Raw genomic sequence first — 144,179 nt, forward strand, 5'->3', positions numbered from 1 at the left:
AGGCAAAATTTGGTAACACTTTATTTTACGACCCGCAAACAACTGCGTAAGTAAACCGAAATTACGGTGTACGTTTCTGTAATTATAGTGTACTTCCGTGTAGGTATAAGGGAACAATATGTTAAGTTTTGGGTAATAAAGGGGTAACAAGCAGCAAATTATTTATAATGTAATTATTTTAAAACTAACAGGTACCTATTCTGTTAATATATTCCAGGCAAAAATTGTACGGCTGTTGTATAGCTATAAAAGTTATCATCACATTTCTGGCAAAATATGTACAGTGTGATTTCAAGATTATTTCTGTTCTGTTTACAGTTTGTGTTGATGTAATTTCAACATTGTGATTGTTTATTGTTAAACTTGTTTTAATAAATGGTTTTGGTTTAATTGTGCTACTGTACTTTTACAAGTACTAATTTAGAAATGTGTTGATAATGCTAATGGTGAAGCTAGGTTTGTCTGTTTCAGCATACTGGTTTAATGTTGTACTTACCCTGTAACTACACAGAACAAGGAGGTAACAAGCGCCACTTTAATTTACAGCCCGCAGGAGTTACACTTACCCTGTAAATTACACAGTTGAAACGGGTAACAAACACTACTTACTATGTAACAATACGAAACAACACTATTCGCACAGTAATTACAGAGAAAGGTATACTCTTATTAAGAAAAAAAAACAACGTTTTAATTACACAGTATATTTGCCCTGACATTTAAGCGTCATTGCAATACAATGTGATAAGGTAAGTACTAAGTACTACATGGTACGGTCTAAATTAAATTCATAGCAGAAACTAATTTTTTTGACTTAACATTAAGTAATCTAGTAAGAAAAGCCAATAAATTCATTTTTTATCACACTGTGAGTGTGCTTACATACATTACAGCCATATATATATATATATATATATATATATATATATATATATATATATATATATATATATATATATATATGTGTGTGTGTTTAATTTTCAACCCACAGATGTCACAATTACCCTGTAACATTGCACAAGAACATATTTTGCCAGAAATGTGATGATAACTTTTATATACAGCAGACGTACAATTTTTGCCTGGAATATATTAACAGAATAGGTACCTGTTAGTTTTAAAATAATTACATTATAAATAATTTGCTTGTATATCTGCTTGTTACCCCTTTATTACCCAAAACTTAACATATTGTTCCCTTATACACGTAAGTACACTATAATTACAGAAACGTACACCGTAATTTCGGTTTACTTACGCAGTTGTTTGCGGGTCGTAAAATAAAGTGTTACCCAAAATTTGGTTACACTTTATGTGACGTTGTTACATTGTACTTACTAAAATAAGTACTGAGTAATATTAAATAACTACATTTACTTTCTATAGAGTTACTGTTAGGGTTAGGGTTTGGTTTAGTTACTTGTAATTATACATAATTTACTTTTATTAATATATTAAGTACATGTACAGTAGTAACATGTTCAAATAAAGTGTTACCCAAAATGTATGTCAAATTCCTAAAAAGAATGTTTTTAAAAATCATCGTAAATAAGCTTCTTAAAGTCAGGATAACCTCCAACTAGTCTTAAATCCCCAAAATAATATTCTTATCAACTTCTAGGAATGTACCTTAAAGTGTCTCTATTATGCTATTTTAAAGTCTCCTAATTTTGTTTTGGAGGTCTCCTACAACAGGTTTACATGCATCAAAAGTAAAAAAAAAAACTTCATTTATTCATTGTATATATATATATTGCACATCACCACATAGTTCAATGATTCTCACACGAATCGTTGGATGAATCGGTCTCTCTAAATTCCTCTTTTCTGCAAGCTGCTCTGCTCTGATTGGCCTGACCGGGCGGTGATTGGTCTACCGCGTACAGTGCCTGACAGAAGCTACAAGGCCATTACAATAAATGAACGTCAGCTCTGTCCGGAGGCTTCCTACAGCTCAACGAAAGAACTGTAAAGACCGAAACCATGATGTCGATTTTAACATATCAATCCAAGCGCGATGATGAAACATTGGAAGAACTTGTTTTCAGGTTAACAAAGGAGGATTCAGTAGCGAGTGTGAAATATTATAATTTATTATGCTGAGTCCAGACAATAGTGAAAGTATGAATCAGGAGAAGCATGTGCAGATGCAAAGTCTTTATTGGTAGCACAGACGAACAATCCACAGAGACAGGAACAGAAAAATCCACAGGAGACCCAGCACAAGACCAGGGAGACTCGAACACAACCAGGAACACCACAGGATAACACCAAACGATCTGACAACACAGGACGGGTTGCACAGACATTAAATAGCAGGGCTGGCATTGACTAGCTCATCAGCAGCAATCAACAGGCACACGCACACACACACACACACACACACACACACACACACACACACACACACACACACACACACACACACACACACACTGAGTAAATTATTCAGTGAACCCATGAACCGTGACAGTACCCCTCCTCCTAGGAGGGCCTCCTGGTGCTCCCAGGTGAACTAACAATCCACCAGGTACTGAAATCCACGTCCCCTCCGTCTTGAGTCCAGAATACGTTTGACCGAATAGACTGGTTCCCCATCTACGAGGCGTGGCAGATTAATGGGTGAATGAAAAACAGGTTACAATTTGGAGACATGAAAAACAGGATGATGTCCCCTGTACACAGGAGGAAGTTTGAGGTGGACTGCCACTGGGCTAAGAACTTTAGTGACAGTTATTGGGCTGATGAATTTGGGTGCTAGTTCATTTCAACTGAGCGGAGAAGAATATTCTTAGAAGAAAGCCACACTTTTTGCCCAACAATGCCTGAGCCTTAGTGCAAGCTCCCACCTGGAGGAGGGTCTCTCAGGCTCTCCTCCAAGTGTAACGGCATCTCTGGATGAAGGCGTGAGCAGAGGGGACCGCGACTTCGAATTCCAGACTTGGGAAAATAGGTGGCTGGTAACCTATTAATGGTAATGGATTCTATGACACCAAATATCGCAACACTCTATCCAAGTCCTGGTTGGCCCGCTCATTTTGGCCATTGCTCTGAGGATGGAACCTGTGATGTTATGAATACGTTAAGTTAAGAACTCCATTACCCAGCATGCCTCGGGGAGGGGAAGCGCCAGGCCGAAAGTAAACAGATGTAGCCGGGAGAGTGGCACTGGATGTGGTAATGTGAAAGTTGCCGAGTAAAATATGTTCAACTTGTAAACACGCCTCGTTTGCTTATTATCGCACTAAGCAAAATAACACATGGTGTCAGAAGTGGCCGTGAGCAGCTACGAAAGGAAGATTTGCCGCGGAAGAACGTCGGAAAAGAAAGAAAAATCTCCGGTCGCGTGAGTGTAACGTGATAAAACGGCAACATGCTAAAAGAGTTTGCTACGGCGTGTGATGGCTACAGGTGGCAGTGGAAGTGAAGCGGGGGACGAGGGACAGATCGAACAAGTAGAAGAGGATCTGGTGCCCGAATCGGAGGAAAACCAGCAACAGGAGAGGGCTGGGGAAGTCCTGATACCCTGACGTTCAGTAATGGAGAGGCTAAGTCCACCCACTTCCATGCAACTGACTGGTAATCTTGCTGATAATTGGAAGCGGTTTAAACAAAGATTTAATATATATTTAGCAGCAAGCGGAGCAGGGGGTGAAGATGAAAAATTGAAAGCTCACATCCTTTTGCATGATATGGGAGAAGATGCTTTGGATATCTATAACAGCTTTCAGCTGGATGAAGCTAATTTGACTTTAGCAGAGCTAATAAAGAAGTTTGAAGAGTACTTTGTGCCTAGTCAGAATGTGACTTTTGAGAGGTACAAGTTTTTCACCCATGACCAAAAGCAAGGAATACCTTTTGATCAGTACTTAGCAGAGCTTCACACTCTAAGCAAAACATGTGAATTTGGCACCCTGAGAGATTCACTAGTGAGAGACAGGATTGTTTGTGGCACAGTGGATAATGCACTCAGAGAAAGATTGCTCAGAGAGACTGGACTTACATTAGATAAGTGTGTCACTATGTGCAGAGCAGCGGAAACCACTCGAGCACAAGCAAAAGAGCTTCGGAGAGGTGAAATCACAGTGCATGCAGTCCATAAAGAACAGATGAAAAAGAAAGCATTTACCAAACAAAAAGGACAGAAAGAGAAGTCTGCAGAATTCAAATGTGGTAAATGTGGAGGCAGTCACAAGCCAAAATCATGTCCTGCATATGGTAAATCCTGTAACAACTGTGGAAAGAGCAATCACTATGCAAGATGTTGCAAATCAGCTTTTAAACAGAAAGTTCACGCAGTTGGTGAGGAAGAAGAGTTCATTGTAGATATGGTGCGTGCTCATGCAACAGAAAAAGAGGAATGGATCGTGCCAATCGAGGTGAATCAGACAATAATACCATTCAAGTTAGACACAGGTGCTCATGTAAACCTGTTATCTTTTGAAGACTATAAAAAGTTGGCAGTGAAAAGTGAAATTCATCCTATTAAAACAAAAGTGACGGGATATACTGGTGAACGTGTTCCTGTTAAAGGCGGATGCATCGCAACCTTCAAACACAGAGGCCAGCAGATAAGAGCATTGCTACTGATCGTGGATACGAGTGCACAACCAATTCTGGGACTCAAGGCATGTACAAAGCTCAATCTGGTCAAAAGAGTGTTTGTCGTGACATCGGATACGGCAAATGATCATGACTCACTCATGGAGGAGTATAAAGACTGTTTTGAAGGACTTGGATGTCTACCTGGAAAACACAAAATATGTGTGGATAAAAGCGTGCCTCCTGTTGTGCATCCTTGTAGAAAAATCCCTTTCGCGTTACGTGGAAAGCTGAAAGAGGAACTAGCGCGCATGGAAAAATTGGAGGTCATCAAGAAAATAGACGAACCAACTGAATGGGTCGGCTCTCTAGTTGTTTTGCAGAAGAAAACAGGTGCTCTGAGAACGTGCTTGGACCCAAGAGACTTAAACAAAGCAATTAAAAGAGAACACTTTAAGTTACCAACCAGAGAAGAAATCATGGCACAGTTTGCTGGAGCTAAATGGTTCAGTAAACTAGACGCTTCGTCAGGTTTCTGGCAGCTGAGGCTGGATGAGGAGAGTTCGAAACTGTGCACGTTTAACACACCTGAGGGCAGGTACAGGTTTCTTCGTCTGCCGTATGGTATCTTGTCAGCACCTGAAGTCTACCACAAGACTATACACATGATTTTCGAGCACATACCAGGAGTGGAGACCATGATGGATGACATCATAGTCTGGGGCTCGAATCGAGAAGAACATGACGAGAGACTGAGACAAGTGCTAGACAAGACAAGAGAAGTGAATCTGAAGCTTAACAAAGACAAATGTGAGTTTGGAGTGAAAACGCTTACCTTTGTGGGAGATGTTGTCAGTGAAGAGGGAGTGAAGCCTGACCAAGGGGGTAATCCATCGACCGGAAGTTGAAGCCGGCCGGGTGCCGCCATGTTGTAGCAGAACTTCACTTGCGTTAGCATTTCCATTGACTCCCATTCATTTTGGCGTCACTTTGACAGCGAATAACTTTACATCTGAGGCGTTTAAAGACTCCATTTGTCCATTATTTATTTCTAAAGAAACACGACAATGTATAAAGTGCTCCATTACCTTCTATGTTACATTATGGCCCCGTAGAAACAGTTTTAGTAAAAATAGGCTAACGATTGCGTCATAACCACTCGACTCTCTGTCGCGCTGTACAGAAATTACCGTACAGACAGGAGGAGAAGCTCGCAGGCAATCGGGGGGACGTCCCGTCAAGGGAGAAGCCCGTAGATAATGAGTCCATAAAAGCAACGGAATACTTACTCCTGCTCACTCACGCCAAAGAACTCTTTGCTCAAGTTCCCCGTCTCTGCAAGATTAACGTTGGCAATTTTCACGCACAGCTACTAGAAGATTAACGTCTGTCAGACAGGTTGCTCACGTCATCAAGCTTAGTTTGAGTCGGTTTGAGTCTGCGCGTCAGGAACGGAAGTGCTCAGAAATCGCTAAAAATGGGCTTCAACTGTCTCAACTGAGTTCCAATGAGATGGCTCTGTCCATTTCTTATACTGTCTATGAGCCTGACCCAAGAAAAACATCAGCAATCAACAATATGGAAAGGCCAAACAACAAAGATGAGGTCAGACGTTTTCTGGGAATGGTCACCTATCTAGCAAAGTTTGTCCCACAGCTGTCAGCACAGTCAGCACCTCTCAGGAGTCTTCTCGAACAGAAGAATGAATGGATCTGGTCTCATGAGCAGGAGAAATGTTTTGTAAAACTTAAAGAGATCCTGACACAAGAGCCCGTGTTAAAGTTTTATGACCCAGAAAGAAGAACAAGGGTCTCGGCAGATGCGTCACAGTACGGCCTGGGAGCGGTGCTGCTGCAGCAATACGACGAGCAGTGGCTACCTGTTGCCTATGCATCTAGAGCCTTGACAAGCGCTGAATCCAGGTACGCTCAAATTGAGAAGGAGCTATTAGCGAGCATGTATGCATGTGAACGCTTTCACCAATATGTCTATGGTCAAGCTTTTGAAGTAGAAACAGACCATAAACCTCTGGTGTCCATCATGTCCAAACCTCTGAATGACTGTCCTGTGCGGATACAACGCATGCTAATTAGGCTGCAAAAATATGATGTGCACATGATATATACACAGGGGAAATACATGTACACCGCCGACACCTTGTCTAGAGCAGTTGATAAAGGGGAGCGTACGGACAGCGAGAGCACTGCAGAAATACAGGCGTACGTGGACATGGTAGTGACAAATCTGCCAGTAACAGCTGACAGAACAGAACAAATACGGAGAGAGACAAATGCAGATGAAACAATGAAAGAACTCAAGCGTGCAATACAGAAAGGATGGCCTGAAAACAAAAAGGATTGCCCAATGAACATAACAGACTACTGGAACTGCAGAACCGAGCTTACTGTGGTGAATGACATAGTGTTGAAGGGGAGCAAGTTTGTTATTCCATCATCGTTACGTAAACAAATGCTCCAGAAGATACACGAAGGCCATCTCGGAGAAGTCAAGTGTAAACGACGGGCGAGAGAAGTAATGTACTGGCCGAGAATCAACCAAGATATCAGCCAGACAATAGCTTCATGTGAACTTTGTCGCACACACAGGCCAAAACAACAAGCTGAGCCGCTGATGAGTCATCCGGTGCCCCACAGACCTTACTACAAGGTGGGAACTGACCTATTTGACTGTAATGGAAAGAGTTACATAGTGGTCACTGACTACTTTTCAAACTATCCAGAAGTTGGAGCGCTGCAGTCAATATCAAGCAAGGCAGTCATCAGTTACCTCAAGACTGTCTTTGCCAGACATGGTGTCCCATGTGAACTGTTTTCAGACAATGGGCCCCAGTTTTCCAGCTGTGAGTTTGCTGCCTTTGCCAAAGAATGGGGGTTTCAACACTGTACATCGAGTCCAACCTACCCAAAGTCCAACGGCTTGGCACAAAGCTCAGTGAAAACAGTAAAAAACTTGATGAAAAAAGCGCAGGACAGAGATGATTTTCAGAAAAGCCTACTGATCTATAGGAGTGCACCTCTACAGAACGAACTATCACCAGCTCAAATGCTGATGGGTAGACGCATTCGCTCTAACCTACCAGTAAATGAGGATTTGCTTACACCCAAAGCGCACACAAAGTCAGAAAAGTCAAGGAGGAACAAAAAGCGAAACAAAAACTGCTGTACGATCGAACAGCTAAACACCTGCCAATGCTGAAGCCTGGAGACATGGTGCGTCTCAGGGACATCTCTACAGGAACATGGAAACAAAAGGGACAGGTGGAGAAGGAAGTTGCTCCACGCTCCTATAGGATCCAGCTGGAGAATGGATTGTCTCTGAGGAGGAACCCCACAGAACTTCAACTACAGCCGACTGAAAAGGACACTACAGCTCAAGAGACTGTTCAGCAGGACGCGACTGAATCTACGGAGTTAACTGACAGTAATCTTGCAGCGGCGCCTGCGCCACCAGCTGCTGCAACACCTTCCAGTCTGTCGAAATCGCCAGCTGCTGAAAGACAGTCTAGACCTAAGAGACATATTCAGCCACCGCAGAGGTTGATTGAGAGTTGCTAAAGTCTCCTAAGTTTGTTTTTGTTGTTGTTTGTTGTACAAAAGAGCAACATGGACTGTTAAGAGGGTCTAGTTAAAAAAAAAAAAAAAAAGTTTAAATTGAAACTGTTGTTTACAAAGGGAAGTTGTAAGTAAAAAAAAAAAAATATATATATATATATATACAGTATTGTAAGGGGTGTACAGTCAAAGACCCAGAACCAGATATGAAGAATGAAGACCCGGAGTCAGAATTATAAAAAATTAAAGAAAAGTTTTACTGAAGATAGTTTGCATTTTCATCAGCAGAAGTCAGCTTCAAGACTCACACAGGAGTTCGTAGGCCGCCCCGCTTACAGTTACAAAGATCACAGCAGTTATACCATTTCCAAGGTCTAAGCTACGTCATTGCTTACAGGTTGAATGATTCTCATTGGCTAAGAAACATTAAGAGCCTAAACAATTTAACACATGTGAGGAGATAGGGGTGCCTATCGCCATTAGTAAAGATAGTTGTCGTCCACTGATTAGATTTAGGTCTGTGGTGGCCTCGCAGGTTAGAGAAGGGCGCCGGGGTGTCTGGTCCGACTGTCCAGAACCTACATAGAATGTCATACGCACACACACACAAATAACAGACACTAGCAAATAACAGCTCCCATCAAGGCTGAAGAGAGTCTGAGCTCCTTATTATCAGTTAAGTATACCAAAACATAATGCTAAAACATTCACTCATTTAGGAGAAAAACAGATCACTGGCATTTACTCCCAAGGAAGGAAATATACTGGAAAGAATACATTTTAATACAACAATTAAAGTTTGATAGTAACGCTCAATATAGCTTGACCATATGTCCAGCGAAGAATCATATGTGCCCACGCTGCCTTTAGGACCCTCTAACCTTTCTACTCATCCCAGAGAAAGAGACAAACGGCCTTGTGGGTTACGTGGCCTTCGTGTCCTGCGTGTACTACGTGCAATCTCAAAGTAAGATTGGAATGCACCTAAAAGAAACTGGTTCCTTGCATCCATGCATTTAAGAAAATAAAATTTCACAATCACAAGAATATAAAAATTATTATGTGATAATGAATATATTTGATTATTGATTTTTATAAAGGAAGTATATAACCATTCAAAATGATATATGATTATATATGTATTTGAAGAGGCAAGGGATTTTGACCAACCCTTCAGTCCCCCGTTTTAGACCAATGTGGGGTCCAATACCGCCACGTCTGGTCTAACCAGTGAGGTCACTACGGAAGGGAGGAGTGGTGACGCATGCTCCCCTGACGGGTCACACTTGTCTCTTCACCTCGTCACGGACATGCTGGATACTAAAAATTCCAGTCCCCATTAAGAGGCTCTCCCACCTTCCACTCACAACAGGACATCAATGTCATTCTTCCTCCGTTTATCAGTCAGGTTAAAATTTTATAAAACACATAACTGATTACGAAACAAGTACATATTTATTCTTTGGAAGCCAGGCTAAATAAGCAAGCACTATTGCTGTATTCCTAGCATGGGCTAGATCCACAGTCACTACTCAGATCCTAAATAAAGACATTGTCTATAATCATGAGTACCAGAATATATGCACTAGTTTTTTATTTATTTATAAAATTATGATTTCCAAATCCTTTTATTATAAACAAAGTTGGATGGTTAATCCATTATTTTCACTACCCCTTTTATAGACCCTTTAGGTTTAAAACACAATGGTTGTCTAACTAAAAATAAACAACAAACAATAGAATATTAATAATTAAGGCCCATAATAATCGATGTAAACACTTTAAGTCTTTACTGAAATCATCCTTCAGTTTACGGTCACATAGCATGTACCATTTTAATTGTATAACATCTTATACCCTTTTTTGTTTGTTTCAAAAATAGAAATAAAATAAAACAAATTCACATCATCATTTCAGTCATTATTTTACCACTAAAATATAGGATCGTTCCCCATTCTGCTTAATAAAGCTTTTGTTCATTCCTTATCCTTATATCACTTGAATCCCTGTCAATCATACAATGTCTAACCCTAACCTTTTTCATACCATTTAAACTTAATTTGACTTCCATAAATCCTATCAGAAATTGTATTTTCATTACATACATTTTTTTTTTCTACTATATTTCTTCCATCTTGCCCTAAATGCCAGTTCCTTCTGCATCCGAGTCTCTCACCACTGTCAGCCTAGTGACACTTAAAGTTCCCTCGTTAGGGGAATCATGGTATTTTATTAATTCTTCAATACTCTTGTTTTCTTATCATTAACTTCAACTTTATTTTTCATTATAACTACTTCTCACAGTATTTGTCTCAGTTCCACTTATCTTTACAGTTTTACAGAAACCAAAATATTATGTTACTCAGATCCCAGCCCACAGCCATATAGTTGCTTTCTCTTTTACCTTTATTAAATTGTAGTTTTTTTAGACATCTAATGTCATACATACATTTAAGGGATTGAGAAATAAAACCTTTTCTTTTTACAAGTTATATTCACTCCTTCTTTGTTCGCCCTCCGGCCTTTCAATAAAAATGAGGGAGCTCACTCTGGATAATTTGGATAGTGACTTAGCCAATGTGTCACTTTGTCTCTCTGCCGTCAAGTCTATATATATATATCTTTTTTTTTTCCTACGTTTATCCTTATGATCCCACCTAGTTGTCTATTTAAATTTAGACCCTCAGTTGAATTTAGACAAGAGTTTTACCCCATAATGGACGGCAATCTTCTTTACAATTCCAATTTATATAAAATACTAATCCAGAGAGTAATTCAGTTCAATATCATAAATGACAAAAGCATTCATAATTACCAATAGCAGACAGAGCTGGAGAACCACTCCAATTAAAGCTCGTCCCATGTTCTGCATTGTCTTTTCATCAGATTGTCTTAGAATTATCAACTTTTTTTTAAAGTTGGTCATTTCACTTAACCCATCTGTAATGATAAAACACTAATTCCAGAGGTTAATGACACAATATCCTCAAAATCAGGAAATAATAGTACCCCAAACTAACACATACAAGACATAAAGTGCTGTCACCATCACACGCACTCATACTAGACACACATATGTTAACTGTTCATTTTCAATATTCATTTTTCTTTATATTATTGCTAAAAGATTTAAATTTTAAATAAGATTTTAAACTTCCCATTTTCCGGTAGCTTCTACCTAATTTTACATGGTCTCCCAACCAGTTTCAAAGCATGCCTGTTCATTATTCATTAGAATTTAACGAGGTCAGCTGGGTTGTTTTGTTTCATTATCATTATTTTGCTTCAGCTTGCTCTAGCAGGCCGATGACAGAAAGACAGACACAGTTACCATCCCTTCCTCCGCTCAAGCAGTCTCTCTCACTATAAATAAATTTCTAAGACTGTAACTTATATAAAATGTAATATTAAATTCGTTACAATAATCTTTGACCATTCACCTTTGTTATCCAGACTTTTCTTAAATCAAAAGCTGTCTTCATCTTTAGCCACCACCATGTCTAACGACCTTCAGGAGTTAAAACTATGTCATAGACCTATTAGTTCAAAATCAACACTATGATTTTCCTTGCCCATAAGGCAAACCAGTACATAAAAAGTTTTGCTACTGTCTCCACAACAACTAATGGGAATCACTTCAAGGCCTCAGCTGGCTCTTGAAAGCCCACTCCTGTTAGCCCTTTATCTATAATCTCCATCAGGGTGTTTTCCCCTGGTATATTTGCAGACGCTTGTCACAATAAAAAAACAAGCCATACAACTAATGCGGTTTCTTGTGATTGGTATAGAGGAACACTCACGTTTCTGGGTCAGACTGCCTGTAACTCCTCACAGCTCATCCGCCCTAACGATAAAGGATGCTGCTGGCCTCACAGTCATCCGCTCCACTCTCATACCTTTCTCACATAAACACCTCCATCTTGAGATGCCCAGTGACTTTACGTGATCCACTCTGGCTTGGGTTGCCCCCTGTCTGGCCAATAGAAGGTCTTACCCGTCATAGAGATGGCCACTCGTGCCCACTGGTGACCGCTCTTTCCCATCACAGGCTGTTTGCTTCAACAGAACTCAGCTGTTTTCTAGAGCTTAGGAAAGGCACGTTCAAGAGTCACCAGAGCCATTCGGATTGCCTAATAGTGTTCACATAGGGAGACAGGTCAATAACAACAGTATTTAATCACTTAAATCCATTAACTATCTTAAAAGCCGCAACCTAGCTACTTGGATTATACTCAGTGAATTTAGATCACAACCGTACATTCAGTGTACTTCATCTGTAGCCGGAGCCATTGGTCCTGAATGGTGGAGACTAAATGAGACAAAGAAGTTACTGGTCCTAAAATAAAATAAAATGTCTTCTATCGTTTAAGATCTGCATTATTATTTTAAAGACTTCTTTAAAGTCATTCAGTTTTACAGCTTTTAGCTGACATTGAAGAGAGAGAGACATTGAATGAGGGAGGGACTGGTACACTGCACTCTGAACGTCTAACTTTATCTACCATCTTTTAACTCTATCCCAGCTTAAGGCATCTTTGCCAGATATTACATACGGTTTCAAATAAACATATTATTTATATTTGTCTTTTGCCCACACATCAGGAAATTTAGGCATTACAAATTTCCACTCAGATTGAGTCTGTTGCACTGGCAGTTTCAGCCACAGCACACATCAGATTCAGATAAGCAAACTGTTTCATTACAGCCAATAACAAACTTATCTTTTGAAAGCAAAACATCAGCTTCTAGTTACTTTGATATATTTTGCAACTCACATTTGTTGGAGTCATTAATTTTACATCAACCTGTATTCATCAATTCACTTATAAAAATTAGTATTATAGATCTTTTCTTCAAAAGGATTCACTTTAAGACTTCAATCTTTTGACCTTGTTTTATCTCTTGTTCTTTCTCAGACGACAACTTTAATATCGTCATTTAAACACTGATCTACTTTCAAACTCACATTATTACCAGAAATGTGTCACGTGTCATCTTTTATCACATTTTTAAACACCTTCTCGGTGGGAATTTACAGTTACGTATTAAATGGTCCTGATGACCACCATTAAAACACTCTCTGTCATCTGGTGAATTTGTTTCAGCCTCAACTACAGTATCACACCCTTGAAGCAGTGTGTCCCATTCAGGAATGCAAACAGAGCCACTGATTAAGCAGTTCTCTGTATTCTTTTACAGTCCACCAGTGGCGGATTTAATCATAATAACCCAATCATAATCTTCATCATTATTATTGGCAGAACATTAATTTTCATAAGCTGCAAAATATTGTTTTCACAAAGTGTCTGTTTAACTTTTGTCGCTTGTCGAGGGAAATTATCCCTGACCCAGAATTTCTTTCACTTGCTTCTTGTAATCATCGTAAGCAATACGAGGCTAAACATTTTAATTTTTCAGTTTCTTTGTTTGTTTGTAGCCAGTCAAGTTTTTTTAATTTAAATTTCCAATCAGAATCAAAATCCTGACTACCATTTACTTAATCATTTCTGCAAATTTATTTAAAGTGAGGGCTTTAGAGCACAGCTGCTTACAGCGTTTGCTTTTCCTGTCTCACTATTTGTTTCAGGACTCTTCAGGTTACTGATTAAGTTATTACATTTTTTTTTTTCATATCTTAATCATAGTTCATACTCACCTGAAGTTATTGCAGAAATGGAGGCGGCGATCTTTGCACAACACAGCTTGGCTTCTGCGTGATGAAACTGCAAAGTATACTCCAAAATCACAGTTACATATACTGGTCCATGCCAATTTGGGTCACAACTTTTTAAATTTTTCTCTCGGAATTGTTCCTGATGCATCCCTGGCAAACAACCCTATTATTGTTAGTATCCCTAACTGCCTGATTCACTTCACTAAGTTCGGGGATCCCCTATCTGAGATGGAAGAGATTGAGCAGGTTTACGGTGCCACTGGACCTCTAGCCCAGGGACGTGCTCTGCTGGGGTGGTGCTACACCAGTAATGCCCAGCGGGGCCCCCACAGAGCACGCTTCGCTTGCGCTGTCTGCTGCCGTTACCCTTAACGACGCTCTCAGCGACTTCTTATACTGTCAGCAGTATAATTAACTTACTCCTTCACTCGCCTCATCGGAGTGAAGCTTCACTCGCCTCATCGGAGTGAAGCTCTCCCGCTCTCCTTCAAAATCTCTTCCAGTCAGACAGCCCTAACAATTAACAAAAGCTTACTACCTTGTTTGTTGATTTGCCAGGGGTGTCACCGAGAATAATTGCCAGCGCATCCTCCACCATAACTGTAAGGGGTGTACAGTCAAAGACCCAGAACCAGATATGAAGAATGAAGACCCGGAGTCAGAATTATAAAAAATTAAAGAAAAGTTTTACTGAAGATAGTTTGCATTTTCATCAGCAGAAGTCAGCTTCAAGACTCACACAGGAGTTCGTAGGCCGCCCCGCTTACAGTTACAAAGATCACAGCAGTTATACCATTTCCAAGGTCTAAGCTACGTCATTGCTTACAGGTTGAATGATTCTCATTGGCTAAGAAACATTAAGAGCCTAAACAATTTAACACATGTGAGGAGATAGGGGTGCCTATCGCCATTAGTAAAGATAGTTGTCGTCCACTGATTAGATTTAGGTCTGTGGTGGCCTCGCAGGTTAGAGAAGGGCGCCGGGGTGTCTGGTCCGACTGTCCAGAACCTACATAGAATGTCATACGCACACACACACAAATAACAGACACTAGCAAATAACAGCTCCCATCAAGGCTGAAGAGAGTCTGAGCTCCTTATTATCAGTTAAGTATACCAAAACATAATGCTAAAACATTCACTCATTTAGGAGAAAAACAGATCACTGGCATTTACTCCCAAGGAAGGAAATATACTGGAAAGAATACATTTTAATACAACAATTAAAGTTTGATAGTAACGCTCAATATAGCTTGACCATATGTCCAGCGAAGAATCATATGTGCCCACGCTGCCTTTAGGACCCTCTAACCTTTCTACTCATCCCAGAGAAAGAGACAAACGGCCTTGTGGGTTACGTGGCCTTCGTGTCCTGCGTGTACTACGTGCAATCTCAAAGTAAGATTGGAATGCACCTAAAAGAAACTGGTTCCTTGCATCCATGCATTTAAGAAAATATAATTTCACAATCACAAGAATATAAAAATTATTATGTGATAATGAATATATTTGATTATTGATTTTTATAAAGGAAGTATATAACCATTCAAAATGATATATGATTATATATGTATTTGAAGAGGCAAGGGATTTTGACCAACCCTTCAGTATATATCACCACCTTAAAATGGGTATGTTTTTACAGGGATGAATATTATTTCTTTATAGGGGGAAAGATGTGATGTTATGAATACGTTAAGTTAAGAACTCCATTACCCAGCATGCCTCGGGGAGGGGAAGCGTCGGGCCGAAAGTAAACAGATGTAGCCGGGAGAGTGGCACTGGATGTGGTAATGTGAAAGTTGCCGAGTAAAATATGTTCAACTTGTAAACACGCCTCGTTTGCTTATTATCGCACTAAGCAAAATAACACAGAACCCAGCAGACAGACTGACACTCTCCCCCAGTAATCGACAAAACTCCCTCCAAAATTTGGAAACACATTGGGGTCCCCTGTCGGGGACCACGTCCATCTGGAGGTAATGAATGCGAAAAACGTGATCAACAACAGTAACCGCTGTCTCCTTGGCAGAGGGTAATTTGGGCAATAAAATGGGAATAAAATGAGCAGCCTTTCGAGAACCGGTCCCCTACGGTCAAAATGACTGTATTGCCCTTGGAGGGCGGGAGGCCAGTGACAAAATCGAGTGCGATGTGGGACTAGGGTCTCGAAGGGACAGACAACGGTTGAAGTAACCCCCCCGGAGGTCGATTGGAAGTCTTACTACAAGCACAAACAAAGCAGACCAAAACAAAACCCCAGATGTCACGAGCCATGGAACGCAACCAGAATTGTTGTTTAACAAGAAAACTGGTACGATTCACCCCTGGATGGCAAGCCACGTTGAAACAATGACCCCATCGAATAAGGTCATACCGTAATCCCTCCTGGACAAATAAATGACCCGGTGGGCAACTGGACAGATGCGTTACCCCTCAATTGTCTACTGCTCAGCTACTGTTCGGATGCTCTTGCTTACTGCTCCGCGCTTTGCTCTATCGCTTTTATATTTTTTATCGCTCTATCGCTTTTATATTTTTATATTTTATCTCCTTTTATCACCTAATTTTAACTTCAGCAAATCAGCACAGTGCTCAAATGCTTGATTACTACAAAAAAGCAGAATTCTTTTCTCCGACCAGCCTCCCACTGAAAGCTTACATTCCGGGGAAGGGAAAACACAACTGCCTACATTCAAAAGGATAAGAGAAAATGCCTCTTCTGGAATCTACTTGCTGCATTAACTGCCAGAGACTTTTACAAAGGATTGCAGTTCTTGAAAAAAAGTTACTTGTGGGACCACTAAACCAGACAGAACACACAACAGAGCTTCGTCATGGACGCCCTCAGCATACAGCCGGTGAGTCCCATGAATCTAGTCCTCCAATACAGGTAATACTGAGTGTAGAGAAACAAGCCGATCGACTTACAAATCGATGGCATAAACAGGGAGCGAGACCCAAAGGCACTCGAGACATCAGATTGTCACGAGCATCACATATTGCTGCAGTAGCATCCTCTACCCCAGATAAGGCTCTGACAAGGATTGTAAATACTGGTCTCCTACCACCGCCTATACATCTTGAGAACAGATTTTAAGTATTAATGAATGAATCCCCGAATGTGATTAATGTGATCGAACACAGACTGAATCAGCCAGTAGCTAACACTGCTAACTGGCGCTCAAGGTCGAGCAGACAGCGGCACTCAGCTCAGAGCGCAGCCGAGCACAGGACTCTGATAGTGGGTGACTCCACAATCAGAAACATTATTAGCAGGGATACAACTACGTTCTGCCTTCCACAAGCAACGACTTCTGATGTAAACAGGGAACTTCAGAACATTCTGATGAAACATAAGACTGCAAATCGACTCATCATTCATGTGGGGAAGAATGATATTCATAAAGAGCAGTCAGAACTCCTTAAGAAGGATTTCAATGAACTTTTTGAAACACTGAAAGTTCAGACATTCATCAGTGGACCACTCCCAGCAAACTGGTTTTCACGGTTGCTTGGGCTTAACACATGGCTGCAAAAAAAACGGCAATATAAAAGGAGAGAACTTCATTGACAACTTCCATCTTTTCTGGAGTCAGAGGCAACTGTTTCAACAGGATGGGCTCCACCCAAACAAACTTGGTTCAAGAGTGCTAAAGGACAATATCTACTTCTCCCTCACAATCCTCCTTCTGCAGTGTGTGCCAATCCACTCAACCTGAATGGCACACACACACCTGGACGCAGTATGAATGACCACAGGACTTCACTTCAGCACCTGACTGGACATGCGGTTGACATATCACACAAGGACAATGATAACACCATGCAGCCACAACAATTTCTGCTCACGGACACAATCTCAGCTGAGCCCTGCCCACAGAGCTCACCACAGACAGACTGTGGCATATTAGAACTGCTCCAAGATTCAGCTCCCAAGGACGACTTTCTGGAAAACAGACAGGCAAACCCGGACAGCATATTACGGTCTCAGAGAACACCAGAGCAACAGCCCCTCTCCCCAGACACCGTATCCCTCTCTCCAGCATCTCCACTTCTGTGCTTCTCAGAGAAAATGGAAAAACTGGTGTATGCTGGAACCAAACTATCCCACTCTTTTGCTGCAAGCCCCCAGATGTCAACCAAAAAATGGCAGGCCCCCCAAGCACCAAAGTCTGAGGGCCCAGCTCGCCCTCCCCCTCCTCCTGTGAGAGCTCTTCGGCCTCTGCCACAGCGCCAGGGCTCACACCCTCCTCCATCTGCACGAGGTGAACCAAAAACAACTGATACCAGCTCACACTGATATGTGTCGGGTCCCCGGTATGATAACAGTAACTTTCTTAAATGTTTACAAAACAAGCGGGAACCCAGTGTGCCTGAATCTTTCTCTATTGCTGTTCAATTACATGATAGAAAATCTAAGGCCTTCAAAAGCCGTACAGCAAACCCATCTAATCTGGTACCTATTACATGCCAAACTAAGATTGCTCTGGGGACAAAAAGTTAAGTTAGCACTTTTAAACATCCGCTCACTTAAAAATAAATCCCTTCTAGTCAACTACTTAATAACTACATACAACCTGGAATTTATGTTTCTAAATGAAACTTGGCTAGAAGACAGCTGCAGTGCAACAGTCCTCAATGAAACAGCCCCTCCTAACTTTACTTTTATGAGTGTCTGCAGAGCGGGTAAGAGAGGCGGGGCTTAGCTGCTCTTTTTAAAGATGTCTATGAATGTAAGCAAATATCATTTGGGAATTATCTGTCTTTCGAATATCTGGGTATTGTGTTAAAAGGTGCTCCACGTATTTTACTTATCATTATTTACAGGCCTCCAAAATACTTTCCAGCCTTTGCTGAGGACTTTACAGAACTGCTTTCAACAATTTCCACAGAGTTTGACTGTTTTGCCATTGCTGGAGATTTTAACTATCACTTAGATAATGCAGAAACTAATATGGCAAAAGAAATCAAAACTGTTTTGAAAACTATTGATCTGACTCAGCATGTACATGGACCCACACACAATCGTGGACACACTCTAGATTTACTAATCATTAAGGGTCTAAACATCTCATTGATTGTAATTAAGGATGTAGCACTGTCTGATCATTTCTGTATTTTCTTTGATATATTGATCTCTCCTGCTATTGAAGCTAGATCTGTGTCTGTCAAGAAGAGATGCTTAAATGAGAACACTAGTGTGCTATTTATGAAGGCTATATCTTTAAAACCAAGCATATCTGCTGACTCTGTTGATTTTCTCCTTGATTCTTTTAACTCAAAAGTTAAAAGTGTAATTGATGATATTGCTCAGTCTTTACACTCGCTCCTAGTTACATTTAGGATTGATTTTAAAGTATTATTACTGGTATATAAATCATTCAATGGGCTAGGACCTCAATATATTGCAGACATGCTCACTGAATATAAATCCAACAGATCACTCAGATCATTAATCACATCAGCTAGAAATACCAAGGGTTCGCTCTAAGCATGGAGAGTCTGCTTTTAGCTATTATGCTGGAACCAGCTTCCAGATGAGATCAGATGTGTTCCCACAGTAGTCACATTCAAATCCAGACTCAAAACACGTCTGTTTAGATAAGCATTTACTTAATGAGCACTGTGCCACTGTTCGTCCGACTGTTTTTACTGTACTTTATTTTATTTTTTATTCTAAACTGTTTTAAAGGTGCCCTAGAATGTGAAATTGAATTTATTTTTGCATAGTTAAATAACAAGAGTTCAGTACATGGCATGACATACAGTGAGTCTCAAACACCATTGTTTTCTCCTTCTTACTTAAATCTCGTTTTTGTAAAACACCCCTGAAAAATAGGCGAATCTCCACATAACACCGACTGTGATGCAACAGTCGGGATCATTAATATGTACGACTCCAAGAATTTGCATATGCCAGCCCATGTTCAATGCCAGGCGGAACTGCGCAGCCGAAGCATGGCAGTTGCTCAGTGTTTGGATGTACACATGAACACAAGTATTTTTTAGTTCCTTCATCCGAGCCTCTGAAGAAACAATGGGATAATTTTATTTTCTCTGGAAATGTCCAAACATTTCACCGACGACTGTTTCCTCAACTTGGGCCAATACAGAGCTGGCCTCGGATCGAGAGCAAGCAACATTTTCTGATGTGTAATTGTTCAAGTTCAGACAGGTAATCTTTCTCTCAAAATCGTTCAATACTGTTTATGCATCAGTAAGTCAAGCCAGTGACTAAATATCAACTTCACATCGTTTCTTTTAGTAGGATGAAAAAAAACGTTTATAAATTGTGAATAAATTATATACAGAAAGCGATCAAAGAACAATCTTTCCACAGCGCGAGTTAATCTGGATTCTGGACACTTTTGAATTCAATGTTATGAATTCAATGACGCACGTTACACTGCACAACGAAGCTCTTACTGTATTAGGTACATCATCGTGTTTGCATTGGTGAAAGCATTAGAGAGAGCAGAAACTGAGTTGCAATGATAAGATCTTCATTCTCGCGATCAACAGACTGTCATCTGGTTGCTCAATGCTCAGTCTTCACGGCAACATATGTGATGGGAATAGATCTAAATACTTTAAAAACATCTCACGATTCGTTAATCTCGATAGCTGTAATAGTAAAAACGTATAATAGCTGTAGTAAAATTATTCGAGAGAGTTCTCTTACGAGAGTATCTCTCGTACTGCGTAATATCTTACGCTATGGGGAAAACCTCTTTTCCTCGAGATATTGAAGCCAAAAATTATCCTTAATTTTTAATCAATGCAAAACGCTTTGCGGCAGCAAGCAGACATAGGCGAGCCGATAGCTGATACAAACTGATTTTCATCTCTTCAGCGAAGCCTCACGCATAGCTGGATACGGAGTGAGAAGCCGCGCTGTCGACGCAAGCCTTCAGCGGGACGAGCCCTCGAGTCTGGAGTCGCTGGCCTTCACCTAGCCGCCTTCAGCCGCCGTACCTGCTGCACTTTCCGGCGCCCATATCCTTTACTCTGCTGAGAGTGTTTGTTTGCTGTTGCAACTCACACTTCTCCTAACTCTAAAAGAGCAAGCGTCTTTTTAAAGATGCCTTCCTGTGGCTCGTGCCGAGCCCAACTCAGCGACGGGGACCGCCATGTCATCTGCGTTTCCTGCCTGGGTGAAGATCACGCGGCTCTCGCACTCGCCGACGGCGGATGCCCTCATTGCGAGCTGCTGCCTATGGTGACTCTGAGGACTCGCCTGGCATCATTCTCAGAGCCTGCACTTCTGCCCGCTGTGGTACCGCGCCGCAAAAAGCGCCGTGCTCAGCGCGCACCCGAGCTCTCTCCTGCCCGCCAAAGCTCGCCGGTTCGCCCGCCCGCATCGCTCGAGTCGCTCACGGATGGACAACGGCCGCCGTCTGCCGCCGTCTGCCGCCGCGTCCGCCATTGAGCTTGACGAACCTACCGAGGCATGTTCTCTCCTGGCATCGGATAGTGAGGACTGGGCGAGCTCTGTGGACCTCCCCCCAGCTACCCGCCAGCCCCGTGGGAGACGAGCCGGCATTGAAGCAGAGCTGATGCGTCTGCTCTCTCAAGCCGTGGAGACCATCGGCCTTGACTGGGAGGCGCCCGCGCCACCACCGCGCAACAGACTCGACGGTCGCTTTCTCAGAAAGAATGAAGCCCCGTCACAGTCGAGATCCGCGCCCTTCCTCCCTGAACTTCACGAGGAAGTCGCGAAATCGTGGAACGCCCCCTTCTCCGCCAGGCTGCGTACCTCTTCCTCTGCTGCATTCTCTTCTGTAGACGGTGCGAAAGATAGAGGTTACCTTTCCATTCCTCCTGTGGGAACGGCTGTAGCGTCCCATCTTTGCCCGCCCTCCGCTGGACGGCGCGCTCAGACGGCGCTACCATCTAAAGCCTGCCGAGTGACGTCAGCCATGCAGGGACGCGCTTACACCGCCGCCGGGCAAGCAGTTTCAGCGCTGCACACAATGGCTATTCTGCAGATCTTCCAAGCCGACCTTCTCCAAAAATTGGACGAGGAAGGACCGGGAGCGATCTGCGTGGCGGACTTAAGATACGCTACAGACCTCGCTCTACGCGCAGCAAAGGCCGCCGCACAGGCCGTGGGGTGGACATGGCCTCTCTCACCGTGGCTGAGAGACATTTGTGGCTGACACTGTCCGAGATGACGGAAGCTGAGCGCTCCGTGTTCCTCGACGCACCCATTTCGCCAACGGGCCTTTTCGGATCTGCCGTCAAAGATTTCGCGGACAGATTCGTCGAGGTGCAGAAAACATCGCAGGCCATGAAACACTTCCTGCCGAAGCGCTCGAGCTCCGCTACAGGCCGCCCGAAACAGCCGCCTGCCCGAAGCTCTCAGCCGCAGCCTGCACCACCCGCCGGCGCCGCTTCACAGCGCCGCCAGGCCCGAGACCAAAGACCGCGCTCTCGCTCTGCTGGACACCGCCCTCCCCCTCAGCGCGGGCCCCGGCCGAGGATTGAGATCAAGCCCGAGGTCTCAAAGCCTTCCTAGCCTCTCTAGGAAAGCGACGGTGTTCAAATCCCACTGCGGCCGGATTTCCACCCAAACTTCCACCCAAACACTGTCCCAGTGTATTTTGCAGTGAGCAAGCCAGCTCCAGAGCCCGCTTGCCTGCACACAAAAGCCGTTTTTACGGCTACCCAGATAAATCCAATAAAGAGTGCATTTTCTGGTGTTCCGGCCACGGCCGATGGTGTTATGAGTGTTGTAAGAATGCCCACGTCCCAGTGCCCATTCCCACACCCAGACACAGCCCGCCACGGTGCAGGGCTAGCACAAATAAAATCGACTCATGTCGATTGTGCAAACAATGTAGTAAACGCGCCCACATCACACTTACACTACACGATGCGTGTCCCTTGGTTTCTGTAAAAACGAAACTAACACGCATTCAGTCGGCATGAGCCGACAGTGTTTTCAGTGCAGTAAATGTGCCCGCCATCCCACGCCCACATTCTCTCACAGACACGCCGAACCCCACGGGTTTCGCCCCGCTCGCCTTCTCTGCACTACCAGTCATAGAAAAGCTGAGTGCGGCCAGGCTGCCCGCTGTGATCAGCGCGCCCCCCGCCTCGCACGCTGTAAACACGGCGTTGAGTTCTCAGCACACCGAGGCTCTCGAGCCGCCGTCAGGCCGCGGCCAGAGCCCGGATTTCATTCTACCTCTAGCTATTCACGCAGATGCGTGGTCAAAACTCCCCGGGGTATCAGAATGGGTGCTGAACACTATAAAGAGAGGCTATTCGCTACAGTTCGCTCGACGTCCCCGCCGTTATACGACGCGCGTCGAGACGACGGCGAAAAACGAAGTATCTCATCTACTTCGAGCCGAGATAGCGAAACTACTGAGCAAAAGTGCTATAGAACCCTTATCTCAAGCTCAGAGCGAAGGGGGCCTATACAGCAGATATTTTCTGGTACCGAAAAAAGATGGGGGTCTCAGACTCATTTTGGATCTGCGACAGCTGAACAGAGCGCTTGTGAAGCGACAGTTCAGAATGCTTACAACCAGGAAAATCCTCGCGCAAGTTTGCCAAGAGGACTGGTTTATGTCAATAGATCTGAAAGACGCCTATTTCCAGATACAAATAGCGTCCCATCACAGGCGATTCTTGAGATTCGCCTTCGAGGGCCAGGCATATCAATACACAGTCCTGCCGTTCGGCCTGTCACTAGCACCCCGTACATTCACGAAGTGCATGGACGCAGCTCTCGCACCCCTGAGACTCCGGGGCATGCGAGTTTTGAACTACTTGGACGATTGGCTGAATCTAGCTCGATCTCAATCAGAGCTCATAGAACACAGGGCCACATTACTCGAGTACCTCGAGAGTCTGGGCCTCACAGTCAATTGGGCGAAAAGCTCGCTGTCTCCCAGTCAGAAAATTTCTTTTCTGGGAACAGTGCTGGACTCGCTATCCATGACAGCACGCCTGTCGCCGGAGCGCGGACTAGACGTTCAGCGCGTCGCGAAATCCTTCCGCCACGGCTCTATAGTCCCGCTCAAAAGGTTTCAGAAAATGCTGGGCCTGATGGCCTCAGCAGCCTCTGTACTCCAGTTGGGCCTGCTTCGCATGCGCCCACTGCAGATGTGGCTAAAAGCGCGAGTTCCGCCCCGGGCATGGACCGCTGGTCTGTTTCGCCTCAGGGTCGATCTAGAGTGCGTCTCAGCCCTGAAACCTTGGAAGGTAACCGACTGGTATCAGTCAGGGTTAGTCTGGGGACCGCCTCGAGTGTGCAGGTGGTGTCTACGGACGCCTCCACCTCGGGATGGGGAGCGCTGCTCAAGGGCAGACCGTTCGCTGGCCTGTGGTCAGAACGGGAAAAGCTCCTTCACATAAACTGCTTGGAAATGATAGCAGTCGACAAAGCGCTACGGTGCTTCTGTCCCCAGATAAAAGGTCACCACGTCCTGGTCCGGTCGGACAACATGTCAGTGGTGGCACACATAAATCGCCAGGCTGGCGTCAGGTCCCGAAACCTTTACAGGTTGACGGAACGCCTTCTGGTCTGGGCTCAGCACAACCTGCTCTCGCTGAGAGCAGCGCATGTGCCTGGTCACCTGAATGTGGGACCAGACAGGCTGTCCAGAAACAATGTCCCAGCAGTGGAATGGTCGCTGCACCCGCAGACGATCCAACTGCTGTGGGAAACGTTCGGCAGAGCGCAGGTGGACCTGTTCGCGTCCCTCGAAAACGCTCAGTGTCCGAACTTCTTCTCGAAGAGCAGGGATGCGCTAGCCCATGTCTGGCCCCGCGTTCCCCTATATGCTTTTCCCCCTGTCTCGCTCCTGCCTCAAGTGTTGGAACGAATCAGGGAAAACGGATGCCCAGTGCTTCTCGTGGCCCCGCTCTGGACAAACCAGACCTGGTTCCCAGTCCTGATGCAGCTGGCCAGCACTGCCCCGTGGCCTGTACCACTGAGGAGAGACCTCCTCTCTCAGGCAGGGGGCTCGATTTGGCATCCTCGCCCGGATCTGTGGTCCCTGCACGCATGGGCCATCAACGGGTACCCGCTAACCTCCCGGAGGGAGTGTTAAACACGATCACGCAGGCTAGAGCTCCGTCTACACGACGGCTCTATTCCTCGAAATGGTCAGTGTTCTCTGCTTGGTGTCAAGCTCAGGGCTTTTCACCCGTAGACTGCGGGGTTACGGAAGTGCTTTCCTTCCTTCAAGAGCTGCTGGATAAGGGCAGAACCCCATCCACGCTCAAAGTATACGTGGCGGCCATAGCAACGTTTGCAAAACCGGCGTCTGGCCAGCCACTGGGGAAGAACGACCTAGTCGTGCGTTTCCTCAGGGGAGCTCGGAGATTGAACCCTCCCAGGCCCCCTTCAGTCCCGATGTGGGACCTTTCCACGGTGTTGGAAGCCATGAAAGGTGCCCCATTCGAGCCAATCCATTTGTCAGACATGAAACATCTGTCTTTCAAAACGGTGTTTCTCATGGCTCTCGCTTCAGTGAAGCGCGTAGGGGACTTACAAGCGCTTTCGGTAAGCGCGTCATGTATGGAGTTTGGGCCTAATGACTCAAAGGTCATACTCAAACCTAGGCACGGGTACGTGCCGAAATCCCTCAACACACCGTTCAGGGCCCAGGTGATTTCCCTGTCCGCCCTTCCGGTTCTCAATGAGGAGAAGGACACGAGTCTCCTTTGCCCCGTCAGGGCACTAAGAGCTTATGTGTCCCGATCGTCTGGTTTTAGACAGACTGAGCAGCTTTTCGTTTTGTTTGGCGGACGTTCTAAGGGACTTGCCGCATCAAAACAGAGCCTATCCAGATGGATAGTTGATGCCATAGCGCTGGCTTACACCTCTAAGGGCCTGCAGTGTCCCTTGGGTGTCAGAGCGCACTCCACGAGAGGCATGGCCTCTTCGTGGGCATGGTCTAGCGGGATTACCCTGCAAGATATTTGTACGGCTGCGGGCTGGGCCTCGCCGTCTACATTTATTAAATACTATAACCTGGAGGTCCCCGCCTTACAAGCTAAGCTTTTGGCGGTCTAGAATTCAGTGCGATCTGCCCCGCTGTGTCGGCCCAGATGCTGAGTTTGGCCTGCGTATCGCTCACTGACTGATACAGCAGCTCCACGAGTGTCGACACATGTATGGCCACCCAGTTTAGGCTGAAAGTGTTTTCACCCTGACTACGTGGTATAATATCTACATGATTAGCTCCTCTGGATGCTATTTTATAAGGAATGACGCTTCTAGCCCCTCTTCCTTCACTCTTTGTGAGTCTATGGTGATTATGCACTACATGCGCCCCGGGCCTCTGCCCTTGGGACTTTGGTGTTGGATCCCTGTATGCACGGCGTGTTACACTGTGTTCCCCATAGCGTAAGATATTACGCAGCATGAGAGATACTCTCGTAAGAGAACGTACTCGGTTACTAACGTAACCTCTGTTCTCTCTAGAGAGGGAACGAGTACTGCGTATCTTGCCGTGCTTACAATACGCTCTGGTTCGCTTCGGCAATGAAAACCAGTTCTACCAGAAAGACTCGGGAGAATAATTACTGTAACAATAAATACATTTATTGATAGCCCAGCAAGCAATAAAGTTCTTTGGCGTGGGCCCCGTCCATAGCTCGCAATCCGAGGGTCCGGACTCTGCATTTCCTGCCTGAAGACGAAGGCAGGGGCGCAGCCGACCCCCTGTGAGGTATAGGAAGGGACCATCCTGGTGGTGGTGGGGAGGATGGAGGGGAAGGGACCATCCTGGTGGTGGTGGGGAGGATGGAGGTGAATGAAAGCGTCAGCATCTGCGAACTCAAACATGTGTAAGTACTGGTCTTTTATACCGCAAGTATTAGACACGATTGGATAGATGAGAAGGTAATAAGTGACGTAGCAATTGAGTCTTCCTGGCAGAACTTAACGCTAAAGCTTCCATTTCTACCAGAAAGACTCGGGAGAATAAATACTGTAACAATAAATACATTTATTGATAGCCCAGCAAGCAATAAAGTTATTTGGCGTAGGCCCCGTCCATAGCTCGCAATCCGAGGGTCCGGACTCTGCATTTCCTGCCTGAAGACGAAGGCAGGGGCGCAGCCGACCCCCCAAAATAGGTGGAAGATAATTCCACCAGGGCGGAGCCCACCCCCAAAGAACGGTAAAGAAAAGTATACCCACCAGTCGTGTATCCTGTAGAGCCTAAAATAGAAAGAAAAGGGAGTTAATAATGGCATGAACATGAAATGTGGAAAGCCTCGTAGCCAATAACTAATTAGTGAGAGACGACTTCATAGTGAGCCTGAAAGGTACTATGCGAAGACGTGAATAAAGCATTTATGCATTTATGTTCTGCTGCTGTATGTACATTAGCATTTATCCATGTTGACGCTTTCATCCAGGCGACTTATGTTTTGAGACGCACTTACGTCTGATCGAACCAGTTTCCCTGAGAATGAGTTGGAGGGAAGCAAGTGTTGTGGAATAGTGACTTAGCTGAGAACGAGGCTAACTTAGGACATAGGGACAGGTCATGGAACAAAAGCTGTTATAGGACCACAGAGAAAAGGCCACCTTGGGCATACAGAACCGGCCATATGGGACGAGGCCGTAACAGACCGCACAGAGACAAGGCCTCGATGGACCACACAAAACAGAGCCACATTGGCCAGGCCTCATTGGACCACACAGAGACAAGGCCGCGATGGACCACACAGACAATGCCACATTGGGCCAGGCCTCATTGGACCACACAGAGCAGGCCACCTAGGGCCGTACACAGAGCAGGCCTCCTTAGGCCGCAAACTGGCCACATTGGACCACACGGCCATGATAGACCACAGACACAAGGCCGCCCGGCCACATGGCCTTGCTAGACCACAGAGACAAGGCCGCAATGAGCCACAACGGCCTCTAATGCCGCACATAGAACGAGGTAGACTGGACAAGGCCGCAAGGCCACACAAAACCAGGCCGCAAGGACCACAAGACCACATGGCCATTTTTTAGCGAGGCAACAATGCCTCAAGGCCGCTTGGCCACATTGAACCGCGCCACTAAAGGCCACAGACCACTGGCCATTTTTTACATACAGGACAAGGCAACTTGTGCCACAAGGCCACTATAGACCACACAGACCAAGCCACACAGACAACGGCCACTAGGCCACATTGAACCGCGCCACTAAGGGCCACAGACCACTGGCCATTTTTTACATACAGGACAAGGCAACTTGTGCCACAAGGCCTCTGGACCCACACAGAGACAAGGCCCGCTGGGCCACAAGGCTGCTAAAGCCATACAGAGACAGAACCACTCATAGACAAGGCCTTAGGCCACATAGAACCAATGTCATAACTGGCCACAAGACCACGGGACAAGGCCACATTAGGCTACACGGTCACAGTAGACCACACTGAACATAGAATGAGGCCGCAAGGGCCGCGATATCGTAAGCCCACACTGAGACGAGGTTACAAAGGGACAACGGCCACTAGGCCACACAGAACCGAGGCCATAAGGGCCACAAGACCATGAAGGCCACACATAGGACAAGGCAACATTATGCCACAAGGCCTTGAGACCCGCACAGAGACAAGGCCCGCTGGGCCACAAGGCTGCTAATGCCACACGGATACAAGGCCAACGAGATATAGCCACTAGGCCACACAGAACCATGCCATAACTGGCCACAAGACCACGGGACAAGGCCACATTAGGCTACACGGTCACAGTAGACCACACTGAACATGTATATCATACACTTGCATGATTTTTTTTTTTTTTTTTTAAACCATAAAGACCACATGGGACAAGACCACAACGGCTACTACTGTCACATAGAGACAAGGCCACATTAAGACAAGGTCACTAGGCCATATATAGACGATGACTCATTGACCATTGTAATGCAGCTGATTTAAGACCAATTAAGAAAATGGAATATAATAGCACCACCACCAGTAGTTGCAAAGGTTATTTACCTGAACCGTTTAGTGAAGAGCTTGCTGAGCTTCGAGGATGATCTTTGGATCAGGTCTTATGTAAGACTCGAATGCAGAGGAAGACCATCTGCCCATGATTTTGATGGCTGCAGTAGAAATAGCACGTTCGGCTGCTGTTGTGGCGGCCCCAATTCTGAAGGAATGGCCAGTATACAGGGAGGGAGATAAACTGCAGCTTATAAGAACAGAAACTAGATGAGACCTGAACCAGGCTTTAGAGAGAGGAGCACCGTTAGGAAGAATGAATAGGGGGGAGTGGTCTGAGGATCGAGAACGGATTTTGAGAAATTTGAGCATAGATGAGAAGGGACAGAAATTATTGTGGATTTTAGAGATAGTTAATGTGACGCCAGAACCTTGAGAATCATTCTTAGAGTGCTTAAGAAAGAGTGTAAAGAATTGATGTGAAAAATGCAAATCAGAGAAAGAAAGATCGCGCGCAGGATCGAAATGGTTGGTTGATGAAGTGAATTCCCCTGGACGCATAAAACCATAAAAGGCGATTAAAAACACGGCTTCTAGCATTACGTTAATGTACATGGAAAAAAGCCCATTACGGAGAGAATTGATCAATCTTTGCAGAAGAGGCAAAGTAAGAGGCAACCGTTTATCTGGAAAATGGCTAGAAGACTTACTCATGCCTTTGAGCAATAAGCGAATGGAAGTAGCAGTGAAAAGACTTGGAAAGTCGGGATTGAAGTATTTTGCGTAAAATTGAACGCCTGCGAGTAATCTACGGATGGAGGAAATTTTTAAATTGCAATTTTCGAATTTAAAAACAAGAAAGGAGCAGACCGTGGTAATCAAGATGGGAAAAAGAGGAATCTGAAAGGAAAAACAAAACATTAAAAACGAAGACCAAGCGGAAGTGTAAGCTTTAAAAGTGGAAGGAGCTATTCCTTTAGACATATAATGTCTGGCTGATTTAAGCAAATCATCTAATTTAACATTGTTGCTGATAAGGAAGGGCATGGTGTTGGATCCGAGTTGGCTGAGGGGCAAAGCCGTCTGAAAGTCTGAAAACGAAAGCGAGAGAGCGCGTCAGCAATGACATTGGAATGCCCGGGTGTGTGAGCAGCCTTTATGATGAAGTTGTACGTTACTGATTGCCAGATTAAGCGTCTCACGAAAGGCATGATCGAGAGGCAAGATGATCTACCTTCATTAATGATGGCAACGGTGGCTTCATTATCGCAAAACATAATAATGCGTTTCCTCGACCACGCTGAGCCCCAAATTATGCTGGCCACGACTAAAGGATAAATCTCGTAGAGCGCGGAAGAAACGTGACCTAGAGTAACCGTAGGAAAATCGATTGGCCATTTCTCTGCAAACCATTGCCCTTGAAAAAAAAAACCGAAACCGATAGATGGAGCGGCGTCGGTAAACAGATGAAGTTCTGCGGATGATTCGAAAGCGTCATTGTAGAAAAAGGAAATGCCGTTTCACTCGTTTAGCAACCGAGTCCAAAATTTAATGTCAGATAGACATCCTTCGTCTAAATGGAGCGATTCGCTTAAATCTTGCACGGAATGAGCCAATGTAAGCAGACGAGAAATAAAAGCCCTGCCTTGCGGGATGATACTCATGGCAAAATTTAGGTGACCAAGCAAAGAAAGCATATCGCGTTTCGAAACGACGTGTAGGGAGGAAAAAGATTCCAGGAAAGATCTGATCCTTAGAAGCTTTTCGTGAGGAAGAGAAGCTTGCATTTTGATGGTATCGAGAAATATGCCTAGGAATTCTAACGAAGTAGAAGGGCCCAGCGTTTTTTCAGCGGAGAGGGGGACGCCAACGTCGCTAAAAACCTGTTTAAGTATGTCAAGAACGGTAGATTGGGAAGAAGGAAAATCGATCAACAAAAAATCGTCAAGTAAGTGCAAAACAAAGGGAAGCTTACAGACATTCAGAAGGATCCAACACAAGGCTTCGGAAAGACTGTTGAAAATATGAGGACTACTTCTACATCCGAATGTGAGCCTTACAGCGAAATAGAATTTAGAATTCCATTTGACTCCGAAGAGTGGCCAATCGGAGGGATGAATTGGCATAGTTTTGAAAGCGTCTGTTATATCAGCTTTAGCTAGCCAAGCGCCTTGACCGGCTAACTTGATCAACTGAAAAGCATTGTCGACCGAGGCATAATGAAGGGAAAAAGGGGTTAAAGGAATACATTCGTTAACGCTTGCTATTTCATAGGAATGGGGAGAAGACATGTCAAAAATGAGACGTTTTTTGCCGGAATATTTACGCGTTGCGACGCCGATGGAATTAACGCGAAAAGGAGAAAAAGGAGGAGAAGCGAAAGGGCCAATGACATATCCTTTATTGACCTCTTTCTCTAGTAGTGCTGAAACCACGTCGGGTTCGTTTCTAGCTGATTGTAAATTTTTTGCTACAAAAGAAGCAGTAAGATGGGAAAGGACGCCCACCCGAAACCCTTGGGACAGACCGGTGATGAGATAATCAACGAAGAACGGATCAGGGTGAGAAAAAAGGTAGCTTGAAAGGTTTGGTATATTAATGGGAGTAGATGGGTGACTATTCAGAATTTTCTCTGAAATGGGGCTTTCCCCCGGGTTGGCGGTTTGTACCGGCGTGGACAGACAGATTTCGGGTGCGGATCCTTGCAAGAACTACAAATATGAGCAAATTTGCAATTAGCATAAGAACAGACAGATTCATTGAATGAGACACATATAGGAACGCCATTAAACTCTGCAACACGGCGACCTCTGCTGTTTGAAGAGAGTCTTACGTTTTCAGCACCACGGCCAGCGAACGAATCATGACTTGCGAAAGCTTTGGGGCAAAATGAAGCCGTGTGCCCATGAGCGCTGCAAATAGCACAAGCCAAGCTTTTTTGGCCGCCGAAATGACGGACGAGTAGTTCCGTGTCTGTGATTGACCAGTCTAACCTTGTATTGTAAATTGTAATGAAGGAAGCCGCTTTAGCAGAGAATGACTTGTGGTATTCGTAAAATAACGTGCCTCCATATCTTTGACTGAAGTCCGCCATCATAGCTAAATAGAGATCTAGCTCTTCTCTTCTCTCTGGATAAACCTGGCACAAAATGTCTCGGTAAATGCTAAAAGCAATTACAAATTCACCAAACGAGAGATTGCATTGTAAACGAGGATCGGAGGTTTTAAGAAGGACTGCCACGTCACCACAGTCGACCATTTTCCTGTCGGCCGCAGGCGAAGGAAGCAATAATGTAGCCAAGTTAATGTCCTTACCTTGGATAATGTTCGATCTTAAGTGAGAGGACACAGTTGCTGCGGCAGGAGAAACAAAACGCCTACCGAAGGCTTGCGCTGGAGCAGCTGTTGAGAGATTGAAGTTAGAAGGAGCCGGTGGAGCAGAAACCTCTTCAAATGGCGACTGAATCGCTGGGAGAGAAGCAGGCAGGGCAGCTGATGTTGAAGGCACGTTCGAATGGCTGGTTAATCCGAGAGAAGGAAAATTAATTTGTGGAGCTGCTGAGGAGTTCGAGGCCGGATCTGAGCTGAGGTTTGGATTAGCAAGGGAATGTTCGAGGGACGACATTTTGGACTCCAGTCCTTTGACCATCTTAGAAAGGCTTTGAACTGCAGATATGAGCTGATAGTTCGTGTCTGTGGAGATGGCGATCTGCGGAGAGGATGGCGCCTGAGCAGGTAGCTGTATCCTTTTAGCTGGATGGGGTGAAGATGTTTTAGCAGTTCTTTTCCTGCCAGTTGGTTTTGGCTGTGCTGCTGAAGTAGAAGCTTTTGGGGTCGAAGGAAGAGAGACTGGAGGATTACCCAAGGTATTTTGGGCCAAAAGCATTAGATCTTCCCTTGAGAGACCATGGCTGATGGGTATGCCGGCGTCCTCGAGAGCGTTGATCAAGCTCACGGAAGACTACTGCGCCCAAGGAAAACGCGGCATTGAATGCGCGAGCTGCGGCGTGCAGCGGGAGGAGACGGCGGGACAAAATCTACGTCAGAATCTGAGTAGTCGCAAACGAGATACGAGGTCTGGGACATTTTTTGGTCGGCAACTGATGTGAGCAATCGAATGAAAGCGTCAGCATCTGCAAACTCAAACATGTGTAAGTACTGGTCTTTTATACCGCAAGTATTAGACACGATTGGATAGATGAGAAGGTAATAAGTGACGTAGCAATTGAGTCTTCCTGGCAGAACTTAACGCTAAAGCTTCCATTTTGTATCAGCTATCGGCCGGCTTTATAGGGCGAGACCACGCCCTTTCTGGCGGGACGTGACGAAATGGGCGCGAAGTGCCCCCATTGGTCAAGACGTCACGCAGAGCCGCTCTCGATAGGCTGCTGCTTTTGCCACAGAGCAGCCAATAGGCGCGCGAGCCGCCTTGCCTATGTCTGCTTGCTGCCGCAAAGCGTTTTGCATTGATTAAAAATTAAGGATCATTTTTGGCTTCAATATCTCGAGGAAAAGAGGTTTTCCCCATAGCGTAAGATATTACGCAATACGAGAGATACTCTCGTAGGAGAACAGAGGTTACGTTAGTAACCGAGTACGTTTCACATGTAATACATAGCTATTTCATATGCAAGCATGTCAGCCAATCACAGCAGAGGCCGGTTACACACAGCAGACACGCCCCTTCAAACAGAGCGTTCAAATCAGAGGCTAAAATCAGGCTAGGAAAAATGCCTTTTATTTCTAAATTATGACTATTTTTGATCTAAAAAACATACTAACATTATAAGGGCAACCCAGGAAACATTATAAAATAATAATTAAAAAAAACATTCTAGGGCACCTTTAATTATTCTTATTTGTTTTGATTATTTTAATTTCTTCTATGTAAAGCACTTTGAATTACCATTGTGTATGAAATGTGCTATATAAATAAATTTGCCTTGCCTTGCCTTCTAAGGCTGTTCGAACCTTCAACTCAATCTCCCATGTGAGTGTAGATACAACGGGTCTCTCAGGTATTATGGACTCAGGAGTGGACGGGCGCTCGGAATGGTGAAAAATACGAGACAAAGCTTTGGGTTTGATGTTTACAAGACGAACAAGGCACAGACGAACAAGCAGACATAAGACAGGAGGCATAACACTGTTTACTCCACGCAGAGGACTGTGGTGAACAAGCCAGGATGATAGGAGCCAACGGAGATTCTCAGTATGATTCCCTAATGTATCAAGGGTTACAGGACCAGTAGTGTGTGATTTTTGGGGAAGAGCTTGTCCATTAATCGCACTGACAGAGATCTTCTAACTGAGTGAAATTATGGAAATTTAAAGGTGTTGTGCCAGGTTGAAATCCATAAAGTTACCTTCAGCTCCGGAATCCAGCAGGGTCTGACAGTTGTGGAATTTGGTTACCCATTGCTAGCCTGACTACGTCAGACTTCGTACTTCCGCTCAATTTCATTTAACTTCTGTACTTAGTCTGAGACATCGACATGTCTCTCAGTTTTCCTCCGGCCTGAAAACAGCCGGCCAATCAACGAACAGAGGGCGGGCTGAGAGCCGTGACGTAGACGCTAAGAGCCGAGTTTAAGATTGGGGAAATCGAAAACGACCGCGGATATGGAGACACGGGATGCAATTCGCTCTGTTGTGGAGAATATTCCTGGTATTTCCAAACTGAAGCCCGAACAAGAAGAGTGTTTGTTAAACATTTTGAATGGAGGTGATGTCGTGGCCCTACTCCCGACAGGTTTTGATAAAAGTTTAATTTATCAAATATTACCGATCGTCAGCGAGAAACTGGGCAGGCCAAAGGCCGGCACGGCGATAGTTGTGATTGTGTCCCTCTTGGTTGCACTCATGGAGGATCAGGTTAAGGAGGCAGCAAAACTCGGTCAGCCATGTTCACTCCGGTATTTCGCTCGATGGTTTCGTTTTCGCATCATACATGTGTTTACAGTGGAAGTTCGATGCGGCTGAGCTGGCGAATAACACGCGTCATAACCAAACGTTATGTGATTGGCTTAAGGGTAACCAATGATTTTATACTTCAGACAAGCGCCCTCCCCGCGATAAAGAAAACACTTTTCAATGATGACATGCCAGACTCTGTCTATGAAGCAAAGGGAAGTAGCAGAGTTTGGTATTACCAGGCTAACCCATTGCAGTCTTACCGGGAGAAGAGTTGTGGACGACGATTTCTCCAGGAATAATCCACCCGACAGTAACCTCAAATCTACTGTCGGCTTGGCCTTTTACTAGACAGTCAGCCAAGATGTGCCTGGCAGCAACACAATACAAGCAAAGTCCCTTAGCTCTCCGGCGGTCAACCTGCATGGGTTCATGATCGGGTGTCAGGCTGACCGCATTACAGAGACTGGAAGTGGAATACACAGGAAGTTCAGACACAAGAGTGTGACGGACTTGCTAATTGCGTCGTTGTTAACGTGCATCTACACGAAAAGCCAATTTGATGAGTTTGTCGAGATCGGTGAGTAGTTCCATCGCAAAGATTTCTTTCTGAATACGGTCAGCCAACCCATGCAGGAGCATGTCCCACTGATGCCTCCTCGTTCCACTTGCATTCGGCTGCCAATGTCAGGAACTAGTCCGAGACGGGTCTGTTTTCCAACCCGCTACCGCATGATCAAAGACCCGTCTCATCTCCTCAAAAAGTGTGTTGAACAGCAAGGATGTTGATTCCCCCGCCATTCCCCACAGAGTCGCACGTCCTGACAGCAGAGTTATCACCAATGCCACTCCAGCTGTTCATCCTGACGGTCAATACGAGCACTGTTGCTGGACAAAAATTCACGTAGATCTGATGCACTCGCTGAATCCATTGTGTTCTGATCGTTCTGTCAGGCTAACAAAGGAGGATTCAGTAGCGAGTTTGAAATATAACAATTTATTATGTCCAGACAAGAGTGAATGAATCAGGTGAAGCATGTGGAGACGCAAAGTCTCTATTGGTAGCGCAGGGCAACCGTGTCCTCCAAGATGAATCAAGCTGATGAACAATCCACAGAGACAGGAACAGAAAAATCCACAGGAGACCCAGCACAAGACCAGGGAGACTCGAACACAACCAGGAACACCACAAGATGACACCAAACGCAACACAGAAAACACAGGATAGGTTGCACAGGCATTAAATATAGCAGGGCTGATGAGCCTCAGCTGGTGTTGATTAGCTCATCAGCAACAACACTAGTTGTTCAACCTGAACCTCCATCGCAAGGACAGCTTGAGCAGGACGTTTCTCAATTATACGCTACTCAGTTTGAGGTACATTATGAGATATTGCAATTGTAATTCCTCACCATCAGCATTAAAGGGTTAGTTCACCCAAAAATGAAAATCATGTCATTAATGACTCACCCTCATGTCGTTCCAAGCCCGTAAGACCTCCGTTCATCTTCGGAACACAGTTTAAGATATTTTAGAGAGCTTTCTGTCCCTCCATTGAAAATGTATACACGGTACACTGTCCTTGTCCAGAAAGGAAATAAAGACATCATCAAAGTAGTCCATGTGACATCAGTGGGTTAGTTAGAATGTTTTGAAGCATCGAAAATACATTTTGGTCCAAAAATAACAAAAACTACGACTTTATTCAGCATTGTATTCTCTTCCGGTTTTGTTGTCGATCCGCGTTCAGTGACGCTGCTGACGTAAGACGCTGCTGACGTGTATCTGGTGCGTCCGTGTATTCGGGTTCAAATAAATATGGCTGGGCAAAAAAATGCAAGTCTTCCTCTGTGTCGAAATCCTTAGACATGTTTGCGAAGATTGTTTTGTTTACAGAGTGCGTCTCCCTCAGACTGTAAACGAAGCTCGGGCGCACCAGACACACGTCAGCAGCGTCTTACGTCATCAGCGTCACTGAACAGAGGGTTCTGAGGTGTGACAAAAACACCAAAAACATTCACTCACAAAAATGCCATTTTCTTCAGAAATATTACATTTCCAAAAAAAGAGATCTGAGATCTGCTAAAAAACATTTACATCTTATGCTCCCACTGACTTTATATTGACAGATGTTCCCAAACCGACTCTGACTGTACGGCCACAGAGTTCAGTGTTCACTGGAGACTCAGTTACTCTGAGATGTGAGCTGGATCAGTCATGGGATGGATGGGAGTTTCTCTGGATTAAAGACTCAAACACTGAATCTCCTGAAGCTGAAACTAAAACAATTAATCCTGTGAAAGTCTCTGATGGAGGAGAGTACAGATGCAGAGCAAGAAGAGGAGGAAATTATACACATTACAGTGAACCAGTAGCAGTGACAATACATGGCAAGTATTTTCTCTCATTTAATGACTCTCTCTGAGAACACAATGAAATTGATTCATAAGACCAAGAGAATAAGTGACTATAACAGCTTAGAGAACAACACTTCAGTGTAACCTAATTTAATGTGTGTTTTACAATTAAGTAATTGTTCATACATTAAAAACAGCATATTTTATTGAATTTATTTGAATAATAATTATTACTATTATTATTATTTGTTATGTTCTTTATCACATTGTTTTAATTGTTTATTGTTGTCATTACAGAAAGACCAAAACCCAAAGTGACCATTAAACCTGATCATCATGTATTCAGAGGAGAGACAGTCACTCTCAGATGTGACATATATGATGGAGGAGTCACTAGCTGGCGGTATAACTGGTATAAAGACGGTTCAACCAGTGTTTTCAGTGAACGACAGGAACACACATTCAGTGTTTCTGAGTCTGACGCAGGAAAATACTCCTGTTATGGGACAGAGACTGAAGGATCACACAGATCACGACACAGTGATAAAGTTACACTGACAGTATCAGGTGAGTTTGATCATCTCTTCATGAAAACACACAAGGTTAACATGTTATTCATAATTTGCTTCTTTACATTGAGATTTTTAAACCAAAATTATCTCACATGTTCCTCAAATCTAGTTTCAAAGTTGGCTAATTTTTGGATTTGTCACATCTATTACCAAATAACTCCCTAAAAGTAATCATGATTGTATATAAATGATGAATTTTCTTTATTATTATTTTTTTTCAACTGCAAGTCCTTACAGACTGAGATATAATAATTGGTAAAACTTTACTTTGATGGTCCACTTTAGACATTCTGTTGACTATGAAAGCAGTAAAACTGCACCTACATGTTAACTAACTTTCATTAGAGTATTAGTTGAGCATTAGTATATAATTTAGGGTTAGTAGAATAAGTTGTATATAGGCTACTCGCAATGTAATGTATAGTCAGTTGAATGTCTAAAGGGGACCAAACTTTTAATACATTATACATTTAACAATTATGAATACATGATACAAAAGAGAAACAAAAAGCAAAAGCAAGAAATAGATGAAAATATATATTTAAAAAATAAATAAATAAATACATACATACATAAGGGTTGAAAAAAAAAATCTAATTTCAAATATTAATTTTTTTTCTTTTTTTTCTGGCTACATAAGTTCTCATAATTGTAGGCCTCAGTATATTTAGGGTTAACTCTTTTTAAAGACATTAGGCTGTGGTGCTGTTTTCAAAACGGGATTTGTGAATAAAATATTTTAACATATAGTTATAGTATAGTAAGTAATTATCAACAAAGTCCACATTTTTGTCCTCTAAACGTATTCCAACTTTCACCATATCCCAAGTAATAGATGGAAAAATAGATATTTTTAATATTATCCAATTAAATATCTCAGTCCAAAATGTATTACCAAATTACATTAAAAAATGAATGATCAACAGTTTTAATATTATTATCGATATATAAGTGTTTGAATCAGGGTCTAAAGATGAGAAGTGAAGTTTTAACTTTGAGACACTCTCACACATATATACAACACATATAAAAAAAAAAAAAAAAATTGTATAAAATGTATATTTGCAACAGTTATGTTAACAGTTTTTAGCTGTCGGACACCATGCTGCGTTGTCATGGGAACATTAAAATGAGGAAATTACGTTGTCTTTCGTTGCTCCCTTCACCAAGTGCTTTCCAAATGGCTACACTGTTAACAATTTTCTTGTATTTTTACAGTACAGTACTGGCAGCAAGGTTGCCAGCAAGGTACTGTATTTCGATTTACAGTAACTGTACTGTAATTCAATTTACAGTACACACGAACAGTACTGTAAACTACAAAACAGTATTGTACTGTATTTTTACAGTATTTTTGTCATTTTTGTCTGCTTCTGTTGTAATTTATACGATATTGTACTGTAATATCTATATTGATATATTGATGCATTATTGCAAAACATTGTAATTTTCAAATTACTAATGATATTATAACTATATAATATGTAGTTATTACAGTATATAAATCTATAGGTAATAATATTATAATGCAACTTCAGAATAACTGCAAATCAAAAGACAATCCAAACAATGTTCTTGTCAAAAAAATTTTTTATTGATCAATTACACTATTAAAACCATGTATGGTGAACACATTTAAGAGAGAGGTTGAGAAACTGCATGACTTGCAGCTGTAGCTGGACATACTTAAAGAGATACTCTACTGGTTTTTCATATTAAACTATGTTATTCCCTTAACTAAGTCGAATTGATGCATACCTCTCTTGTCTCAGTGCGTGCACTAAATCGCTGTCTTGCGGCGAAACTTTGTTAGATCTTATCTCAGCCCTGTTCATTCAATACGTGCCAAGAAGAGAAGCGACCAAACACCTCCACGTTTTCCCTATTTAAATACAGTGACACGAGTAGTGTAACTCGACCTAGGACGGTGACACAAAATAAAACGTTGTGCTTTTCTAAGCGTGTAAAATGGATAACTATATTGTATGGCAGAATACCATAGCAAGTGCTTGGGAGCACTTTGACTCTGCGCAGTAATATCATCTCTCGTGAAAAGTCCGCTCCCCCCGCTGCCTCTCCTCCTCCCTCTCATTTCAACGGGAGCGGACTTTTCACGAGAGATGATATTACTGCGCCGAGTCGAAGTGCTCTCAAGCACTTGCTATGGTATTCTGCCATACAATATAGATATCCATTTTACACGCTTAGAAAATTTTGTGTCACCGTCCTAGGTCGAGTCACACTACTCGTGTAACTGTATTTAAATAGGGAAAACGTGGAGGTGTTTGGTCGCTTCTCTTCTTGGCACGTATTGAATGAACAGGGCTGAGATAAGATCTAACAAAGTTTCGCCGCAAGACAGCGATTTAGTGCACGCACTGAGACGAGAGAGATATGCATCAATTCGTCTTAGTTAAGGGAATAACATAGTTTAATATTAAAAACCAGTAGAGTATCCCTTTAAAAACTTGGCTGGGATTTTGAGGTGGTACTGGAACCTTGGACCGATGACCAAAACTGAAAAAGACATGACACACAAAAACACATGACAAAATCTGTTAGCCACAGCACCAAAGATGAGCAGACAGACAGTGGAAGAGAGAAAACTCTGTAGAAATAACAAAAACAGACAAAAAAAAAAAAAAAGTAATCTTTAGATTTTAAAACTTTAAGTTTAAAACATTGTATTAACATGGCTAATACTTACATAAAACTCCTTCCCAGGCTGCAAATTGTCCCACACTGTAGAGCTGTAAGAAATCAAAATAAATAGTATTCAGTTAACGGTTATGTGTTTCTTGTTAAGGAAATATCTCATAAATCTGCTTACAATACATCTAAGTTAGGTTAATAAAACATAAGCTTCACTTGACCTCTCTAAATATTCTAACTTGATTTTTTGGCATGCAGTTTACTTGTCTTTGTTGCCTAATAGATCATTAACTCTGATAGTCTGAAGTTTTTCAACAATTTACACGTTTATTTATATTTTTAATTATTATAATAATCAATATAACTGGGTCTCCTGCCTAAATAGAAATGAAGTAAAAGGCTAAACTGGTACCAATAGCCAATCTCTCTAAGCCCATCTCTCTAAGCCCAAATAAATCACCCATTTTGCGTTGCAAAGGAAAGTGCAGTGTTTTTAAGCCTTATTTTCACGCGTCTTATTTTGTGTCTAAACGACTTCAATTTGGTCCAGTATTGATCATAAAATCATTAAGTTCGTCATTCGGGAAACGGACTGCAAATAGGCCTATAGCAGTTTGATCAAAATAACGATATGTCTATTATAAGTGCTTGTTTTTACCACTGACAGGCTCGGGTGTTCCCTACAGAGATAGGCCTAACAGTAAGACTAACATGTCAAATGCAGTATAATTTTATCTCGCAGACCATCGTAAAACACATTTAATTAAAACTCGACAGAAACAAAATAAAACTCACAAAAGACCATCTCGATTTGTCTTTCCACCGTTCCAACAATCACCAAATCTGTTTTGGACGAAATAAACCGTAAGGTAATGTTAATTCACGGAGTTATAACGTTAAATTTGAAAATGTCAGGACAAGCAGTGAAAGAGCAGATAACGTTAACAAACTTAACAGTGTTTTTGCAACCGTCGCTGGCTAAACTTCCACTGTCATTTCACATTAAAAGCTATGTAGGCTACACACTATAGCGTAAAATCCTTAAACCTTATTATAAAATTCAAAATTAACTTACCAAATTTGCAGATATCCGCAGAGTGAGATATCCGCGCTGAGTGAGTGAACTGCCGCAGTTGTGCTCTGACGTCAGTCAGGCGGCGCGCGCGCTCTCTGTTTACAGCAACCCTGTATATTTGCCTGGCATGTTACAGCCAGGTTACAGCAACACTAAAATGTACTGTAAAATGTTCCCGCTCAAACAAAATTACCCAGAATGCAATGCAAATTACAGTATTTTACTGTAATATAGAAATGCAGTATTGTACTGTAGGTTTTTACAGTACTGTGCTGCTAAATCTACAGCGAAAGTTAACAGTGTACATAATGGCACACAAGTGCCCTGCTCACTCCAAAGTGCCCACTTCAAGGGCTCTGCCCTTCAAAGAGAGTAGGGAGTAGGGCAGTGGTTCCCAAACCTGTCCTGGCGACCCACCAACACTGCACGTTTTCTTTGTCTCCCTAATCAAACACACCTGATTCAACTCATTAGCTCATTAACCGATGTGATAATGAGCTCATGAGTTGAATCAGGTGTGTTTGATTAGGGAGACAAAGAAAACGTGCAGTGTTGGTGGGTCGCCAGGACAGGTTTGGGAACCACTGGAGTAGGGCATAGGGATGCTCACGAGCAATAAGCACGTCCCAGCCGGGTTCGTCACTTATTTGGTTCCCCTGGAAACATTTCCGCTGTGGTCTGTGCTATCTGCAGTGTGTTTCTGTATTTGGTTGTGTTGTGAACGTTTGCAGCGCGTTTCTGTATTTGGTTGTGTTGTAACTATTTGGGGCTCACACGTGTTGTGAAACTGATGAAGATGTTTTCTTAATTTGCAGGTGTTTTTCTATTTGCATGTGTTTGCTTCAGTTGTAGCGCGTTGAGCTCTCTCGGCCACTGTAGAAATGAGCATGGAATATGTTAAAACCCTTTTAACACTAATCATTGGTAAAATAAAACTTCTACTAACTTTCATTTATAATTTTTTCTCTCAATTAAAATTAAATTGGGTGAAGAAATCACTACAACTGCAAAAACAGCCCAGTCTCATCCCAAGACGTCATATGACTGGCGCTTTTGACCATACGTCAACATCCGACGTTTTAGGGTACCCTTTAACGTCAGTTAGATGACGCTATCTAATCCTAACCCTACCCCAGACCTAAACCTACCCGCGTCATCTAACTGACGCTAAAGGTAAAGCGTCAGTTAGATGACGCCCTAGGATCGTCATCTAACTGACGTTAAAGGGTACCCTAAAACGTCGGATGTTGACGTATGGTCAAAAGCGTCAGTCATATGACGTCTTGGGATGAGACTGTGTTAGCAAAAACAGTCCATCAGTCCATTTATCCATCATGTGCAACATTGACCAAATATCATCTAAAACCAAAGATTGTCTTTGAATTGATATAGGCCTATTGAATATAGCTTTGCCTGTCCATTTATCTGAGCAGATGCAGGTTTGTTTAAAGCACCACCTACTGGTCAGAAACTATACCAGTTTATCCAACACTATCATCTACTGTATCATTTTAAATGTTCATGTGAACTGCTACATCTGCACAAAACTTTGTTGAATGGTGTCTCTTTGACTGCTGGTGTAGATGTTGGTGGTGTGACATTGTGGGCCAGATGTACGTACATTTGCGAACACAGCGTTAATAGCGCCATGGCCAAGACCAAGACGCAGAAAGCACTTGATGTGAAACCGCAGTGTGCGTGTTACGTACCAAAACTGCAGTTCATCAGGTAATCAGCGCCTGTCCCCACCCACTATACAGTAAATTGCGCGTATTTAAACGTGCAATTGAATGGGCCTCCTCCTCTCACTGCTGATGCTATGACTGTTTAAAATTATCCTGATGCCAATAGTTGTAATGTAGCGAGGAGTTTAACAACTGCTGGAATGGAATGTGAACGCTGAGTCGGAAATTCGATGTCATCTTTGATTTCTTCCAGTAACTGTAATATTGTGCAGCTACTTAATCTGTAACGCTTAATGATTTAGTTTTCACTCAACTAAAAAAGTGGGATTCTTGTGGCAAAAATCTTTTCAGCTCGTCTCCTTAGCCTATGTCTTAGTCTTGCTGGAATTACTGCTGCCATTTCACCAGTAGGCATATGCCAGGAAACCCGCTTCGCGGGGAGGAGCAAGATGGCGGAGTGAGCAGTCGTAAAAGTTGCAGGGTCCGACAGAAAAAGTGATTTTGACATCCAAAACGGTTAATTTTGAACAACAGTCACCCCTCAAGTCATTGTGAGGTGACATCACACTGTGAGACACTTTTTTGAAAACACTCAGGACCAAGCTAGCCTCAATGAACACGACTACAGTGTGGACGGGATACGTGAGGCATGTTTTGACGAATTTGTTGAACAAGAGATGCAGATGGCAAAACTCGAGCGACCACACTCCGTTACAGAGTCCAAATCAAAAGAAACTGAAGAGGAGAGATGAATCAAGAGAAGTAAGCATGGAAAGCATACGATGCTATTCACACTCTGTCAAAAAGATTTGAGGAAAGACTGGATGCGTTCGAAAGAAAGTTTGAAAACTTTGAACAGCGCATCCAAAATAACGAAAAAGAGGTGACAGAAAATAAAAATGAAATAATTCAACTCAAAGTGCAAGTGGATTGGCTGACAAAAGAGAACAAGGAGCTGAAGGAAAGATGGCGGGAAATCGAGCGATACGGAAGACGATGGAATCTTAAATTGATTGGGCTACCGGAGAAGGAAAACGAGGATACAAGAGAAAGGGTAATCGGTATTCTCACAAGAGTGATTCCGATGTCTGTGGAAAAACTACGAGACAAGGTTGATACTGTCCATCGTCTGGGAGAGAAAGATGATCCCGCCTTCAACATGAGACCACGACCGATCATCATGCAGTTTGGCATGCGGACGACGAGGGACGAGATCTGGAGGAGGTCGAGGGAGGCCAGAGTCTGCAAGGAGATGCATGTCCAATTCAGACAGGACTGGTCAAAAGAAGATCGTGAAGCCCGGGCAAAGCTGTATCCGACGGTACAGGAGGCCAGACGCAACGGGAAGAAAGCTTACTTGAAGGAAGGGTATGCTATTATAGACGTAAAAAGAGTGGAGGCACCTTTCACAGGTTAAGTATAGTGTCATCATCTTGATTCAGAAAGTTTAAGTTGATTAAGAGGACTGTTACTGTTAATGTCAAAGTTGAAATCTATGACAGATTGTTCAATCCTGCCTTAAATCCTTTTTTTTAGCGCATTTAAGCGTGTATTTTGTTTCATTCGTCTATTGTTTTTAGTTCTTTAAATGTTTGAGGTTTAAAGAATAACATTAAGCGTAAGGCCATTTTTTTTATTTTGTAAGGAAGTCAAAGCCAACCTTATTTTGTTACAAGAGACACATTCTAACAAGGACGATGAAAAATTCTGGAACACAATGGGGAGACAATATTTTGTATTCACATGGAACTTCTCATTCTGCAGGAGTGATGATTTTATTTTTTAGGTTTATAGGGAAAATTATTGATTATAAAAGTGAAGCAGGTCACTGGCTAATGGTTGTGGTGGAAGTATTTGATTTTAAAATGATTTTGATTAATGTATATGGGTACAACAACGGGTCTCTCAATAGAAATTTGATGTCAAAGTTAACTCAAGCTATCAGGGAATGGAGTGCAACTTATGGCATGGATAGCATAATAATAGGAGGTGATTTTAACATAGCACCTAATTCCTGGCTTGACAGAAAACCTCCCAAGGGGTTACAACAAGAATATAATGACATGTTAAACAATTTTTGTTTATCCAATAACTTGGTAGATTATTGGAGAGTGACACACCCTAAAACAATGCAATTTACATGGATCAGCCCAGCAGATGCTAACCTATGCTCAAGGTTAGATTATTGGCTTGTGTCTCCAAATATTACTATTCTTTCACCAAAATGTGAAATTCAATCATCTCCTCTCACGGACCATTGTCTTATGGGTTTGTCACTCTCAATAGTCAAACAAAAACAAAAATCAAACAATATTTGGAAATTTAACAATACCTTGTTGCTGAACGAAGAATTCTGTAGCCAGATTAGAATAATATGTCTTGAAATTAATGACATGGATTTGTCAGATATAAGTAAATGGGAGTGGTTTAAATTTCGAGTAAAGCAACAAGCTATTGAAACTGGAAAGAAAATAGCCGACAACCGTAAACGTAAACAAAAGGAAATAGTTGAAAAGATAAGTTTATTATGTGGAAATCCTAACATAACTGTAGAAGAGACACAAGAGTTTCACACGCTCCAGAACCGATTAGATGTTATATACTTGGAGAAGGCAAAAGGCGCCTTTGTAAGATCAAAAGCCAAATGGATTGAGCAGGGGGAAAAAACTCATCATATTTTTATAGCCTTGAAAAACAGAGACAGACTAAAAAATGCCTAACAAAACTAAACCAAAATGGAAATATCATTCAAGACACAAATAAAATAACAGAGGAAGTATGTCACTTCTATCAACTTATATAAGAAAAAAATTCAGAGTGACGATTGTGATGCCCTTACGAAAAGTATAAACGAAAATGTAACAAAACTAACAGATAAAGACACATTTTTTATATGTAACCTTAACAGAAATTGAAACAGCTTTAAAACAAATGAAAAATGGCAAATCACCGGGCATTGATGGTTTATCTATAGAATTTTTTAAGACTTTTTGGTCAGACATTAAAAATGTATTATTTAACGCGTATCTCGATTGCATAAAATATGGTCAATTATCCCCAACAATGAAAACTGGTCTGATAACCTTGTTGCCCAAACCCAATAAAGACTTATTACTATTAGATAATTGGAGACCTATAACTCTAATTTGCAATGATTATAAATTACTTTTGTATATGCTAACAGAGTAAAAATGTCTTGAACAAGTTAATAGACGAATTTCAGTCAGCTTTTATTAAAGGTAGACGTATTCATAACAATGTGAGACTAATTATAGACATGTTAGATTACCAGAGCCTTATTAACACAGAAAGATTTTTTCAAGGCATTTGTTTCTATCGAACATGACTTTTTACTGGAATCGCTCCAACTTTTTGAGTTTGGTAACAACTTTTGTAAGGTAATCAGAATGTTTTATGACCAAATATACAATTATATTTCACTTCAATCAGACATCACTCCAAGAATCAATGTCTCTTGTGGAATAAGACAAGGGTGCCCAATTTCACCAAAAGTATCAATTCTCTGTACGCAGCTTTTGGCCTATTTTGTAAAAAATAAAGACCTTGAAGGGATAAAAGTTTGTGACACCGAATTGAAAATGAGCCAATTTGCTGACGATACAGTGATATTTCTAAAGGACAAATCAATTCTTCAGAAGGCTTTAAATGTGATTTCTGTTGGGCATCAGGCCTTTGCCTTAATCTAAAAAAATTGTAAATATTACCTTCATATAATTGCACTGAGACAGACTTGGAGATGATTCCAGTTAAGAATGATGTTAAATACTTGGGCATTCATCTAAAAACTTGGTAATAAGAGAATCCAAAAATATCACAGAGAAATTTGAAGAAAGAAACTTAAATCATTGGTTACCAAGAGACTTCACTATTTTAGGACGTAACCTATTGTCAAAATCAGAAGGGATTTGTAAATGAATTTACCCAAGCTATTCTCTCTATATTAGTTCACAAAACATAAGAAAAGCAAATACTATAATTTACCAATTCATCTGGCGTAATAAAACGCACTACATCAAAAATTCACAACTTGTAAAGGACTATAATAAAGGGGGGTTAAAAACAATTGATTTTGAATCTATGGTTGGAGTTTTTAGAGTTAACTGGGTAAAAGCCTTTTTAGATAAACATAATACATAATACATAAACATAAAACATAATGATAAAAATGTTTGCCTGTTTAAGTGAACTTAAACTTTGGCTTTCAAGTAATTTCTAAACCTAAACGAAAATAAAACTGAAATAATTATCTTTCGGGCCCAAGGAAAACTGTGTGTTTGATGTTGACCGTGGTACTCTCGCACCGTATGAAACCCACTGTGCAAGAAATCTGGGCTTTCTGTTTGACCACAACTTAAAATTTGAGAAACAGATCAGTGCTGTTGTAAAGTCATGCTTCTTTCACCTCTGTCAACTCTCAAACCTTTTTTAACTCAGAGTAATCTCCAAACAGTGATTCATGCATTCGTAACATCTCGACTAGACTATTGCAATTCTCTTTATTTTGGTATATCTCAGTCTTCTCCGCCTACAGCTAGTGCAAAACGCTGCAGCTAGACTCCTCACTGGGACACGCAAGTATGAATCGATCACCCCTATCTTATCCAAACTCCATTGGCTACCTGTCAAATCCAGAATTGATTTTAAAATTTCACTTTTTGTGTATAAAGCTCTCAACAATTTGGCCCCTCAGTATCTGACCGATCTGCTCTGTCTGTACACTCCTTCTCGTACCTTGAGATCAGTGACCATTGCCTTCTTATCGTGCCTAGATCCATATTTAAAAAACGAGGCGACCGTGCTTTTGCGACTGCAGGCCCAAAACTTTGGAACAGTCTGCCTCTCTATATCAGACTGGCTCCCTCAGTTTCCATCTTCAATTCTTCTTTAAAGCCTTTTTTATTTTCTCTTGCTTTTAATTCTCCCTGATTCTTAGCTGTTTATTTGTACTGTCCTGTACTGCTCTGCATTATATTTTCTGCTTTGTACAGCACTTTGGTCAACCTTGGTTGTTTTTAAATGTGCTTTATAAATAAATATTGTATTGTATTGTATAAACCTGATTCTTTATGGTATCATATTCCCCAAAATATTTTTGATAAAGTGGGAGGCTTAGAGTTCCTTTTAAAGTGCAATTTCGAGGTATCAAAATTGCCAGTAAAACTGTCTGAATATCATAAACAAGTTCTTCATTACTGGAAGATGGTATTTACTCATAATTTTACACCACATGGCTCCACCTTGTGGAACAACAGAACAGAGTGATAACAATAAGTAGAAAAACACTTTTTTTCAGAAATTGGTTTGAAAAGGGAATCATTTTCATCACAGATATATTAGATGAACAAGGTAATTTTCTTAGGTTTACGGATTTTAAAACAAAATTTAATACAAAGTTTAATAAGGGACTATAACAAGGTATCTAAAGCAATACCAATAGCCCTATTAAATATGATACAAAACTATTTACATTTTTCCAAAAGTTAAATTTTTTTGCCTAAACTGCAACTAAACCAAATTCCCCTAAATAGCGAAAAATGTAACAATAATTGTATTAGCAAAATATTCAAATGTAGACTTTTTCATGATTTTGACCAAAATATAAAAATAAGGCATTATGATGACAAAATAACAAATAAATACATAAGGTTCATGAAATGGCCTATACCTCCTAAAATCAAAGAAATGCAATTCAAAATTATAAATGGATGTTATCCAGCAGCAGCTATGCTTAAAAAGAGATTTGGTTTTGAAGTGGAGCCATGTCATGAATTGGCTGGAAATAAAAATGGAGAGAATTATACAATTAAAGTTAGAGCAAATTCTTTTTGGTAATAAAAACCTTCCAAAGGAACTTTTTAGAATTTACAATATCATAACAATTATGGGTAAATACCATATTCATAAATGTAAATGGCAAAACAAAAATCCATCCCTAATGGTGTTTAAAACTGAACTGAGGGAATACTTTGCTTCTTTGAAACTTCTAAAAGACTCCAGTGATAACATTTACTCTCTATGTGAAGATGTCTCAAAATATTTGTCATTATAATTTGTAAAGCTTCCATGTAACTTTATTTTAAGAATATATGAAGACTGAGGACAATAAATGTATGTGAATAACTTTGACATGCCTTATGGACTGAAGTGCCTTTGCTTAATTTATTTTATTTTATATTTTTGTATTTATTTTCTTTATCGAAATTTGTTCTATTTGACTGTGTTTAACTATGTTCTGCACATGAGTCTCCCAACGAGAGATTGTGTTTTTTTGTTTATTTTGTGTTTTGTGAATAAGTGTGTTTAATAAAAAAAAAGAAAAAGGAAACCCGCTTCCTAAGTTACACCTGCTTTTAAGAGGCAGAGAATTTTCAGCGCAAAATAGAGGCGCGCTTTCACCGGCTTTTTCTGTACATAATGCAGAATCGTCTCGGTTACGTATGTAACCCTCATTCCCTGAGTAGGGAACGGAGACGTTACGTCGAAATGACGACGAAATGGGGGTTTCGCTTAGAAGCCTATCACCTTCGAGTGTTAAAAAACGAGCCAATGGTAAAGAAATGCCATGGGTCTGCGGAATTTGCATAGTGTAACTCTGCCCCACCTCGTGGGTATAAGGAAGAACGCTGGCAGAATGCAGACATGTTTCCCTGCTGAGGAGCCAAGACTGAGCTCGGCGTTCCAGCGGAACAGCGGAAGTGGCAGGAAGACGTTACGTTCCCCTACTCAGGGAACGAGGGTTACATACGTAACCGAGACGTTCCCTTTCATAGTCACTTCGAGTTACATCAAAATGACGACGAAATGGGGGTACCAGTCTAATCAGGCCACCTCTCGGCTGTCTTCCAGTGCCCTGTGTAAGTGTGAACTCCCTGTCGTGAGACTGGCACGGCCGAAGGACTCCCACTTAACACAGGAATACCAAGGTACACTGGGGAGCATATCTCAGTGGAAATATGCAAACCATGCCCGCCCGAAGGGAGGTCTTAGGAATACACGTATGGCCCGAGAGAGGGTAGCATACGGAAGAACACTGGAGTGTCCAGCCCGTAGGGTGGAATCTTTCAACTCCAGGGGTGGCAAGGTGGCTTGCCGAGGGAAGACACATGCTCAAGTGGGCTTACAGTGGAAATACACACGTGGGGGTCACCCAGCGGGGGAACCATGCACATGGAGGCACCTAGCCAACTGCGAAAGCTGCCGGGGGCATAAGTCAAGTCAAGTCACATTTATTTATATAGCGCTTTTCACAATACAGATTGCATCAAAGCAGCTTCACAGTGATAACATGAAAGTAGTACAACACAGTTCAATAATATTGTTGAATATTAAATATCCCCAACTAAGCAAGCCAAAAGCAAGGCGATAACCTTGGCATCGACGTCAACAGTGCGGGAGGAACTACAGGGCTTCTCGGGGAAACTCACCTGAGGAGAATATCGCACGTATCCAGTCCGTGGAGTGGAATGGCGAGCAAGCGAAGACACCTGAGCGGATCCAAGTTACTGGCTAGTTGAAGCGAGTACACGAGAGGACACTGGCTCCACTCGGAGATTATAGAATCTCGCCAATGTGTTAGGTGTCGCCCAGCCTGCAGCTCTGCAGATGTCTGAGCCCAAGAGGAAGCCACACTCCGGGTGGAGTGGGCTTTCACACCAAGGGGGCACGGTCAACCTTGCTGCTGGTATGCCAAAGCAATGGCGTCCACTATCCAGTGAGACAACCTTTGCTTGGAGAGAGCCTTTCCCTTCAGCTTCCCACCATGACAGACAAAGAGCTGGTCTGAGGTCCTGAAACACTGCGTCCTGTCTACGTAGGCACGGAGAGCGCGTACTGGACAGAGCAGTGCCATGGCTGGGTCTGCCTCCTCCGAGGGCAGCGCTTGCAGGTTCACCAAAGGGAGTGTGTAGGAACCTTGGGCACATATCCAGGCCGGGGTCTCAGGATCACGTGAGAGTTAGCCGGCCCGAATTCCAGGCACGCTTCGTCAACGGAAAATGCCTGCAGGTCCCCTACCCTCTTGACGGAGGCCAATGCAACCAGAAGCGCTGTCTTCATCGACAGGAACTTAAGCTCCACTGATTGCAAGGGCTCGAAGGGAGCACTCCGCAGGGCAGTTAAAACCACTGAGAGGTCCCAAGAGGGTACGAGAGGAGGACGAGGAGGATTCAGTCTCCTCGCTCCTTCCAGGAACCTGATGACCAGGTCGTGCTTCCCAATGGACTTACCCTCAACTGCAACATGATGTGCGACGATAGCGGCAACATAAACTTTCAGGGTGGAGGGAGACAGCCTTCGCTCCTACCCTTCTTGCAGGAAGGAAAGCACGACACTGATCGGGCATATCGTGGGGTCTTCTCAGTGAGAAGAGCACCAGTTGACGAAGATGTTCCACTTCAACGCATAGGCATGTCTCGTGGACGATGCTCTAGCGGAAGTGATGGTAGCCACCACCGCTGGTGGTAGGGTACTCAAACCTACCTCGTCCCGTCCAGGAGCCACACGTGGAGGTTCCAAAGATCGGGTCGAGGGTGCGATAGGGTGCCCCGTCCCTGAGAAAGGAGGTCCTTCCTCAGAGGAATTGGCCAGGGAGGTGCTGTCGCGAGGAGTACAAGTTCAGAGAACCTGGTCCGGGTGGGCCAGTGCGGCGCAACTAAAATGACCTGCTCCTCGTCCTCCCTGATCTTGCACAGGGTCTGTGCGAGAAGGCTCACTGGGGGAAATGCATACTTGCGGAGGCCCTGTGGCCAGCTGTGCGCCAGTGCATCCGTGCCGAGTGTGCCCTCGGTCAGGGAATAAAACAGGCTGCAATGGGAGGAGTCGTGGGAGGCAAATAGATCTACCTGAGCGTCCCCGAACTGTTCCCAAATCAGCTGAACCGACTGGGGATGGAGTCGCCATTCACCGGAGAGAGGCTGAATCCGCGAGAGCTCGTCGGCTGCACAGTTCAGGTCTCCTGGAATGTAAATAGAACGAAGCGACCTCAGATGCTTCTGACTCCATAAGAGGTGGCGAGCGAGTTGCGACATACGGCGGGAGCGTAGACCACCCTGACGGTTGATGTACGCTACTGACGCGGTATTGTCTGGACGGACTAGTACGTGCTGGTCTTAGAGCAACGCATGGAAGCGGTGCAGAGCCAATTGTACTGCCAACAACTCGAGGCAATTGACATACAGAAGGCGCTGGGGTCCTGTCCAGGAGCCCACGGCAGCATGTCAACTGCACATGGCACCCCAACCCGTGGTGGAGGCATCTGTTGAGACAACAACATGCCTGGAAACTCGATCTAGGGGCACACCGGCCCGTAGGAAGCTGAGGTTCAACCACGGGGTGAAGGTTCGACGGCAGGTCAGAGTAACTGGTACTCGGAGTGTGCCCTGTTGCCATGCCCACCTCGGGACTCGATCGCAAAGCCAGTGCTGAAGCAGTCTCATATGAAGCAACCCGAGCGGTGTGGCTGCCGCTGCGGATGCCATATGCCCCAGGAGCCTCTGAAATAGTTTCAGTGGAACCGCACTCTTGCTCTGGATTTGACGCAGGCAAGTCAGCAGTGACTGCGTCCGCTCGCTCGTAAGCTGCGCGGACATGGCGACCGAGTCGATTTCCATACCAAGAAAAGAGATCCTTTGCACGGGGCAAAGTTTGCTCTTCTCCCAGTTGACCCGAAGGCCCAGACGAGCTAGGTGCCAAAGCACTAGGTCCCTGTGTTCGCAAACCTGGTCTTGAGAGTGAGCTAGGATTAGCCAGTCATCGAGATAGTTCAGGACGCGAACCCCGTGTAGCCAAAGCGGCTCAAGGGCTGCCTCGACGACCTTCATAAAGACGCGAGGAGACAGGGCTAGCCCGAAGGGGAGAACCGCGTACTGATATGCCTTCCCCTCGAAAGCAAACCGACGAAAGCACATACACGCAAGACAACGATCATGCCCATCAGATAATGAGACGGAACGACCGCACCCAGAAATACATGGGCGAAACATCTTGAAAAAGACGTGCCCGTGCAAGATCTTTTGTGAAAGGACGCTCAGCAGCCTGTGCTGAAGCAGCCAGGGAGAAACACACATGCTGGATGCAGACCACTGCACAGATCAGCAGGCAGGAATGTGAAACTCGCTGGAAATCGCCTTTGCACCAACAAAGACTGGAGAGCTGCTCGTCTCAAAGGATACTCGATGACACTCAGAGAGAATTCAGGCTGTAGGTGTGAAGAGGACCTCTTGGCTCCGAAGCAGAAACATGTCTGCATTCTGCCAGCGTTCTTCCTTATATACCCACGAGGTGGGGCGGAGTTACGCTATGCAAATTCCGCAGACCCATGGCGTTTCTTTGCCATTGGCTCGTTTTTTTAACACTCGAAGGTGATAGGCTTCTAAGCGAAACCCCCATTTCGTCGTCATTTCGACGTAACTTGAAGTGACTACGAAAGGGAAACATAATTAGGCGCAGTTTACGCTTCCCCTCCCATCTCTTAATATGTGACACTCCCACTTTCCCTTTGACCATCCCATGAATGCAAATGCATGACACAAAAAGCGCATTTTGCCATTTTCAGTTCCCGCGACAGGCAGTCTGCGCTTTCATCTCGGTGCGTCCCGTTCGTACATACCTCGCCATGGTTTTATGTGCACTTTGCGAAACAAATACGCCTGAAGTGGGCGCAAAACCGTTAGTACATCTGGCCCTGTGAGTCGAGCTCTGGATTATCAACACAAAGATTGTGGCTTTGAAACTTTATCGTCTTTTAAGTTTTTGCATTGTCCCATAATGTTGACCTTTTTGACCCTGTAATGTTTCTCGCATTGTCTATGAAATCAAAATATATGAATAATTTGCCAGTGAGAGAATGAGATCATCTGTTGAATACGTTTCAGAGCTCATGCTCCTAAATTACCAATGATTTTATATTGACAGATGTTCCCAAACCGACTCTGACTGTACGGCCACAGAGTTCAGTGTTCACTGGAGACTCAGTTACTCTGAGATGTGAGCTGGATCAGTCATGGGATGGATGGGAGTTTCTCTGGATTAAAGACTCAAACACTGAATCTCCTGAAGCTGCAACTAAAACAATTGATCCTGTGAAAGTCTCTGATGGAGGAGAGTACAGATGCAGAGCACAAAGAGGAGGATATTACACACATTACAGTAAACCAGTACCAGTGACAATACATGGCAAGTGTTTTTTCTCATAATGAACTGCTCTGAGAACACAATGAAATTGATTCATAAGACGCTTGTAAAGTGACTTATTATTTATGTTCTTTATCACATTATTTTAACTGTTTATTGTTGCAATTATATAGAACCAGAGTGAGCATAAACCTGATCATCATGTATTCAGAGAAGACTCGGTTACTCTCAGATGTGACATATATGATGAAGGAGTCACTAGCTGGTGGTACAACTGGTATAAAGATGGTTCAACCAGTGTTTTCAGTGAACGACAGAATCACACATTCAGTTCTGTTTCTGAGTCTGACGCAGGAAAATACTTCTGTTATGGGACAGAGACTAAAGGATCACGCAGTTCACAACTCAGTGATGAAGTTACACTGACAGTATCAGGTGAGTTTGATCATCTCTTCATAAACAACAATATAATAAGCAAGGAAAATATAATCATACACAAGTTAAATAAGGACAGGTGCGCTAACTAATCTAAACTGGCGAGCGCCCGCTTTGCGGCCGATATGCGCCCTTTGATGTGCACTTTTGCCGAGCCCGCACTGATGCGAACTCCACAGCAGACTTCTTCCCGACAGTCAAAGCGGCATTACGTCACGAAAGTGAGGACTCGTAGGAAAACCGCGAGTGCTAATGGTGCTGCTGTTAGCTAAACTTTTTCAGCACTTTTCGATTTTGTGAACTATTTTCAATAACTGTTTGATTCTCTAGTTCTGTCTTTAAGCAGGTTAATAGTGTTTGTGTTCTTTAAATGTCTTTTTCTGTTTTGTCTTTAAACGCCAAGGCTTTAAGAGATGCTGTTAAGCGCAAGGCCTTATTTTTGTTTACCAGACAGTTTGGTTCTGACTTTGTATTTTTTCCAAGAGTCTCACTCTAAAGATAATTATAGAACTTTTTGGAAATATCAGTGGGGTAGCGAGATATGGTTCTCTCATGGTTCGGAGCATTCAGCAGGGGTTTCTTGTTTAAAAAAAACAACTTTACAGGTGATGTTTTACATACGTACTGTGATGAGTATGGGCACTTTATTTTGTTGATTCTAAAGTGTTACAATGTGAATCTTATCGTTGTTGGGTATTTTTATGGGTATAACTCTAGATCTGAGAATGATCAGTTATTATTTTTTATGGCAGTCAACATTTCTAAACGCCTACTTACTGATTGGTGGTGACTTTAATGTTGTCTTAAATGAATCCCTTGATAGGTGGCCACCTGCATGGTCGCCCAACAAATTCAAACTCTGCTTTGAAAGCATTTATGAATAGGTTCGAGCTTATAGATATATGGAGGGCCAAGAACATAAATGATAGAGTGTACACATGGAGCAATAAAAATTCATCTAGACTTTCACAAGTTGATTTTTGGTTAGTCTCCACAAGAATCTCGACAAAGATAATATTTGTGTTTATATCTCGGCAACTCCATTAACAGATCATAAGGCTGTTTGCATTAAAATGTTGCTTTCTCCTGAAGCTAGTTGTAACAGGAGCTCTTCTTATTGGAAGATGAACAGCTCATTACTTAACCATAATGAGGTTAAGTCAGAGCTGAAAAGTCTAATTGGGATTTATTGGAGTAAAGCTAAACAAGAAAATTCATTTGGCACCAATTGGGAACTGTTAAAATGTGAATTTGGGAATTTTTTAAGAAAATATAGTTCTAATTTGGCTAATTCAAAACGGCTTGAAGAAATGGAAGTTGTCAGTGAAATCTCGTCTATTACCAGGATTTTACCTGAAAATGTGTCAGATAGTCAAAGAGCGTATGTAGTTGACTTGCAAATTAAGTTAGATGATTTGTATAAATTAAGAGCAGAAGGTGCTTTCATTAGGTCAAGCCAAAGGTGGCTAGAATTTGGAGAACAGATGTCATCTTATTTTTTCAAACTTGAGAAAAATAAGGCTAAATACAATTCTATTTATTAATTAAATATTGAGGGGTCTGTCTCAGAAAATCCTAAAGAAATTTCCCAATATTGTTATAAATTTTATTCAAATTTGTATAGTTATAAATTTAATGTAGCTGATTTAGATACTTTTTGTAAGCACCTTGGTTATGTTAATTCTATTAATCAGCATGAAAAAGTTTTTTGCGATTCACCAATTACTGTTGATGAGGTTAAGGAAGCAATTTCTCAACTAAAATGTAACAAGTCACCTAGTAACGACGGGATAATGGCTGAATTTTACAAGTCTTATTCTGAGATTATATCCCCTTTCCTCCTCGAAGTGCATATAGAGAGCTTATTGCTCTGAGCTTACAAGTATGAAGCAGGGTGTCATTTGCTTAATATCTAAGCCTAAAAAGGACACACTTTTCTTAGACAACTGGAGACCCATCAGCCTCCTTAATAATGATTATAAATTGTTTGCCCTTATTTTCTCAAGCCGTTTCAAATTGACTTTGAACTCCATTATTGATGAAAATCAATCAGGTTTTATGAAAGGCTGCCATATTTTCAATAATATTAGGCTTGTCTTCAACCTCATTGATTACACTAATCTTATTGAGGATGACAGTTTAATTCTTTTTTTGGACTTTTTTTAAGACCTTTGACACTATTGAGCATCCTTTAATTTTTTTCTGTTTAGAACGTTTTGGTTTCGGGCCCTATTTTTGTAATGCCATGAAAACTTTGTATGCAGGAGGAAATAGCTTGGAAATAGCAGTGAAATTAGGGCATGGCATAACCCAGAGATTTCTTCTAGAAAGAGGAATTCGGCAGGGGTGTCCAGTTTCGGTATATATTTTTCTTATGGTAGCACAGGCAAACGGGTTGGCGCGTATGGTTGGGTTGCGGAGAGATCGTGAGATTGTGGTTAGGTCACATGTGAACTACGAGGAAGGAGCAACCTCAGCAACAGCAGGGATGTAAAGGTCAGTAAGCTGGGCTGAGTTGAGTGGGGGACGGAGGGGGGTGACTCTGGGACGCCAGAGTCACTGTCGAGCCCTCTTGAGGTGTCATGGGCTAGTCGACGAAACTGAGGACGGAAGGTGCCCAAATTAAAGACCTTAGAGATGTCCCCTACTCGGCTCAATCCAGACGGTTGTCGTGCTGGTCCACTGGGGAGATCACACTGTAGTTGCAGCCGTTGTGTGTGCTGACGCGCCAAGTACACTGCAGCCGTTAACGCCGGACAGAAGGAGATTCACATCACCATATGGAAGGAAGCGTAAATGGATGGAGAAGCATAGGTTACTGTAAAGCTACGTCTTAGTTTGTGCTTATCTTGGCGAATGCCGAGTACAAATCAGCATGAAATTTTAACATCTACTCTCGTGTAATGGAAATCATTAGTCAACTAGCCGATGACACAGCCTTATTTTTTAAAAACTCTGGCCAGGTTCATCAGGCAATTAAAAGTATTCAGCTGTTTTCAAATGCCTCAGGTCTTTACCTTAATATTAAAAAATGTGAAATATTAGCCTTGAAAAGCTCCTCCCTTGTACCTATGGATGGTATCCCTGCTAAAGAAGCTGTTAATTATTTGGGAGTTGTTGTCTCGAAAAGGGAGCAAGAGAGAGTTTTTTTTAATTTCAATCCTGCTTTTGAGAAGATTAAAAGCAAATTTAATCTCTGGTTATTAAGGGACTTGTCCCTTAGAGGTAGAGTCCTTCTATCAAAGACAGAAGGAATTTCTAGACTAACCTATGTGTCACAATCATCGTCTGCACCATTCTGTCTTCGTCTTCACTACACTTCCCAGAATCCCTCGTGTCTTCAGCACAGCTAGAGGCCGAGTCCCTGGCTACACCTCAGTCCTCAGAGCCCACATCTTCATCTCGACCTTTCAGCCCGTCGCCTCCACCTAGATCCACGACTCCGTCATCGCCTCTGCGGTCCGTCTGCCCGGAAGCTCCGCTGGGCTCTTTCGCCACTCCAGGTCGGCCTTCGGTGGTCGAAGTCCAGTTTCTACCACTTCCGGGATTCGGGCTGCACCCTCACTCACCCTGCACCCCTTCGGCACCTCTGGACTCCCAGTCAGCCTCCCTCACCCCGGTCATCCATGCCTACGACACATCCTCAGTCCTGCAGATCAGCGGCGCGGCTCCCGTCTTCCAAGCCTGCGATGGCGCCATGGTCCTTCGGCCACTCCATTCCGCCATGGCCGCCCGAAGGGTCCTCTTTGCCATGGCCGCCCGAAGGGTGTTCTCCGCCCTGGTCCCCTGAACTGTCAGCTCCGCCCTGGCTGCCTGCCCAGCCTGCTCCGCCCTGGAGGCTTCCTGCTCCTGTGAGGCCAGGCCCTGATCAGCCTTCAGGGCGCCCACCTCTGTTGATGTTCCTCGGCGTGAGGTCACGCCTACCGGGAGGGGGGAGTTATGTCACAGTCATCGTCTGCACTATTCTGTCTTCGTCTTCACTAAACTTCCCAGAATCCCTCATGTCTTCACACCTGAACTCACTCCCTCATTACACACCTGTTCATCGTCATCATCATCCGTGTCACCTGTCCTCACCTCGTTAGTGTTAATTTGTATCTCTATTTAGTTTCCCTCTGTTCAGTCAATCCTTGTTGGTTCTTGCTAATGTTTCGGGGTTTGTGAATGTTACCTGGTGTTTTATGCATCTTAACCTTCTGCCCCTGTTTGGATTACTAGTAAATGTTTGAATTGGAGCCTTTTGACTCTGCCTCTTCTTCAACCCGCACCACACCTGTGACAGAAGAACCGACCAAACAAGAAGCATGGAAGTTACCCGTTTCCTTCTAACCCCAGCCGATCGTCTGATCCATTGTTTTCAGGACGGCCGTTTCATCGAGAAATATGTTGCCGGATTCCTGGAAATATCAGATAGGGTAAGCTGGACAGATCAAGTCCTAAAAACAGTATTTTGGGGCGGACTGGATAACCATCTGTACCAGCGAGCTCCAGCGGCGGCAGTCCCAGGCACATTTGCTCAGTACCTGGATCATGTGCTGTGGTTGAGTGGATCCACTTTCACCGTGGGTGAGGCTGATAACATCACCACTCAATCACCATCTTCTGCCTGATTCTCGTCCCGCCGAGACCATTCTGCCTGAGTCCCGTCCCGCCTGAGACCGTCCTGTCTGAGCCTCGTCCCGCCGAGACCGCCCTGCCTGAGTCTCCTCCCGCCGAGACCACCCTGCCTGAGTCTCGGCCCGCCGAGACCGTCCTGTCTTAGTCTCGTTCTGCCAAGACTGTTCTGCCGGAGTCACTTCATGCCGAGCCTGCGCTCCACGTCAGCACTGCCGAGCCAGCACATCTCGTGATGCTCGCCGAGCAAGAGACTGAATTCCCACCCTCCCTCCCTGTCCCACCTCCTCCCATCTGCCACCTTTCCACTCTTCCGCCACTGCCTGTCAGCCCATCAGCTCGTCTAAGCACCTTCTGCGAGGTGGAGTCGCTGTGGGCCTGCCAGCCTGCTGCTTCAGCACAGCTAGAGGCCGAGTCCCCGGCTACACCTCAGTCCTCAGAGCCCACATCTTCATCTCGACCTGTCAGCTCGTCTCCTCCACCTAGATCCACGACTCCATCATCGCCTCCGCGGTCCGTCTGCCCCGAAGCTCCGCTGGGCTCTTTCACCACTCCAGGTCGGCCTTCGGTGGTCGTAGTCCAGTTTCTACCATAGACTTCTGGGATTCGGGCTGCACCCTCACTCACCCTGCACCCCTTCGGCACCTCTGGACTCCCAGTCAGCCTCCCTCACCCCGGTCATCCATCCCTACGTCACCTCCTCAGTCCTGCAGATCAGCGGCGCGGCTCCCGTCTTCCAAGCCTGCGATGGCGCCATGGTCCTTCGGCCACTCCATTCCGCCATGGCCGCCCGAATGGTCCTCTTTGCCATGGCCGCCAGAAGGGTCTTCTCCGCCCTGGTCCCCTGAACTGCCAGCTCCGCCCTGGCCACCTGCCCAGCCTGCTCCGCCCTGGAGGCTTCCTGCTCCTGTGAGGCCAGGCCCTGATCAGCCTTCAGGGCGCCCACCTCTGTTGATGTTCCTCGGCGTGAGGTCACGCCTACCGGGAGGGGGGAGTTATGTCACAGTCATCGTCTGCACTATTCTGTCTTCGTCTTCATTAAACTTCCCAGAATCCCTCGTGTCTTCACACCTGAACTCACTCCCTCATTACACACCTGTTCATCATCATCCGTGTCACCTGTCCTCACCTCGTTAGTGTTCATTTGTATCTGTATTCAGTTTCCCTCTGTTCAGTCAGTCCTTGTCGGTTCTTGTTAATGTTTTGTTTTGTGAATGTTACCTGGTGTTTTATGCATGTTAACCTTCTGCCCGTCTGCACCTGTTTGTATTAAGAGTAAATGTTTGAATTGGAGCCTTTTGACTCTGCCTCTTCTTCAACCCGCACCACACCCGTGACACTGTTGCTTCATCTATACATTTAGACTATAAAACTATCAAAACTATTGATCAGATTTTATTTAATTTTCTATGGAATAATCGTGTGCACTACATTCGTAAATCCGTTGTTTTAAATTTCCTTAAAAGTGGTGGCCTTGATTTTCTAGATTTCAATACTTTAAATAATACCTTCAAAATGAATTGGTTAATTTTGTTTGAAAAAACCTCCTTTGTGGAATTCTATTCCTAATGTTATTTTTAACCGACTTGGGGGGCCTTTCTTTTTTACTAATGTGTGATTATAAAATTGACAAATTGCCAGTGAAACTTTCTGCCTTTCATGCTCAAGCTGGTTTGAAAAGGGTATTGTTTTAGTTTGTCATTTGTTTAACACTCAAGGATACCTTATGACGTATGACGAGTTTCTTTTGCACTTTAATTTCCCTGTGACTCCCAAGGAATTTGCTCTTGTATTTTCTGCAATCAATTCTGGATTAATTTCCTTATGTAGAGGTGTGTTGTCATCAGTTGATATGCCCATAATTAACCCAACTAACACAGTATGTGGTCAAATTTGTTTTTTACAGTCAAACAGCAATAACAAATCTATTCGATCTCTATTTTTAAAGGAGGTTGTCACCAAATCTTGCTCTATTACTTATTGGACTAAATTTGTTAATGATCTTGATTGGGAAAGTGTTTGGTTATTACCTCATAAGTTCCCTTTCGAAGGGAACTCAACAATACGTCATCGACGTTATGGGGAACGCCTCAGGCGTGACAGGTGTCTGAAATCACTATCAAATCACGTCAATCACATTGACCGGCGACAGCCCGTGAATCATTAGCGTGAATGATTAACGTGCGACCTGGAAGTATATAAGGGCGCCTTGCAAACATCTCATCTCATCGTCTTCAGGGACTGTTTGTTTGAAACGCTATTCAGATATACGGGGGAAAAAAAGGTAAGAATGAAACGCACAGCTAAAACTGATTGTTTTCGTAAGTGTGCCGACCCGTGTCCGAGGTTTCTGACACCGGCCGACACACACGAGCTGTGCGTGTTTTGCTTGGGTGAAGAGCACGCACGGGAGGTTCTCGAGGGAACCCTCTGTGCGAACTGCGAGTGTTTTTCCCTTAAAACGCTCCGCTCTCGTCTGGCCCTCTTCTCGAGTGAGGGGGGTTCAGCGTCTGGACCTCATGGTGCGGGTCCCGCTCGTGCCGAGGCCGAGCGGCGACTTACATCATGGGGCTCCCAGATGGAGCTCGTCGATCGCCTCGAGAGGGCTGTAAACCTCTCAGATGATTCGACGACTGACGAGGGTGAACTGCAGGTCGATGGGGAAGACTATTCACCGACTGTACCTGCAGTTGATGCTCTTCAGGACGCGCAGGAGATGGCTGAGGAGATTTATGATCAAATAGATCCTGAACCTCCTCAGCCATCCAGCCCCGTGTATGCAGAGCTGGTGGATGTGATGGGGCGCGCTGCCGATAGGCTGCAGCTGCCTTGGCGGCGCGCTAGAGGAGAGACCGCTCGCGGCAGGCTCGACGATCGTTTTCTCCCCGGCCATACACCACCAGCTCAGGTGAGCCTTCCATTTCTTCCTGATCTCCATATAAAAAAAAAAAAGAGAGAAAAAAAAAAAAAAAGAAAGAAAAAGGGAGATCGAGAGGGCATGGAAGAACCCGTACTCTGCCCGTATCCACCGACATCAGCGGGCTAGTTTCGCTGATGTTGAGGGGATCGGAGAGCACGGGTACGTGTCCATGCCGCCCATTGACGAGACGTTCGCGAACTATCTCGTGTCTGGGCGGGCAGCGACACTGAAAGCTCCAACCCTGCCATCCAAACCACTGAAGACAACAGCTCGTTTGAATGGCAGAGCATACACGGCAGCAGGTCAGGCCGGTGCTGCACTACATACCATGGCAGTGTTGCAGGCGTACCAGGCCGACCTGCTGGGGGATCTCGACCAGGGGGCAGGGATGTCCCCTGAGGCGGTGGCTGAGCTGCGCCGCACCACAGACTTGGCTCTCCGGGCTACCAAGCAAACCGCTGCCGCGATCGGACGGTCGATGGCGGCGATGGTGGCCACGGAGAGGCATCTGTGGTTAAATCTAGTCGACATCGGGGAGAAAGAAAAAGCCTTTCTCCTCGATTCGCCGGTTTCGCCTTCCGAACTCTTCGGCACCTCCGTGGAGGCGGTGGTGGGGAAGTTCAGGGAGGCGAAGGCGCGCTCAGCAGCGTTTAAAACCTGCATGCCGCTGAGATCCGCGTCCATACCCCGGCAAGCGGGTGGGCCTGGCCCTTCACGGTCTAAGGACCGTATGCAGGGTCAACGAGCCAGTGTCGCCTCTCGTGCGCCCCCTCTCTCAAGGAGCAGGTCGCAGAGAAGGCGTGACTCCCGCAACAGGAGAGATCTGAGGGACGTTATCCAGCGCAAGCGCACACAGCGTCGGTGATGGATAACCTCCCCGGAGGGTCACGACATTTCTGCCCTCTCCTGACCTCCAGGCGTTCATTACATCAGGCCTGGGGATGGGCCTATGATGAGAACTATGTTCTGACGGCCCACCTAGGTTTGGTTTTTGGAAACGCCCCTTTCAGGCTTGTGAAGTGGCGGATCCCAGGTTCTTAAAAGAACTGTCTGAAAAATTGGGTCTTACTTCGCACGCCGCAGGTGAGCTGCCGGTCTTTTGAAGAGTATTTTTTGTGATTAAAAAATAAAATGTTTCTCTCTACAGACCGCGTTCCCTGTATAGAGTTATGGGGTCATGTCAAAGTACTAAGGTAAGAGAACTTTTTTGGATTATTAGGGCCCTGAAGTCCCCTGCTAGGTGGCCAGTGCGGTAACTGTGTTAGCCTTCGGGCTGCTAGGCCACCGTAGGGTAGAGTAGTTGGTCTCTCTTTTAGAAATTTTTCTTAGAGGTTGACTGGCGCTAGTGCTTCAGTTAGATCTTATGTCCGGCCCACGGGGCCGTTTTTGACTTTTCTGAGTGTTTCGCCCCTTGAGCTCTGTTTGGGTTTTCAGTAGGCTGGCGATTTTGCAGCCCTTTGTATGGAATAATACAGATTATATTCTTTAAGTGGCTGTGGCTCCTCCGAGCCCTCAGATAGATCTATGCTTACAGGCTGGCCCTCACCAGGGCCACCTCTGTAGCTGGCCTAGGCTATCCCTGGGATATTGAGGCGCTCTGCTTTGTTAGCATTTCTTCCTCTGACTCTTCACTTTGTGAGTGTATGTTTTACATCCCTGTATACAGCCTCCTCCCATGGGAGTCGTTAGGCCATGGCCCGCCCCCTTCTCTGCATTCTGGGGCGACTAGAGTAATGCAGCTTGGTGCAGAGGTTGGTTTATAAGGTCATGGTGGGCCTCAATCAGGCCTCCGTGGTTTTTCTATCTTTTTCGAGCAGGGTTAGGTCGTCTTTCGCTTCACTGAGAAGACGGTCTGTCTGCCCGACCCTGCCGTGCAGAACTGGCATTTGGATTAGACCGCCAGTATAGGCTTATTTACCTCGCTGAGCTACTGCTCGAGTGCTGGGTTTTTAGGTGGTGGTTTTTAAGAAGCCCCCACTCCCCTAGGTTGGGCACAGATACATTTCTGTCACCCCTAGAGCCGCTGGCAGGCCCGCACCTTGGTAACCTCAGGGTGAGGTGTGAGTATTCCCCTGTGACTCAGGGTAGGTCTGAGCACTTCACTCTCAGTTCTGTATTTTTCTACCTCGCACCACTATGGCTCGGGTCGAGTACGAAGTAAGCCTTCACTTCTTCCTTTGTCGAGGTTCGCTCCCCTGAAGCCAGAGCATTGCCCTGAGCTGACGCCCATGCATAGATGGTAGGCCCCTGACTTCTGGGGCCTCCGTTTAGGCAGTATAGCGTATGTTGTACTCCCCTTGTTTTTTAGGGTGTGTAGCGATTGTACGCACGTATAAATATAATTAATTATTATTCATAACAGATTATGATCAATAATTAATAATTGAATTATCTTCAGAATTTACTGTAGCAAAATCAATAATATGATCAGTTTATCAGTTCATCCAATGAACGGAAAGCATAAACAATTATTAATTCTAGGAAATATAATATCTTCTTGGCCAAGAAAGACTAATTCCCAGCTAACAGCTAAATTAAGAAATAAATCAAGGGTCAAAGCATAGGTAACTTAGATCGAAGTTCAAGACAATAAATCGGTAAGCACATATCACAAGTAATGCTTCTCTTTTCAAATACAAACAATACTTTATTGATTATAAGCCTATGGCTAACACACAAAACAAATATCTAACACAAACACACGCACACGCATTCATACAAGTTGAAGAAAGACAGAGAGTGAGGAAGAATGAGTTTTAGGAGTTAGATGGTGAGATTCCCAAGATTCTATGCACTTATAAGACACAACCTGAACGAAGCATCAATAATTAATTTCACCCTTTTATCGTTTCTTAGGCGGGTGATTCAATTTTATATTAAACACCAGTTAAGAGTCTGGAGGCGTTACTTGCTTGTCCTTTGCGTTGCTTTGGGGATTCTCCTTTTTGTCGTAAAGGGGGTTTCCCGGTCCGTTGGTTGGCTGTCTCGTGCCTGGATAGATGTCTTGGGGCGGCCAATCACGTGGTGTGTTGGCGCGGATGAATGAAAGTCTTTGAAGTTGAAAGCTGGTTTTGCAGTTGAAACGTTAAAACGAAACTTTGCAGCAAAACTTAACTTAGAACCGAGACTTTTAACGGAAAAGAAACAAACTAAGAAAAGAAAGGAAAGTGTGACGAGATGGCTTCAATTAAATCTGTTTTAACCCATATCTTGATTTGGGTCATTTGTCTCTGCGTCTACATGGTTACTAACCATCGTCGGCTCCACCCGGCGTCGGGCATCACAAGAGCTTAGAGAGCGAGTCCAGAGAGCTTTTCCCGAGAGCGTTCAGAGCGCATCACAAGAGCGCAAGAGCGCATCACAAGAGAGAGGATCACAAGAGCGTTCAGAGAGAGCGAGAGTTTCTGTGTTCGGGTCTAAGGTTTTAAAGTCCAATGTTTTGTCCCGCCTCCTGGAGGAATTTGGAATTCGGACAATAAGATACTATATGGTTATTTGAGAGGGGTCTATTCTACCCCCCCCCCCCCCCCTTTTCTCATCGCGAATCATGTGTTCTCTGTGGTCTCATTGTTCTGCAGGCCTTAGCAGAGAGAACAAGAGGCGACAGTTTAGACATTATTACTATTATAAGAACATAAACATTTTTACACAGATTTCAATCAAGCCACCTTCTGAATTAATAATATATGAGCATAATGATAGGAAACACGACACTTTCATTCCAGCATCTCATAGCATAACAATTACATGACTTAGATGTGATCTAAGCAGAATAGTCCCATACAGGGGTTGTAAAACACAATATATAATTATGTTATGTTATATCATTTTGATTATGGGTCAGTCAGGAATTGTTCTGGGATGAGTTTTATGGATTTTGATATGTAAGAAAGTCCTTATGTGTGTGTGTGTGTGGGTATCCTTATGGTCCGCATCTGTCACATCCGTGGTGTGTACCACGTGAGAGTTTAGTTCCCATATCATGAGACCTTGGTCCTTAAAGAAAGGCTTCTTGTTTCACCATTTCTGAACAGATCTGTTCTTGCCAAATTATAAAACATTGACAACGTTCTCCCTTTAGTTAAGCAACAAAAGGGTCTCTTAGCTCCAGTGCCTGGGGATAATCTGGAATATGCAGCATCTTGTGTTTGGTTATGTCTGAAAGCTTCAATTGTGTTTGGTACATTCTCAATGTTGCTACATATCCCCCCTTCGGTCGATGATGGGTTGAGGAGAAGACATCATTGAACGCTGGAGAAACGGGTAGAGGAAGCAAACACACACAGCAAACAACAAGACAACACCTCCATGACTGGTCACTTTACTGGTGCAGGGCAATAGATTACCTAGGCCTAAACAGGTTCACTCTCTCAATTTAGTCAATCACGTTGAATAAAGTTGAATTCAATTTTAGGACCGTTATTTTAGTTTGTTTTGGTACGGTGATTGATCAACTTTGTGACTAAACTTGATTTGTTTGTTTTATTCTCTTCTAAATTGTTCTAGGTTTAGACCAATTTACCTTTCAATTTGTGATACGAATGATGCAGGGAGTTCTCTGGCTCACATTCGTTTTAAGGTGACTTACAAATATAGGAGTGGTGTGTCAATCCTATTATTGTGACCTTGACCCTTATGGGGTGGACAGGCATTTTACCTAATAAAAGAAGGAAAGGAAGGAAGAAGTAAAACAAAACAAAGCAGTTGAGTGTTCCTGATATGGTTTATAACTACGGTTGCGCAGCTAAGGTGTCAGGTATCATGATGTAGTGAGAGGTGTTCTCAGGTGTACTTGTTGGATGGGTAGTTACCATGTTTCCTATGGTAAGTGTAGCTAAGTTGTTAAGCTAGTTTCTGAAGTTAGTTTCTACCTGTGGGGAAAAACATATTTGTTGAATGTTTTGCACGGTAGAGGTGGTTAACTTCTGTATGTAAGTGGGTATGTTAGGGGTGTCGTGTAGTGCATGTATGTATGTATGTATGGTCAGATCTGTCTCAGTCTGTTTTGCTCCCCCCCTTTTGCTTGATGGCTTAGCTTTGATGAGCTTGTTGCATCTTTGCCTTGGAAAAGGGATCTTCTGTGATCTGCTGGGGGTCAATCCAGTAAGGCAGGAAGTTCTCGGGGCAGACATTGGGAGGTAGTTTGGCACGGATGTGTGAAGATGTAGTGCGAAACTTGGTCTCCGTTGTTGCATTCCTCCGATGATGCCTTCTGGTTGTGACAGACTTTCTGACCTTCTGTGCATACTGTTGTTGCTGTAGCACACACGTGGTTCTTGAGTTTGGAGCTCGTTTGGGGGTTTCTTTATGAGTGACGGGTAGCCAGGATGGTGTTTTCTGGTACCTCTGGATGTTTGTCAGTGGTTGACTGTGAGAGGCCACTTTGTTCTGTGTTGTTGTAGAACAAGTGGTCTTCATGTTCATTATGAAGGTGTATCAGATGAAACGGTGGTCTTCCGTTCCATCGCCATCCTGTTCGTCATCCATGTTTACCTCATTTCCGATGAACACTTTCAGTTGCCTCATTAGTTGCTCCGTGTCTTCTGAGGGTAAACTGTCTGGTTCTTGGGCATACTCAGTGCTGTGTTTAACTGAGTGGTGCCAAGGTGGGTTTCGTTGTTGAGTACCCACATGGAGTGCTTTTGGATGCCTTGGTTGATGGCCTTTGGATGTCCAGTTAGGTTTCCAGTGGTTTCCTTCTTGTGGGTTACTTGAGAAGCGTGGCTGGTCCCATGGCATTTCCATGCGGTTAGTGTGGTAGGTGTCAGCGACATGGGAGTCACGTTCTCTGTGCTCCTTACGAAGGACTGTGGTATTGTCATGCCACTGGGTGTCTTCCAGTGCAAGGCTTGTGTCTTGGCTGATGGAGTTTGACACTGTGGATGTTTTCAAACCTTTCTTTGAGTTCATCTTTTGTTTGATGTAGGCCTTGTGTGTCAGGTCACGTAGCTGTTGAATTGTCATTGTGCCTGGGCAGGCCATGATGCCAAGATGATGACTCAATCCGGGGTGCAGGTTTCTCAGGAAGAGGGTTTTGAAGTTCACATCCTCTTCAAGTTCAGGTTTGTTATGTGCACCTAAGTAGGCTTGTCGAAAGCGGTGGTAGTAGGCTTGGGGAGTCTCTTGTCGACCTTGTTTGGTTTCCATAGCGATTAACACACCGTGTTCCGACTCTGGGCCTGTGAATTCTTTAATCAGTGTCTCACATAGCAGCTGGTAGTTTGACTTGACATGAGCAGGTTGTCTGTCTAGGAAGCTTCGTACCTCTGGACTGGATGTGGATCTGAGGAGGTAGAATCTGTCTCTGTCAGTCATATGTGGTCTCACCTCTAGGTGGAAGTTGATATCTCTGATGTAGGTCTGGATGTCGGGACCCTCTGTGGAGTTCGGGTTGAACTGAGTGATATTCTTCACCAGCTGGTTGAGATCTTTAAAGGTCATCCCCTGTGCAGCTTTGGAGTCTGCCTGGATGAGCTCTCTTCGTTTGTTAGCAGGGAAGAGTTCTGGGGTGAAGGCCTGTGACGTTTTTGGTTGTGGCCATTCACTTCTTTCACTGTATGCCAGTTCTTGGATGGAGGACTCTGTTCTGCTCAGCAGGGGTGATGCTGAGGGAGGTCTCTCCCTTCTTGGCTCTGGTTTCTGTTGGAAAATGTGCTGGAGTTCATCTCTGACCGCGTAGAGCTCGTCGTTGGCGTCATCTCGCTGTTGGGTCAGATGGTCCATTTCAGCGCTGCACCTTTCCATGTGGTCTTTCAGAGCATTAATTTCAGAGTTCTTATCTTTAATGTCAGCTTTGGATTTCTCTAGCTGATGTTCAGCAGACTGCAGTTGGTTTACCAGGTGCTTTTGGACAGTCTTTAATTCTAGTTTGTCACGTTCAGTGACTGCAAGGGCTTCTTGGAGCTTATCAAGTTGTTTCTTTGTTTCTTGCTCCACTTCATCAGGCACTTTGAGTTTGTCTTGAGCTTTTGCTTTGAGCTGGTCTGTGCAGTGTTGAGTGTGCATCAGCTCTCTCAGGAACTCAGTGGTCTGACGCTTGAAGTTGTCCTGGACTTTCACTTCCAGCTTGTCTATGCGGTTCTGGGCACGTGTCAGCTCCTCTTGGAGGTGGGTGATGTGCTTGTCGCTTAGTTTCAGCTGGGCTGTGAAGGCATTGCTTAAGGAACAGGTTATTTTGGTTAGTTCCACGTGGTTGTGGTTCTGGCTTGAATCACGTGTCAGGAATCTTCTCAGAATTATGATTATTATTAAAAATAATAACAGTTCAATTGTCTTTGGTGTGAGGCAGTCTGTAATGCCTCTGAGCCAGGCGTCCACGTCATCCCTTTTGGGCACTGGGGTTCGTCGTCCACGACATGTTGGCACGCTGGGTGAAGAGACTGACACAGACCTGTGTGGAATGTAAGCCTATATGTGGTTGAACAGCTAAGTGTCGTTTCAGTGACGATACACTAATAGTGAAATGTTGTAATGTCTACGTGTTGGTCTCAGTGTAGACAGGTAGGCTAGTGATGGGGAAACTTCGTCACTCAACTGAGTGAGGGAAAGAGAGAGAAAAAGGTTAAAACAAATCTCAATTTGTAAAGGGTTTTTTTTTTTTTTTCAATGGGAGAAATATTTTTTATAAATATTTTCTATCAATGAAAAGCTGGTTTCAGCTCGTGATGTGAGGACTACGTCACTCAACTGAGTAAGGGAAAAAGAGAGGAAGAGGTTAAAAACCAATTTTGAAAAAAAAAACAAGAAAGAAAATTCTTAACTAGTAGGAGAGATATTATTTTTCTCGTAAATGCTTCCTATTAAAAAGAATCTGTTTCCAGAAAGTTAAACAATATTATTGTTTACGTTTACAACGAAAAATAATACAATAATAATGCTGATACCTCTTTTCTGAGTTTGACAGGATTGACACCACACACCGTCAGTTGGACCGCTTACAGCAGGGATGCTTTGAAGGCGACGGTTGCTCAACACTTGTCTCTGTTAATTGATCTTGGATGAGATGTCAAATTGTAAATTGCGTACACAGATGCAGGGAGAGTATGTAGAACAGAGAGAGTTTGATTAAAAATCAAATACCTAATGATTTCTTTGGAAAGATTGTCTTTCTCTTTCTTTTGAATCAATTGATGGTTCTCTCAGGTGTATTCCCTACAAGTGCGAAGAATGGGATGGAATAAAGCAGGACAGCACAGGAAAGATGTGAGAAGGGAAGGAGGGAAGGAGATTGGATCCACAAATGGCTGGAGCCTTTGTCGAACTACGAGTATGGAATTGACAGTTGCCAAACAACTAAACATTCACAAATAAACTTTTGAAAGAGAGGGTTATCTCTGATTTATTTGAAACTCGTAGTGAGATACCAATGTCTCCTATTGAGGCTCAGGTGTGTCACTTCCAAGCAAAAAGGAAGAGGTAATGAAGATGAAAGTAATAATGATAGTGGACAAAATAAGAAAGGGAAATTAAATAAAGGGGTAAATGAATAAGTAAAATAGAATGGTTAAGTTTATAACCACAACTGAAATAAATGAGAAAAGGAGGATACAACGCAATAACAATAAGAAGCAAGTATGAGTCTAACAATATTTTGTAATAGGGAAAATGTTGGTGGAATAAGTTCTTAACTTTCAAAGTTTAAGACTTATTCGCCTGTGATTAGATCTAAAAGAGAAATTTAGAAATTATGAAATTAGATTTATTAAAAATAAATCGAGAAATCATTAGAAATTACCTGTTAAGAAAAATAGAATTTAAATTTAAATTTAATAATTCCCTTAAAAAAAATCAAATTCGAACTTGACAATTAATAATCATAAACCAGCATTTTCTTTTTCAAGTAAAATGCAGGTAAAGGAATTAATAATTGCAAACGACTTCCTTTTCACGGAAAATATGGGTTAAGTAAGTTAAGATATGGGAAAGGTAAATAAGACAGAAGAAAAGACCAACAGGTGGAAAGTCAAGGTGTTTAAATGGTTAAATCACTTTAACGTTGTTCAAACAGACACTATTTAACCATTGAGGTTAATACTACTGATAACCGTAAATAATGCTAAAGGCGTTAGCATATAGGCCTCACTGTAAACAACTGCTTTGGTTAGCTTGGCAAAGGGCTAGCTAGCTTAGCCACCAAAAGGGTTTGTTTACACTGTGGCTCTGATCATGCGAGAGGTCGGAGTTCCCCCGGAAGCGTTGGTAAAGACTTCCGTGTCACGATCGTAACTATAGCGACTAAACAAACTCTAGTGGGCAACCACGTGAATTGCAACAGTTGAAATGATCGGCGCATTTCAACAATGTTTATAGAATATGCATGTACAGTAACAGTCGATCATATTACGGGAAATGTCGGCGCATTTCAAACTGTACAAAAATACACCACTCGTAGCTTTAGCTGGTTTTACGATGTGGGGCTTCACTCAATTTATTAGGAGTGATATTAACTTTAAGCAAGCGACAGCTTTGCGTTATAATAGATGGAACGATGACGACCTCGGCAGATCGTCTCTGTGCAAGTTTATCTGAGCACACGAACAACAGGGCTCTTCACTGTTGGTTAGTTTCAACGTCAAGCTTTACTTGAACACAATAAAAATAACTCTTATTCAACTACATTCGGACACACGCAGTGTTTACACGAGAATTCATTGAACAGACACCAACATACAAGCAAACATAGACAAACAGCTGTTTATTTCTGGGATTGCAATGGGACACGCATTGACAATCAGATAAATATAACTGCTTCTATGTTTATCACGGGTCGCAGTGGAACACGCACTGTGAATCGGATAAAAATATATAACGTTAGATGAGGAACACGCTCATCGCTCTGTGAGGAGAATATTCGTTCTTATATAGTTATTTTAATTACTGCAGTATAATTTTGTTAAGCTCTCTGGCTGATACACACACATGTATAGCTTTGACAGACGCTGGAACACGCAGACGTCAGTAAGCTATGTATTTCAGAAATTGAGGAACACGCTCAATTCTCACCTTATTGTTGTGTGATATTTTATATCTTGGGTTATTTTACTGCAGTTGAAAAAAAAATAACATATATGGAGGCAGACAGACTAGCTCTTTCCACTCAAACAGCAGATTCATTCAAACAGGGCGCGCGCTGCGCGCTCTCCATCCGTCACACACAGACTTATGGAGGTTCGGATCTCTCATCCGCACAATATGAAAAGATAAATTACTTCGTATATGCTTACAATTTAGGTTAAACTGCCCGCATTTTTCTCCACCATAAATAATGTAGCGATTGTACGCACGTATAAATATAATTAATTATTATTCATAACAGATTATGATCAATAATTAATAATTGAATTATCTTCAGAATTTACTGTAGCAAAATCAATAATATGATCAGTTTATCAGTTCATCCAATGAACGGAAAGCATAAACAATTATTAATTCTAGGAAATATAATATCTTCTTGGCCAAGAAAGACTAATTCCCAGCTAACAGCTAAATTAAGAAATAAATCAAGGGTCAAAGCATAGGTAACTTAGATCGAAGTTCAAGACAATAAATCGGTAAGCACATATCACAAGTAATGCTTCTCTTTTCAAATACAAACAATACTTTATTGATTATAAGCCTATGGCTAACACACAAAACAAATATCTAACACAAACACACGCACACGCATTCATACAAGTTGAAGAAAGACAGAGAGTGAGGAAGAATGAGTTTTAGGAGTTAGATGGTGAGATTCCCAAGATTCTATGCACTTATAAGACACAACCTGAACGAAGCATCAATAATTAATTTCACCCTTTTATCGTTTCTTAGGCGGGTGATTCAATTTTATATTAAACACCAGTTAAGAGTCTGGAGGCGTTACTTGCTTGTCCTTTGCGTTGCTTTGGGGATTCTCCTTTTTGTCGTAAAGGGGGTTTCCCGGTCCGTTGGTTGGCTGTCTCGTGCCTGGATAGATGTCTTGGGGCGGCCAATCACGTGGTGTGTTGGCGCGGATGAATGAAAGTCTTTGAAGTTGAAAGCTGGTTTTGCAGTTGAAACGTTAAAACGAAACTTTGCAGCAAAACTTAACTTAGAACCGAGACTTTTAACGGAAAAGAAACAAACTAAGAAAAGAAAGGAAAGTGTGACGAGATGGCTTCAATTAAATCTGTTTTAACCCATATCTTGATTTGGGTCATTTGTCTCTGCGTCTACATGGTTACTAACCATCGTCGGCTCCACCCGGCGTCGGGCATCACAAGAGCTTAGAGAGCGAGTCCAGAGAGCTTTTCCCGAGAGCGTTCAGAGCGCATCACAAGAGCGCAAGAGCGCATCACAAGAGAGAGGATCACAAGAGCGTTCAGAGAGAGCGAGAGTTTCTGTGTTCGGGTCTAAGGTTTTAAAGTCCAATGTTTTGTCCCGCCTCCTGGAGGAATTTGGAATTCGGACAATAAGATACTATATGGTTATTTGAGAGGGGTCTATTCTACCCCCCCCCCCCCCCCCCCCCCCTTCTCTCATCGCGAATCATGTGTTCTCTGTGGTCTCATTGTTCTGCAGGCCTTAGCAGAGAGAACAAGAGGCGACAGTTTAGACATTATTACTATTATAAGAACATAAACATTTTTACACAGATTTCAATCAAGCCACCTTCTGAATTAATAATATATGAGCATAATGATAGGAAACACGACACTTTCATTCCAGCATCTCATAGCATAACAATTACATGACTTAGATGTGATCTAAGCAGAATAGTCCCATACAGGGGTTGTAAAACACAATATATAATTATGTTATGTTATATCATTTTGATTATGGGTCAGTCAGGAATTGTTCTGGGATGAGTTTTATGGATTTTGATATGTAAGAAAGTCCTTATGTGTGTGTGTGTGTGGGTATCCTTATGGTCCGCATCTGTCACATCCGTGGTGTGTACCACGTGAGAGTTTAGTTCGCATATCATGAGACCTTGGTCCTTAAAGAAAGGCTTCTTGTTTCACCATTTCTGAACAGATCTGTTCTTGCCAAATTATAAAACATTGACAACGTTCTCCCTTTAGTTAAGCAACAAAAGGGTCTCTTAGCTCCAGTGCCTGGGGATAATCTGGAATATGCAGCATCTTGTGTTTGGTTATGTCTGAAAGCTTCAATTGTGTTTGGTACATTCTCAATGTTGCTACAGGTGCTAAGCTACTCTAGCTGAGTACACTGCCGTGGGCAATGTGATTAGGCACCAGGATGCTGTAGGCGCTGTGTAAACAGCTTATCTGCCAACGAAGGCTGCGCCATCAGGTAGTAGGCCTCAGCAGGCCTCCTTGTATGGGCAGCCCCCAATAGGGCGCTGTAGGCCACTTCTCGAGAGAAATGGTTGGCTTTGGTGGTTCGGGCAGTTGACTCACCGGTGGGTAGTAGGCCTTAAACAGGCTTCCTCTGAGGCGAGTCCCAACATTGTGGGACATACTTTATAGCTGCTACAGGTAGCTAGCCGTACTAGGCCTCCTGTAGGTGGGCCCAATAGTTCCATTGGTGTGGTATGGTTCCCAACAGTGTTCCTTTGTAGCAGAATTGACTTGCTGTCAGCTAGTAGGCCCAACCAGGCCTCCCTGATAGGCGAGTCCCCAGCTGGCTGGCCTTAGCAGGCCACCTTGGAACTGTCACCCGGACTCAGCTACCAGTTGCTATCAGGTGGTAGGCCCCTCAGGCCTCCCTGAAGGTGAATTCCCACTTAAGATGGTTATCAGGTAGTAGGCCTCACCAGGCCTCCCTGAAGAGACAAGCCCAAGGACGGGCAACTGGACAGCTAGCCTGGCTTACTATCGGGTAGCAGAAAAAAGCTCCCAGATATTATGGCTGTCAGGTAGTAGGCCTCACTAGGCCTCCCTGAAAACGAGTTCCCACATGCTGTGATTATCAGGTAGCAGGCCTCACCAGGCCTCCCTGAGGGTGAGTTCCCCACGTACTATCGCTATCAGGTAGTAGGCCTCTCTAGGCCTCCCTGTAGGTGACCACATACTGTTGCTATCAGGTAGTAGGCCTTACCAGGCCTCCCTGAAGGTGAGTTCCCACAGACTGTAGCAATCAGGTAGTAGGCCTCACCAGGCCTCCCTGAAGGTGAGCTCCCCACATACTGTGGTTGTAAGGTAGCAGGCCTCTCTAGGCCTCCCTGTGGGTGACCACATACTGTTGCTATCAGGTAGTAGGCCTTACCAGGCCTCCCTGAAGGTGAGTTCCCACAGACTGTAGCAATCAGGTAGTAGGCCTCACCAGGCCTCCCTGAAGGTGAGCTCCCCACATACTGTGGTTGTAAGGTAGCAGGCCTCACCGGGCCTCCCTGAAGGTGAGCTCCCCACATACTGTGGTTATCAGGTAGTAGGCCTCTCTAGGCCTCCCTGTGGGTGACCACATACTGTTGCTATCAGGTAGTAGGCCTTACCAGGCCTCCCTGAAGGTGAGTTCCCACAGACTGTAGTAATCAGGTAGTAGGCCTCACCAGGCCTCCCTGAAGGTGAGCTCCCCACATACTGTGGTTGTAAGGTAGCAGGCCTCACCAGGCCTCCCTGAAGGTGAGCTCCCCACATACTGTGGTTGTAAGGTAGCAGGCCTCACCAGGCCTCCCTGAAGGTGAGCTCCCCACATCCTGTGGTTATCAGGTAGTAGGCCTCTCCGGGCCTCCCTAAAGGTGGAGCACCCCACATACTGGGGTTATCAGGTAGCACCCTGTAATGTTTCTCTAATGGTGCTGGGTTTATGAAGCTAGTGGCCTCTTGCTATCAGTTTCAGCTAGCCTTAATAGGCAGCTGCTGAGGGCGAGCTTGCGCCCTGGCTCGCTAAAGTGTTTATTCTCTGCTATTTGTTCGAACCTTTCCTGCCTACAGCCTGGTTTGCCTACCAGGCAGACCTTGTGCTCCCCTCACTGAGGGTCTCTATGAGCATGCGGCTTCCTGAGTCTGGTCAGACGGTCGTAGGCCTCTCGTGAGGCCTCCCGGTTAGATCAGCCATTAGGCCTTCACAGGCCTCCTCAGTGTTTGCAAACACTGGGTTGATCCATGGATCGAGTAGAGAAACTCCCCTCGCTAGCAAGGGTCATAAAGCACTATGCTGAGTCATACTCTCCGGGATATCCCGTCTCTGAGATCCGGGCCGAGTGGTTCACTGCCAGCGTCGCAGTCCCTCGGGTTGGATGCCTTACTTAAGGTTTTTTTCCAGAGGCTCTGTCTTCGGACAGACAGGAAGTGGCCAGACTAAGTGTCTATGTATCTGACGCCAGGTCAGGCCGTCCTGGTGGCATATCGGGGTGAGTACGTTCCCCTGAATAGTGACTGGCTGGGGTTCCTTCGGATTCCCTAGCCACATTCCCTAGAAGGGGCCCCTTCTAATTGAAGTTGTGGTCCTAGGCCTTTGAGCAGGCCCAGGTAGGCTTTCATTTAACTATGTTTATGGAGGTTTCCTGTGAGGCTTATAGCTTAGGCTATGACCGTAGGGAATGCTGTCACTGACAGCCCAGTATGACCTGACGGTGAGTGGTTCTAGCGTTTCATTTGAAATTGCTGGTTCTGACAGTTGTCACTGCCTGAGGGCATGCACTCCCCTCAGCATGGCGGCGTGGGTATATCGTTCCCCATAACGTCGATGACGTATTGTTGAGTTCCCTTCGAAAGGGAACGTCTCAGGTTACAAATGTAACCTTTGTTCCCTGAGAACAGGGAACGAGACAATACGTCTCCCTGCCATGCCTCGGGGCTTGCCTGCCGTACAGTCCCTTCAGACGATAAGGTGATTTGTCATGTTTGCAAGGCGCCCTTATATACTTCCAGGTCGCACGTTAATCATTCACGCTAATGATTCACGGGCTGTCGCCGGTCAATGTGATTGACGTGATTTGATAGTGATTTCAGACACCTGTCACGCCTGAGGCGTTCCCCATAACGTCGATGACGTATTGTCTCGTTCCCTGTTCTCAGGGAACAAAGGTTACATTTGTAACCTGAGACGTTTTTTGTTACAAACAAGGTCAAAGAAATCTCTTTGAAGATATTGCACAAATTCTACCCTGTCAAACATTTCTTTAGTAAGTTTAAGAAAGACATTGATGTAAGTTGCTCTTTGCACTTGGAAACAGTACCCCATATTTTCTGGCATAGTCATGTGAAAAAATTATGGTATGAGGTGTCTATGTTTTCCAAGCTAGTACTAATGGAAAAGCTATTAAGACTGTTCGTTTGTGTACTGTCTTCAAAATCTTTGATTGCTACAAATGTCTTGTATTTTTGTGATTTAAAAAAAAAAAAAGATAATTTTTGTATGTGTGTGGTCTTTGCTCCCCTGGCTTTAAAGTGTATGTTGTATCGTTTTGTTGTTTAAAGCAATAAAAAAAAAAAAAAAAAAAAAACAGGGCCACACTTATAAATTTGAACCCTTTGAACTAAAAAAAAACAACAAGATACTTATCCTGATCTCAAATTGAAAAAGATTATTTAAATTTCCGAAATCTCAATAGTCAAATATTGTAAAATGTACTAACTTTTTTCTTTTCTCCTTTTTTTTTTTTTTTTTTTTTTTTGTTGACAAAATTGGTTCATTTGATTGTTATACCAAGCTTCTCAAAAGTTATTGCTTGGATTTTTCATTTTCAGCATTATCAGTTTTCAATTTAACCATAATCATCATATTACACCCTAACAAAGTGATCATAATGTAATGTATCTCTGCAACCCTTTTTCATGTAAACTGCTGCACTTCGGGACTGTGTTACGAACTGCTCTGAGACACAAAGGTTGTGAATCCAAATGCAGTATTTATTGAACAGGGTAATCCAAAGACTAATCCAAAGTACAGGCAGGGTGAAACACAGGCAGGCAGTCCATACAAACTAACACAACAAGGCAGGGAACACGGGCAAAAAAGTAATCCACGGAAAAGGCAAGAAATCCAAAAACCAAGACATGAAACCAGAGAGAATGCTCGGGATTGCAGTGTAACACTAAACAAGACTTAGCTGAATGTAAAAAAAACAGACTATTATCGTGTGAGTTAAACAAAGTAATAAGACACAGCTGAAAGCAATGAGCACTGATAAGTCCAGGCAGAGAATAATGGGAGATGTAGTTTGTGAGGGAATGAGAATATTCTGACGTGGAGTGTCCTCTGGTGGCTCTCAAGAGCACTCCAGCCGGTTATCCGTTACAGGCACAGTGGATTGAACTATAAGAGGACGAGATCTTCTGCTTCTGTGTTTTACAATATTGTTCACACACTAAAACAGCACAATTTATTGTTTTTATTTATTATTTTATCACATTATTTTTATTGTTTATTGTTGTCATTATACAGAAAGACCAAAACCCAGAGTGAGCATTAAACCTGATCATCATGTATTCAGAGGAGACTCAGTCACTCTCAGATGTGACATATATGATGAAGGAGTCACTAGCTGGCGGTACAACTGGTATAAAGACGGTTCAACCAGTGTTTTCAGTGGACGACAGGAACACACATTCAGTGTTTTTGAGTCTGACGCAGGAAAATACTCCTGTAATGGGACAGAGACTGAAGGATCACACATATCAAAACACAGTGATGAAGTTACACTGACAGTATCAGGTGAGATTGATCATCTCTTCATAAACACACACACGTTTAACAAGTTATTAATGAGCGATGTCTCTATTTCAGATCCCAAAGCAGTTTTAAGTGTTTCTCCGCAGAAGTGGTTGACTGAAGGAGATCCAGTGACTCTGATCTGTGAGGTCAACGGCTCCTCTACAGGCTGGACATTCAGCTGGTTCACTGTCTCAGGTCCGTTATAATGTGCTTCATCTGAATTAACTGGTTATATTGAAGTGAAATATATAATTTAATATGTCTGAAACCAGACAGAGACTGTATTAAGGGGCAACACTTCCATGGGCACCAAGCAGTGAAACCTACTTTGAGAACCCAATCCCTCATTACCAGTCACTCCTCTTTAACAACATAAGAGCCATTGAACAAACCCTGAATAAAACAATCTAAACACAATGGGTAATATGGGTTACAACAATGTGAACCAGTGTATTCAGGATTAAGTTTTGTTATGTAATTTATACGGACTAGATCAGATAGTAGTTCCTTAAGTGAATTCTACACATTCTCACTTTATACAGGGAGCAGGAATGATTATGAGCTCCTCTCAGACAGCAGCAGAGGAGCTGGAGGAAAATACACTGTCAGTTCTGCTGATCTAAATCACACTGGAGTTTATGTGTGCGGAGCAGAGAGAGATAAAACTGCCGTAAAAACAACATACAGCAACACACAACCACTGTGGGTCACTGGTGAGTTCACACATAGTTTAAATGATTGATTGATTCATATTAAATAAAGACAATTTCCTAATGATAGCTGTAATTGTCTTGTCAGGTGTTTCTCCTCCAGTGTCTCTGATCATCAGTCCCAGCAGAACTCAACACTTCAGCTCTGACTCTCTCTCTCTGAGCTGTGAAGACCAGAGTAACTCTGATGGATGGACAGTGAGAAGATACACAGACAGCGGGCGGCTGGAAAATTGTTCATCATTACGCCGGGGATCACAAACAGGATCTACATGTACAATCAGCTCCACCATCACACCAGACACTGGAGTTTACTGGTGTCAGTCTGAATCTGGAGAGAAATATCATCTTGTTAATATCACTGTACACAGTGAGTGTGTTTATGTATTTATTTATTCACTGTTAGTTTATACTCAATGCATGGTTGGTTAAACAAGTGCAGGAAGCATCAGATACTATGTTGCTATTATGTTGCGATTTTGTTCATATATTACATGTCTCCTGTGTTTCTGTAGTTGGTGTGATTCTGGAGAGTCCTGTTCATCCTGTGACTGAAGGAGGTAATCTGAATCTACGCTGTTTATATAAAGATACAACCCTATCAAGCATCAGAGCTGATTTCTATAAAGTTGGATCACTCGTCCAGAAACAAACTACAGAGATTATCATCCCGACTGTCTCAAAGTCACATGAGGGTTTCTACTACTGCAAACACCCAGAGAGAGGAGAGTCTCCCAAAAGCTGGATCTCAGTCAGAGGTGAGAGTCAATGAAACTGAGCTGATTTATTTCTTCATTTGCCCTCGTTCAGAAATAGTGCATGATAAAGTGTTTGTGTGTCTCTTTTTCAGGGTCTCCTTCAGACTCTCAGATCTCTGTCCTCCACACACTCAGTTCTGCTCTGGCAGCTTGTCCATATCTGATAGTGACAGTCGTGCTGATTTACAAATGCTGCAGAATGAGAGGAAAAACACCTGAGTGATTTATTAGAAGACATTATTATCATTCATTTTATCTGACCAATAAATCAGTCAAAATAATCATTAATATTATTGTGTGATGTCACATTTGGCTTTGCTCACTGAGGGTTTGATCTTTGTAAGGTTGCTTTAAAAACACTGTTGTGAAATCTGCTTTACAAAAACTGAACTATCAAAATTGGTTACATTGAATATATTTAAAGGCAAGAAAAAGGAGTAAATGCTGCGATTGTTTATGGGTGTTTTTACAGTAACAGTTTCATGAAGAGGATGAAACTTTAATACAGTCATTTGTTGTTATGGTCAGAAAACTTCTCCATCTCCAATATAATCTCTTAATATTTAATTCACAAGCTCAGGCAGAGCATTATTACTGTAAAAGTCATGTTTAGGGAGTGACAACATTTAAATGCAGGAATTAATCCCCTTTATTATTGCTGTGTGTGTGTGTGTGTGTGTGTGTGTGTGTGTGTGTGTGTGTGTGTGTGTGTGTGTGTGTGTGTGTGTGTGTGTGTGTGTGTGTGTGTGTGTGTGTGTGTGTGTGTGTGTGTGTGTGTGTGTGTGTGTGTGTGTGTGTGTGTGTGTGTGTGTGTGTGTGTGTGTGTGTCTGTGTGTGAAAGGGTAAATTGTGGTTTCATATTGACTTTTAACAAGGTCGATGTTATCCTGTTAACATGTTTGTTTTTTTGCTGTTTTTGACCAATAAAATATTATTGTTAATATAGACCAGACATACAATAAGCTTTAGTATCAGAACATCCCGTCCCACTCACTGTTTACTTCCCACAATCCCATTGGGCAACTTATTTTCCTCTTCTACTATATATATTTAGCTTCTTTTTTTTTTAAATTAAGCCTGACAAGACAGTGACTGTCTGTTTATAAAATTTTTCATAAATTAGCTTACATTACTGCTATTTATCAGCACATTTCAGTAGCTTTTCAATATTTCTTTATAAGTGAAAGTTTAATATTTTTAATACTTTATGTAATACATTGCAATTCTTTACATAAGGCTTGTGTGATATTTGCATGTTTCGCATTATAACCACACGAACACACTGTCATTTGTACTTTTCCTTATTTTACTGTAAGTCTCCTGATTTGTATTGCTGCAATATTTCATATTTTATGTTTGTTTACTTTTTTAATAAATAAACACAGTTTTTAAAAAAAAAAAAATTCTGGATCTTATGTTTTGTCTTGCAGTGTCACAATAAAAGCAGAAGAATCGTGACCTCTGACTATAATAAATCATGTTTTAATCTCTCTATAGTTTGGACTTTTCAGCCTAAAACTACTGTAATCTACAGACATTATTACATTTATATGGAGAGAAAAGAACTATAGTTCCCTTTCGTAGTCACTCCGAGTTACGTCGGATGACGGAGAATGGGGGTTTCGCCAGAAAGCCTATCATCTTCGAGTATTAAAAAACGAGCCTATGGCAATGAAATGCCATGGGTCTGCGGAATTTGCATAATGTATCTCCGCCCCACCGCGTGGGTATTTAAAGAGAGACACCTGCAACAGCAAATCATGTTTTCGCTTCGGAGCCAAGAGCATCTCTTCACTCCACAAGCCAAATCCTGAGTTTTCTCAGTGACTACATCTCTTCGAGACGAGCGAACTCTCCGGTGTTGGTGTGACGGCGGTATCCAGCGAGTTTCACATTGCCTGCGAGCTGAGCAGTGGTTTGCCAGTCTGTATGTTCTCCCTGGTCGCTTCAACATCCGCGGAGTTTTTCCTCTCACTAAAGAGCTGCACGCGGCACGTCTTTTTAAAGACGCGTCTTTCTAAAGACGATCTGCCCGTGTTTTTTTTTCTGAGTGTGGTATTCTGATAGATTCAGCTGATGGGCGCGAGCGCTGTTTTGAGTCTTTGGGCTTTGATCGCGTTTAGACAGCGCTCGTGGGTGTGTCACGTTCTCTCACTGGGAACGTGACCATCGCAATGTAACGGTCGAGACTCGATGAGCTCAATGAGTGAGAGTCCCCTCATCCACACCCCGATCTATTTTTCTCCACGTGAGATAATATTTCGGCTGGTGGCCAGGGTGACCTAAGACGGCAGGTTTGGAACTAAACCGACGAAAAATTCCTCGGTTCACACCCCGTCTTTCACATTGCAAGCTGCGTGGTCCCAGGTGAGTTCGCCGGCCCGCTCCGTTACTTTGGTCGCTGGCAATGCCCCGATCATGAGAGCGGAGGTTGCCACCCTGCTGGCGAAGGGTGCAATCGAGACTGTCCCTCCAGCCGAAATGAGGTCAGGGTTTTACAGCCCGTACTTCATTGTCCCCAAGAAGACCGGTGGGCTACGGCTAATCCTGGATCTGCGCGTCTTGAGCCGCTCCCTTCACAGGCTGCCGTTCAGGATGCTCACGACCAAACGCATTTTCGAATGCGTGCGGCCACAGGATTGGTTTGCAGCGATAGACCTGAAGGACGCCTACTTTCATGTCTCCATTTTACCTTGACACAGACCGTTTCTTCGGTTTGCTTTCGAGGGGCAGGCATACCAGTACGCAGTTCTCCCATTCGGGTTGGCTCTGTCTCCTCGCGTTTTTACGAAGGTCGTCGAGGCAGCCCTTGTTCCCCTGTGCGAACACGGGGTTCGCATCCTGAATTACCTCGACGACTGGCTAATATTAGCTCACTCTCGAGTCCAGGTTTGCGAACACAGAGACCTAGTGCTCCGGCACCTAGCCCGTCTGGGCCTTCGGGTCAACTGGGAGAAGAGCAAACTTTGCCCCGTGCAGAGGATCTCTTTTCTCGGTATGGAGATAGACTCGGTCGCCATGTCCGCGCAGCTTACGAGCGAGTCAGCTTACACTGCTGACTTGTCTTCGACAGTTCGAGGGCAAGAGTGCGGTCCCACTGAAACTTTTTCAGAGGCTCCTGGGGCATATGGAATCCGCAGCCGCGGCAACGCCACTCGGATTGCTTCATATGAGACCGCTTCAGCTGTGGCTTCGCGATCGGGTCCCGAGGTGGGCATGGCATCGCGGTACGCTCAGAGTTCCAATAACTCCGACCTGCCGTCAGTCCTTCACCCCGTGGCGGAACCTCAGCTTTCTACGAGCCGGAGTTCCCCTAGAACGAGTTTCCAGGCATGTTGTTGTCTCCACAGATGCCTCTGCCACGGGCTGGGGCGCCATGTGCAATGGACATGCAGCCGCGGGCTCCTGGACAGGACCCCAGCGCCTCATGCATGTCAATTGCCTCGAGTTGCTGGCAGTACGCCTTGCCCTGCACCGCTTCCACGCGCTGCTCCAGGGTCAACACGTACTTGTCCGTTCGGACAATACCGCGACAGTAGTCTACATCAACCATCAGGGTGGTCTACGCTCTCGCCGTATGTCGCAACTCGCACGCCACCTCCTCTTATGGAGTCAGAAGCACCTGAGGTCCCTTCGTGCTATTTACATTCCAGGAGAGCGGAACCTTGCAACCGACGAGCTGTCACGGCTCCGGCCAACCTCTGGCGAATGGCGACTCCATCCCCAGTCGGTCCAGCTGATATGGGACCAGTTCGGGGACGCACAGATATATCTGTTTGCCTCCCACGACTCATCCCATTGCGCCCTGTATTACTCCCTGTCCGAGGGCACGCTCGGCACGGACGCACTGGCGCACAGCTGGCCGCAGGGCCTACGCAAATATGCGTTTCCCCCAGTGAGCCTTCTCGCACGGACTCTGTGCAAGATCAAGGAGGACGAGGAGCAGGTCATATTGGTCGCCCCATACTGGCCCACCAAGACCTGGTTCTCCGAACTGATACTCCTCGCGACAGCACCTCCTTGGCCAATTCCTCTGAGGAAGGACCTCCTTTCTCAGAGACGGGGCACCCTATGGCACCCTCGTCCCGATCTTTGGAGACTCCACGTGTGGCTCCTGGACGGGACGAGGCAGGTTTGAGTACCCTGCCACCTGCGGTGGCGGCTACCATCACTTCCGCTAGAGCGTTGTCCACGAGACACGTCTACGCGTTGAAGTGGAACCTCTTCGTCAACTGGTGCTCTTCTCGGCGAGAAGACCCCAGGAGATGCTCGATCGGTGTCGTGCTTTCCTTTCTGCAAGACGGGCTGGAGCGAAGGCTGTCTCCCTCCACCCTGAAGGTGTATGTGGCCGCTATCGCCGCTTATCACGATGCAGTTGAAGGTAAGTCTCTGGGAAAGCACGACCTGATCATCAGGTTCCTGAGAGGAGCGAGGAGACTGAATCCTCCTCGCCCTCCTCTCGTACCCTCTTGGGACCTCTCAGTGGTCTTATATGCCCTGCAGAGGGCTCCCTTTGAACCTCTGCAATCAGTGGAGATTAAGTTCCTGTCAATGAAGACAGCGCTCCTGGTTGCACTGGCCTCCATCAAGAGGGTGGGGGATCTGCACGCACTCTCCGTTGACGAAGCGTGCCTGGAATTCGGGCCGGCGTGCTCTCACGTGATCCTGAGACCCCGGCCTGGATATGTGCCCAAGGTTCCCACCACTCCCTTCCGGGACCAGGTGGTGGACCTGCAAGCACTGCCCCTGGAGGAGGCAGACCCAGCCTTGGCACTGCTCTGTCCAGTACGCGCCCTCCGTGCTTACGTAGACAGGACGCAGTGTTTCAGGACCTCAGACCAGCTCTTTGTCTGTTATGGTGGGAAGCTGAAGGGAAAGGCTCTCTCCAAGCAAAGGTTATCCCTCTGGATAGTGGACGCCATTGCTTTGGCATACCAGCAGCAAGGTCGACCGTGCCCCCTTGGTGTGACCGCCCACTCCACCCAGAGTGTGGCGTCCTCTTGGGCTTTAGCGCGTGGCGCCTCGCTAACAGACATCTGCAGAGCTGCAGGCTGGGCGACACCCAACACTTTCGCCAGATTTTACAATCTCCGAGTGGAGCCAGTCTCCGCCCATGTACTGTCTTTTTCAAGCTAACATGGGAGCCGTTAGGTGTCTCGCTTGCTCGCCATTCCACTCCACGGACTGGATGCGTGCGATATTTCCGCAGGTAGCCTTCCTCTCTGAAGCCCTGAGTTCCTCCAGCACTGTTGACGCTGGCGCCAGTGTCTATTGCCTGTGCGTCGGCTAGGTGCCTCCGTGTGCATGGTTCCTCCTCTGAGTAACCCCCACATGTGTATTTCCACTGTAAGCCTCTTTGAGCATGTGTCTTTCCCTCGGCAAGCCACCTTGCCACTCCTGGAGTTGAAAGTTGCCACCCCACGGGCTGGTCACTCCAGTGTTCCTCCATATGAAGCCCCCTCGGCCATATGTGTATTCTTAAGTCCTCCCTTTGGGTAGGCATGCTGCGGCATATCTCCCCTGAGATATGCTTGCCAGTGTACCTTGGTATTCCTGTGTTAAGTAGGACTCCTTCGTCCGTGCCTATACCACGACAGGGAGGGCAGACTTCGCAGGGCACTGGAAGACAGCTGTGAAGGTGGCGTGATTACACGGGGACCCCCATTCTCCGTCATTCGACGTAACTCGGAGTGACTACGAAAGGGAACGTCTCCCTGCCACTTCCGCTGTACCGCTGGGTAGACGCCTGAGTTCAGTCTCGGCTCCTCAGCGAAGACATGATCTGCTGTTGCAGGTGTCTCTCCTTAAATACCCACGCGGTGGGGCGGAGATACATTATGCAAATTCCGCAGACCCATGGCATTTCATTGCCATAGGCTCGTTTTTTAATACTCGAAGATGATAGGCTTTCTGGCGAAACCCCCATTCTCCGTCATCCGACGTAACGTCTCCGTTCCCTACTCAGGGAACGAGGGTTACATCCGTAACCGAGACGTTTTAAACAATACTTGAACATGCTTTTTTTTTGTACAGCCAATGATTTCACACATGATTATTTTAAATGAAGTTTTATGTAACAAAGTTCGGGAGAAGCATATTCAGGTAATCAACCAATCAACACAAGAGGAAGCCGGTATAAATAAAGCTTTTCCTCACCTCCTGTCTCACGACAAGTCTCTCAGCATCCCTCCACCACCCCATCACCTCACACTCGGCTGGGTTTTACCCCAGTATAGGGGAAGTACTCTGGGTTCGGGCAAAATTCCGAGCTCGGAGCCCTCCCCCGGACAGCAAGCCGAAAACGCATTAATATTACATTTGATTTCATGTATGTGTGAAACTCGTGAACCTGTGGTTATTGTGGCTGTTGTGTAAAACTGTTGCAAACTAATGTTCACATGAGAACTGCTGGTCATACTTATTTGTATTAGATCTGATCGATTCAATAATTGTATTAGACGGCTAATTCTACAATTCTAATGTTGTACAAGTTGTTAGCACTAGTAGAAGACCAAGACATAAATACAAAAAAAATACCAAATGAATAATTTCGCAGATTCAACCACTGTCTTGCATAGCCTACCTGTTAAAGCTGCAGTCCGTAGCTTTTTTTGGGTTAAAAATTATCCAAAATACATATTTGAGAAAATAAATAGCCAGTGTTCAAAACTATCTGCTTGCCGTAGCTCGATTCAAAGCGGTAAGCTTGTAATAATGTTTTTAATTCCAGCGGTACTGGTGGATTTCCGCGGGAGATTCAAGCATGTCTTTGAGCCATTACATCACATCTGTACACATAAAGAAGAGTCTCGGCTAGTCGGCTATATTGCGTTTGCGTGTGACTGTGAGGATGCTGGAGGTGGAGATATATAGCCTTTTCTCACAGCACTTGATATAATTAAACTGATCAATTTGATGGCGGATCCAGAAAGGTTCAAACGACAATCACCCGCTGTAACTGGAGACTTACCCGTTGTAAAATGCAAAAGACTTTGTTCGGACTTCGGAGTGGCTACAGAAAAAAAGAGACTGCAACCGGACCCATGCGAAAACAAGGATACATATCGGAAGGACATTACATGTAGTCACGCAATGCTGACGGTGTTAACATTAACAATTTGAGAACAAAGTATAATTTGCACGGTTTTGCGTGATATGATAACTTATAAATGATTGTTAGATTTAATCAGCGCGATTTATTGCAATGTCAGAACCAGAACAAAAGTGGATGTTTCTTACTTGTCCAGATGACATTTTCCGGTGAAAATGATTATGTTAGTCATACTTCCAAAAAAGAATAATCTGTGATTCTGAATGCCATATCCACACCGGCGCGGCGACTGACAGCCTCACACTCTCCTCAAATACTGTGTGCCGTGTCGAGGGTGTCGAAGCACAACTCACGTAAAGTTGATAATTCCGCGAATGACTGCAATTGCAGATTTCGAACAGAGATGGCGACAAAGAGGAAAACGCCAGACTGCAGCTTTAATTCGACAGCTTTCGTGAACTGTCGTGTTCACTCTCTCAGTTTCAAGAGAGCGCCGTAGACGCATATACTGTGAGTGATGCTACGGAGCGAGCGGGAAAACCTGGAGCGGATTAGCGGATTATTTGAGCGGAGCGGTGGGGAAGAGGGGCACCTCAGTCGATGAGGGCAGAGGGGCAGTGGCTCTAGCCACCGGGCCACCCCCCTGTGCACGGCCCTGAAGCACGAATAAAACAAGATCTGAAAACTATTTTTTAATCATCTTGAATGATGTTTTTGCATCTTTTGTTTAATTGTTAAACTTATATTGTATTATATTTATATTTAATGTGGAAAAATGATCATAATTATTGCATAAATATTAATTAGTACCAATAATTTCTCTCAAAATAAAAAATATGATTGAAAAAAAATATATTACATTGATTTTACTGGGGGGAAAAAATGCATTTCAGGTGTTTTGCATTTCACACTTTTGACCGTGAACAATAGTGTGACCCCCAAATGAACAATAGCAGAGTGTTAGGTAAATCATACAGTGTGATTAGTGCAGATTGATTGCCAAATTCATTGACTCTTATGATCCGATTCTTTTTAGTGAATCAAAATCATTGAGCGCAACCATTAAATAACGATTCCCAATCAGGGACTGAACCAAGAAACACACCATGTTGCACATGTACTATTGTAATCTTGTATTGCACTTTTTTGCCATTGATGTGCTTGTTGTTGGCGTTCATAGCCCACCTCAAAGCTCAGTTCTCCACCACGTGAAAAATGTGCAAATGACAATAAGACTTATGACCTTTGGCAAGAATTGAAATGACTGCTGAGGACAGTAAGACAAAAATTGCATTTCTTTTCTTTTTTTCAAACGTTAATTTCTAAAAAGTACAAACAAAATTGTTATTTGAATCGTACTGGAGCTGAGTTCACTATAGTTGTCAGACTCAATTGCAGGAAAAATGGGTTTTTAATAAGTATAAAAAATTAAACAAATACAAACAAAACTACCCCGAGGGGGAAAACAAGACAGACTTGACTTGGAAAACAAAAGACTTGATTTGACTTGACTGGACTTGGCAACAGCATCTGGGCAGGACACAAGAGGTACAGGTCCTTCTCAAAAAATTAGCATATTGTGATAAAGTTAATTATTTTCCATAATGTAATGATAAAAAATTTAACTTTCATATATTTTAGATTCATTGCACACCAACTGAAATATTTCAGGTCTTTTATTGTTTTAATACTGATGATTTTGGCATACAGCTCATGAAAACCCAAAATTCCTGTCTCAAAAAATTAGCATATTTCATTCGACCAATAAAATAAGTGTTTTTAATACAAAAAAAAAAAGTCAACCTTCAAATAATTATGTTCAGTTATGCACTCAATAGTCAATACTTGGTCGGGAATCCTTTTGCAGAAATGACTGCTTCAATGTGGCGTGGCATGGAGGCAATCAGCCTGTGGCACTGCTGAGGTGTTATGGAGGCCCAGGATGCTTCGATAGCAGCCTTAAGCTCATCCAGAGTGGTGGGTCTTGCGTCTCTCAACTTTCTCTTCACAATATCCCACAGATTCTCTATGGGGTTCAGGTCAGGAGAGCTGGCAGGCCAATTGAGCACAGTAATACCATGGTCAGTAAACCATTTACCAGTGGTTTTGGCACTGTGAGCAGGTGCCAGGTCGTGCTGAAAAATGAAATCTTCATCTCCATAAAGCTTTTCAGCAGATGGAAGCATGAAGTGCTCCAAAATCTCCTGATAGCTAGCTGCATTGCCCCTGCCCTTGATAAAACACAGTGCACCAACACCAGCAGCTGACATGGCACCCCAGACCATCACTGACTGTGGGTACTTGACACTGGACTTCAGGCATTTTGGCATTTCCTTCTCCCCAGTCTTCCTCCAGACTCTGGCACCTTGATTTCCGAATGACATGCAAAACTGAGCAACAGTCCAGTGCTGCTTCTCTGTAGCCCAGGTCAGGCGCTTCTGCCGCTGTTTTTGGTTCAAAAGTGGCTTGACCTGGGGAATGCGGCACCTGTTGCCCATTTCCTCCACACGCCTGTGCACGGTGGCTCTGGATGTTTCTACTCCAGACTCAGTCCACTGCTTCCGCAGGTCCCCCAAGGTCTGGAATCGGTCCTTCTCCACAATCTTCCTCAGGGTCCGGTCACCTCTTCTCGTTGTGCAGCGTTTTTTGCCACACTTTTTCCTTCCCACAGACTTCCCACTGAGGTGCCTTGATACAGCACTCTGGGAACAGCCTATTTGTTCAGAAATTTCTTTCTGTCTTACCCTCTTGCTTGAGGGTGTCAATGATGGCCTTCTGGACAGCAGTCAGGTCGGCAGTCTTACCCATGATTGCGGTTTTGAGTAATGAAACAGGCTGGGAGTTTTTAAAAGCCTCAGGAATCTTTTGCAGGTGTTTAGAATTAATTATTTGATTCAGAATATCAGGTTAATAGCTCGTTTAGAGACCCTTTTCATGATATGCTAATTTTTTGAGACAGGAATTTTGGGTTTTCATGAGCTGTATGCCAAAATCATCAGTATTAAAACAATAAAAGACCTGACATATTTCGGTTGGTGTGCAACCAATCTAAAATATATGAAAGTTTAATTTTTATCATTACATTATGGAAAATAATTAACTTTATCACAATATGCTAATTTTTTTAGAAGGACCTGTACATTCGACGACGAAACAGAACAGGACTGCAAACACAGGGAGACCAAACAAAGGAGGTAACGAGGGAGGACAGGTGGGGCAAATGAATCAGGTAACGAGGGAGGACAGGTGGGGCAAACAAATCAATAAACAGGTAACAAGATGGGAGGGGCTAGACAATCAACAGGAGAGCACATGGCACAAGGAAACATACATGACAAGCCATGTGCTCACACAAAACATGACTTGAACACACACATGGCCAGTAAAACCAATCACCAGCCATGTGCTCACACAAAACATGACTTGAACACACACATGCAGTAAAACCAATCACCAGCCATGTGCTCACACAAAACGAGACATGAACATGCAGCCAATGAAAACACTCCTAAGCCACTTGTTCACACAAAACATGACAACATGAAAGCACACAGCTAGTGTAAAACGCAAGGTGTGTGCTACACAGCACAAGACACGCAAGCACATGAAACAAGGCAAGACAAAACAGGAGTGTCAGGGCTCTGTCACAAAACCAAGAAATAGACTAGACAGAAGTGACAGAACCCTGACAATATTAAGAGGAACAGGCATTAAAGTCGTTACATCCCTTGTCTTGGTGAATGAATATTAAACTTTTCACAGGTACAAATACATATCAGTGTCAAACCTGACACCTTTATTGTTAGAGGCCTTGTAGATTAGAAATAGATCGAGATGAGCTCATAGTTGTGGTTTGGTTTTCTCTCTTTCAGATCAGTGGCATTAATCAGTGTGCGAGGAACAGCGGATGTTCACCAGTTTCTGCTTCTTAGCTTATAAAGTTATAAATACATCGTATTTATATAAGTTATTATTCTGCTGTCTTGGACTCCCTTGAAAAAGAGATTCTGAATCTCAATGGGACTATTTCCTGGTAAAATGAAGGTAAATAAAAATCGAATACGTTTATTACAATAAAATCCATCAAAGTTATGATTCCTTTTCCATTAAACACACGAGATTATACTTCTCATAATGGCAAATTCATGCTGTTCACAACATTTCAGTAGGAAACTTGCGTGACATTTTCGAACGTGTTTCAAAATTATCAACTTCATCAAAAGGTTTTCTGTAACACATGAGGTACATTTGTATGTCTTCTTTAATCTGTCATTATGTTCCTAAAGATCTGACTATGTATCAGGAAGTCTTGAGTAACTCAGTCTGTCTTTAACCGTCAGTCATTATTCAGTCAGTATGGAGCTCGGTCAACTTCCTCTTCTGCTCTGTGAGTATTATTTCCTCAGAAAATAGTTGCACTTATATTATAAATAGGATTGTGTTCCTTGATTTTATTTTAGTTTCATGCTCTGAGAGCTTCAAATCCAGCTCTAGTTCATGATATATGAGTGAAAGACGAGTCTGAGCAGTTAGTGCTGTTTGTGAAAGAGAAATGCACTCTGTTGTGTTTGGGTCAATCTGTTTGGTCACTCACTCGGTTTAATGCTTTGTAATGGTGTTTGCTGAATCATTTCTGTTGGTTAGTTTTGTACAGTTTGCTGTCGAGATGCACTAGGTAGATTTTCACTTGTTAGTCTTCAGTAGATGTTCACTAGTATTCATTTAGTAAGAGTTTATATGAGTTAATTGTTATAATTGTCACTGTTTTCAGACTCTAAAAGGTTTTTACAGAAACACTCATCCAGGTGCCACTAGATCTAGACAATTAGAAGAAAGACTTAAAGAGAAATTAAACATTTCTGTGTTGTTGAGAAACGTGTGAGAGTGAAATTATGCTGTTTCACAAGCAAAGAAAGAATATGCATTTATAAAATGTTTAAAGTATAATACAAAGTTGATTAGCTCCATGTTCACAGAGTAATCGGTTTGAGATTTTCCTGTATTTGGCTAGGATCAGGCCAATTTGCACATGCTTACATATTATTTCCAAGACTGTTATATTTAAGTTCAAAACCTATCAACACACAAAGGAATACGATATTTCTACCGTATACCACATTGAAACATATTCTGAATCTAGAAAAATTAAGATGTAACTAAACACCTACACAAGTCTTAGTCTTTCATGTAAACATGAACCATGTAACGAATTGAACAGCAGAAAATAGTGCATATTGCTGCCTGTTGTGTTTTTTTATTTTATTTTATTTTATTTTATTGTGTTTGTTGTGTGAAACCTTTACTAGTGTTCTGGAATAATGACTTAATTTGAGACATGAATGATGTGTTTTGGTAGTTTTAATGCGTTTTGAATGTGAAATGTACTGCAGTGAAGCTGAAAGTTGGTTAAGACAACGGAGCGAAGAGCTTTGAAAAAAGTGATAAGTATTTACAAATAAATATATTCTAATTTAATTTAATTAGAATATAACATTCTAATGTTGTGGGTTAACGGATTATGATTGGGTTACAAGCATCACCTGTCAGTCAGGGGGAAAATGTAATGATGTAATAAAAGATTCTGGGTAATTTAAGCCCTAAGGGAAACAAGGTTGTTTTTTTGTTGTTGTTTTTTTACTGATATTGGCCAATGTATGAGGGACCACAACCCATAAGATTGGTCTTTCATTACAGAAAAGAGGGTCTCCACTTTGTTGGTAAAGTAAACAATGTGTAATTGCTGCAAATATACAGTATCAAATCATGTTATATCATTTTATAATTGTATTAAAATGTATACCTTGTTAAAAGAACTGAAACATGTTCAAAATTGAAACCAAAGGGAGAAATATAAGCATTCCCCTGACTTACTGCTGCGATTGCATTTTATTTATATAGAGTCTAGATCATGTACAGTTTAACTTGTGTTAAACTTAAAGAGATATTTCTGCTTGCTTTTATTGAGTTGAAACTAGATACAATTACAGAAGTTATTTGTTTGTCACATTTTAAAGGCCCATCTAAAAGCACACCCAAACCCCGCACATGCGTAGATCTGAATGCAGAGAAGCTCCTCAAAGCGATGCTGGTGGTCTTAAAATGATCAGTGGGGCCGAAAACTATCACCTCAGTTTTGTCTTCATTTATAGACAAAAAGTTTTGAGCAAGCGGAGGTTTAACTTCATCTAAGCATAATAAAAGAGAAATGAATGCAGACGGATCATTTCTCTTGATAGGTATATATATTTGGGTGTCGTCAGCATAAAAATGGAAGGAAACACCATGTCTTATTAAAATAGAACCCAATGGTAGCATGTAGAACGAGTAACGGGAGGGCGCCAAGATCGATCCTTGTGGAGGTGAGCGACAGAAGAGGAGAAATGACCTATCCTGACAAAAACTTTCTGATCCATAAATAAGATTGAAACCAGTTAACAGTTAAAAAGATAATTGAAGTAATTTTCAAACTAAAGTAATACACTACACATATCAGTCAAAACTGCGTGTAAAATGTAAAATATTGTCAAATACAACTACAACATTGTTTACAAACAAACCCTTTAAACACTAAAAGGGCTGTATTGTGCAAGCCAGGCCAGTAGTTGATGTCGCTTTGTCAAAAAATAAACCCGCGAACACGTAATACTCATGAACGTGTGAACATGTGATCATAAGTACGCATGTGAACAGGTTATATGCTTGTGCTTGACCAGCCTGATCTCATGAAAATGCATCTCTATAGCACGCATTGTGTTTATCGTGCACTTTTTACGTGAAAATTCGTATTTTACGTGCATATGATACGCACTTTATTGCGTATAATACACACACACACACCACACCACTAATCCTAACCAAAGTATAATATATGCGTACCCCACACCACTACTAAACCTACTCTAAACCTACCCATGCGTATCATATGCACGTAAACACTCCTTTTCGTGTATAAATTGCACGATAAACACAATGCGTGCTATAGAGACATGGAATGACGTACCATTTTCACAAATTCACGTTTATGTTGTGTACATGCAGATAGTAAAGGCATCGTTTTCAAAACCTTGCACTTTGAAACTCGTTTTTAAAAGCTTGCATTGTCAGGCCCCCAAAAAGGCCAAAACGCATGAAAAGTTTTCAGTTGAAAATGATGTCGTGTAAACAGACCCTAAAGCGTGTACTATTTATCGCACTTTAGTTTTGTTAATTGTTCATTTGCGTAGGCCTCTTTATTATATATACACTTTTATTCTGGTTTAATGTGTTCACAGAAGCACTGCGGGTGCTTGATGTGACGGTGTGTGAATCCGCATGTTCTGTTGTTTATGCTGCTATTTGCACATATAGATCTACATTTTTGAGGTATTTGAATGGGTCACAGACACTTCATTCCATTTTATTCTAATCTAACCTTCAAATAATGTCAGTTAACTGATGATGACTGGTTAACAAGCATCAGCTGTCAGTCATAAAAACATGTTAAATGAACATCCCTACTTCATATATTTCAACTGAACCAACTAAAAATGTTCAGTGCAGCAAGTTAACATAACATTTTGAGATTGACCTCACTGATTCTTGAAACTTTGACAAAAACATGTCCCACTAAGAAAAGTGCTAATTCTGTTGGAAATGAATAACATTATCATGAATAAAAATGTACAAATGTAAGGTTCTTTTATAGGTTTATTTTCAATTTGTATTAATTTAATGATTATATGCTGGCCCATTGCCTACAAAATCAGTTGTCGTCGTATAAGAGAAAATCATTCCAACTTGATTAAAAAAAGAAAAATTAATAATTTAATTGAATAATATATTTACCACATGAAAGAGTACATTGCAATATGTATTAACAATTACAAACAGTAAGTTTTGAACAATATTTACTATTATTTTGTGGTTGCTCAAAATGTGTCCCACATGTTCGTCACCACCGTCAGATATTTATAAAAAGCAATAAAATCAGGCAACTACAAGGTCAATTACATTCCTGAGGACCCCATTTTCAAACCTTCAGCTCTACTGCATGCTTCAAGATCACTCAAACTCCCGTGAATTTCCTATTTTCTCTTAAACTTGTTCATATTTTTTGAAACACTGCTACTGTCACAACCATAACATGTCAACACCGTCTCTTTTGTATAAAAAAATATTAGATTAGATTATGACATAAATGTATACTTTTTAAGAAGAGGTCTGAAGTAGCTAACAACAGAGTGGAAACAAGATGGCTAATGTGAACAACTCATGCAAATCATGTGAAAGAGTAGGTTTTTGTCACCACCGTCAGACGTCACCACCGTCAGGTTTTCTGTCTGACGGTGGTGACAAAAACCTCCAAATGGTCCTCAACGGAGGCTAGAATATAATTGTTGATCACACTAAATACCAATATGACCTGTAATGTTTCATTAACCTCATTAACCTTAATATTTTTATTTATGTAATTCCCCCTATATTTCTTCCATACAGGCCTACATTGCATGCTATTAAGCAATATAGTGAGAGTGAGGATATCCATGAACATCCTCACGAACACGAGCGCTATATTGCTTTTATACAGCAGTTCCACTTTCATCTGAACACGTTTGAAGCGATTAAATGTTTTCTAGCGGTCATTTTGATTTTCGCCCGCACTAAAAATCTGTTCCAAACAACCAGCTTGGTTTGCTCCGCAACTTCATTGTCTTTGAACTTGGAATGTTTGCGTTGCGCATTTTAAAGCGAAAGGCGGAGTGATTATCAGCTGTGAGCAGTGAAGATTCTATGGTCGAGTGAGGATGTGCATAGATATCCTCACTCAAAGTGTGTCATAGGACGTCTCTCGGCCAATCGGAAATAATAAATGATTCTAAATAATTAGACCGGACCTAACTGCGGTATAACCAATTGATGAACTATACCATCGGCCTAACGTCCAACCCTATGGGATGAGCTGTGCCTTCCCTCTCTCTCAATTCACTATTATGCCATGTTCATTTGGCTTAGGTCACAATGACTAAAGCCAAATGAAAATGGCATGACAACATTTAACCAAATCTAACATTCACCATGTTAAATGGCAGCAATGGGAACAAGTTCAGGATCAAAAAGCAGATTGGCTCCACTTGATATTTGATGATATGGGGTTGGGGTACTTTCAATAATGATATTGCTTAATTGTACCTTATGTTCCTTGAAAAATGTTTATCACAGTGCCCAGGATTGTAATGTTTTGGACCAAATAGTTAAATAAAGTTGTTAAGCAAGAAGCCATTGACTTGAGTGGTATAAAGTTTGGAAATGTATGTTGTAATGAGGCCACTGTCACCACCGTCAGATTAGTGTCACCACCGTCAGATCTAAAGTCACCACCGTCAGAGGGAGTTTTATTTGTTTTAAATGAATATGCTTACAGTATGTTTCTTCAGTGCTGTTGATTTATTAAAGTAATAGTCTCTTTTAATACAAGAATATGTTTGTTAAATAAAAAAACATTACTTTTTTCTATTTAGGCTTAAAGTAAACGTTGTACGATGTTAGATCTTTAAAAGGAGTACACGTGAAACAGTATAACAAATTAACAAAAGTCAATATTCAACATTTAACAGCATATATGTGTACTAAGAATGCCAGATAATGATTTAAAAACTCTAAATACATATTAGACCAAATAAATAAAAAATAATTTGCTTTTTATTGTGTCTGACGGTGTTAACAAAAACAAAGTAATAACTTTTATGAAAAAAATACAAAATGAGGAGGTTGCACCGTTACATTGCTGAATAGCCAAGACCTATAATGATATACTTGCAGATTTTGTAATTTAACTAACTTTTTATTTTCAAAATTAAAACCTGTTTTATACAAATTCCCAAGAATCAGTGACCTCCAAAATCTTTACAGTGTTTGTGATGGCAAGAAATGTACAAAGCAGCCAAACTGGTATCGTTCGTTACCATCTGACTGGCGACAGAGTTCATTTTGATTAATAAAATTATTATTCTGCATTAAATCATAGAAATCGTTACCTTAAAGAGCTATTTTCTGTCATAATCCCTAAAGGGACTGCATAACAAAGTATAGAAAGTATCTATGAAGAGAGAGCTAAATAAGAAAAATAATATTAAGAATGATAAGAGGCGTCTTCTCGCCTCTGCTTTTGAACTGTTGCCGCCGGGCCGTCTGTATTTTTTACACGTTGAATGAAAAACAGATTCAAATGGTCTTTCCTCAAAAAAATTTTTTTTTTGAATTTTTGAAAACTGATGGTTTGGTCATTCTCTTTTTAATATTATATTGTATATGTTTATCTATGCATATTGGGATATCTGATGCCTGTGTGAACATTATATATATAATGTATATATATAATGTATATATATATATATATATATATATATATATATATATATATATATATATAATGTATATAAAAGATATATAATGTAACTATATAAGTTACATAATGAAGACAGATTTCACTGCCAGTTCACTTCACTGTTCACACACACACAGAGTCCCCAGTTGGTTGGATAGAAATCGTTCAGAAAGTCCCCTCTTGGCCAGTGTAGAGCGACAGTGCTCTGTTAGTAATATAGACATGTATGTGTGTAGTCTCAGCCTCAGACGTCACGCCCACGGAACGTTGGCTAAACGTCTGATGCATATGGTACACTTAACTGGAAACACTTCAGGAATGTCGAAGTCGTCATCTGATTGGTTGAATTTTATCGGATTTCCGGGGGGTGCGAGTGTCGCGTTTATTTTCGGTCCGCCAGGAAACAAAGCACAGACGTGTGATTGCGGAAGAAAAACTGTTGTGTTTACATGAGTGACAATGAGCATTTATCAAGATCAGCTAAACGTAGGATTCTCAAAACTAGCGAGGTTCACGGCGTAGACTCTTTAAGAGATGTCCAGGAGTTTTGTTTGAGGCACTTAGTGGAGACAAAAAGAGATATTTTAGCCTGTTTGCCGACGGGATTTGGGAAGAGTATTATTTTCCAAGCCTGGCCGACCCTTTGTCAGCATTTATAAGGATTCCCAGCAGATCCAACTTTACTAGTTGTGTGTCCCCTCCTATCTATTACATAGCTGTCAACCCTCCCTTTTTTCCGGGTTTCTCACGTATTTTAGCTCTTTTCCCGCTGTCTTCCCGTTTTATTATTTTCCTGTAAAATATCCCGTATTTTTACGCTCTGATTGTGTGAGACGTACATGCTCGGGCAGATTCGGCTTGAAGTCGTTCATCCTCGGATGCGGCGCAGCGCGCGCTGTTACAAAAAAAGCTGTGCACACAGCCAAGCGAAATGGGGTCTTGCCGGTCTTGCGCACCCAACGCGTAATCTTTGCCGCGCTCGTGCGGACGCGTCAAGTATAAACAATTATACTCCGTGTCAGCGCGCGCTTTGATCGGTAAAGGAGCACAGACCTTTTCTCTATAGACTATAGTCTTGTTATATTAATTAGATAAGATTATTTGGATTTTTGGATCTGGACTTTTTGTTTTGGATTGTCCTTTTGGATGTGTTTGCTTTTTGCGACTCTTCCTTTTTCCCAAGGGGGTAACTGTACGTTCACACCGCCGCCGACTTCAATGGAAGCTGGCTTCTCTCAGCTGCAAGGAGCGTCAAATCCCTCGGAGTCGCGTTTTGGGCGTTTTGAGCGTCAATCAGAAAGTTGAAAGAAGCTCAACTTTATGGTAATGAGCTATGACGCGGTTCAGCGGCAAGCAGCGGCAACCAATGGGAATATAGACGTCCTTCGCGCTGGCTGATTCCGGAGAAACATACGATGTAAACGTTCGTTCCTACCAAAACATTACTACCGAGAAAACGGAGGAGAAGCTAATCATCGCCGTTGCTGGGTTTCCTATCATTTATAATGACGTTGTTTGCATTTAGATAACGGGCCTGGAGGGTGTCATGAACCCAAAATCTCCGAGTCCGACGTCTTCTCCTCAAATACAATAAAGCAGCAGCAAACACAACAACTTCGCGATTATCCATAATGATCCAGTGATACACATTTGAGAATGAGCGCAACTTTTATTTGAAACATAAACGAACGCTCGTTTTAAGCGGGAATGCAATTCATTTGCTCACGCGACACCAATTTGACCAATTTGCCTAATGCAAATAATAATAATAGCTAATTATTCTTTTTTTGCCGGCCAAATCGGTTATAAAAATGCTGTCATTATAAAAGGTTTCCTTCAATGTATTGCTTGGTTTTTCTGTTTATTACATTTTATGTTGTGACACTTCTCTTCTCCCTGCAACGTCAGAGCGTTCAAAGCGTCCAAAGCGTCAACAAGCTTCCTCGTACTTTTTGACAAGCGTCCTTGACAGGGCGGCCAGAGCTTCTTTGACGCTCAAGTCGGCGGCGGTGTGAACGTACGGTAATCCATCGACCGGAAGTTGAAGCCGGCCGGTTGCCGCCATGTTGTAGCAGAACTTCACTTGCGTTAGCATTTCCATTGACTCCCATTCATTTTGGCGTCACTTTGACAGCGAATAACTTTACATCTGAGGCGTTTAAAGACTCCATTTGTCCATTATTTATTTCTAAAGAAACACGACAATGTATAAAGGGCTCCATTACCTTCTATGTTATATTATGGCCCCGTAGAAACAAATTTTGTAAAAATAGGCTAACGACTGCGTCATAACCACTCGACTCTCTGTCGCGCTGTACAGAAATTACCGTACAGACAGGAGGAGAAGCTCGCAGGCAATCGGGGGGACGTCCCGTCAAGGGAGAAGCCCATAGATAATGAGTTCATAAAAGCAACGGAATACTTACTCCTGCTCACTCACGCCAAAGAACTCTTTCCTCAAGTTCCCCGTCTCTGCAAGATTAACGTTGGCAATTTTCACGCACAGCTACTAGAAGATTAACGTCTGTCAGACAGGTTGCTCACGTCATCAAGCTTAGTTTGAGTCGGTTTGAGTCTGCGCGTCAGGAACGGAAGTGCTCAAAAATCGCTAAAAATGGGCTTCAACTGTCTCAACTGAGTTCCAATGAGATGGCTCTGTCCACTTCTTATACTGTCTATGCTTTTTCCTGGTAACGGAGCCAGCAAGAAAGAGGAGATCCTCCCCCGTCTGGGCTCAACAGAAGCATCAGTAGCTATCCTCATTTATACCAACTGGCACTGGCATTTTTATGTTCCCCTGCATCCTCTGTTCCTTGTGAAAGGATATTTTCCAAGGCTGGAGAGGTTTTGTCCAAGAAGAGGAATCAACCCCAACACACTTGAAAAATGTTTGTTTGTCAAAAAAAATGTATTGTAATCCTTCCTTCACCCACCCCAAACTGCAGTGTTGCAGTTTGCTCCTCTTTATCCCCAGACCCATAAGCACAACACTGCACTAAAACTAGTAACAGTTCACTGCACAAACCCCCCCCCCCCCCAGAAACAATTCTTAACTTTTCCCACCCCAGACTATTCTGTTGCAGTTTACTTTATTACACTCCCTCAACCATAAGCACTGCACTCAACACAGTGTCACTTTTGTTGTTCACATTGTCACTATCCAAACCATTTATGAATAATTAATTAACTGTGTGTGTGACAGTTGTCTTTGCAAAAGTAAATTCAGACAGAGAAAGATACATATTTCATTTCATACCCAGGCAATGGACAAATGTCTGTTCAGGTCTTTTTATTATTGCAAATGAAAGGTTACAGACATTAACAGTGAGAAGAAAATAAATAAATAAACAAATAAATAAAACGGAGGAAAGGAGGGGGGGAGGGGGGGGGGATTTTTGAGCAGACATCATATGTCTGCTCAGGTCATTGGTTCAAAATGAATTAATTTGTCTGTTACTTCTTTGCACAGTAGCTAGGTGTCACTAGTGAGCAATGCTGAATGAAGCTTCGAGTAATGAACCTTTGGGTGAAGCAATGGGCTGCGAGGTCTCAGTGGTTCAGGAAGCCTCATTTTGCCATCACTAATGTGGAGTATTTGATGAATGATGTCTTGTCTACATGATGCTCTCCCAGATTGAATGCTTAATAATGCTGATAAACTGTCTGAGGCAATAACAACTCCTTGGTTCTGACTATTTCCTTCCACCCACCCTACAGCCCAGGTCTGCAAACACAGGGAGACTAAATAGGGAGACCAAACAAAGGAGGTAACGAGGGAGGACAGGTGGGGCAAACAAATCAATAAACAGGTAACAAGATAGGAGGGGCTAGACAATCAACAGGAGAGCACATGGCACAAGGAAACATACATGACAAGCCATGTGCTCACACCAAACATGACTTGAACACAAGCACATGACCAGTAAAACTAATCACCAGCCATGTGCTCACACAAAACGAGACATGAACACGCCAATGAAAACACTCATAAGCCACGTGTTCACACAAAACATGACAACATGAAAGCACACAGCTAGTGTAAAACGCAAGCTGTGTGCTACACAGCACAAGACACGCAAGCACATGAAACAAGGCAAGACAAAACAGGAGTGTCAGGGCTCTGTCACAAAACCAAGAAATAGACTATACAGAAGTGACAGAACCCTGACAACATTAAGAGGAACAGGCATTAAAGTCGTTACATCCCTTGTCTTGGTGAATGAATATTAAACTTTTCACAGGTACAAATACATATCAGTGTCAAACTCGACACCTTTATTGTTAGAGGCCTTGTAGATTAGAAATAGATCGAGATGAGCTCATAGTTGTGGTTTGGTTTCTTCTCTTTCAGATCAGTGGCATTAACCAGTGTGCGAGGAACAGCGGATGTTCACCAGTTTCTGCTTCTTAGCTAATAAAGTTATAAATACATCGAATACCTTTATTACAATCAAATCCATCAAAGTTATGATTCCTCTTCCATTAAACACACGAGATTATACTTCTCATAATGGCAAATTCATGCTGTTCACAAAATTTCAGTAGGAAACTTGCGTGACATTTTCGAACGTGTTTCAAAATTATCAACTTCATCAAAAGGTTTTCTGTAACACATGAGATACATTTGTGTCTTCTTTAATCTGTCATTATGTTCCTAAAGATCTGACTATGTATCAGGAAGTCTTGAGTAACTCAGTCTGTCTTTAACCGTCAGTCATTATTCAGTCAGTATGGAGCTCAGTCAACTTCCTCTTCTGCTCTGTGAGTATTATTTCCTCAGAAAATAGTTGCACTTATATTATAAATAGGATTGTGTTCCTTGATTTTATTTTATTTTCATGCTCTGAGAGCTTCAAATCCAGCTCTAGTTCATGATATATGAGTGAAAGACGAGTCTGAGCAGTTAGTGCTGTTTGTGAAAGAGAAATGCACTCTGTTGTGTTTGGGTCAGTCTGTTTGGTCACTCACTCGGTTTAATGCTTTGTAATGGTGTTTGCTGTATCATTTCTGTTGGTTAGTTTTGTACAGTTTGCTGTCGAGATGCACTAGGTAGATTTTCACTTGTTAGTCTTCAGTAGATGTTCACTTGTATTCATTTAGTAAGAGTTTATATGAGTTAATTGTTATAATTGTCACTGTTTTCAGACTCTAAAAGGTTTTTACAGAAACACTCATCCAGGTGCCACTAGATCTAGACAATTAGAAGAAAGACTTAAAGAGAAATCAAACATTTCTGTGTTGTTGAGAAACGTGTGAGAGTGAAATTATGCTGTTTCACAAGCAAAGAAAGAATATGCATTTATAAAATGTTTAAAGTATAATACAAAGTTGATCAGCTCCATGTTCACAGTGTAATCGGTTTGAGATTTTCCTGTATTTGGCTGAACTGTCACTTTTGGTTGCTTGCCAGCGTGGCAAGAGGAAACCGCACTTAGTGGCACTAAGGCCTAACTACTTAGAATAGAATAAATGCAGCTTTAAGAAAACCGATTACGCCACTCGGACATTACACAGAGAATGATTGATACACTTTATCTTAAGGCACTTATCTTGGTTGCACTAGTAAGGAACAGAGACATGAAGATCATACCAAAAGAGTTCTTTATTACTAAAATCACATTAAAATAAACTGAGCGTATCAGGCAAGACACGCCACAACATCTGACCAAAAAATAAATATGTTATGTTATCAGAGAAGAAATACAGTCATTCAAGAGTCAGTCACTACAAAATGAACGTACAATAAAACATTACATTCAAAAGCTTTTTGGCTGAGGGCTAAAGAACAAGGAATACAACCACACACTTTAGAGTAAACTCTTATCACTCACACACAAAATTCGTGCATCTCACTGCACACACAGCACCCAGTGTTCAAACCACCACCAGCCCTCAGCATCTAGCAAAAGAAGTTTGCATTGCTCACGCACACACACAAACACACCAAAGCAAAAATCACAATTAAAGAATAAATCAAGACTACACAACACAACATATTCAATATAAACACAACAGAAAAACAATAATAAACCAAAAAAACACTCGACTGAAAACTATCATTTCTCTTATACATAAAATAAGTTTTTGTGGAGAGAATAATTTACTGAAGGTATCAGAGGAGCAGATTCTTCAGCAATGATGTTAGTCTGTCTTCAGAGAGTCTGAACCCAAATATCTGTCTGTGGGACAGACCTTTACCTAAAGCTTATTTACAGACAAAATACAGCATAGGGACAACTAAGAGAAACACAGCCGGTTACTTCACGAGAAGAACTTTGCAAAGAAGATCCCACAGAAATAAAAAAATCTGGATAATCTGAGTTTAAAGATATTTACAAGGAACATTTAAAATAAACATAATATATCATTGGTTGTTTACTTTGTGTTTTTAGTGCTGATTTCAAACATCCACTCTGGCCACACTCAAGGTGAGTGAATTTGATTTATAAATTTCATCACAAATGTGTAATTCTGTTACAAACCAGGGGCCGGATTCACCAAACATTCTTAACTTTCTTTTTACGGTTGTTCTTAAGACAAAATTTGGTTACACTTTAGTTTAAGGTGACATAGTTACATTGTACCTACTCAAATAAGTGCTGAGTAATATTAATAACACTTACTATAGAGTTACAGTTAGGTTGGTTTAGGGTTAGTTACTTGTAATTATACATAATTTACTGTTATTAATATAGTAGCCGAAGCACATGTAGTGTAACTACATCAACTTAAAATAAAGTGTTTCATAATTAAAAAATGATCCCATATTCATATTCCTGAAAATAACGTTTTTAAAAAAATCATTGTAAATAACTTCTTAAAGTCAGGATAACCTCCAGCCTGTCTTAAATCCCCGAAGGAACATTACGAACTTCATGGAATTTATCTTAAGAACTTTCTTAACTTCTTTTTAAAGAAGATTTTTGTGAATCCGTTCCCAGCTGTCACTCATCTGCACTCATCCACCTTCATTCACCACATGTTTTCCTTTGTTTGTATTCATCCCTCCACTCATCAGTTACATCTGGACATTCATTCATCACAGCTGTTCGTCATTTATTTCGTTACCTCTGTGTATTCAGTTCCTCTGTGTTCAGTCTTTAGTTGTCGGTTGATGTTGGTGTATTGTAGTGTTTATGTTACGTTTATATTCCTCTGCACACTGTTACTCCTGCTTGCCTTCTTGTAATTAAAAACCTGTTTATATTTGATAACCTCGTCTTCAGTCCATCTTCCCTCATCTTCATCTTGTGTCACCAGCAATGAAATGAGTGTCATGATTATAAATACAGCTTTTTAAACAAGTTATACTGTATAAATGATTCATGTGTTGTAACACCAGACAGAGGGTTCTGAGCCGGTGTAACAAAACTAAAAACATTCACTCACATGAAAACATTTTTATGCAGAATTTTGAAATATAAAATATCTTTTGACATTTGTTTACGGATTTAATAAAAAGATTAGAGTTGCTGAACCTGCAACAACAAAGTGATTTGAACCACAACAACAATGTGTAACCCTTTAGTAACTGATACTGTGTGTCTCTGACTGCTGGTGTGGATGTAGGTGTGTGTGAAACCCTGCGTTGAGCTCAGGGCTACTAACCTAAAGGATGTGGGTTTGAACTCCACATAGGGGCGTCTTTACGCCTTTGTTGTCCTTTAACTCTTTGCATTGCGCTGAGTGAATGTCCCACTTGTTTGTTCCAGTCATTTCTGCCGACGGCTCTATTACATTGTTTGTGAAATAAAAATATATTAATGATTTACCAGTGAGAGAATGAGATCTGCTGAAAAACGTTCACATCTTATGATCTCACTGACTTTATACTGACAGATGTTCCCAAACCGACTCTGACTGTACGGCCACAGAGTTCAGTGTTCACTGGAGACTCAGTTACTCTGAGATGTGAGCTGGATCAGTCATGGGATGGATGGGAGGTTCTCTGGAGAAAAGACTCAAACACTGAATCTCCTGAAGATGCAACTAAAACAATCAGTCCTGTGAAAGTCTCTGATGGAGGAGAGTACAGATGCAGAGCAAGAAGAGGAGGATATTACACATATGACAGTGAACCAGTAGCAGTGACAATACATGGCAAGTGTTTTCTCTCATTTGATGACCCTCTCTGAGAACACAATGAAATTGATTCATAAGACCAAGAGAATAAGTGACTATAACAGCTATAGAGAACAACACTTCAGTGTAACCTAATTTAATGTGTGTTTTACAATGAAGTCATTGTTCAAACATTAAAAACAGCATATTTTATTGAATTTATTTGAATAATAATTATTACTATTATTATTATTTGTTATGTTCTTTATCACATTGTTTTAATTGTTTATTGTTGTCTTTCTACAGAAAGACCAAAACCCAAAGGGACCATTAAACCTGATCATCATGTATTCAGAGGAGACACAGTCACTCTCAGATGTGACATATATGATGAAGGAGTCACTAGCTGGCGGTACGTCTGGTATAAAGACGGTTCAACCAGTGTTTTCAGTGAAGGACAGAATCACACATTCAGTGTATCTGAGTCTGACGCAGGAAAATACTCCTGTTATGGGACAGAGACTAAAGGATCACACAGTTCACAACTCAGTGATGAAGTTACACTGACAGTATCAGGTGAGATCAGATTGATCATCTCTTCATAAACACACACACGTTTAACATGTTATTAATAAGGGATTTTTTTAGAGCAGTTTTAAGTGTTTCTCCAGAGAAGTGGTTGATTTTGACACAGAAGTGTTCAGATTTTTAGGGGTCAGGCAATAAACGTGTGGCCTCAGTTTTCTTTTGATTATAACTTTGAACTTAAAAACAAGAACCTTTCCCTGATCTCAAATTGAAAATGAGGATTTCAATTTCTGAAGTCTCAGTGAGTCGTCAGATATTGTAAAATATTTTGTGAACTGTTTTCACTTCTTGACAACAGTGGTTGATCTTTACACCAAGCCTCCCAAAAGTTATTGGCTAGATTTTTATTAATGATTTGACATTTTTCAATTTAACCATTATCATATTACACCAGAACAAAGTAGTCATGATGTGTTTCATCTCTGCAACTCTTTTTCGTGTAAACTGCTGCACTTCGTGACTTTGTTGAATGTTGTGTCTCTTTGACTGCGGCTGTAGATGTTGCTGTTGTGAGACAGTGGATTGAACTATAACTATAAGAGGACGAGATCTTCTGTTGAAAAACTTTCACAACTCAAGCTTTTTGCCAGTTTTATACTGACTGATGTTTCCAAACCAACTCTGACTGTGCAGTATTTTGCTTTCATAATGCACAAATGATTTCATAAGACACAGAATAAGTGACTATAAGAGAACAACACTTCAATCTAACCTGATTAAGTGTTTTACAATAACAATATTCCATCGCAATTTATTGTTTTTATTTATTATTTTAGCACATTATTTCATTGTTTATTGTTATCTTTCTACAGAAAGACCAAAACCCAGAGTGAGCATTAAACCTGATCATCATGTATTCAGAGGAGAGACAGTCACTCTCAGGTGTGACATATATGATGAAGGAGTCACTAGCTGGCGGTACAACTGGTATAAAGACGGTTCAACCAGTGTTTTCAGTGGACGACAGGAACACACATTCAGTGTTTCTGAGTCTAACGCAGGAAAATACTCCTGTTATGGGACAGAGACTAAAGGATCACGCAGTTCACAACTCAGTGATAAAGTTACACTGACAGTATCAGGTGAGATTGATCATCTCTTCATAAACACATACACTTTATCATGTTATTAATGATTAATGGTTATATAATTAAAAATTAAAATTAAACCAAAATTGTCTCACATGATCTTCAAACAAAGTCTCAACTATCTAAACTTTATTTTGATGGTCCCCTTTCCCCAGACATTGTATTGACTATGAGTAAAACTGCACCTGTCAACTAACTTTCATTAGAGTATTAGTTGAGTATTAGACCGTTAGTTTAGGGTTAGGACAAGTTTTGTGTACTTGTAAAGTTACTTATAGTCAGTTAAAGGGGACTATCAGAATAAAGTGTTACCAATTATTAATAATACATGATACAATAGAGAAACAAAAAGCAAAAGCAAGAATAGATGAAAAAAAAAAATATATATATATATATATATATAAAAATACATGCATACATATACACAGTAGGGGTTAAACAAATTAAAATTAAAAAATTTAAAACAAAGTAAAATTTCCTGGCTTTATAACTTTATAATTGTAAGGCCTCAGTATATTTAGCTCTTTTTAAAGTCATTAGACTGTAGTGCTGTTTTCAAAACTTAAAACAAATAAAATATTTTAACATAAGAAGTTATCAACAAAGTCCACATTTTTGTCGTCTAAATGTATTCCAACTTTCACCATATCCGTAATAGATGGAAAAATATATAATGTTTTATATTATCCAATTAAATTCCTCAGTCCAAAATGTTTTAACCAAATTACATTTTAAAAGTGAATGATCAACCAATTCAATATTATTATTACAAATTTGGCTAGTGTTTGAATCCGCATTCAATTTTATTCTTAGAAATTCCTTTCATCAATGAATCACACATCATTTCAAAATGCACGTTTAGGCAGAAGGGGAAATAGAAGATATTTGCTTCTGAATTACTTGAATGATTTCCTTCAAAAATGTAATTTCTTCTTATATGACCATAGCTTTCCTGCAAAAGGCAATTCCTGATAATCTTATTAGTGCTCACTCCTCATCAATATAACTTATTTTGCCTAAATTAAGATCCCAAATATCTTGGGAAAGAGCATGGATTATGTTATAAACTCTTTTAACATACTAATCATTGGTAAAATAATACTTCTAATAACTTTCATACAATCTTTTTTCTCACAATTGAAATTTAATTGGGTGAAGAAATCACTTTAACTCCAAAAGTCATTTTTATCCATCATGTGCAACACTGAACAAATATCATCCAAAACCAAAGATTGTCTTTGAATTGATATATTGAATATAGCTTCCATTTATCTGAGCAGATGCAGGTTTGGTTACAGCACCACCTACTGGTCAGAAACTATACCAGTTTATCCAACACTATCATCTACTGTATCATTTTAAATGTTCATGTGAACTGCTGCACCGGTACAAAACTTTGTTGAATGGTGTGTGTCTTTGACTGCTGGTGTAGATGTTGGTGGTGTGACACTGTGAGTCCAGCTCTGGATTATCAACACAAAGATTGTGGCTTTGAACCTTTATTGTCTTTTAAGATTTCGTCCCATATTTATTGTCCCATAATGTTGGCCTTTTTGACCCTGCCTGTAATGTTGCTCGCATTGTCTATGAAATCAAAATACTTTAATAATTTGCCAGTGAGAGAATGAGATATTCTGTTGAAAACGTTTAAGAGCTCATGCTCCCAAATTACCAATGATTTTATATTGACAGATGTTCCCAAACCGACTCTGACTGTATGGCCACAGAGTTCAGTGTTCACTGGAGACTCAGTTACTCTGAGATGTGAGCTGGATCCGTCATGGGATGGATGGGAGTTTCTCTGGATTAAAGGCTCAAACGCTGAATCTCCTGAAGCTGCAACTAAAACTATCAGTCCTGTGGAAGTCTCTGATGGAGGAGAGTACAGATGCAGAGCAAGAAGAGGAGGATATTACACACGTTACAGTAAACCAGTAGCAGTGACAATACATGGCAAGTGTTTTTCCTCGCATAATGAACGGCTCTGAAAACACTATATGAAAATTATTTATAAGACACTAAATAAACATAGAGAACAACACTTTAGTTTAACTTGATTTAGTGTTTTGTAACTGTTGGTACAATAAAAAACAGCACATTTTATTAGGCCTATTTGTATTTATTTTATTATATTATTTATCATCCCATTATTTTCAATGTTTATTTTTGTTTTTCTACAGAAAGACCAAAACCCAGAGTGACCATTAAACCTGATCATCATGTATTCAGAGAAGACTCAGTCACTCTCAGATGTGACATATATGATGAAGGAGTCACTAGCTGGCGGTATAACTGGTATAAAGACGGTTCAACCAGTGTTTTCAGTGAAGGACAGAATCACACATTCAGTGTTTATGAGTCTGACGCAGGAAAATACTCCTGTTATGGGGCAGAGACTGAAGGATCACGCAGTTCACAACACAGTGATAAAGTTACACTGACAGTATCAGGTGAGATTGATCATCTCTTCATAAACACACACACGTTTAACATATTATTAATGAGCGATGTCTCTATTTCAGTTCCCAGAGCAGTTTTAAGTGTTTCTCCTCAGAAGTGGTTGACTGAAGGAGATCCAGTGACTCTGATCTGTGAGGTTAACGGCTCCTCTACAGGCTGGACATTCAGCTGGTTCACTGTAACTGTCTCAGGTCCGTTATAATGTGCTTCATCTGAATTAACTGGTTATATTGAAGTGAAATATATAATTTAATATGTCTGAAACCAGACACAGACTGGGTATTAAGGGCAACACTTCCATGGGCACCAAGCAGTGAAACCTACTTTGAGAACCCAATCCCTCATTACCAGTCACTGATCTTTAACAACATAAGAGCCATTGAACAAACCCTGAATAAAACAACCTAAACACAATGGGTAATATGGGTTACAGCAATGTGAACCAGTGTATTCAGGATTAAGTTTTGTTACAATGTAATTTATACGGACCAGAGCAGATAGTAGTTCCTTAAAGTGAATTCTACACATTCTCACTTTATACAGGTTTATATAATGATTATGAGCTCCTCTCAGACAGCAGCAGAGGAGCTGGAGGAAAATACACTGTCAGTTCTGCTGATCTAAATCACACTGGAGTTTATGTGTGCGGAGCAGAGAGAGATAAAACTACCATAAAAACAACATACAGCAACACACAACCACTGTGGGTCACTGGTGAGTTCACACACATAGTTTAAATGATTGATTGATTCATATTAAATAAAGACAATTTCCTAATGATAGCTGTAATTGTTTTGTCAGGTGTTTCTCCTCCAGTGTCTCTGATCATCAGTCCCAGCAGAACTCAACACTTCGGCTCTGACTCTCTCTCTCTGAGCTGTGAAGACCAGAGTAACTCTGATGGATGGACAGTGAGAAGATACACAGACAGCGGGCGGCGGCTGGAAGATTGTTCATCATTACGCTGGGGATCACAAACAGGATCTACATGTACAATCAGCTCCCCCATCACATGGGACACTGGAGTTTACTGGTGTCAGTCTGAATCCCGAGAGAACTATCATCCTGTTAATATCACTGTACACTGTGAGTCTGTGTTTATGTATTTATTAATTTCATTGACAGTTTACAATCAATACACAGGTTTATTAAACAAGAGCAGGATGTAGTGTGACGTTGACCAGTAAACAACCAGCCAGACCATCATAGCAATACACTAAAAACAGAAACCATGTGGGCAGTGCAAAATATAACGTTATTTTTTATTCTGTCTTGTTTTTATTATGTTACAATATTGTTCATATATTGCATGTCTCCTGTGTTTCTGTAGTTGGTGTGATTCTGGAGAGTCCTGTTCATCCTGTGACTGAAGGAGGTAATCTGACTCTACGCTGTTTATATAAATATACAACCCGATCAAACATCAGAGCTGATTTCTATAAGGATGGATCACTCGTCCAGAAACAAACTACAGAGATGATCATCCCGACTGTCTCAAAGTCACATGAGGGTTTCTACTACTGCAAACACCCAGAGAGAGGAGCGTCTCCCAAGAGCTGGATCTCAGTCAGAGGTGAGAGTAAGAACTACAAACACAGTTGAAATGTTCATGGACGATTTACAGCACTAATCTACATGTAAAATATATATGTATCTCAGTTTCTCCAGCCTCAGGATCTAATGGACTCAATCGCGTGATAATTGGAGTGACTGCGGGACTGACTGTTGTGTTTTTGATCATTGTCTTCATGGTCCTCCTGTGGCGCTACAGAAACAACAAAGGTTCGTCATCTGACATATTAAAACTCAGTGACAGATTCTCAGACGCTACCTCTGTTCCTAATGCTTGTGAGCTGCCAAACTACATCAGTCTTAGTCTCAGTCTTAGCTGGTTTACAAACCTGGTAAAGCTGATGTTTGCTGGTTTCAGAAGGTTTCTGGGCAGATTTCAGTTGGTCAGGCTGGGAAAGCATAATTTGTAACTTCAATTCTGAAAAGTATTGATAAATATGTATGTCATCTATATTGAAATTATTGAAACTCATTGAAACCTCCATCTTGTCCATAGTTGATTTGATATACAGAGTTACTGAATGTGTAAAACTCTCCAAATTAGTCATTTATCAGGTTTCATTTTCTGCCTATGAAGACAGCAGGCAGTAAGGGAGCTTCATGTTTTGGACACAACCATAATGTGATAAACATTTTGTCATTCTTAAACATGTTTACATGAAAGAGATTATACACAAATATTTTGTTTGACCAGGTGTGAGATCTGAGTCTCCGTCTCCTGTCAGTCATCAGCAGAACATCAGTCAGAAATCAGAGCAGAACCAGAGTGAAGCCGGAGACACGGCACTGCTGTCCGGTCAGTCTTTACTCATTACCCATTAATACAGAAATCTTTACAAGCTGAGATAAAAGACACTTAACTATTAACTAACATGACATATTTCACAACTAGATATTTCACTCTTCTAAAGTTTAAGATGATATTTTGGGTCTTACATATACATATATTGAACTTGTCATTTAGTTTTATTTGATCAAAAACTGCATAACAAAATATATTTTATTTTCTGTATGAAATATTATGTCTAGTGCTTTATTTTTTGTGGCAGGATGAAATAGTATTTTTCTGTGGAATTGAATTTATAAGATTTCATATGTAAGATAATAATACTTTAAACATGTATGTATTATTGAAAATTAATTAATGTATTAATTTATTACAGGAACTTCACATATTTATGACTCTGTTGATACAAATATTAATAAAGAAATAAGCACAGGTAATTAATGATGTCAATGTATTTAATGTCATTATGATGAGTTCAGAATTCTTTTCTAAATAAATTGGAAATCAAATCCATTTTTTTTGTATCACTGTAAATTTTTCAGAGCAAATCGAGTTAAACCAAGTGTCTTATTTCTTTCTCTGTTGTTCATTGTAGACGGTGTAAGTGGGCCGACTGAGATCACATATGCTGAGATTGAACTCAAATCAACAAAGAAACAGAAGAAAAAGAAAGAAAACAAAGGTAAATGGAAACAAAAGTCTCTGCTCTTATGATTTTATGATGTGGTTTTGTTGCTGTGCACTGTGACACAGACCTGATCCAGAAAGGTCATTGCATGCAAATTGTGTATTTTGAGGTCATTTGGTCTAACATAGTCATTATAAAATAAAATTATCCTCTCTGTAAAATTATGATACGACACTAAATAATATGTGTTATTTAACTTTATAATACAGCCCATTGTATAATACCATATTTCATAGGTATTATTATCATAGGTTGAACGTACAGTAAGCACTAGTGATATGAACTGTTGGCATATTCTAGGCAAAAACACTGAGAGTGACGACATTTACTCTAAACTGAAGCTGTAAACGGATCAAAGTGAGTGTCAAAATAAAAACATCAATCACAAAATAAAAACATCAACCACTAAAAATGTAAATGCATTATTGAGAATCTAAGAAAGTAATTTAAAACCTGTATATAAAAATGATAAATGTGCATTTTGAATTCTCTGATATATTTTCAGATGCTGGATCCAGTGATGTGACGTATGCCCAGGTTAAAAAAAGACGACCGGAGAAGAAACTTTCAATCCCAGGAATCTGATGAGTTTATGGTTGAGAAGTGAAAGGATCATCAAGGCAATAGATTTGCCAGAACTTACTGTAACATTAGTAAGCCTTCATGTGCTTCAGAGACTATGCATGTTAATATTTGAAAAGCTTTGAGCTGATTATTCATTAGAAATAAGCTTGTATTGTTTAGTACTGCCGTGTGTTTTATATTGGTTAATACCAGCAGCAGCAGCTTATCATTTGACAACTGAGGGAATATAATATTCAGTGTTAGGCTATTTCTTTTCTGACTGATGAGTAAGGGACCAAGTTACCTTTTTTATTTCTGTCTTCTTAAATGTATTTGTACAAAAATGTATTTGTAACAAAATGTTAAAATTGTGATTTCCATGTCTGGACAAGTTGTCTTTAAACATAAACGTACATAGTAAAACTACTTTGTTCTAGCTATGCTCAAAATAGCAATTGCAATATACACTCACCTAAAGGATTATTAGGAACACACTAATACTGTGTTTGACCCCCTTTCACCTTCAGAACTGCCTTAATTCTACGTGGCATTGATTCAACAAGGTGCTGAAAGCATTCTTTAAAAATGTTGGCCCATATTGATAGGATACAAGGAACATATTGATAGGAACAAGGCATTTTCGCCCACAGGACTGCCGCATACTGGATGGATGTTTTTCCCTTTTCACACCATTCTTTGTAAACCCTAGAAATGGTTGTGCGTGAAAATCCCAGTAACTGAGCAGATTGTGAAATACTCAGACCGGCCCGTCTGGCACCAACAACCATGCCACGCTCAAAATCGCTTAAATCACCTTTCTTTCCCATTCTGACATTCAGTTTGGAGTTCAGGAGATTGTCTTGACCAGGACCACACCCCTAAATGCATTGAAGCAGGTTGAAATTGAACAGGTGTTCCTAATAATCCTTTAGGTGAGTGTATATATATATATGTCTTGGGCTATTTATGTTTTGTTTGTTTTTTTGTTAAAAAAAAAAGGTTTTGAGTGTTGGCTATTAAGCCTACAGTGCCATTCAAAAGTTTGTTTTTTCCCCCCCGAATTTTACTTTTTATTGTAATAATATTTCACATTACTGCTTTTAATGTATTTTTTATCAAATAAATTACTTTGCCATAAGAATAAGAGACTTATTCTTTCAAAAACGTTAAAAAAGCATCTTACCAACCCCAAGTTTACTTAAATATTCTTAAGCCCATTAATCAATAAATACCATCGAACATTCCGAAATATTCTTAATTAGCCTACGTTATTGTTATTATCATTTGAAGATCTATACTTTCATTCCAGGCAGTTCTAATTGCTAGGTTGTAACTTGCACCAAAGATGCAGCAGGATCGTGAAGACTTCGTCGTAGTGGAAACGACGCTAGGTGTTAACGAAGTGGAACAAACAACATCTCTGAACAGATCGAACGAACGATTTTAAACAAACATATACTTTATTTCCCTGTTGATTTCGAGAGTATTAGCGTATCAAAATAGCCTACATCAGTTTGTCTTGAAAACTTCACAATAAAAACGTAACGAAATGATAATATTCGACTCATTTCTGTAAAGCTGATGTGTATGGCATCATGTTATGATGATTACAGTGAGAGATTCTGTAATGATCACAGCTGCCTGACCCGACAGTCTGGGCGGAGATTAACAGGCTTTTTCAAACTCTTCTTCGATCGGCTTGAGCTTTGGCCAACACTGAGTGAGATGATCGAAACCACCATCAAGTCCCATAGCGTTTGACTGATCTGTCCCACCGGATAACAACAACTGCAATCTGCTGAAATGTGCTGATCTAAACTTCTGTTGTTCTTGAACTCTGGAAGGTAAGCTTCGTTTTTGTTTTGTTTAGATTTAGTTTTAAGCTTCGATATCTCTGCTTACTTAACTGCTATTGAACTCATTAGAGATAGGCTAAGCAGTTATTTTTGCCAAAATTTCTCTCAAGGGCAGTTTTAGGTCATTTTTATTGAGAAACAAATTTAACTTGTTCGACAATTGTCAATTCAAATGTTATGCCATCTGTTTTTGTTGGAGGCCTAAACCCATTTAAAGTGTTGTTTAGGTGCATTATGTACGAATAATCTAGTTTGAATGATCTAGATATCTTTGTTTATTTTATTGTTACTAGATTCACTATCTTTAATATGCAACACTTTTTAATAGTATATTTTTTTATGTCACCATTTTCTAGATTCATAAATAGTTATTTATATGAGGCCTATATATTAATATATTTAACATGTTATTTGATATATATTGATTCATATAGTCCAAACTGATCTATAAGGTTCTCTTACTTGGATAGATAGTCATATACTGAAATAGCAAACAACACTGTATTGATCTCATCTGAAAAAAAAAAAAAAAAATCAAGTGTATTTACGTAATGTATTTCCATCTGCCTATGCCTTGATTCCACTTGACCAAAACAGATAAGCACAAGCTTATCTTAAATTACAAAAGAAATATGGTTAGTTGACATGACACTTTTTACTTTCCTTCATGAAAAATATTCAAATATTGGATATGGGATGAAGAATAAAATGTATTTTTCTCACCATGTAATTTAGAGAGTATTGAATAGCACATGACAATATCAAATCGTATTAAAAAAAATTAATCTTATTGTTATTATATATTATATATTTGTATATATGTGGTGTATCAGTTGTTGACTGAATATGCAGCTCTAATCTAAACATCTGTGTCTAATCTATCTATACAGCTCTGTCAGGCCATGTCAAGTGTTATATCACTCTTGATATTAATGTTGGCCAAAGGAGAAATGGCTTTGCATGCACTGAAATGTATTTGTTTTGATCTTGACAGTTAAACTTTAAAACAGTTTTTATGTCATAGTTCATAAACAAGCATGTTTAACTGAACTGCTTGCTATGTCGTCTCAGTCCTCAGACTCATTCCTTCAAACTCTTACTTTGTGTTATTTTCTCAGCCCAGTTTTGCAGACGATGTCCAGTCATTTCACGGAAGAGGAGCGATCCTCGTAGCCCCGGCGAAAACATTGTTTCTTTGCAACATCCATCTCATTGCTGGCTTGATTTCAAGGAAATCCTGATTTTTGTTTGTGCGTTGGTCCATGTGAGAGGTCGAAAGTGTTTCTCCAACGTGTCCTCCAAAAACTCAGACTGTTGTCCAAAGCAGACGAGGCTCAGCCCCCTCATTCGGAAGTGATGGGAAGTGTGAGAGCCCACCGGTACAGCATAGTTTCCTCGGAAGAAGCCGGGATGAAGCTGTCCCCCATCGCTGTGCAAAACGGCTTCGGCAATGGAAACGTGGGCAGCAAAGTGCACACGCAGCACCAAGAACAAAGCCGCTTCGTCAACAAGGACGGACACTGCAATGTGCAGTTCATCAACATGAGTGAAAAAGGTCAGCGCTACCTGGCTGACATCTTCACGACATGCGTTGACATCCGCTGGCGTTGGATGATGGTCCTCTTCTGCCTCTCCTTCCTACTGTCCTGGCTTCTCTTTGGATTAATATTCTGGTTTATTGCACTTTCGTCCGGGGACTTGGAGAATCAAGAGCAGATTTGCATTTCGAACGTCGACAGCTTCACGGCAGCCTTCCTGTTTTCCGTGGAGACTCAAACTACTATCGGATATGGCTACCGATATGTAACAGAGGACTGTCCTCTTGCTGTCTTCATGGTGGTTTTCCAGAGCATCTTGGGATGCATCATTGATGCCTTCATTATTGGTGCGGTCATGGCTAAGATGGCCAAACCGAAGAAAAGAAATGAAACCCTTGTGTTCAGTCACTATGCCACAATAGCCATGAGGGACGGTAAACTGTGTCTGATGTGGAGGGTCGCGAACCTACGGAAAAGCCACCTGGTGGAAGCTCACGTTCGCGCCCAGCTGCTTAAATCTCGCACCACCGCTGAAGGCGAGTTCATCCCGCTGGATCAGCTAGATGTTGATGTCGGATTCGACACTGGCGTTGACCGTATATTTTTAGTGACCCCCATCACCATCGTCCATGAGATTGATGAGAACAGTCCATTCTATGAAATGAGCAAACAGGAACTGGAAAGTTCAGAGCTGGAGATAGTCGTGATTTTGGAGGGCATGGTGGAAGCTACGGCCATGACCACTCAGTGTCGCAGCTCTTACGTGACGAGTGAAATCCTGTGGGGTCATCGATTTGAGCCAGTCCTTTTTGAGGATAAAAATCATTACAAAGTGGACTATTCGCACTTTGAGAGCACATACGAGGTTTCCAGCACGCCTCAATGCAGCGCTCGAGATTTGGCCGAAAAGAAGTACATCACATCTAGCTCGAACTCTTTTTGTTATGAGAACGAAGTAGCCTTCATGGATAAAGAGGAAACGGAGGATGACGACGATGATGATGAAAATGACGAAGAGGACCAGCATAACATCAAAAGAGACAGTGTGGCATTGGAAGGATCCAATACTGATGACGTCAAAAGCACGGCTTCCAGTCAGGATACTTTACCACTTCAACTCAAACCTTTAAGACAGCAGCCAGAGATATGACAACTGAAGAAAGTTGCTTTGTATGGGATGACGTTGGTGTACAGCAGGTGTATAGTATACAAATGAAAAGGCTTGACTGAGGAAAGGCTGTTTTGAGAGCATGTTGCCATTGATTTGAGAGGAACCCAAAAGGTTGGGTTGCAGATGTCTTGAAACATTCACGTTGACTTATCTACGAAGACAGATCAACAAACATGAACTTTCAAATGTACTCTGACACTTTATTCACAATCAATTTGGAATATAGACAAGAGCGGCACATGTTATAGATAATAAAAGCTCTGTTCCAAACCAAGTAAGCCAATCGCGGCAACTTAAATCCAATTCCAAACCAATCACAGTAACTCAATATGGCTTAGAGAAAAAAAATCCACTCCTAGAAAATATTATTCAATGGCGTTCTATATAGAATAGGGTTCTTGGGCCTCATTATAAAATGCTGCGTAGAACTTAATCTTACAATCATTTCTCAAATGTCTGTAGGTGTGATTTAGAGAACGAATGCCTCTCTTCCAGATGTAAAATGTATAAATTGCAAATGATCTTGAATGACAGCTGAATGTTTTCAGATATCTACCTTGTAAATGGCATCTAATTAATGTCATTATCATATAAAAGAGCACCAGTCAATGTCCAAATGCTTTACTTGAGAATGGCGAGCGGCAAGAATTGCTTAGATTTCCAAATACTACCAGTTTTCCTATTTTCTGCCACAAGGAGAAGTGTGTACGTCTGCTTAGACCCTGACGTGACACCGTTTCAAAGACCGTTTTTATGAATATGAATGTTGGCATGGATTTTAGCATACGCTGTGTGTATGAACGCTTTATAAATGAGGCCCCTTGACTCAATTTTAAAGAACCCTTTATGCCAAAAAAGGTTCTATATAAGGTGAAATTAATTAATTAAAAAAATGTCATTAAAACTAAATCCATAAAATAGTCCCATGATAGGAACTCTTAAAAGGTTCTATATATGAAGCACCTGACAGAACCCTTTAAGGTTAAATATATATAAGTTTCACATTAGCATGTTGCTAAAGATGCAGTACTCTAAAAGGCATACAAATTCATGATATGAAATTGGTTAGAGTAGTTTCCTAATGTAGCGTAATGTTGTTTGGGAAGAGCTTTCACACTTGAAGCCAGTCTATGATGCCGTAACGTGCTGTCTAGGTATGTAGCTCACTAGGTTTTGGAGCAGAGCTATAATTTCACAAGTCACAATGATTTTACAGGACAGACTGCACACTATTAATAGTACATTCGAGATAATACCTTGTGTCGTGATGAAATCATGTTTGACTTCAAAAGCAGAGGCGGTACAATGAAGCCGGTAGTGAAGATGAGAACCAAATGTTTCCTTTTGATCTCGTCTATGAAATTAAACCTACAATAGAGGCATTTTTGAGCATTTAAAACTCACCGCAAGGATGACACAATTCAAGATAAATGAGCATAAAGTTAGAACCCTAGCATCCATATTTCACGTTTCAAATGTGGTTGTTATTGACAGTAGGCATTTTTTATGTGAAGAGCTATGTGTTCACAGATTATTTGAAAACCTTAGCTGAAAATAATGAAAGGAACCTGTTAATGAGCTGGTCTCTTAACATACTTCTGTATACAAATAAATGTGTTACGATATCAGTACTGAAGATTAGCCATCCATTTTAATGACCGTATAAGCTAATCTAGGGCACTTATTAGTAAACGTAAAGCTAGTCAGTCCATGCACTGCATCTTCCACACAGGGTTTGTCAAAGCACACTCAACGTCTCAGGGTTTGGAGGAAATCTGGCATTCATACAGTATGAGCGGTCAAAGAGTTGTAAATACACTACAGCAAATCTTTGAATAATATGTAAAGAATGTCATGTTCATAGCAGTATATGTCCTTTCGATGTGCAATATAGCTTCAGTGACTGAAGACATGAATGTTAATGTTTATGAATGAAGGCTCGAATGTTATTTATCTGCTGCTATTTAGGAAAGGTTATAAAAGATAAATATGTTGACAGAAGGAGAGAAAAAAATACTATTTGTTTTGTATGACATGTTAAAACCCAAGTAATAATGACTTACAATGCTGGTATTTAAAAACCAGAAACAGTAGGGAACCAATATCTAATGAGTTTTTTTTTTTTTATGTATACGACTGTGACAGTAGCTATCAAAATAAATCACAATAAAGGTTACTATTGATTAACAATATAATCTGCAGTGTGATCATCTGCAGAAGTTTGCCTGATTTGTATTAAATTGAAGGTGAAACCCGGTCCATATTTTTAATTGTTTGGTTTTATGCATAATTACGTTCTGGTAAGGTCTCAAAATGCACAAATTAATATCTTTGACATGTTTGTGACATCATAAAATATTTTATTATAAATATTTCTTGCCTGTAGCATATTTGATATAAAGATGTATTTTGATCACATCGCATATTATGTAATCCTAGTGACAACATTCCAGATGATGACATCACATATGGATGTGTGCTACAGTACATTTAAAGAGACAGAAGAAGTTCATTCGCTTTTAGACTGTAAATGTAGTTGACATTGAGGATCATCCAGGCAAGGATCGTGTGGCTTGACTAATTTGAATCCATGACCCTATATTTTGTGTAAACAGAGAATCGATTGGACACAGGAGATGCAATGAGAGGATTGGATTTTGTTCTGCTGAAAGTCAGATTTTTCCCTTAGGCAATTTTCCACATTATCCAATGACATGTCCTCTTTACTAGGAAAGACGAAAATCAGTTGACTGTATTTCATTGAGCATCAGATACTTAAAGGGACAGTTCACCCAAAAAGGAAAATTCTGTCATTATTTACAAACCGGTATGAGTTTCTTTCTGCTGTTGAACACACAAAATAAAGATATTTTGAAGAATGTTGGCAATCAAACAGTTGATGGACCCCATTGACTTCAATTTTTTTCCATTCAATGGAAGTCAATAGCTACCATCAACTGTTTGATTGCCAACATTCTTCAAAATATCTTTTTGTGTGTGTGTTCAGCAGCAGAAAGAAACTCATACCGGTTTGGAACAACTTGAGGGTGAGTGAATGATGACAGCATTTTAATTTTGGGGTGAACTGTCACTTTAATGAACAAGTATTATTTTATATATTATATTATCCAAGAAGAGGTAATCCCTCTCACATTTAAAGCGAGTTCAAAGCCTTCATAATCCGAGCTACAAAATAAAGTACACATAAGGTAATACGAAGCAGCTGTTGCAGTGAAATTTATTAACGGTGCAGTGTCAGTTCAGGTGTGGTCTCTACAGTTATTAGGTTTAATCTCTAATGTTATTCCTGATGAATGAAGTCTGGTTTTGAGATTAGGATTATCCCTCTACCATGCTGTGCAGTGAAAACTATATGACGCACAGTTTCACAGACCAGTGATGTAGATTAAATGCGTGTTAGTAAAAAAAATGCGTCAATATGTTTCTCACTCGATCATGTATCTGATTTTTGTTTGCATTGAGTCTGCAAACAGAAATGTTGAGTGTTTCATGGCGGCGTATATGGGCTGGTAAATTTAAGGGTTGATCCACGGGCTGCGCTACTAACGTTTTAATATTTGTTACAATTCAAATCATTTAGAGCTGCATTGTGCTCTAGAGAGGAAATGAAAAAAACGTTGTGTTCAATTTTAGGTCAGTTGCTAGCCATAATAAAACTTTGGAAAATCCAGAAGGCAATTTTATCTCAGAAGAAGTCATTTAAACAGTATGCTAACTTCAAAACAAAGTTAAAACACTCTGTGACTCACTTAATGAAAATGAAACCATGCATAACATGTACAAATTTATTTTGTATTTTAAAGTATATAATATCGCAATTTTTATTCTGGGACAAACCCCAAAATTCCAATGACCCTGTCCATGAGCTATCCATATATTTATAGGATCATTCAGGATCCCCTATTTCAGTCCCGACGTCTATGATGGTCAATCTGATATATAATTGTGATTCAAGGAGACCATAGAAACAGTCTGTAAAGCAGCTTCATAAAAAATACAGTTTAAAAGTAATATATATATATATTGGTCTGAATTTAAACTGCATTCTTGCACCGACTGTGTAGTGCCATACATACATAAACTGCATTATGAAGATTAAAATGTCAAAACACAAGTTAAGATAGCAGAGACTGCATTGCGGTTAACATCTCCACAGTCTGACATTTCCTGAGTGAGCAGTATTGACAGAAAACACATTCCCTCCAACCCTGATTACATAAAGCATGTTCTGTTAATGATCTCTAGCGACACTGAACCACTATCACACTACTAAAAGTAGCATATGCACATTTTGTGTATGCATATAGATTACTCAGATTACATAATACAATTGCCAAAATAGAACACGGTTTGTGCCCCTGTGATGAAATTCATGTGTCAACACCATAGCAATATAGCATAGTATTTTGATTTTGAGCCAATACTCCTGTAGGGGTAAAATCTTTGCGTGGCAGGGGGAGCTGCCACTCGACCGGCCACGGAATTATGCGCCTGCCACTGCGTTATATGCGCCTGCCACCCGACCAGTCACGGATATATGCGCCTGCCACTCGACCAGTCACAGATATATGCGCCTGCCACTCGACCAGTCACAGATATATGCGCCTGCCACTCGACCAGTCACAGATATATGCGCCTGCCACTCGACCAGTCACAGATATATGCGCCGGCCACTCGAACTTACACAATATGTAAGATAGGTTTTCAAACCAAATGCAGCGCATAACCCCTGAAGCCAGCGGGAGACAGAACGGTATGCACTATAGGTCAATATTCACCATTAACCAAACGCTTTTCACCTGCCTCACAACTACTGTAGGCTACTCGCTTTTTTTTAAATGAGCACCAGTCTCGTGACATAGATTTATGCGCCTGCCTTAAAATCTCTCACTGTTTTAATATACCAGACGAACTCACAGGCAGTGCAATACTTATCTTATTTATGTCTAATTGTATCTCTTTTTTATTCGCTCTTTTTGCCTATAGAGAGCGCGTCTCTTGGCTCCCGCCAGGACTACTAAAGCGTCACACCAGCCAAACGATCTCTCTCTGTATACACCTATCAGACACTCCTAATGGTACACGAGAACATGCATACAGTGTAAAACAGATCTTATCTACCTATTTATCATCTGATCTTATATTTTATTCGCTCTTTTTATGCGTAGTGCGCTCGCGTGGCTCTTTTAAGCGTCGCTCCAGCCATACCCGCCACACGATCTCTAACTGTTTACACCTATCAGACACTCCTAATGGTACATGAGAGCACACATACAGTGCAATACAGATATTATCTACCTATTTATCATCTGATCTTATATTTTATTCGCTCTTTTTATGCGTATCGTAGTGCGCTCGCGTGGCTCTTTTAAGCGTCGCTCCAGCCATACCCGCCACACGATCTCTCACTGTTTACACCTATCAGACACTCCTAATGGTACATGAGAGCACACATACAGTGCAATACAGATCTTATCTACCTATTTATCATCTGATCTTATATTTTATTCGCTCTTTTTATGCGTATCGTGCGCTCGCGTGGCTCTTTTAAGCGTCGCTCCAGCCATACCCGCCACACGATCTCTCACTGTTTACACCTATCAGACACTCCTAATGGTACATGAGAGCACACATACAGTGCAATACAGATCTTATCTACCTATTTATCATCTGATCTTATATTTTATTCGCTCTTTTTATGCGTATCGTAGTGCGCTCGCGTGGCTCTTTTAAGCGTCGCTCCAGCCATACCCGCCACACGATCTCTAACTGTTTACACCTATCAGACACTCCTAATGGTACATGAGAGCACACATACAGTGCAATACAGATATTATCTACCTATTTATCATCTGATCTTATATTTTATTCGCTCTTTTTATGCGTATCGTAGTGCGCTCGCGTGGCTCTATTAAGCGTCGCTCCAGCCATACCCGCCACACGATCTCTCACTGTATACACCTATCAGACACTCCTAATGGTACATGAGAGCACACAGTGCAATACAGATCTTATCTACCTATTTATCATCTGATCTTATATTTTTTTCGCTCTTTTTATGCGTATCGTAGTGCGCTCGCGTGGCTCTTTTAAGCGTCGCTCCAGCCATACCCGCCACACGATCTCTAACTGTATACACCTATCAGACACTCCTAATGGTACATGAGAGCACACATACAGTGCAATAAAGACAGATATTATCTACCTATTTATCATCTGATCTTATATTTTATTCGCTCTTTTTATGCGTATCGTAGTGCGCTCGCGTGGCTCTTTTAAGCGTCGCTCCAGGCATACCCGCCACACGATCTCTAACTGTTTACACCTATCAGACACTCCTAATGGTACATGAGAGCACACATACAGTGCAATACAGATATTATCTACCTATTTATCATCTGATCTTATATTTTATTCGCTCTTTTTATGCGTGTCGTAGTGCGCTCGCGTGGCTCTATTAAAGGGATACTCCACTTTTTTTGGAAATAGGCTAATTTTACAACTCCCCCAGAGTTAAACTGTTGAGTTTTACCGTTTTTGAATCCATTCAGCCGATCTCCGGTTCTGGCGGTACCACTTTTAGCATAGCTTAGCATACATCATTGGAGTGGACAAGACCATTAGCATTTCTAAAAAAAAAAATGACCAAAGAGTTTCGATATTTTTCCTATTTAATACTTGACTCTTCTGTAGTTACATCGTGCACTAAGACCGACGGAAAATGTAAAGTTGCGATTTTCTAGGCTGATATGGCTAGGAACTATACTCTCATTCCTGCGTAATAATCAAAAAACTTCACTGCCGTACCATGAGAGCAGCAGGCGTAATGATATTAGGCAGCGCCTGAAAATAGTTCCGTTGTGTTGACGGAAGGTGGCCTATTTTCAGGCGCTGCGTCATATCATTACGCCTGCTGCTCACATGGTACGGCAGTGAAGTTTCTTGATTATTACGCAGGAATGAGAGCGCACTACGATACGCATAAAAAGAGCGAATAAAATATAAGATCAGATGATAAATAGGTAGATAATATCTGTATTGCACTGTATGTGTGCTCTCATGTACCATTAGGAGTGTCTGTTAGGTGTAAACAGAGATCGTGTGGCGGGTATGGCTGGAGCGACGCTTAAAAGAGCCACGCGAGCGCACTCCCATACGCATAAAAAGAGCGAATAAAATATAAGATCAGACGATAAATAGGTAGATAAGATCTGTATTGCACTGTATGTGTGCTCTCATGTACCATTAGGAGTGTCTGATAGGTGTATACAGTTAGAGATCGTGTGGCGGGTATGGCTGGAGCGACGCTTAAAAGAGCCACGCGAGCGCACTCCCATACGCATAAAAAGAGCGAATAAAATATAAGATCAGATGATAAATAGGTAGATAAGATCTGTATTGCACTGTATGTGTGCTCTCATGTACCATTAGGAGTGTCTGATAGGTGTAAACAGTTAGAGATCGTGTGGCGGGTATGGCTGGAGCGACGCTTAAAAGAGCCACGCGAGCGCACTCCCATACGCATAAAAAGAGCGAATAAAATATAAGATCAGATGATAAATAGGTAGATAAGATCTGTATTGCACTGTATGTGTGCTCTCATGTACCATTAGGAGTGTCTGATAGGTGTAAACAGTGAGAGATCGTGTGGCGGGTATGGCTGGAGCGACGCTTAAAAGAGCCACGCGAGCGCACTATGATACGCATAAAAAGAGCGCATAAGATCAGATGATAAATAGGTAGATAATATCTGTATTGCACTGTATGTGTGCTCTCATGTACCATTAGGAGTGTCTGATAGGTGTAAACAGTGAGAGATCGTGTGGCGGGTATGGCTGGAGCGACGCTTAAAAGAGCCACGCGAGCGCACTACGCATAAAAAGAGCGAATAAAATATAAGATCAGATGATAAATAGGTAGATAATATCTGTATTGCACTGTATGTGTGCTCTCATGTACCATTAGGAGTGTCTGATAGGTGTATACAGTGAGAGATCGTGTGGCGGGTATGGCTGGAGCGACGCTTAAAAGAGCCACGCGAGCGCACTACGATACGCATAAAAAGAGCGAATAAAATATAAGATCAGATGATAAATAGGTAGATAAGATCTGTTTTACACTGTATGCATGTTCTCGTGTACCACTAGGAGTGTCTGATAGGTGTATACAGAGAGAGATCGTTTGGCTGGTGTGACGCTTTAGTAGTCCTGGCGGGAGCCAAGAGACGCGCTCTCTATAGGCAAAAAAGAGCGAATAAAAAAGAGATACAATTAGACATAAATAAGATAAGTATTGCACTGCCTGTGGGTTCGTCTGGTATATTAAAACAGTGAGAGATTTTAAGGCAGGCGCATAAGTCTATGTCACGAGACTGGTGCTCATTTAAAAAAAAGCGAGTAGCCTACAGTAGTTGTGAGGCAGGCGAAAAGCGTTTGGTTAATGGTGAATATTGACCTATAGTGCGTACCGTTCTGTCTCCCGCTGGCTTCAGGGGTTATGCGCTGCATTTGGTTTGAAAACCTATCTTACATATTGTGTAAGTTCGAGTGGCCGGCGCATATATCTGTGACTGGTCGAGTGGCAGGCGCATATATCCGTGACTGGTCGAGTGGCAGGCGCATATATCTGTGACTGGTCGAGTGGCAGGTGCATATAACGCAGTGGCAGGCGCATAATTCCGTGGCCGGTCGAGTGGCAGCTCCCCCTGCCACGCAGAGATTTTACCCCCTCTCCAATACAGGCTCAAAATCGCTGGTGTTTCTGACGTCACAAACTACCTTGTTACCAATAAGATAAACGTGTGATCGTCAACGAGTGGATCTCTGAGCTGGAGTGAGTGAGTAGAGGCGGGGCTAATTTACATATTCATAGAACCGAATAGACTAAATGAGGCAATGGGTGTAGTTACATTCAAGCTATTTTAAGGCATGTGAATTTTTTTCAAGGAAAACACATTTATCATTTAACATTTATCATTATAAAAAAATATATGGTTTTTTAGGGATGAAAGATGAGTTTTAAGGGATAAAATGATTGACTACAGTGGGACTTAAGTGCACTTTTCTTTATTTTTTTAAATGCATTCGACTTGACCTGTGTGATAAACCAAAAGCAATATAAAGCATGATCTTAAACATCTCTTTATCCGATCGGTGTATGACATCAAAGTAAGTACCGTGATAGCGATTACAGAGCGGACGATTCATATGCTTTCAGATCTCTCGCGGTACTTTGACGTCATACAACGATCGGTCTGTGCAGCGCCGCTTCAAGGAGAACACACCGGCTGCGTCCAAAATTGCATATACTCTTTTAAATGGATAGGCTACTCACTTTGAATAAGTAATTTGACTGCTAGAAAAGTATGTTCTATACAGTATGAGTGTGTGTAGTATGAATGTAATCTGGATGTACTACATTCGCCATGTTGTCATTATCATGTGACCTACCAGTGTCAGTTGCGTCGCTTCACAAATCCTCTCCCGTGGCCTCATTGTATGCACACTTCAGAATCTCGCCAGAAGTAGTCATCCGGGTTCTTTTCACCTACTGTTTTATGAGTAACGTAGACTCACTGTATTCCGGACATCACGGTACTCCGGACACTTGACCTTTTCTCGCAAATTCTATAAATATAAAAACTTTCAAGTCAAGGCATATATATATATATATCCGTGTCATCTTTGCCTCCTCCTCTTTCGATTCCAACCAATCCTATGTTTCCAGAGCCAGTCGTTTCAAAGAAATCAACGTGAGTTTCTAACGTACACCAATGACTGTTCAGAAAATTGCGGGGGGAAGGTTTTCCGGCAGGACAAAAGGAAGAGGGGAGAATACCTCCGTAGAAAACGGCTCTTAAAACATGTTCACCCACCAGAAAATGACAAAAAAAAAAACATTCTTATGGTCTTATAAAATAATTATGAGTTACAATTTGCAAATATTTGTACTTTTTTAAGGGATTTAAAAAAATTGAATATTTTAAAAATTCTTAAATATAACGTTAACGTTAGAATATAATGCTCACATGAGCAATCGTCGATTAAAAGAGTGTATAGACACTTATACAACAAAGTTATGAAGATTAATATGATTATTTTACCAACTTATAGTTGGTAAAAACGTATGTGTTTTACATTAGAAATGACTCCTCCTTAACTGTCCGAAACACAGTGAGTAGAAATTTTCAGCCGTCCGGAACACCGTGAGTTCTCACGGTAATAGGCCTATTTCACAAGATGGCCCCCGAGACCGGAAGTAGGGTAAACTCTTTTCCGGTGAAAGCGCTAGCAGTTACAGTCGGAGGACAAATGCGGAAACTAAGCGGTTTAGTCCTGTTGCTTACCTTTTTTTATGGTGTTTATGTCAACCCAAAGAAGAAACAACCCTATTTATCACTTCACAGCTTTCCGTGTCTTACGGGTTTTCATGGAACAACTGGGGAGACGTTAAATCACGCCAGACACAGACGGCAAAAAGACTTCTGGTCGCGCCGCCCGCCCGAATCGCTATTCATTTTCAAAATGGACTTTGAACAGCTTGTTTTCTCTCCCAGTCATTCATATAACGTTATCTGACAAAAGTAAGAATATCAGATGTTGTCCGTTTTGTTGATAGTTTTCAGGGAGTTGTGAAAAGATCGAAATTGGACAAATTCTTGACGTTTGCTTAGTGCTTACTGCTTACATAAAAAAAGTTCCATTCATTTTTGGCATGACACTTGATGACTAAGCTCACATTTAACGTTAATATATCGAAAAACAATAAATAAATAAATAAATAGAAATGATGTCTGATTGTAGGCTATGAGTTAAATCTAGTGGCTTTTGTTAAAAAAAAATCATGTTATTAAGTGTTAGTCCAGGAGATTGCAGCAATCTTCCACTACTAGATTATGGCTCCTTTTTCATGTTACCATGAATGAAACTAAGAATTGTACATCTTTACAGTGAATTTGACCTAACGTTGCTAGTATGTCTAATAATGAAATTAAGGCAAATACAAAAATATTTAGACTAAAAACATAAATGAAGTGATTGATTTTACATGTTTAAAAAAAATCATGTTACAAAATAATATTTAACTGTCTGGGGTCCCCTTATGAAAAGAAAATATTCCCTATATGAATGATCAATATATGAAATGGTTTAACAGTATATTTGAAAACATACAGAATAATATATGGTGATAATATATTACAATATATTGAATGAAACATGTCATTCAAGTCACTTTTTGCATAGAAACAAGTCATTTTCATATATTTAAAAATGTGAGAATATATTTACTAATATATGTAATTTTATATTCAGTAATACACTAAAAAATATATACAGGGATTAAAGTTATCCGTCGCTACGACGGACTTCCGTTAATATCAGGTTTCCCCCTGTCCTTATGTCTTAAATCACCCTTTTCATTATTTTAAGGCCGTAAATATGCTTATATTTCTCAAATAGTGTAATAAATGTCTTAATTTTAGTTCGAATGGGTCGGAAGGACGAGGTGTTCACCCGCTTAGGGAGATGTGATCAAAGCCTGGACTGGAGCAAAAGCCCGTTCCTCTCTGCACAGAAGCGTTCTATTTTCACTCCGCTCCTGATCCACTCCGGGTTTTCCAGTCCCACTCACGGGAAAAACTGCTCCGTGTTCAAACAACTTTAAAAATGATTCCAATATGTTTATTTTTTTAAACCACAAACGTCTGAATTTATAAGACTATATGTAACGGTTTGGAAAGTATTTTACACGTTTAATAAATGTCCCAGCTGCCCTTGCTTGCACAAATAAACAGCAGGCCTGGCATAGCGCACCCAGGTAAAAAGGAAAGAAAGTTACAGAAAACAACTTCTACAAACAATTTTAATTTGCCAACAGGTAATAATAATAAATAAAAGTGCATGACGTGCAAATCGGGTAACAATCAAGTGCAATATAAACATGTTTTGTCAGGGCATCAGTCCCGAACCGGCATCAACACTCCATTTCAACATCTGCTTCCTCCTTCACACGCGCCTGGCGTGATTTAACTTCTCCCCGGTTGTTCCATGAAAACCCGCAAAACACGAAAAGCTGTGAAGTGATTAGGGTTGCCAACCGTTCCGTATAATACGGAATCGTTCCGTATTTGACACATAAAAGGCTTGTTCCGTATTGAATTGATACGGAACGCACTTTGTTCCGTATTTTTGAGAATCAATTCAGTGCAAATCCATGACAGACGCATAGCTTCTAATATATATGTCAGACAGACTATGATGAATGAACGAAGACCCGCTGCTATAATGGCAAATTCGGGGACTTGGCGCCACCTTGACTGGCTCTGACGTGTAATGACGTAGAGTTGGCTCATTGGTCGCACGTCAGAGGCGCCCGCGTCATTGGATGTGCAGTTGCCGCAGCGCAGCCTGAGCGAGCCAGACGCTCAATGTGCAAGCTGTGCAGCTGCAAATGCATTTTACAGGCTTCAGTAAATCGAGTAAAATGTGTTTCCGAAGACATTTGTAGGCTATGATAAGAAAAACTACTAAAATTAAAAAAAATAATAATAATTTGCACCGGAAAGAACATTCTAGTCTAGAAGTCTAATTCTATTGAATAAGTTCGCACAAGGCTACAGAAAACTGTTGTGTTTATTTTTCTTCAAATGCAGTCTAAGCCGATGAGTTTCGAATGTTATATGTTGTATTTGTTTAAGTTAAAAATAAAACGTATTATAATCTAAACAAATACATGGTTCATTTTTGGCAAAATGATCATGATAGCCTTTATATATCTGTGTGGTTAAGTCTTGTATATTGATTAAGCCTACTTTGCTATTCTATAAATATAAAGGCCTAATAAGTTGCATTATAATATGATATAAAATGTATGAATTTCAGGGGGCATGTCGCTACCTACCACACCCCCCCCCCGTTCCTTATTTCCATTTCCGAAAGTTGGCAACCCTAGAAGTGATCAATAGGGTTGTTTCTTCTTTGGGTTGAAACATAAAAAGGTAAGCAACCGCTTTTAGTCTCCGCATTTGTCCTCCGACTGTAACTGCTAGCGCTTTCACCGGAAAAGAGTTTACCCTACTTCCGGTCTCAGCGGCCATTTTTGTGAAATAGTCCTATCCGGACACTGCGTCTCCCGGCAGTTTTTTCAAGATTTCTCTAAAATGATTTGTCCAAAATGTGTCAATCAAACTTTGGAACATGTGGAAGGCATGTCCCCAGAGACAGACGAGCCAATCAGGTTTATCTTTCTGCGGATTGATATCTTACGGGACGTTTTACTGTGCAAAGTGTCAGGAATACAGTGAGTCTACGTGAATGTCTACTGTGAATTCAGACAAACTTCTTTTGTCACATAGGCCTATTATTTTTTGCCTACTATAGGGAAAATGCGATTTCGTTTGCAGCCACCTTTTTTATTACACAAACACAATGAGGTCATGTGACAATATAGCATTGATCCATCCATTTAAAAATTGTATTATTTATTTTTTCACTATACAGTAGGCCTATATACGGTGCAGTAACCAAATTCTATTCCAAACATCCTGCAGCCTGAGCATCATGTTTCTTTTCCCAGCATGCACCTGCCCTGCATAATCACTCCAGCAGCTGCTTCTTAATGCTGTGTTTGCACTGCTGTGCTCCAGCTGGCTTTCTAATTGTTATCCTCTGATAGGTTTACTCCAGCCAAATGGCATCATGATGAAATCTGTCAACACTCAAGTAAGCGTCTGCATACCAGCAGCCAAGCTTTAAACCACTCTCTTAATTCGAATAGCTCAATGGCTAAATAGGATGTGCCACTCTTTGACCACCAGAGAAAAAGGAAAAAAACAATAATGACATTTCAACTTGTGACAGTTGTCCATGCTCTCTTTTTTTTAAAGATATCTCTATTTAAACATAAGATGCATAGTTGCAATACTTACAAAAAAATGTTAATGTCATAATGTTATCTAAGACAATATTAGATAAAAATAAATAACAATGCTTTTCCAAATGCATTTCCACCCCAGAAACATCACAGCTTCATAAAGTAGAACCAATGCCTCTTGGTAAGGAATAAACACAGTAATTTGTGGGTTCAGAAATTGTGATTTTAATGAAACGTAACATGAATTGCAATGTAACAAGTGAGCAAAAAAATGTTTTAGCTTTTTGACTTTTCTTTCTATGAAAGCAATCAGCATGCTCACCGTACAATTTAAGGGGTTGACAAATTTAAATTCAAACATGGCAATACAAATGTGACTTCAAATTACTATTAAAATTTGGGTGAGCTTTAATGCAGCATGATAAAAAAAAAAAAAAAAAAAACATGTTACTAAAGTAACCAAAAATTCACAATAAGTCTTACATTTAATCTAATTTCCAAATGAAACAGGATATTAAATGAGAAAAAGTATAGGGCAAACCTTTATTTTACCCACTGGGAATTGATATTTGCAAAAATCCACACTGTAAACCCCAATGTTATCATTAATAAAGAAATCAGTTATCATAACTTAACATTACTTACAATAGCAAGTTTTTGCATCAAAAATTAAACAGTTGTGTTTAAAGGGGTCATATAATGCCATTTTTGTACAAGCTAATATGATTCTTTAGAGTCTAAATTAAAACTTTGTAATATACTTTAATTAAAAATTCCCATTAGTATTGTAAGAAAACACTTATTTTACCTGGTTAAAAACAGCTCTGTTTTCAGCATGCCGTTTCAGTGCATATGACTTTAAATGATAATGAGCTGCGCTCACCCCGCCTCTCTGTTCTGTGTACACCGTTTGTAACACAATAACCATAACGCGTTGTTCATTATAGACCAGGGATTATGAATTATATTGAGAACGTCGTACATAGAAAACATGCCGTAATGTACCCTGAGTGTAAACCTTAGACGCATTCATTGTGAAGCGTGCATCTAGCGATTTGCAAAGATTAATATAAATATTAAAGATTAATAAAACGTTACACTCACTTCAGTTATTTTGGAGGTTCAGCAGGAACACGAATAGTTGGTACCGGTCCAGAAGCAGCTTCTTAGCAAAACCAGCTTTATACTGACCCTCCTCGTTTATAAGCAGTCTGGTGTGTGAAATGATTCGCGCAAATATGAAAGCATTGACGTTGCTCGTGGGGAATATTCCCTTCGAAAACAGAACTCAGCCACTGCGTCTTCAGCGGTTCGGATTTAGGAACATTAAAATGACTGCTGTGTTCGTTATTAGACCCAAGAACAGAACACCACAATCGCTTAGACTCCATTCTGCTCATAGACAGTGCTCCAGCATATCAACAATGACCGCGCCGGTCCGCGCAGACTATGATTGACAGCTGGCTCACGAGCGAGGGCGGGTCTGTGTTGAAACCCGGCTGTCAATCAACAATCGCGGGAGGGGCGTCCGACCGTGTGACGTCACACGGTCGAACGGCTTGATTTGAGACAGGGGAAAACATATAAGGAGATTAAAACAGAAACACTGGATGGATTTTTATCATTTTATGATGTTTGTGTACAGGCACTGCCAACACACATTTCAGTACAATCAACTTGTAAAAGTGCATGTACCATTATATGACCCAGGGTTCCAGACTGCGACCAAATTTGTCGCATTTGCTACCATTTTTTGAGAATGTGCGAGTTAAAATGTTATGTGGTCGCATTTGTGCGAGAGGACGCTTGAGCAACAGAACGCCGTTGTGTCCGTAACTTATGTTCAAAATGAACGAGTAGGCTACATCATGAATCCATTTTCCAAACCGTGTTTTTGACTTATTCTGAATCACTACGGTACGCCTATAATAAGTGTTTATATTCGGACTATTTTATCCCGGGGTCGTCTCGGCTGCGGAGTAGCCCAGTGCCTGCGTGACTCGCCATAGACATTAATGGAGAGAAGTTCCGTCTACAATGTTCTTCCGCAAGACGCGTGCAGTTTATTTATTGACGAACGTAGACGTCACGCGCATTGCACACTGATGGTGAAACGCGCCAATTACGAATTCACGAAATAAGGCATATAAAAATGGTCTCACGAAACACAGAGCCCCTTCCTCCTACGTCTTTTCAGCAGTTATATTTTCCTCGGTCGAGCGATTACTCTCATGATCGCTCGACAGAGGTAAAGCAAGGAAATTATTATAAAATGCAGAAGGTAAGGAGAGTGAGATCAGTTTATTATAATACTCTAATCTTTTAAAATGTAATGCATACATTTGAATGTTTAATGATTTTTAAAAGATAGAAAGATGATAATAGATAGATAGATAGATAGATAGATAGATAGATAGATAGATAGATAGATAGATAGATAGATAGATAGATAGATAGATAGATAGATAGATAGATAGATAGATAGATAGATAGATAGACAGAATATGATTCAAATGTAAATAGATTGTATATAATTCAAATGTAAAATAAATTACAGATTAAAATTACTGTCCAAAATCCATGAAAATCCTGAAATTTGGCAATGATAATTAATATATTACAGGTATTTCTGCTGCAACCCAGAAAGCCTTTGCTAGCCTTGGTCCATTAAAACCACTATTCATCAGCATGCATTGATTAATCCCATGGAAAGTAGCAAAAAAAAAAAAAAAAGGTGCGACCAAATCATATGCTGGTGCGACCAACTGAGAAAGTTGGTAGCACCAGTGCAACCAGTGGAAAAGTTAGTCTGGAGCCCTGATATGACCTCTTTAATGTACTCATTTAGCAGCAACAATCTTTCAGATTAAGATTTTAAGAGTTATGAACTCAAAATTTCAAGTTATTTAAATGATTCGCTATGTGTCTTGTTTAATATGATTGGCCTTGCCTGAAATTCTGCCTTGACAACACGCTGATTGGTCGATACACAAGGCAGTATTTTTTTTGTTCATCGTGAATTTGTTGAAGCAGGCAGCAGCCCAGAGGGACTGACACTGCATAAAACAGTCATTTAGGGGTTGAAGCCCCGTTCACACTACACGCCTGCAAGTCGCCAGGCGCTGGGGATGAGGTCGCTAGTGGGCGTTCCCACTACTGGTTGACTAGTATGACATCCAAAAGACAGCGAATCAGCTTTCTTGCCATCCATCACTGCAGGCCCAGGGGCTGAGGAGAAGGATCACGTGCGCTCCACTCCTATTGGTTGTCGCTCGCGAAAATCGCTCTTCATTTGCATAAAGTTAAAAATTTAGAAACGCCCCATCTAGTCGCCAACGGTCGCTGTCGCGCGTGTCGCCGGAAGTCGCCCGCTCACCATTGAAATGAATGGTATCGCGTCGCTTGGTCGCGTGTAGTGTGAACGGGGCTTAAATCGGCCCGTCCATCACGTACAGACATTTCAGGCCCTCGCATTTGGAACGAGACTTTCAATTCCTGACGCCTGTAAAAGGAATCTTTTTTTAATCGACGACTGTCTCGAGTCTCGAGCCTGTTCTCCCCCCTCCCCCGCAGCAGCCCCTCTGACTCACTGCAGTTCTTCTTGCGCGCGCAGAGCGTCCGGTATTTTCTGAGGCTGAGAAAACGTATGGTAAGTGTGAATTCATAAAACTTTTTTAAATAACATGTTTGCCAGAACATAACATCACAATTTGTTCAATGTTGTAACAGTTTTTTAACTGTATTTTCTAGCCCGACGTTGTTTTCGAGCCGTTTATTCCCGCCCCTGCTCCATTCAAATCTTGCGCGCTGACAGCGCCCGGTGTTCCGGAAAATAGGCTTTATGCCGAGCGTCACGTGACCAAACCGGAAAACAGGTCTCATTGCATCCGCTTGTCAGAGAAAGTGTTAACGGCCGTAAGAACTAACTACGATATCTATGGATTTTTAAGGTAATCAGCTAACCTACTAAGTTCACTCTGTTATTGGTGTTTTATGCTGTTTAAATATCTAAACGTTAGTGTGAAGAAGAAAAATTAAAAAAAACTTTTAAATCTCAATCTGCACATGCGAGGGACATTGGTTATGCTCATTTTTGCGTGCTCCTTTTAAGTTATCTTAAGTAAAACTGCAAAAAATTTCATGAAGCACATACAAAAGACCTGAATCGGAAGCGATGTGACCTGTTTTCCGGTGTGGTGAATAATCGGGTTACTCGGTGTGAATAGTCCGGGCGTAGGACCCCATTAGTATGCCAGTAGTATGCCTGATCTGAATCTGTTCTCGCGATAACTTGTAGCTAACGTGAGCTGTTTTAGTGTTATTATGTGGTAGCTTTATGTAGAATGCTAACTCCCGTTGCTATATGCAAGGTAAGATTAAATTAAATTGCATATTGTATATGTAAATTGTGTATATTCTATATCTAATATTTAAAATCTCAAGTTGCGTCAATAGCAGAGGAGAAAGACCGCGAAATTTAAAAATACTACTGTTATTGTGTATGAAATGTAGTTTTAAGAGTTTTTCAGTCGACAATGTAGTTGCTTCAATCTCAAATATGTTGTTTGTTTATACAGATAGCGCCTATTTAAAATTATGATCTGACGTTTTCGGAGATGTCGTTTTCGGACGCTCAGCGCTCAAGTACCCCGCCTGGACCAGCCCACCTCGGCTAGTCCAACCATTCCTTCTTTCCTAGGAGACTCTTGTAGATAAAAACATATTGCAGCATCAAGCAATATCTAATGAATCATATCACAGTTAAATTTTCCAAATTTTGATTTTAGATTGGGAGAAAAATCTGATTAATCATCTGTCCACTGTAGTGGACCTCATGCATCAATGGCTATATTTCAGCTACAGTTCATACTTATACTGTGAATATTCTTATTGAAAATACTTAATCTGCAGTGACATTTATGTAAATAAATGTATTTGTATTATTAGAATGTAACGTGCTTACATAATGTATGTGACTTGTATTGCATTGTATTACTTTACTTTTAAATGAGTAATAAATGAGAAGAGTTGTAAATGAGAGATAACTTCTTAATGAGTTTGTCTTATATAAAAGCCCTTAAAGTGATGAAAAAAGAATGCAATAAATATTGTTTGCATTAAAGAAGCATACGATTTACAAAACAAAAACCCATTCAAGCCCCTTTAACCTTTCAATCTTTTTTGTTTAATACTGATTATTATTTTTCTTGTTTTATTTGTATTTCTTTTATGCACCTGTTCTTTATATTCTAATGCAAATATGTAATGATATTGCCATGCCGTTTTTTACATCACAAAAAAAACGTATTAGAGATAACGTTTTTTCACCAATACAATATTTTTGCACACATCGAAAGGGCAATATATATGTTACACAGGTTTTTAAAAAACTATTTACGCGACTCGTCAATACAATATTGTCATTTTTAAAGACACTTGAAAATCACCAATGAGAATGTCTCATCACTTTTTTTTTTTTAATGTGGGACTATATATACGATTGCCATGTTTCACAGGTCCCTTTCGTCAGAAATTCTACAAAGTATCTCTGCGAAAATTTCATCTTTGGACATCTGTGCATCTCTCTGGACAGTTTCATCTCTGTGACCAAACATCTCTGGACAATTTCATCTCTGCGACCAATACATTTACCTTACTTAATTCAAAAATACAATTTAATTATCAATTTAACTTTACATTAATTATTGTTTTTTTTTCTCATCATCCAACATTTCAGTAAGTATATCCATCACCCGGTGTATTTTAATAATGTTTAATTGTAGGTATATTTTAATATAAACGAAATTATCGGCCTGTAATAATTTTTTTTACCGTTATAGATATATCTATAACGGTAAAAATAGGCCTACTTAAGACAAAGTTCATAATTATTGCATGAGCATGCTTTTCTTTAGGAAAAAAATATTTGCAATGTTATAGGCCTAATACAATTTGGACGAAAGTCTTTGTTGCCGAATGAAGAATTAAAAATGAAAGGTCTCAGCTCGTGTAAGTTAGGCACTTGCAAAAATTACACCTAAGCGAGTGTGAGCACCTGGGCACAGTTGCATTGAATATATTAATAACTCGTGCTATCAAAGTTAACGCATGCGATTATTTTAGTCCAGTTTAACGCGATGAAAATAACGCAGCATTGGTTTTATTTCTGTCATCCTTTAGCTAGCGTAACATTTAACATGCACTTAAAGCACATGGTTTGCAAACATTCGAGCGCGAAAAGATACATATGTCCTGACAGTTACGCGCACCTTCTGGTGCGCACTGCGCAGCAGTAATTGGCAGTCGGCAACTGCAGTTCTTAAAGGAACAGCACCCAATATAGCTGTCTCCACTCGACGTCAATCAAATAACAATGGGAACAGAGAACATTACTCACTGCTCCTAACTAAAGAACTTTTGTAGCTTTAAAAAGGATTCATTTATATATAATTTAGAAGACAGCTGTCTATACCCTCACCAGTCAGCACTTACATTCCAGTGCACACTACACACGACACTACACACTACAGTGTTCAACACCTGTTGTAGATGTGTAAACGCATGAATAAATATTTAAACGCATGAATAAACACTTTTTGCATCCCCCAATCTAAAGTGTAAACTATTAATTACTTGTTAATGTGTTACATTTACCTTTTACAAATGATACTTACCTGTTAAAAATTATCTGTATGTGCATTCAAGGAATTTACAACGCTTTCTGCACCCTGTAATTGCTACATGTACATAAATGTTAACCCATAAAGCTAAGTGGTTTCTTAAGTTTGATAATTAATCTGCTATGTCATGTTTATGACAATTTATGTTGTCTTGTCATGACAAAGACACTGACAGGTTATGATGTATTGGTTTATGTCAAGTTGTCATAACAAAGACATCTCAAACAATTTCATATCTGCATTCAAAATGTCATAATTGAGCGAATGACACTTAATGACTGTTGTCATAAACATGCATAAAAACTCCTGCATATTCATGACATCTGATGATTGATCTCATGATTATGAAGGTGTCATGTCAGTCTTATGCACACCCCTTCAAGTAAAGTGTTACCAATCAGGTACTAATCACTTGTAAATGACGTGTGACGGAATTTACAAAACATACATAAAATGTTAGTAGATCATTTGCTAATCATTTATGAATGTTCTGTAAATGATTAGTTCATCATTAACTAACCACTTATAAATGACTTACAACTGAACGTTATTATACAGTGTTACTGAAACTTGAGTGTTTATAATTGCGATCAATCGCAATTAATCAGAACAAAAGTGTAATTAATCTAGTTAATTTTTTGGATCAATTGACTAAAAAATTAATACGTTTAATCAACCTAATATCATTACTTTTGTTTTGCATTAAATATTGCATATCGGGAAATGACGACAAGGTTCAGCGAGCTCACTACGCCTGCTGCGTTGTGCCTTCCAGTGTGCCCATCTAAGTAAAAACAGTGAGTGATGTTCCATAGCACTAAAGACTGTGCAAATGTACAGTTGCACATGACGTGTTGCAGCATGTGTGTGTGTTTTTGCAGAGTTCCCTCAAGCCAGTCCATGACACCTCCTCGCCTACCAGGTCACGACCCCACCACTAAATTGATGGACTGCATCATGTAGGCCTTAGGATGGTTCCACAAAGAATTGACTGCATATAAAACATGAATATACTTCAAACTAAAGATTTGACTTTTCATACAGCAAAAGACACTGCATCTATTTGTGTCTCATTAGTTCTCAAACTTTAACCTTACAGTTCATTAAATATTTAAACACAGCTAACTCGACATTAATTGTTTTTAAATCTTCACAATGTATAGCCAGAGAACTATCACAAAAGTATTTAGGAAAGTAAAGACATACAAAAGTATTTCTGTTTAAAGCTGCTTTGTATTGTTGTGTATTTTTAAAAGCTCTATAAATGTCCTAAAACGATGTGCATTTTGCTTGTAGTTTTGTGTTAATAAAAATGTAATATATTACATCTCATAATTCAGTTGAATTCATTATGTATTGTGAAATTTAATTAAATTTTTATACAAGTTTTGGTTCACTAATTTTATTACATTAAATGTTATTGTATTGTATGATGTTCTGTATTAAGATTAAATTATGCCATACATCATAATGCATTAGTACACAAATGACATGCTTGTAATAAAAAAAACATATTATACCCTATTGCTTAATAACAAATAACTTTGTCACAAAACACACTTAAAAATAGTATTTCTTTAAAATAAAAGATTATTATATAAATTAAGGGGTTTGATTACATTAAGATTTGTGATTCCATAATGTTATTATACTGTCTTTAGTCAAGGCTTGACAACCAATTAAATATTTATACCCACAAAACATAGCTAGCATTCTGTAATTATTTTAAATGTCTAAACTGTTAATAAGAAAATAGTAATACACACAAATAAATATTATGTTATGGCTCTTTTAAAAAATAAACATATTGTGTAACATATTGTGCCGATTATTGCGATAAAAAATAATGACATAATTATAATTGCACTACTAACTGCTGTGAATACGGTAAGGCAGTATCAGTGCAGTGGTATAAGCTCAGGTAAAGCTCATAGCACGATCATCGGATAACGTTAGCTGTATGCTATGCTACTATCTAAGCTAACTAAAAAACACACTAACAACGAGAAATGTTTAATTTCACAATCTATAGCTTCGGTTAAATACTAGTATATGAAACGTATAATTTAAAATACATTAAATACATTAATGACTCGTTATACCGTAGTACAAACGTCTTCTATAATAAAGTGATTTTGTATGATTTGTAACCAGGCACCAAAGCGATTACCTATAAAACGTGCTTTGAACCAATCGGATTGCTTGGGTCCTACGCCCGGACTATTCACACCGAGTGACCGGTGTGGTGAATAATCCGGTCACTCGGGCTGCGTTCCAAACCGCATACTCAATGAGTAGGTACTTAATTTCAATGAGTACTTACTTAACGAGCGCTAAAAGAGTAGGTACTTTATAGCCAAATCTCGTTGAGTATGAATCGATCCGGACATCATCGGCCATGTTGACGTTATCATGTGACCTACGACGCGTTATCACAAGCCAACTTAAAAGATGAACGTTTAATTCATCTATCAGTAAATATCTTGATATTGATGAAACTTGCTCATTTTGTGGTATTGTTGAAGAAACAGCTGCCAATTTATTTTGTGAATACATTTAGGGTTGATTTAAGTTGTTATATTTTAAACCCTACTAATGTGACCCACAGTTTTATCCTTATAACGATATATTTTTTTTAAGAAACCCCAAAATCGTCATCTCTTGAATATGTTGTTAATTTCTTTATTTTATACCCAAAAAGTTTCTCCTTTAAGTTTTCCTCTTTTCTTGATGAATTTACCTCTCGTTTCATCCCTCAGACTTATAACAACAAAACAATTTTTAATGTATTATGAAGAACTATTTAAAGATATTTAGCATTGTTCTTTTTTCCTGTGTATAAATATCATATTATGATGTACACAAACCAATGATCTTTATGTTTTCTGTTTTGTCATTATGATTGTTCATTGTTAGATACATACAACTATGGTATCTTTCCATGATCTTTATGTAATAAGTTTATAAGTTTAAATTATATGAGCGACAGGTGCACTAACACTTCATAACATCAGTAACTCGACAGCACAACCTAGAACAGTTTTCCTCAGCGTTTGTAATAATGTCTGCACAAGGAGACGGGCGGCTGCTCGAAGATCTCTCCTTTGGAGAAAACTGTTGACTTTATACTCGAAAAATGTAAGTATCGCTCCTTAAAAATTAATATTACCTCAGAATTAATTGCATTGTTAGCCCACCCCAAAACTTAAACAAAATAATATTAAATGCTGACCAATACTTAATTATATTACTTTTTTATATACTAAAAATGATATAATTTAATAAAACAAGCAAAATGTAATTTGTTTTGTCATATGAGTTATGCATGAATACACGTGAACATCTCAATTGTCAGTCAAGCAATGAATTAATGCATACATTAAATAATTATATTTTATATACTGACAACAATAAGAAACATGAATAAATGAGTAAAAGAACAAATAAAAGTAACCATCACACAATAAACAAATGCATATACAATTCAACAACACATGAAACAAATCTTTATTCAAACTACAAGCATGTATTTACAGGCGCTGAACCCCACATACTGCCATCTCAACACAGCGGTTCCCATTCTGCGGCTTTACTCTGATGAATTCACCAGAGGTGACCGTGCCTTCGTGCCGGAGCTTGTTGCTGCTCTGCGCTTCACAATCTGAGGCGATAAGGGCAGATGGAGAGATGGAGCGTCTCATCCATGGCACCGTTTCCAGGATTCAGCTCTGGGCTCCTCATCCTCAGTGCTCACACCAGTCTGAATAAAAACATGTTTAGTTACTTTATAGATTTGTTTATTTACCTTATTTACAGCACATTTGTCTAATGTCAACAGTGTTGACAACAGTGAATTAACGTTATCCTATAATAATGCCACACATACATCAGATGTATTTTTCATGTTGTGATGTGCTCATCTGCAATATGTCAATACTTGCAATATTGTCCTTTCAGGTCTAAATAGACATTTTAAATAAGCGGGTTTAAAATGTATATGGTTATGTAAATCCACTTTAGAGACGTTACGTACATGTGCTTAGAGCTCCCCTGATAGCTAGCTATACAAAACATGTTTTTACAGCAAAATCACAACTATACTATACTGTCTAACTAATTTACACCTTCAACAGTTAAAACGTTTACTCTATAGTAGTTTAACACATAAGGAACCGTGTTTACTCACATTTGGAAAGCCCCGCGTCGCTGATCTCCGTGATGATGTTTGATAATGACGTATGCTCTCGCGTGGCCTCCTGGGATAGAAGAGTACGCATCGGACAGCACTCAAAAATCGGGCCGGAAGCAGTAAGCCATCCGGGAACGCCTCGCCTACTCTTTTATGAATACTGATGTTTCGAACGTACTGCTTCCTTCACGTACTGTTTTCGCCTACTATATAGTAGGAAAGTAGGCATATTCGAACGCACTTAAGTCCGAATCTCGCGATAATTAGTACGTCACCCAGGTAATTCTCGCCTACTCTTTTGGATTCATACATACTTTTTCGCTCGCCTACTCTTTTTCCCATACTATATAGTAGGGAAGTATGCGGTTTGGACCGCAGCCTCGGTGTAAATAGTCCGGGTGTAGGACCCAAGCAATCCGATTGGTTCAAAGCACGTTTTATAGGTAATCGCTTTGGTGCCTGGTTACAAATCATACAAAATCACTTTATTATAGAAGACGTTTGTACTACGATATAACGAGTCATTAATGTATTTTAAATTATACGTTTCATATACTAGTATTTAACCGAAGCTATAGATTGTGAAAATAAACATTTCTCGTTGTTAGTGTGTTTTTTAGTTAGCTTAGATAGTAGCATAGCATACAGCTAACGTTATCCGATGATCGTGCTATGAGCTTTACCTGAGCTTATACTGCACTGATACTACATTACCGTATTCACAGCAGTTAATAGTGCGATTATAATTCATTATTTTTTAAGCAATAATCGGCACAATATGTTACAGGTACACTTTTATTTATTAAAAGAGCCCTAACATAATGTTTATTTGTGTATATTACTATTTTCTTATTAACAGTTTAGACATTTAAATAAATTACAGAATGCTAGCTATGTTTTGTGGGTATAAATATTTAATTGGTTGTCAAGCCTTGACTAAAGTCAGTATAATAACATTATGGAATCACAAATCTTAATGTAATCAAACACCTTAATTCATATAATAATCTTTTATTTTAAAGAAATACCATTTTTAAGTGTGTTTTGTGACAAAGTTATTTGTTATTAAGCAATAGGGCATAATATGCTTTTTTTTATTACAAGCATGTCATTTGTGTACTAATGCATTATGATTTATGGCATAATTTAATCTTAATACAGAACATCATACAACACAATAACATTTAATGTAATAAAATTAGTGAACCAAAACTTGTATAAAATTTTAATTAAATTTCACAATACATAATGAATTCAACTGAATTAATTATGAGATGTAATATATTACATTTCTATTAACACAAAACTACAAGCAAAATGCACATCGTTTTAGGACATTTATAGAGCTTTCACAACAATACAAAGCAGCTTTAAACAGAAATACTTTTGTATGTCTTTACTTTCCTAAATACTTTTGTGATAGTTCTCTGGCTATACATTGTGAAGATTTAAAAACAATTAATGTCGAGTTAGCTGTGTTTAAATATTTAATGAACTGTAAGG

At 41.3% G+C, this 144,179-nt stretch overlaps 2 protein-coding genes across 2 annotated transcripts; both read left to right on the forward strand.

Moving 5' to 3' along the window:
* The first annotated feature begins 21,170 nt into the window (after positions 1 to 21,170).
* LOC130069726 (basement membrane-specific heparan sulfate proteoglycan core protein-like) lies at positions 21,171 to 113,800 on the forward strand. Its single transcript, XM_056233799.1, has 28 exons — positions 21,171 to 21,899; positions 34,969 to 35,197; positions 36,714 to 37,011; positions 37,276 to 37,541; positions 53,891 to 54,151; positions 54,210 to 54,220; positions 54,283 to 54,544; positions 78,390 to 78,659; positions 78,732 to 78,854; positions 79,202 to 79,372; positions 79,458 to 79,739; positions 79,885 to 80,127; positions 103,934 to 103,969; positions 105,381 to 105,645; positions 105,913 to 106,178; positions 107,003 to 107,272; positions 108,971 to 109,235; positions 109,463 to 109,728; positions 109,801 to 109,929; positions 110,282 to 110,452; positions 110,540 to 110,824; positions 111,069 to 111,317; positions 111,398 to 111,520; positions 112,005 to 112,106; positions 112,474 to 112,530; positions 112,693 to 112,779; positions 113,086 to 113,142; positions 113,291 to 113,800. Exons 1-27 carry the CDS (start codon positions 21,171 to 21,173, stop codon positions 113,130 to 113,132), a joined length of 5,763 nt encoding a protein of 1,920 aa, XP_056089774.1. The 3' UTR covers positions 113,133 to 113,142; positions 113,291 to 113,800.
* A 1,157-nt stretch (positions 113,801 to 114,957) lies between these two features.
* Positions 114,958 to 117,944, forward strand: kcnj2b (potassium inwardly rectifying channel subfamily J member 2b). The gene is made up of 2 exons (XM_056232914.1): positions 114,958 to 115,193; positions 116,324 to 117,944. Exon 2 carries the CDS (start codon positions 116,562 to 116,564, stop codon positions 117,891 to 117,893), a length of 1,332 nt encoding a protein of 443 aa, XP_056088889.1. The 5' UTR covers positions 114,958 to 115,193; positions 116,324 to 116,561; the 3' UTR covers positions 117,894 to 117,944.
* The last annotated feature ends 26,235 nt before the right edge of the window (positions 117,945 to 144,179 follow it).

Source organism: Rhinichthys klamathensis, unplaced genomic scaffold (genome assembly GCF_029890125.1).
Source record: "Rhinichthys klamathensis goyatoka isolate OS25496 unplaced genomic scaffold, OSU_Roscu_1.1 h1tg000015l_1, whole genome shotgun sequence".
Classification (NCBI taxonomy): domain Eukaryota; kingdom Metazoa; phylum Chordata; class Actinopteri; order Cypriniformes; family Leuciscidae; genus Rhinichthys; species Rhinichthys klamathensis.

Excerpts from the sequence above, each read along its gene's own strand:
- LOC130069726 (XM_056233799.1), top strand. The coding sequence starts at position 21,171 with ATGGACAACGGCCGCCGTCTGCCGCCGTCTGCCGCCGCGTCCGCCATT. Across the intron at positions 109,729-109,800 it reads AGTTACACTGACAGTATCAG|TTCCCAGAGCAGTTTTAAGT; the intron begins GTGAGATTGATC and ends TCTCTATTTCAG. Across the intron at positions 112,107-112,473 it reads AGACACGGCACTGCTGTCCG|GAACTTCACATATTTATGAC; the intron begins GTCAGTCTTTAC and ends AATTTATTACAG.
- kcnj2b (XM_056232914.1), top strand. The coding sequence starts at position 116,562 with ATGGGAAGTGTGAGAGCCCACCGGTACAGCATAGTTTCCTCGGAAGAA.